Source organism: Pseudophryne corroboree, chromosome 11 (assembly GCF_028390025.1).
Source record: "Pseudophryne corroboree isolate aPseCor3 chromosome 11, aPseCor3.hap2, whole genome shotgun sequence".
NCBI lineage: Eukaryota > Metazoa > Chordata > Amphibia > Anura > Myobatrachidae > Pseudophryne > Pseudophryne corroboree.
This window is the reverse complement of record NC_086454.1, coordinates 357,751,669-357,895,847: the sequence shown is the minus strand read 5'-3', so window position 1 is coordinate 357,895,847 and position 144,179 is coordinate 357,751,669.

The window sequence follows — 144,179 nt, the reverse complement described above, 5'->3', positions numbered from 1 at the left end:
TCAGTAAAAAAAGGACTCCAAAACCTAAAATAAAATTGTCGGAGGAGAAGCGTAAACTTGCCAATATGCCATTTACCACACGGAGTGGCAAGGAACGGCTGAGGCCCTGGCCTATGTTCATGGCTAGTGGTTCAGCTTCACATGAGGATGGAAGCACTCAGCCTCTCGCTAGAAAAATGAAAAGACTAAAGCTGGCAAAAGCAGTAGCACCGCAAAGAACTGTGCGTTCTTCGAAATCCCAAATCCACAAGGAGAGTCCGACTCCAATTGTGTCGGTTGCGATGCCTGACCTTCCCAACACTGGACGTGAAGAGCATGCGCCTTCCACCATTTGCACGCCCCCTGCAAGTGATGGAAGGAGCACCCGCAGTCCAGTTCCTGATAGTCAGATTGAAGATGTCAGTGTTGAAGTACACCAGGATGAGGAGGATATGGGTGTTGCTGGCGCTGGGGAGGAAATTGACCAGGAGGATTCTGATGGTGAGGTGGTTTGTTTAAGTCAGGCACCCGGGGAGACACCTGTTGTCCGTGGTAGGAATATGGCCGTTGACATGCCTGGTGAAAATACCAAAAAAATCAGCTCTTCGGTGTGGAAGTATTTCACCAGAAATGCGGACAACAGGTGTCAAGCCGTGTGTTCCCTTTGTCAAGCTGTAATAAGTAGGGGTAAGGACGTTAACCACCTCGGAACATCCTCCCTTATACGTCACCTGCAGCGCATTCATAATAAGTCAGTGACAAGTTCAAAAACTTGGGCCGACAGCGGAAGCAGTCCACTGACCAGTAAATCCCTTCCTCTTGTAACCAAGCTCACGCAAACCACCCCACCAACTCCCTCAGTGTCAATTTCCTCCTTCCCCAGGAATGCCAATAGTCCTGCAGGCCATGTCACTGGCAATTCTGACGAGTCCTCTCCTGCCTGGGATTCCTCCGATGCATCCTTGCGTGTAACGCCTACTGCTGCTGGCGCTGCTGTTGTTGCTGCTGGGAGTCGATGGTCATCCCAGAGGGGAAGTCGTAAGACCACTTTTACTACTTCCACCAAGCAATTGACTGTCCAACAGTCCTTTGCGAGGAAGATGAAATATCACAGCAGTCATCCTACTGCAAAGCGGATAACTGAGGCCTTGACATCCTGGGTGGTGAGAAACGTGGTTCCGGTATCCATCATTACTGCAGAGCCAACTAGAGACTTGTTGGAGGTACTGTGTCCCCGGTACCAAATACCATCTAGGTTCCATTTCTCTAGGCAGGCGATACCGAAAATGTACACAGACCTCAGAAAAAGAGTCACCAGTGTCCTAAAAAATGCAGCTGTACCCAATGTCCACTTAACCACAGACATGTGGACAAGTGGAGCAGGGCAGGGTCAGGACTATATGACTGTGACAGCCCACTGGGTAGATGTATGGACTCCCGCCGCAAGAACAGCAGCGGCGGCACCAGTAGCAGCATCTCGCAAACGCCAACTCTTTCCTAGGCAGGCTACGCTTTGTATCACCGGTTTCCAGAATACGCACACAGCTAAAAACCTCTTACGGCAACTGAGGAAGATCATCGCGGAATGGCTTACCCCAATTGGACTCTCCTGTGGATTTGTGGCATCGGACAACGCCAGCAATATTGTGTGTGCATTAAATCTGGGCCAATTCCAGCACGTCCCATGTTTTGCACATACCTTGAATTTGGTGGTGCAGAATTTTTTAAAAAACGACAGGGGCGTGCAAGAGATGCTGTCGGTGGCCAGAAGAATTGCGGGACACTTTCGGCGTACAGGCACCACGTACAGAAAACTGGAGCACCACCAAAAACTACTGAACCTGCCCTGCCATCATCTGAAGCAAGAAGTGGTAACGAGGTGGAATTCAACCCTGTATATGCTTCAGAGGTTGGAGGAGCAGCAAAAGGCCATTCAAGCCTATACAATTGAGCACGATATAGGAGGTGGGATGCACCTGTCTCAAGCGCAGTGGAGAATGATTTCAACGTTGTGCAAGGTTCTGATGCCCTTTGAACTTGCCACACGTGAAGTCAGTTCAGACACTGCCAGCCTGAGTCAGGTCATTCCCCTCATCAGGCTTTTGCAGAAGAAGCTGGAGACATTGAAGGAGGAGCTAACACGGAGCGATTCCGCTAGGCATGTGGGACTTGTGGATGGAGCCCTTAATTCGCTTAGCAAGGATTCACGGGTGGTCAATCTGTTGAAATCAGAGCACTACATTTTGGCCACCGTGCTCGATCCTAGATTTAAAGCCTACCTTGGATCTCTCTTTCCGGCAGACACAAGTCTGCTGGGGTTCAAACACCTGCTGGTGAGTAAATTGTCAAGTCAAGCGGAACGCGACCTGTCAACAACATCTCCTCCTTCACATTCTCCCGCAACTGGGGGTGCGAGGAAAAGGCTCAGAATTCCGAGCCCACCCGCTGGCGGTGATGCAGGGCAGTCTGGAGCGACTGCTGATGCTGACATCTGGTCCGGACTGAAGGACCTGACAACTATTACGGACATGTCGTCTACTGTCACTGCATATGATTCTCTCCCCATTGAAAGAATGGTGGAGGATTATATGAGTGACCGCATCCAAGTAGGCACGTCACACAGTCCGTACTTATACTGGCAGGAAAAAGAGGCAATTTGGAGGCCCTTGCACAAACTGGCTTTATTCTACCTAAGTTGCCCTCCCACAAGTTTGTACTCCGAAAGAGTGTTTAGTGCCGCCGCTCACCTTGTCAGCAATCGGCGTACGAGGTTACATCCAGAAAATGTGGAGAAGATGATGTTCATTAAAATGAATTATAATCAATTCCTCCGTGGAGACATTGACCAGCAGCAATTGCCTCCACAAAGTACACAGGGAGCTGAGATGGTGGATTCCAGTGGGGACGAATTGATAATCTGTGAGGAGGGGGATGTACACGGTGATATATCGGAGGATGATGATGAGGTAGACATCTTGCCTCTGTAGAGCCAGTTTGTGCAAGGAGAGATTAATTGCTTCTTTTTTGGTGGGGGTCCAAACCAACCCGTCATATCAGTCACAGTCGTGTGGCAGACCCTGTCACTGAAATGATGGGTTGGTTAAAGTGTGCATGTCCTGTTTTTCAACATAAGGGTGGGTGGGAGGGCCCAAGGACAATTCCATCTTGCACCTCTTTTTTCTTTTCTTTTTCTTTGCGTCATGTGCTGTTTGGGGAGGGTTTTTTGGAAGGGACATCCTGCGTGACACTGCAGTGCCACTCCTAGATGGGCCCGGTGTTTGTGTCGGCCACTAGGGTCGCTTATCTTACTCACACAGCTACCTCAATGCGCCTCTTTTTTTCTTTGCGTCATGTGCTGTTTGGGGAGGGTTTTTTGGAAGGGACATCCTGCGTGACACTGCAGTGACACTCCTAGATGGGCCCGGTGTTTGTGTCGGCCACTAGGGTCGCTTATCTTACTCACACAGCTACCTCATTGCGCCTCTTTTTTTCTTTGCGTCATGTGCTGTTTGGGGAGGGTTTTTTGGAAGGGACATCCTGCGTGACACTGCAGTGCCACTCCTAGATGGGCCCGGTGTTTGTGTCGGCCACTAGGGTCGCTAATCTTACTCACACAGCTACCTCATTGCGCCTCTTTTTTTCTTTGCGTCATGTGCTGTTTGGGGAGGGTTTTTTGGAAGGGCCATCCTGCGTGACACTGCAGTGCCACTCCTAGATGGGCCCGGTGTTTGTGTCGGCCACTAGGGTCGCTTATCTTACTCACACAGCGACCTCGGTGCAAATTTTAGGACTAAAAATAATATTGTGAGGTGTGAGGTATTCAGAATAGACTGAAAATGAGTGGAAATTATGGTTTTTGAGGTTAATAATACTTTGGGATCAAAATGACCGCCAAATTCTATGATTTAAGCTGTTTTTTTAGGTTTTTTGGAAAAAAACACCCGAATCCAAAACACACCCGAATCCGACAAAAAAAATTCGGTGAGGTTTTGCCAAAACGCGGTCGAACCCAAAACACGGCCGCGGAACCGAACCCAAAACCAAAACACAAAACCCGAAAAATTTCCGGCGCTCATCTCTAGTGCTCACTGCTCACACAGCTTAATTGTGGGGGAGACTGGGGAGCAGTTATAGCAGGAGTACATATTATTTAACAGTGCACACTTTTGCTGCCAGAGTGCCAGTGTGACTGACCAGCAGTGACCACCAGTATATTGTCTGCATGAAAAAGTTAAACACTCGTGTGGTGTTTTTTTTTTTTATTCTATATATAAACGCATTCTGCTGACAGTGTCCAGCAGGTCCGTCATTCATAGAGATGAGCGCCGGAAATTTTTCGGGTTTTGTGTTTTGGTTTTGGGTTCGGTTCCGCGGCCGTGTTTTGGGTTCGACCGAGTTTTGGCAAAACCTCACCGAATTTTTTTTGTCGGATTCGGGTGTGTTTTGGATTCGGGTGTTTTTTTCAAAAAACCCTAAAAAACAGCTTAAATCATAGAATTTGGGGGTCATTTTGATCCCAAAGTATTATTAACCTCAAAAACCATAATTTACACTCATTTTCAGTCTATTCTGAATACCTCACACCTCACAATATTATTTTTAGTCCTAAAATTTGCACCGAGGTCGCTGTGTGAGTAAGATAAGCGTCCCTAGTGGCCGACACAAACACCGGGCCCATCTAGGAGTGGCACTGCAGTGTCACGCAGGATGTCCCTTCCAAAAAACCCTCCCCAAACAGCACATGACGCAAAGAAAAAAAGAGGCGCAATGAGGTAGCTGTGTGAGTAAGATAAGCGACCCTAGTGGCCGACACAAACACCGGGCCCATCTAGGAGTGGCACTGCAGTGTCACGCAGGATGTCCCTTCCAAAAAACCCTCCCCAAACAGCACATGACGCAAAGAAAAAAAGAGGCGCAATGAGGTAGCTGACTGTGTGAGTAAGATAAGCGACCCTAGTGGCCGACACAAACACCGGGCCCATCTAGGAGTGGCACTGCAGTGTCACGCAGGATGGCCCTTCCAAAAAAACCTCCCCAAACAGCACATGACGCAAAGAAAAAAAGAGGCGCAATGAGGTAGCTGACTGTGTGAGTAAGATAAGCGACCCTAGTGGCCGACACAAACACCGGGCCCATCTAGGTGTGGCACTGCAGTGTCACGCAGGATGGCCCTTCCAAAAAACCCTCCCCAAACAGCACATGACGCAAAGAAAAATAAAAGAAAAAAGAGGTGCAAGATGGAATTGTCCTTGGGCCCTCCCACCCACCCTTATGTTGTATAAACAGGACATGCACACTTTAACCAACCCATCATTTCAGTGACAAGGTCTGCCACACGACTGTGACTGATATGACGGGTTGGTTTGGACCCCCCCCAAAAAAGAAGCAATTAATCTCTCCTTGCACAAACTGGCTCTACAGAGGCAAGATGTCCACCTCATCATCATCCTCCGATATATCACCGTGTACATCCCCCTCCTCACAGATTATCAATTCGTCCCCACTGGAATCCACCATCTCAGCTCCCTGTGTACTTTGTGGAGGCAATTGCTGCTGGTCAATGTCTCCGCGGAGGAATTGATTATAATTCATTTTAATGAACATCATCTTCTCCACATTTTCTGGATGTAACCTCGTACGCCGATTGCTGACAAGGTGAGCGGCGGCACTAAACACTCCTTCGGAGTACACACTTGTGGGAGGGCAACTTAGGTAGAATAAAGCCAGTTTGTGCAAGGGCCTCCAAATTGCCTCTTTTTCCTGCCAGTATAAGTACGGACTGTGTGACGTGCCTACTTGGATGCGGTCACTCATATAATCCTCCACCATTCTTTCAATGGGGAGAGAATCATATGCACTGACAGTAGACGACATGTCCGTAATCGTTGTCAGGTCCTTCAGTCCGGACCAGATGTCAGCATCAGCAGTCGCTCCAGACTGCCCTGCATCACCGCCAGCGGGTGGGCTCGGAATTCTGAGCCTTTTCCTCGCACCCCCAGTTGCGGGAGAATGTGAAGGAGGAGATGTTGACAGGTCGCGTTCCGCTTGACTTGACAATTTTCTCACCAGCAGGTCTTTCAACCCCAGCAGACTTGTGTCTGCCGGAAAGAGAGATCCAAGGTAGGTTTTAAATCTAGGATCGAGCACGGTGGCCAAAATGTAGTGCTCTGATTTCAACAGATTGACCACCCGTGAATCCTTGTTAAGCGAATTAAGGGCTCCATCCACAAGTCCCACATGCCTAGCGGAATCGCTCCGTGTTAGCTCCTCCTTCAATGTCTCCAGCTTCTTCTGCAAAAGCCTGATGAGGGGAATGACCTGACTCAGGCTGGCAGTGTCTGAACTGACTTCACGTGTGGCAAGTTCAAAGGGCATCAGAACCTTGCACAACGTTGAAATCATTCTCCACTGCACTTGAGACAGGTGCATTCCACCTCCTATATCGTGCTCAATTGTATAGGCTTGAATGGCCTTTTGCTGCTCCTCCAACCTCTGAAGCATATAGAGGGTTGAATTCCACCTCGTTACCACTTCTTGCTTCAGATGATGGCAGGGCAGGTTCAGTAGTTTTTGGTGGTGCTCCAGTCTTCTGTACGTGGTGCCTGTACGCCGAAAGTGTCCCGCAATTCTTCTGGCCACCGACAGCATCTCTTGCACGCCCCTGTCGTTTTTTTAAAAATTCTGCACCACCAAATTCAAGGTATGTGCAAAACATGGGACGTGCTGGAATTTGCCCATATTTAATGCACACACAATATTGCTGGCGTTGTCCGATGCCACAAATCCACAGGAGAGTCCAATTGGGGTAAGCCATTCCGCGATGATCTTCCTCAGTTGCCGTAAGAGGTTTTTAGCTGTGTGCGTATTCTGGAAACCGGTGATACAAAGCGTAGCCTGCCTAGGAAAGAGTTGGCGTTTGCGAGATGCTGCTACTGGTGCCGCCGCTGCTGTTCTTGCGGCGGGAGTCCATACATCTACCCAGTGGGCTGTCACAGTCATATAGTCCTGACCCTGCCCTGCTCCACTTGGCCACATGTCCGTGGTTAAGTGGACATTGGGTACAACTGCATTTTTTAGGACACTGGTGAGTCTTTTTCTGACGTCCGTGTACATTCTCGGTATCGCCTGCCTACAGAAGTGGAACCTAGATGGTATTTGGTAACGGGGGCACACTGCCTCAATAAATTGTCTAGTTCCCTGTGAACTAACGGCGGATACCGGACGCACGTCTAACACCAACATAGTTGTCAAGGCCTCAGTTATCCGCTTTGCAGCAGGATGACTGCTGTGATATTTCATCTTCCTCGCAAAGGACTGTTGGACAGTCAATTGCTTACTGGAAGTAGTACAAGTGGGCTTACGACTTCCCCTCTGGGATGACCATCGACTCCCAGCAGCAACAACAGCAGCGCCAGCAGCAGTAGGCGTTACACGCAAGGATGCATCGGAGGAATCCCAGGCAGGAGAGGACTCGTCAGAATTGCCAGTGACATGGCCTGCAGGACTATTGGCATTCCTGGGGAAGGAGGAAATTGACACTGAGGGAGTTGGTGGGGTGGTTTGCGTGAGCTTGGTTACAAGAGGAAGGGATTTACTGGTCAGTGGACTGCTTCCGCTGTCGCCCAAAGTTTTTGAACTTGTCACTGACTTATTATGAATGCGCTGCAGGTGACGTATAAGGGAGGATGTTCCGAGGTGGTTAACGTCCTTACCCCTACTTATTACAGCTTGACAAAGGCAACACACGGCTTGACAAATGTTGTCCGCATTTCTGGTGAAATACTTCCACACCGAAGAGCTGATTTTTTTGGTATTTTCACCAGGCATGTCAACGGCCATATTCCTCCCACGGACAACAGGTGTCTCCCCGGGTGCCTGACTTAAACAAACCACCTCACCATCAGAATCCTCCTGGTCAATTTCCTCCCCAGCGCCAGCAACACCCATATCCTCCTCATCCTGGTGTACTTCAACACTGACATCTTCAATCTGACTATCAGGAACTGTACTGCGGGTGCTCCTTCCAGCACTTGCAGGGGGCGTGCAAATGGTGGAAGGCGCATGCTCTTCACGTCCAGTGTTGGGAAGGTCAGGCATCGCAACCGACACAATTGGACTCTCCTTGTGGATTTGGGATTTCGAAGAACGCACAGTTCTTTGCGGTGCTTTTGCCAGCTTGAGTCTTTTCAGTTTTCTAGCGAGAGGCTGAGTGCTTCCATCCTCATGTGAAGCTGAACCACTAGCCATGAACATAGGCCAGGGCCTCAGCCGTTCCTTGCCACTCCGTGTGGTAAATGGCATATTGGCAAGTTTACGCTTCTCCTCCGACAATTTTATTTTAGGTTTTGGAGTCCTTTTTTTACTGATATTTGGTGTTTTGGATTTGACATGCTCTGTACTATGACATTGGGCATCGGCCTTGGCAGACGACGTTGCTGGCATTTCATCGTCTCGGCCATGACTAGTGGCAGCAGCTTCAGCACGAGGTGGAAGTGGATCTTGATCTTTCCCTAATTTTGGAACCTCAACATTTTTGTTCTCCATATTTTAATAGGCACAACTAAAAGGCACCTCAGGTAAACAATGGAGATGGATGGATACTAGTATACAATTATGGATGGACTGCCGAGTGCCGACACAGAGGTAGCTACAGCCGTGGACTATTGTACTGTACTGTGTCTGCTGCTAATATAGACTGGATGATAATGAGATGTAGTATAGTATGTATGTATAAAGAAGAAAGAAAAAAAAACCACGGGTAGGTGGTATACAATTATGGATGGACTGCCGAGTGCCGACACAGAGGTAGCTACAGCCGTGGACTACCGTACTGTGTCTGCTGCTAATATAGACTGGTTGATAATGAGATGTAGTATGTATAAAGAAGAAAGAAAAAAAAACCACGGGTAGGTGGTATACAATTATGGATGGACTGCCGAGTGCCGACACAGAGGTAGCTACAGCCGTGGACTACCGTACTGTACTGTGTCTGCTGCTAATATATAGACTGGATGATAATGAGATGTAGTATGTATAAAGAAGAAAGAAAAAAAAACCACGGGTAGGTGGTATACAATTATGGATGGACTGCCGAGTGCCGACACAGAGGTAGCTACAGCCGTGGACTACCGTACTGTGTCTGCTGCTAATATAGACTGGTTGATAATGAGATGTAGTATGTATAAAGAAGAAAGAAAAAAAAACCACGGGTAGGTGGTATACAATTATGGATGGACTGCCGAGTGCCGACACAGAGGTAGCTACAGCCGTGGACTACCGTACTGTACTGTGTCTGCTGCTAATATATAGACTGGATGATAATGAGATGTAGTATGTATAAAGAAGAAAGAAAAAAAAACCACGGGTAGGTGGTATACAATTATGGATGGACTGCCGAGTGCCGACACAGAGGTAGCTACAGCCGTGGACTACCGTACTGTACTGTGTCTGCTGCTAATATAGACTGGTTGATAAAGAGATGTAGTATGTATGTATAAAGAAGAAAGAAAAAAAAACCACGGGTAGGTGGTATACAATTATGGATGGACTGCCGAGTGCCGACACAGAGGTAGCTACAGCCGTGGACTACTGTACTGTGTCTGCTGCTAATATAGACTGGTTGATAAAGAGATGTAGTATGTATGTATAAAGAAGAAAGAAAAAAAAAACACGGGTAGGTGGTATACAATTATGGACGGACTGCCGAGTGCCGACACAGAGGTAGCTACAGCCGTGGACTACCGTACTGTACTGTGTCTGCTGCTAATATAGACTGGTTGATAAAGAGATGTAGTATGTATGTATAAAGAAGAAAGAAAAAAAAACCACGGGTAGGTGGTATACAATTATGGATGGACTGCCGAGTGCCGACTCAGAGGTAGCTACAGCCGTGAACTACCGTACTGTGTCTGCTGCGACTGGATGATAAATAATGATATAAAAAATATATATATATCACTACTGCAGCCGGACAGGTATATATTATATAATGACGGACCTGCTGGACACTGTCTGTCAGCAGAATGAGTTTTTTATAGAATAAAAAAAAAAACACCACACAAGTCACACGACGAGTGTTTAACTTTTTCAGGCAATCACAATATAGTATACTACTAACTATACTGGTGGTCAGTGTGGTCAGGTCACTGGTCAGTCACACTGGCAGTGGCACTCCTGCAGCAAAAGTGTGCACTGTTTAATTTTAATAATATGTACTCCTGGCTCCTGCTATAACCTATAACTGGCACTGCTCCCCAGTCTCCCCCACAATTATAAGCTGTGTGAGCACAGTCAGATATATACATAGATGATGCCAGTGGCGGAACAAGCAAGCGGTGGGCCCAGGTGCAACAAAATGCTTTGCCCCCCCCCCCCCCATCCCATCCAAGTCCACCCCATGGGCAGTGCGCGCCGTAGGCGCGCGCAAAAATACATAGTGGCGTGGCTTCGTGGGGAAGGGGTGTGTCCACAAAATAATACCAATTCATAAAACGGTGCACAGTAGTCTCCATTCTTCAAATTACGCCGCACAGTAGCACCACTACACCAGGTAGAGACCCTTTTACTCCTTACAGCGAACAGATTCCCCTTTTTACACATAACGGCAGACAGTGTGCACTTTTTACACATAACGGCAGACAGCGTGCCCTCGTTACACATAGCGGCAGACAGCATACACTTTTTACACAATGGCAGACAGCGTGCCCTCGTTACACATAGCGGCAGACAGCGTGCACTCGTTACACATAGCGGCAGACAGCGTGCACTTTTTACACATTACGGCAGACAGCGTCCCCATTTTACACATTACGGCAGACAGCGTCCCCATTTTACACATTACGGCAGACACCATACACTTTTACACATAACGGCAGATAGCGTGCCCTTTTTACACATTACGGCAGGCAGATTCTACCTTTTTACACATAGCGGCAGGCAGATTCCCCATTTTTATACATAGCGGCAGGCAGATTCCCCATTTTTATACATAGCGGCAGGCAGATTCCCCATTTTTACACATTGCGGCAGGCAGATTCCCCATTTTTACATTGCGGCAGGCAGATTCCCCATTTTTACACATTGCGGCAGGCAGATTCCCCATTTTTACATTGCGGCAGGCAGATTCCCCATTTTTATACATAGCGGCAGGCAGTCCCCCCTTTTTACACATTGCGGCAGGCAGTCCCAACAAATAAAAAAAGAAAGAGACAGAAAGAAAGAAAGAAAGAAAGAAAGAAAGAAAGAAAGAAGAATTATACTTACCCTCTCTGTTGGCTCAGGCTCCTCGGTGCAGCTTCCCGGGCAGTAGTGAAGAAGGAGGAGGGAGGTGAAGGAGGGAGCCGCAGCAGCGCTGTGTTACTGGTGGAGGCGCTGCTGCTGCTGCCCCTCTGCTTCCCTATAGGCTGTTCTCAGAGACAGCCTATAGTGAAGCAGAGGAGCAGCAGCAGCAGCGCCTCCACCAGTAACAAAGCGCTGCTGCGGCTCTCTCCTTCACTGAGAGACTGTGACCTGTTTGTATATGAGGGAGGGAGGGACGGACCCTCCTCCCTCCTTCGTGTGCGGGTGGCCAGAATCGTTCCTTATGACGGGCGGGTCACGGGAGCGCTGGTGTGCGGCTGCGGCATGACATACAATGAGTCATTGTGACTCATTCATGTAATGCCGGCCGGCGGCTGTGGGCCCTTGAGTGCGGCGGGGCCCCAGTGCAATGCACTGCCTGCCCCGCCAGTAGTTCCGCCCCTGGATGATGCAGCACACTGGGCTGAGCAGTGCACACAGATATGGTATGTGACTGAGTCACTGTGTATCGTTTTTTTCAGGCAGAGAACGGATTATATTAAATAAAACTGCACTGTCTGGTGGTCACTGTGGTCAGTCACTACTAAACTCTGCACTCTCGACAGTACTCCTAAGCTCCAGTAAATCAAGTGTCTCTGTCTCAAATCAATCTCACTCTCTCTCTTCTAATCTAAATGGAGAGGACGCCAGCCACGTCCTCTCCCTATCAATCTCAATGCACGTGTGAAAATGGCGGCGACGCGCGGCTCCTTATATAGAATCCGAGTCTCGCGAGAATCCGACAGCGTCATGATGACGTTCGGGCGCGCTCGGGTTAACCGAGCAAGGCGGGAAGATCCGAGTCGCTCGGACCCGTGAAAAAAAACATGAAGTTCGGGCGGGTTCGGATTCCGAGGAACCGAACCCGCTCATCTCTAATTTCTATCTTCTTCATACTAGTAGTTTAGGAGTCTGCAGTGCTGACAGTGTCCAGCAGGTCCGTCATTATACAATATATACCTGTCCTGCAGTAGTGATATATATATATTTTTTATATCATTATCATCCAGTCTATACTAGCAGACGCAGTACGGTAGTCCACGGCTGTAGCTACCTCTGTGTCGGCAGTCGCTCGTCCATAATTGTATACCTACCTGTGGTGGGTTTTTTTTTCCTATCTTCTTCATACTAGTAGTTTAGGAGTCTGCAGTGCTGACAGTGTCCAGCAGGTCCGTCATTATACAATATATACCTGTCCTGCAGTAGTGATATATATATATTTTTTATATCATTATCATCCAGTCTATACTAGCAGACGCAGTACGGTAGTCCACGGCTGTAGCTACCTCTGTGTCGGCAGTCGCTCGTCCATAATTGTATACCTACCTGTGGTGGTTTTTTTTTTTTATATCTTCTTCATACTAGTAGTTTAGGAGTCTGCAGTGCTGACAGTGTCCAGCAGGTACGTCATTATACAATTTATACCTGTCCTGCAGTAGTGATATATATATATTTTTTATATCATTATCATCCAGTCTATACTAGCAGACGCAGTACGGTAGTCCACGGCTGTAGCTACCTCTGTGTCGGCAGTCGCTCGTCCATAATTGTATACCTACCTGTGGTGGGTTTTTTTTTTCTATCTTCTTCATACGAGTAGTTTAGGAGTCTGCAGTGCTGACAGTGTCCAGCAGGTCCGTCATTATACAATATATACCTGTCCTGCAGTAGTGATATATATATATTTTTTATATCATTATCATCCAGTCTATACTAGCAGACGCAGTACGGTAGTCCACGGCTGTAGCTACCTCTGTGTCGCCACGGCTGTAGCTACCTCTGTGTCGGCAGTCGCTCGTCATCCATAAGTATACTAGTATCCATCCATCTCCATTGTTTACCTGAGGTGCCTTTTAGTTGTGCCTATTAAAATATGGAGAACAAAAATGTTGAGGTTCCAAAAATAGGGAAAGATCAAGATCCACTTCCACCTCGTGCTGAAGCTGCTGCCACTAGTCATGGCAGAGACGATGAAATGCCATCAACGTCGTCTGCCAAGGCCGATGCCCAATGTCATAGTACAGAGCATGTAAAATCCAAAACACCAAATATTAGTAAAAAAAGGACTCAAAAATCTAAAATAAAATCGTCGGAGGAGAAGCGTAAACTTGCCAATATGCCATTTACCACACGGAGTGGCAAGGAACGGCTGAGGCCCTGGCCTATGTTCATGGCTAGTGGTTCAGCTTCACATGAGGATGGAAGCACTCAGCCTCTCGCTAGAAAAATGAAAAGACTCAAGCTCGCAAAAGCACAGCAAAGAACTGTGCGTTTTTCGAAATCACAAATCCACAAGGAGAGTCCAATTGTGTCGGTTGCGATGCCTGACCTTCCCAACACTGGACGTGAAGAGCATGCGCCTTCCACCATTTGCACGCCCCCTGCAAGTGCTGGAAGGAGCACCCACAGTCCAGTTCCTGATAGTCAGATTGAAGATGTCAGTGTTGAAGTACACCAGGATGAGGAGGATATGGGTGTTGCTGGCGCTGGGGAGGAAATTGACCAGGAGGATTCTGATGGTGAGGTGGTTTGTTTAAGTCAGGCACCCGGGGAGACACCTGTTGTCCGTGGGAGGAATATAGCCATTGACATGCCTGGTGAAAATACCAAAAAAATCAGCTCTTCAGTGTGGAAGTATTTCAACAGAAATGCGGACAACATTTGTCAAGCCGTGTGTTGCCTTTGTCAAGCTGTAATAAGTAGGGGTAAGGACGTTAACCACCTCGGAACATCCTCCCTTATACGTCACCTGCAGCGCATTCATCATAAGTCAGTGACAAGTTCAAAAACTTTGGGCGACAGCGGAAGCAGTCCACTGACCAGTAAATCCCTTCCTCTTGTAACCAAGCTCACGCAAACCACCCCACCAACTACCTCAGTGTCAATTTCCTCCTTCCCCAGGAATGCCAATAGTCCTGCAGGCCATGTCACTGGCAATTCTGACGAGTCCTCTCCTGCCTGGGATTCCTCCGATGCATCCTTGCGTGTAACGCCTACTGCTGCTGGCGCTGCTGTTGTTGCTGCTGGGAGTTGATGGTCATCCCAGAGGGGAAGTCGTAAGACCACTTTTACTACTTCCACCAAGCAATTGACTATCCAACAGTCCTTTGCGAGGAAGATGAAATATCACAGCAGTCATCCTGCTGCAAAGCGGATAACTGAGGCCTTGGCATCCTGGGCGGTGAGAACCGTGGTTCTGGTATCCATCATTACTGCAGAGCCAACTATAGACTTGTTTGAGGTACTGTGTCCCCGGTACCAAATACCATCTAGGTTCCATTTCTCTAGGCAGGCGATACCGAAAATGTACACAGACCTCAGAAAAAGACTCACCAGTGTCCTAAAAAATGCAGTTGTACCCAATGTCCACTTAACCACGGACATGTGGACAAGTGGAGCAGGGCAGACTCAGGACTATATGACTGTGACAGCCCACTGGGTAGATGTATGGACTCCCGCCGCAAGAACAGCAGTGGCGGCACCAGTAGCAGCATCTCGCAAACGCCAACTCTTTCCTAGGCAGGCTACGCTTTGTATCACCGCTTTCCAGAATACGCACACAGCTAAAAACCTCTTACGGCAACTGAGGAAGATCATCGCAGAATGGCTTACCCCAATTGGACTCTCCTGTGGATTTGTGGCATCAGACAACGCCAGCAATATTGTGTGTGCATTAAATTAGAGATGAGCGGATTCGGTTTTACTCGGTTTTACTCGGTTCTCAAAACCGAATCTTATTGGCTCACGGATGTCACGTGTTTTGGATAGCCAATAAGATTCGGTTTTGAGAACCGAGTAAAACCGAGTAAAACCGAATCCGCTCATCTCTACATTAAATATGGGCAAATTCCATCACGTCCCATGTTTTGCACATACCTTGAATTTGGTGGTGCAGAATTATTTAAAAAACGAGAGGGGCGTGCAAGAGATGCTGTCGGTGGCCAGAAGAATTGCGGGACACTTTCGGCGTACAGGCACCACGTACAGAAGACTGGAGCAACACCAAAAACGCCTGAACCTGCCCTGCCATCATCTGAAGCAAGAAGTGGTAACGAGGTGGAATTCAACCCTCTATATGCTTCAGAGGTTGGAGGAGCAGCAAAAGGCCATTCAAGCCTATACAACTGAGCACGAAATAGGAGGTGGAATGCACCTGTCTCAAGCGCAGTGGAAAATGATTTCAACGTTGTGCAAGGTTCTGCAACCTTTTGAACTTACCACACGTGAAGTCAGTTCAGACACAGCCAGCCTGAGTCAGGTCATTCCCCTCATCAGGCTTTTGCAGAAGAAGCTGAAGACATTGAAGGAGGAGCTAACACAGAGCGATTCCGCTAGGCATGTGGGACTTGTGGATGGAGCCCTTAATTCGCTTAACAAGGATTCACGGGTGGTCAATCTGTTGAAATCAGAGCACTACATTTTGGCCACCGTGCTCGATCCTAGATTTAAAACCTACGTTGTATCTCTCTTTCCGGCAGACACAAGTCTGCAGGGGTTCAAAGAACTGCTGGTGAGAAAATTGTCAAGTCAAGCGGAACGCGACCTGTCAACATCTCCTCCTTCACATTCTCCCGCAACTGGGGGTGCGAGGAAAAGGCTCAGAATTCCGAGCCCACCCGCTGGCGGTGATGCAGGGCAGTCTGGAGCGACTGCTGATGCTGACATCTGGTCCGGACTGAAGGACCTGCCAACGATTACGGACATGTCGTCTACTGTCACTGCATATGATTCTCTCCCTATTGAAAGAATGGTGGAGGATTATATGAGTGACCGCATCCAAGTAGGCACGTCAGACAGTCCGTACGTATACTGGCAGGAAAAAGAGGCAATTTGAAGGCCCTTGCACAAACTGGCTTTATTCTACCTAAGTTGCCCTCCCACAAGTGTGTACTCCGAAAGAGTGTTTAGTGCCGCCGCTCACCTTGTCAGCAATCGGCGTACGAGGTTACTTCCAGAAAATGTGGAGAAGATGATGTTCATTAAAATGAATTATAATCAATTCCTCCATGGAGACATTCACCAGCAGCAATTGCCTCCACAAAGTACACAGGGAGCTGTGATGGTGGATTCCAGTGGGGACGAATTGATAATCTGTGAGGAGGGGGATGTACACGGTGATGAATCGGAGGATGATGATGAGGTAGACATCTTGCCTCTGTAGAGCCAGTTTGTGCAAGGAGAGATTAATTGCTTCTTTTTTGGTGGGGGTCCAAACCAACCCGTCATTTCAGTCACAGTCGTGTGGCAGACCCTGTCACTGAAATGATGGGTTGGTTAAAGTGTGCATGTCCTGTTTATACAACATAAGGGTGGGTGGGAGGGCCCAAGGACAATTCCATCTTGCACCTCTTTTTTCTTTCATTTTTCTTTGCGTCATATGCTGTTTGGGGAGTGTTTTTTGGAAGGGCCATCCTGCGTGACACTGCAGTGCCACTCCTAGATGGGCCAGGTGTTTGTGTCGGCCACTAGGGTCGCTGAGCTTAGTAACACAGCTACCTCATTGCGCCTCTTTTTTTCTTTGCGTCATGTGCTGTTTGGGGAGTGTTTTTTGGAAGGGCCATCCTGCGTGACACTGCAGTGCCACTCCTAGATGGGCCAGGTGTTTGTGTCGGCCACTTGGGTCGCTGAGCTTAGTCACACAGCTACCTCATTGCGCCTCTTTTTTTCTTTGCGTCATGTGCTGTTTGGGGAGTGATTTTTGGAAGGGCCATCCTGTGTGACACTGCAGTGCCACTCCTAGATGGGCCCGGTGTTTGTGTCGGCCACTTGGGTCGCTGAGCTTAGTCACACAGCTACCTCATTGCGCCTCTTTTTTTCTTTGCGTCATGTGCTGTTTGGGGAGTATTTTTTGGAAGGGCCATCCTGCCTGACACTGCAGTGCCACTCCTAGATGGGCCAGGTGTTTGTGTCGGCCACTAGGGTCGCTGAGCTTACTCACACAGCTACCTCATTGCGCCTCTTTTTTTCTTTGCGTCATGTGCTGTATGGGGAGTGTTTTTTGGAAGGGCCATCCTGCGTGACACTGCAGTGCCACTCCTAGATGGGCCAGGTGTTTGTGTCGGCCACTAGGGTCGCTTAGCTTACTCACACAGCTACCTCATTGCGCCTCTTTTTTTTCTTCTTTACGTCATGTGCTGTTTGGGGAGTATTTTTTGGAAGGGCCATCCTGCCTGACACTGCAGTGCCACTCCTAGATGGCCAGGTGTTTGTGTCGGCCACTTGGGTCGCTGAGCTTAGTCACACAGCTACCTCATTGCGCCTCTTTTTTTCTTTGCGTCATGTGCTGTTTGGGGAGTGTTTTTTGGAAGGGCCATCCTGCGTGACACTGCAGTGCCACTCCTAGATGGGCCAGGTGTTTGTGTCGGCCACTTGGGTCGCTGAGCTTAGTCATCCAGCGACCTCGGTGCAAATTTTAGGACTAAAAATAATATTGTGAGGTGTGAGGTGTTCAGAATAGACTGAAAATGAGTGGAAATTATGGTTATTGAGGTTAATAATACTTTGGGATCAAAATGACCCCCAAATTCTATGATTTAAGCTGTTTTTTAGGGTTTTTTGAAAAAAACACCCGAATCCAAAACACACCCGAATCCGACATAAAAAATTCGGTGAGGTTTTGCCAAAACGCGTTCGAACCCAAAACACGGCCGCGGAACTGAACCCAAAACACAAAACCCGAAAAATTTCCGGTGCACATCTCTATTATATACTGTACGTGCTGGTCTGCACTGCCCGGATTTGGATTTACGCTCCTTCAGTCAATTATGCCGACTTGAGCATTTTCACAACCCCGTTTTGTCAGTACTGTATATGTATACTACTGTAGATCGTATTAGTAGATACCGGTGGAAAATTGTTTGGTGGAAAGGCCAGACAGATACAGTAAAAGGCAGGATCGCAGGACACACAGGTAAATCAGGGACCCTAAGGAGCTGGGTAGTAGAATGTTTTGTGGTTGGTGGGGGTGTGGAAAAAATACATTTTGGCGCTCCTCCAATGATTACCCCCACCCACCCCCACCGTGCGGGGGAACGCTTACCGCCGGATCACCACAGAGACGCCAGTCCTACTTTAAAAAGTCTGAGGCCACAGCGTGCTGCCCCATGTCCTATCCTAGCCGACTCTTCACACAGATGCTTTACTGGGAGGAGGCGTGGCCATGCTGAGCCTGCTGGGACATCCCCGCCTCCTCCCAGTAATGTATCGGTGTGAAGAGCCGGCTAGGACAGGACACGGGGCAGCACGCAGCGGCGGCAGACTTTCCAAAGTAGGACTGGAGTCTCAGCAGGGATTCGGGGGTAAGCGCTCCCCTCCCCAGTGCCTGCGCCTCTGTCATGGTTGGAGGGGCATGCTGCCCTCTTTCCCCCCCTCCATTCCAACAGCTCTGATTGCCGCACTCAAACAAAGTGAACAAGATGGTGCCGCGCGTGTGCAGATAAACCTATGGCGGCCATCTTGGTAAAGGAGACTTTCAGGTGTGAAGTATAATGGAGAAAAGCGCAGTAGCGCACTCTATATAGCAACACATTTGACCTCTCCGGTTGTGAGTGCACGTTTGACTAAATGCATGTGATCCAGAGTCCTGGTTTGGATCTTCCCGTGGATCGGAATACGGATTTTACATTTTTTTCCATCAATTTTTATCAATGATTATCAATTATTTATGTTTTTTCTTTTCAATTTTTAACTGAACCAAAAAAAGAATCCGAAGCAAAACACTTGAGGGGGCCTTTGCCAAAACCAAAACTAAAACACAATGATGAATAAGAACCAAAACCAAAACATGTGGGTCCACGCACATTTCTAATTTGCATGCTCTCACTTTCTCTGCATTTGCAAATTGATACCTTGTGCAAGGCGGGAAACATTTCATACATACTATATCCCGGAGTGCGGGTGTCGGGGGTCACATGACTGACCGCAGTATCCCAACATTGAAGATCCCGGCATCAGAGGGGGTTTGTATTTCTTCCTCACCTGTCCACTACCCTAAACCCTGGGGGGGTGACTGGGGCTAACCCTCTCAGGGTGGCGGCTAGCGTAACCCCCAGGGGGTGGTGGCTTGGGCTGACCCCCCCTTCCCAGTGTCTAACCCAAGCCCCCTCCCTTCGTCAGGCCCTAACCCGACCCCGTTACTCACCTTTGGGATGTTGGTTGTCGATGATCCGGTGCCGATGTCTTGAGTGGTGTCTGGATTCCGGCGTCGGTCACATGACCGCTGGCATGCCAACAGCTGGGATGTTAAACGCATCCCCTTTCAACACTGCCCCTTATTAAATATCACTTCGGAATTTAATGAGCTGAGCTGTACAAATGTGCAAGCCATACTGACCCAGTGGTCACACTCAGGATTAATAAATAAACATTAATAAAAAGAAATGGATTATGTTATTAAGAGATCCAAATGCAGGGTTGGACTGGCCCACCGGGGTACAGGAGAAACCACCGGTGGGCCCTAAGGTCTGTTGATGACCCGCTCCCTCCTCTAGGGATCAGGTTACAGACTGTGCTGCTATTAATCTAGTACATTATCATGCATGCACTACAGTATTTACTGTATATATTTATCAAGGGGCCCAACCCATGCAAAATGGTTAGGCAAACCAATGTGGCTGCTGGGCACACTCCTACTAGAGACTGGCCACACCCCTAAACATGGTCCCCTACCACTGCATACCCCCGGTGGGCCCTACATGCCCCAGTCCGACACTGGCCAAATGTACACATATATAAGTACATTCACACTAGTCCCTTTGTGGGTTTTATACAGTAGCTTGTGTACACCAGTAGATCATTAGACTCAGGTTTCAAAAATGTTAATATAAAAAAAAATACAATAGAAATTATTTATTTTTTGGGCTTTCTTATATCATAAACTTCCAGCTCCAGTTGGACAGAAGCCTTATGTTAGTATCCTAATGCACTGATTGGCTACTGAATGTTCCAGTCACACCCACTTCATCTCCTCCATGTCTGTGCGAATCCCATTCCATTGTTAATTTGCTGACCGTGAAATGTGACGGAAGTTCAGATTCAGATGAATCAATTCCCCCATCTTTTATTGCATCTGTATGAATGGAATCTGCAGCCGCACAAAGAGCAAACAAAAATCAATCATACAAGTGCTTCCAAATACCAGATATTATTATGACTAAGTAGTCTCTATGTGGCCATGAAAAGAACTGTCCCGGTGGCTATATATATTAATATACCGTCAGTTCAGAGCAGAAATTATCCATAGTTTAATTTATAAGTCTAGTTCAGCTAATGGGCTTCTGCCTTTGAAGTCAGCTTGTAAATTAAATATCAGTTTTTCAGGGCAGTAATATTGATATCACACATGGTGCGAGAGGTGTGGCTGTGAAAGGGGCTTGATTGGAGCAGGAATGTGTTAATTATTTAATGCCCCTATAGCTTATACTGAACGGCAAAGGGTGATATTTTTATTAAGCAAGACTTATAGTACAGAATGTTTCCCTCTCAGTTCCTGTTTCTTTATGTGCACGGCATCTATTCAGTGATCATCGGCTGCTTTACAAAGCAGAGCAGCGGTGATCACTGGCTCTCCCAATCTGCCCCCCCCCCCCCTAGTGGGAGGGTTCGGGTTAGGCTGCGTGGGCAGAGTTGGCCCTTGGCATAGGCAAACTAGGAAAATGCCTAGGGCATTTGGAAAGCCTAGGGGCCAGGGGTTAAAGTGAGCCGGTACGGGGCGGAACTGCGTTCCGTCACTTCCACTTGGAGACGGAACGCAGTTCCACCTCCTCCGGCTCACCTAACCCTGCAATGTGTCCCCGTCGCTGCAGGGAGATGCCGGGCGCCCGCTGAGATTTTGTTACCAGCGGGCGCCCGGCGGCAGCCGGAGGCAGGAGCTCAGTACTGAGCTTCGGCTTCTGGCTCTGTCAGTGTGCGCTATGGGAGAGACGTCATGACGTCTCTCCCATAGTGCAGAGGAGCAGGCGCCGAGAGGACTGCAGCGGCTGGACACGGAGCGGGGCCTGGTAAGTACGGTCTGTGTCTTGTCTGTCTTTTTTCCTTTGCAGCTACGCATCTACTGGGGGGGAGGGGCATTACTACTAAGGGGCATCTACTGGGGGGCATTACTACTAAGGGGCATCTACTGGGGGGCATTACTGCTAAGGGGCATCTACTGGGGGGCATTACTACTAAGGGGCATCTACTGGGGGGCATTACTACTAAGGGGCATCTATTGGGGGCATTACTACTAAGGGGCATTACTACTGGGGGGCATCTACTGGGGGCAAACTACTGGGGGAGATTATTACTGGGGGCCAACTACAACTATAATAATATTTGTAATAAAAAGGGAACTGTCATTTGATGATCGGAATAAGGCTCATTGAGACTTTCGTTTTATGAGTTTTTAATCCATCCAAAGCAAAAAGGCTGCTAAACTGGGAACAACTCTCCAAATGTTCTCTTCCAAGAGAATCCCCCCCCCCCCCCTCCCCTGGTACAGCCCTGTACCAAAAATAAAAATAAAAAAATTGCATGGCGACAGGTAAAGAGAACAGTGTTTGTGATACATCTCCGCAAGATTCTTGGTGAAAAGTATTCTTCCTCTCTGTATTGTATTGTAGTTAGTGCACTTATCACAATGAATTCCATGTATCCAATCCTTTGTGTAATACAGCATACTATTCATACACAGTGTACATAGAAAACCAATAACGTTCCTTTTTACATATACTGTACTTCTTGTCAATATGAAGATACTGTATTACTTTTCATTACATTTCTTTATCTGAAATAGGGAGATTGGCTTTAACCTGAGCTTTCCATTTCATTCCAAGTCATTTTTACAATATGTGAATATTGTATTGTTTACAGTACAGTAACCTTTCGTCACTATTGTTTATTGCAGTTAGAAAACAATATATCCTCTTCTTTCCCTAGAATTATATGTTAGACAGAACCAAACCGCTCAAGTAAAATTGCAAATGCTTATTGTCTTATTACTAGAATAAAGAGCGGGGGCATGTTAAAGGACAGGGGGTCCCCCCACAAACACAAGTTCTGTGGCTGGTGCCGATGGTTTTGCAATTGGATCCTGTGGTTGCCTTTTGGCCAGTTGGCTCACTATTTAACCCTTACTCCCAAATGGGCTATAGATGAAATCCTGCCATTGGTCATGGTAGTGCGTAAATGTGGGCGGATTTTCTAGATTCAGAACTCGTCAACATTCTTATGTTTACATTCTGAAAGTTGACTTTTCATAGCACACCCATATCTGTACCTGAAAACATGTAACAGCAGATTAGCAGTGTTCATAAATAGGTGTTTATGTGAAAATGACCTCTGCATTATTTCCAGTTCAGAGAATTGCAGGGGGACCAAGATTGAATCCCATGGCCAGTCCTAGGCACCAAATTAAGATTGCAGGTTCAACCAGGAAGAGAAAGTATACCAAAAATGGGTGCAAAAAAATCCAACTTTACAGTCTCCAAATTCAAGATGATGGAACAAGGGGCAGGAGCGAAAGGGGAGAGTTGAAAGACTTTTTTATTATAGAGCTGTATTGAAGAAGCAATTTACAGTTGCATCCCATTGCAGGTCCCTGTCAGTGTCCTTCTGTCTCATACTAGCAGTAACAATTATTATGCCCCATACACCACTGTAAGATGTTTATTCTCGTCTTGTCTTTGGGGGTCATTCTGACTTGATCGCACACTGCCATTCATCGCAGCTCAGCGATCAGGTCAGAAGTGCGCATGCGCCGGCGCTGCAGTGCACCAGCGCATGGCTGACATCCGACGGCTGTCATTGCCTAGCGATCGCCTCTGCCTGATTGACATGCAGAGGCGGTTGCTGGGCTGGAGGGGTCGGCACGGCGGCGTTCGGAAGCCGTTTTGTGGGCGCAGTCCGGCCAGTGCAGGAGTGGCCGGACCGTGCGGGGGGTGGGTCACAGCGGCTGTGTGACATCACACGCAGCCGCTGCGAGCCGGGCAGCAACGAGTAGCTCTCGGCCAGCACGCAAAAGCTGCACTGGCCGGGTGCTACTCCTGAAGTGCAAAAGCATCGGCGCTGTGCAATGCTTTTGTACTTCAGCGACGGGGCAGGGACTGACATGCGGGGTGGGCTAGCCCTGTGCTGGGCAATCCCCCGCACGTCTGTGTTCCTGACTGTAGATGTGCTAAATTTAGCACATCTACGATCAGGTCTGAATCACCCCCTTTATCTGCTCCCTCCTGTGTTCTGTACGCAGTATACTTAACTAAATACTTCCCCAGCATTCTAATGAATTCAACCATCAGCTGGTATTGATTTTGTGGACTGAATCTATGAGATCATTTGACACCTCCCCAAGCTTGGGGGAGGAAATACATTTACAATTTCTTTGCTTAAAAGTAATTTCTTGATGGTCCAGTAAAGATTTGACAATTGCTATAGGGCACAAATTGTACTTTATAAGGTTTGATGTCCTAGTGGAAATAGAACATATTTGCTTTTGTTGTGAATAATTATTTTTTCCCTGTGTTATTAGTTTAAGTATAACTACAGCAAATTATAGTACAATAGAAATAGTGATGAGCGGGTTCGGTTCCTCGTAAACCGAATCCCCCCGAACTTCACACTTTTTACACGGGTCCGAGCCATACTCGGATTCTCTTGTATGGCTCGGGTAACCAGAGCGCGCCCGAACGTCATCATCCCGCTGTCGAATTCTCGCGAGATTCGGATTCTATATAAGCAGCCGTGCGTCGCCGCCATTTTCACTCGTGCATTGGAAATGTTAGGGAGAGGACGTGGCTGGCGTCCTCTACGTGTATTGTTGATGCAAATATTTGTGCTTGCTTTACTTATTGCTTAATTGTGAGGACTGGGTAGCAGCTGCATATTAATATAGGAGGAGTACAGTGCAGAGTTTTGCTGATCAGTGACCACCAGTTTTATCCATTCTCTGCCTGAAAAAAACGCTCCTTATCTGTGCTCAGTGTGCTGCATATATCTGTGCTCAAGAAATACAAAAGGGATTTTTCCCACGCACTCTGCTGGCTGTTAGTAAGAAGAACTATATACTATGTAATAATAGGAAATTTAGAGCTCTTCGTTACATATGTTTTGCAAAAGATATGATAAGCCTCCAGGCCACTTCACGGCTGCTCTATTGCTGGAGGTCCCTAACTAAGCATAGGTCCAAGGCTTGGACCCCACAAAGTCGGCTCAGGCCCGACCACCACAGGGCAGCACACCATTGAAATACTAAAGTGTTAATATGTGTTAAGAAAGAAGCAGAAGCTATGGGTTAGAAAGTGCTACAAAAATAAGGGTGTTAATAAAATACTCAAAGAGTAATATTAGTGAAAAAATAGGAGTGTTACATAAGTACTAAATAAATAATATGGCATGCTACCCCAAGGTGGCCCAGCCCCACCAGACCCGGGGGGTACCACTCCCCAAACCCATACACAGCATAATAATAATAACATCCACTATGGGTCATACAATTGCTTAATATATGGCCACATGATAATGGCACATACAGAACATATCCAGATTGAGAGCTAGTTTACCTGGAGGCACCCCTGTATCCTCCAAATGGCACTACAGGACCCAGCATGCCCTCCTAATGCTGGCTCCATCTATGCCTCTCTGAACTGCAATAAATAGTGGAAAACTGCTCTAATCAAGCTGGTAACAATCCCCAGGTGCTGCGGGAGGGGGTTACTCTAGACAAGAAATACAAAAGGGATTTTTCCCACGCACTCTGCTGGCTGTTAGTAAGAAGAACTATATACTATGTAATAATAGGAAATTTAGAGCTCTTCGTTACATATGTTTTGCAAAAGATATGATAAGCCTCCAGGCCACTTCACGGCTGCTCTATTGCTGGAGGTCCCTAACTAAGCATAGGTCCAAGGCTTGGACCCCACAAAGTCGGCTCAGGCCCGACCACCACAGGGCAGCACACCATTGAAATACTAAAGTGTTAATATGTGTTAAGAAAGAAGCAGAAGCTATGGGTTAGAAAGTGCTACAAAAATAAGGGTGTTAATAAAATACTCAAAAGAGTAATATTAGTGAAAAAATAGGAGTGTTACATAAGTGCTAAATAAATAATATGGCATGCTACCCCAAGGTGGCCCAGCCCCACCAGACCCGGGGGGTACCAGTCCCCAAACCCATACACAGCATAATAATAATAACATCCACTATGGGTCATACAATTGCTTAATATATGGCCACATGATAATGGCACATACAGAACATATCCAGATTGAGAGCTAGTTTACCTGGAGGCACCCCTGTATCCTCCAAATGGCACTACAGGACCCAGCATGCCCTCCTAATGCTGGCTCCATCTATGCCTCTCTGAACTGCAATAAATAGTGGAAAACTGCTCTAATCAAGCTGGTAACAATCCCCAGGTGCTGCGAGAGGGGGTTACTCTAGACAAGAAATACAAAAGGGATTTTTCCCACGCACTCTGCTGGCTGTTAGTAAGAAGAACTATATACTATGTAATAATAGGAAATTTAGAGCTCTTCGTTACATATGTTTTGCAAAAGATATGATAAGCCTCCAGGCCACTTCACGGCTGCTCTATTGCTGGAGGTCCCTAACTAAGCATAGGTCCAAGGCTTGGACCCCACAAAGTCGGCTCAGGCCCGACCACCACAGGGCAGCACACCATTGAAATACTAAAGTGTTAATATGTGTTAAGAAAGAAGCAGAAGCTATGGGTTAGAAAGTGCTACAAAAATAAGGGTGTTAATAAAATACTCAAAAGAGTAATATTAGTGAAAAAATAGGAGTGTTACATTAGTGCTAAATAAATAATATGGCATGCTACCCCAAGGTGGCCCAGCCCCACCAGACCCGGGGGGTACCACTCCCCAAACCCATACACAGCATAATAATAATAACATCCACTATGGGTCATACAATTGCTTAATATATGGCCACATGATAATGGCACATACAGAACATATCCAGATTGAGAGCTAGTTTACCTGGAGGCACCCCTGTATCCTCCAAATGGCACTACAGGACCCAGCATGCCCTCCTAATGCTGGCTCCATCTATGCCTCTCTGAACTGCAATAAATAGTGGAAAACTGCTCTAATCAAGCTGGTAACAATCCCCAGGTGCTGCGGGAGGGGGTTACTCTAGACAAGAAATACAAAAGGGATTTTTCCCACGCACTCTGCTGGCTGTTAGTAAGAAGAACTATATACTATGTAATAATAGGAAATTTAGAGCTCTTCGTTACATATGTTTTGCAAAAGATATGATAAGCCTCCAGGCCACTTCACGGCTGCTCTATTGCTGGAGGTCCCTAACTAAGCATAGGTCCAAGGCTTGGACCCCACAAAGTCGGCTCAGGCCCGACCACCACAGGGCAGCACACCATTGAAATACTAAAGTGTTAATATGTGTTAAGAAAGAAGCAGAAGCTATGGGTTAGAAAGTGCTACAAAAATAAGGGTGTTAATAAAATACTCAAAAGAGTAATATTAGTGAAAAAATAGGAGTGTTACATAAGTGCTAAATAAATAATATGGCATGCTACCCCAAGGTGGCCCAGCCCCACCAGACCCGGGCGGTACCACTCCCCAAACCCATACACAGCATAATAATAATAACATCCACTATGGGTCATACAATTGCTTAATATATGGCCACATGATAATGGCACATACAGAACATATCCAGATTGAGAGCTAGTTTACCTGGAGGCACCCCTGTATCCTCCAAATGGCACTACAGGACCCAGCATGCCCTCCTAATGCTGGCTCCATCTATGCCTCTCTGAACTGCAATAAATAGTGGAAAACTGCTCTAATCAAGCTGGTAACAATCCCCAGGTGCTGCGGGAGGGGGTTACTCTAGACAAGAAATACAAAAGGGATTTTTCCCACGCACTCTGCTGGCTGTTAGTAAGAAGAACTATATACTATGTAATAATAGGAAATTTAGAGCTCTTCGTTACATATGTTTTGCAAAAGATATGATAAGCCTCCAGGCCACTTCACGGCTGCTCTATTGCTGGAGGTCCCTAACTAAGCATAGGTCCAAGGCTTGGACCCCACAAAGTCGGCTCAGGCCCGACCACCACAGGGCAGCACACCATTGAAATACTAAAGTGTTAATATGTGTTAAGAAAGAAGCAGAAGCTATGGGTTAGAAAGTGCTACAAAAATAAGGGTGTTAATAAAATACTCAAAAGAGTAATATTAGTGAAAAAATAGGAGTGTTACATAAGTGCTAAATAAATAATATGGCATGCTACCCCAAGGTGGCCCAGCCCCACCAGACCCGGGGGGTACCACTCCCCAAACCCATATACAGCATAATAATAATAACATCCACTATGGGTCATACAATTGCTTAATATATGGCCACATGATAATGGCACATACAGAACAAATCCAGATTGAGAGCTAGTTTACCTGGAGGCACCCCTGTATCCTCCAAATGGCACTACAGGAGAGCAGGAGCCAGCAGAGTGCGTGGGAAAAATCCCTTTTGTATTTCTTGTCTAGAGTAACCCCCTCCCGCAGCACCTGGGGATTGTTACCAGCTTGATTAGAGCAGTTTTCCACTATTTATTGCAGTTCAGAGAGGCATAGATGGAGCCAGCATTAGGAGGGCATGCTGGGTCCTGTAGTGCCATTTGGAGGATACAGGGGTGCCTCCAGGTAAACTAGCTCTCAATCTGGATATGTTCTGTATGTGCCATTATCATGTGGCCATATATTAAGCAATTGTATGACCCATAGTGGATGTTATTATTATTATGCTGTGTATGGGTTTGGGGAGTGGTACCCCCCGGGTCTGGTGGGGCTGGGCCACCTTGGGGTAGCATGCCATATTATTTATTTAGCACTTATGTAACACTCCTATTTTTTCACTAATATTACTCTTTTGAGTATTTTATTAACACCCTTATTTTTGTAGCACTTTCTAACCCATAGCTTCTGCTTCTTTCTTAACACATATTAATACTTTAGTATTTCAATGGTGTGCTGCCCTGTGGTGGTCGGGCCTGAGCCGACTTTGTGGGGTCCAAGCCTTGGACCTATGCTTAGTTAGGGACCTCCAGCAATAGAGCAGCCGTGAAGTGGCCTGGAGGCTTATCATATCTTTTGCAAAACATATGTAACGAAGAGCTTTAAATTTCCTATTATTACATAGTATATAGTTCTTCTTACTAACAGCCAGCAGAGTGCGTGGGAAAAATCCCTTTTGTATTTCTTGTCTAGAGTAACCCCCTCCCGCAGCACCTGGGAATTGTTACCAGCTTGATTAGAGCAGTTTTCCACTATTTATTGCAGTTCAGAGAGGCATAGATGGAGCCAGCATTAGGAGGGCATGCTGGGTCCTGTAGTGCCATTTGGAGGATACAGGGGTGCCTCCAGGTAAACTAGCTCTCAATCTGGATATGTTCTGTATGTGCCATTATCATGTGGCCATATATTAAGCAATTGTATGACCCATAGTGGATGTTATTATTATTATGCTGTGTATGGGTTTGGGGAGTGGTACCCCCCGGGTCTGGTGGGGCTGGGCCACCTTGGGGTAGCATGCCATATTATTTATTTAGCACTTATGTAACACTCCTATTTTTTCACTAATATTACTCTTTTGAGTATTTTATTAACACCCTTATTTTTGTAGCACTTTCTAACCCATAGCTTCTGCTTCTTTCTTAACACATATTAACACTTTAGTATTTCAATGGTGTGCTGCCCTGTGGTGGTCGGGCCTGAGCCGACTTTGTGGGGTCCAAGCCTTGGACCTATGCTTAGTTAGGGACCTCCAGCAATAGAGCAGCCGTGAAGTGGCCTGGAGGCTTATCATATCTTTTGCAAAACATATGTAACGAAGAGCTCTAAATTTCCTATTATTACATAGTATATAGTTCTTCTTACTAACAGCCAGCAGAGTGCGTGGGAAAAATCCCTTTTGTATTTCTTGTCTAGAGTAACCCCCTCCCGCAGCACCTAGGGATTGTTACCAGCTTGATTAGAGCAGTTTTCCACTATTTATTGCAGTTCAGAGAGGCATAGATGGAGCCAGCATTAGGAGGGCATGCTGGGTCCTGTAGTGCCATTTGGAGGATACAGGGGTGCCTCCAGGTAAACTAGCTCTCAATCTGGATATGTTCTGTATGTGCCATTATCATGTGGCCATATATTAAGCAATTGTATGACCCATAGTGGATGTTATTATTATTATGCTGTGTATGGGTTTGGGGAGTGGTACCCCCCGGGTCTGGTGGGGCTGGGCCACCTTGGGGTAGCATGCCATATTATTTATTTAGCACTTATGTAACACTCCTATTTTTTCACTAATATTACTCTTTTGAGTATTTTATTAACACCCTTATTTTTGTAGCACTTTCTAACCCATAGCTTCTGCTTCTTTCTTAACACATATTAACACTTTAGTATTTCAATGGTGTGCTGCCCTGTGGTGGTCGGGCCTGAGCCGACTTTGTGGGGTCCAAGCCTTGGACCTATGCTTAGTTAGGGACCTCCAGCAATAGAGCAGCCGTGAAGTGGCCTGGAGGCTTATCATATCTTTTGCAAAACATATGTAACAAAGAGCTCTAAATTTCCTATTATTACATAGTATATAGTTCTTCTTACTAACAGCCAGCAGAGTGCGTGGGAAAAATCCCTTTTGTATTTCTTGTCTAGAGTAACCCCCTCCCGCAGCACCTGGGGATTGTTACCAGCTTGATTAGAGCAGTTTTCCACTATTTATTGCAGTTCAGAGAGGCATAGATGGAGCCAGCATTAGGAGGGCATGCTGGGTCCTGTAGTGCCATTTGGAGGATACAGGGGTGCCTCCAGGTAAACTAGCTCTCAATCTGGATATGTTCTGTATGTGCCATTATCATGTGGCCATATATTAAGCAATTGTATGACCCATAGTGGATGTTATTATTATTATGCTGTGTATGGGTTTGGGGAGTGGTACCCCCCGGGTCTGGTGGGGCTGGGCCACCTTGGGGTAGCATGCCATATTATTTATTTAACACTTATGTAACACTCCTATTTTTTCACTAATATTACTCTTTTGAGTATTTTATTAACACCCTTATTTTTGTAGCACTTTCTAACCCATAGCTTCTGCTTCTTTCTTAACACATATTAACACTTTAGTATTTCAATGGTGTGCTGCCCTGTGGTGGTCGGGCCTGAGCCGACTTTGTGGGGTCCAAGCCTTGGACCTATGCTTAGTTAGGGACCTCCAGCAATAGAGCAGCCGTGAAGTGGCCTGGAGGCTTATCATATCTTTTGCAAAACATATGTAACGAAGAGCTCTAAATTTCCTATTATTACATAGTATATAGTTCTTTTTACTAACAGCCAGCAGAGTGCGTGGGAAAAATCCCTTTTGTATTTCTTGTCTAGAGTAACCCCCTCCCGCAGCACCTGGGGATTGTTACCAGCTTGATTAGAGCAGTTTTCCACTATTTATTGCAGTTCAGAGAGGCATAGATGGAGCCAGCATTAGGAGGGCATGCTGGGTCCTGTAGTGCCATTTGGAGGATACAGGGGTGCCTCCAGGTAAACTAGCTCTCAATCTGGATATGTTCTGTATGTGCCATTATCATGTGGCCATATATTAAGCAATTGTATGACCCATAGTGGATGTTATTATTATTATGCTGTGTATGGGTTTGGGGAGTGGTACCCCCCGGGTCTGGTGGGGCTGGGCCACCTTGGGGTAGCATGCCATATTATTTATTTAGCACTTATGTAACACTCCTATTTTTTCACTAATATTACTCTTTTGAGTATTTTATTAACACCCTTATTTTTGTAGCACTTTCTAACCCATAGCTTCTGCTTCTTTCTTAACACATATTAACACTTTAGTATTTCAATGGTGTGCTGCCCTGTGGTGGTCGGGCCTGAGCCGACTTTGTGGGGTCCAAGCCTTGGACCTATGCTTAGTTAGGGACCTCCAGCAATAGAGCAGCCGTGAAGTGGCCTGGAGGCTTATCATATCTTTTGCAAAACATATGTAACGAAGAGCTCTAAATTTCCTATTATTACATAGTATATAGTTCTTCTTACTAACAGCCAGCAGAGTGCGTGGGAAAAATCCCTTTTGTATTTCTTGTCTAGAGTAACCCCCTCCCGCAGCACCTAGGGATTGTTACCAGCTTGATTAGAGCAGTTTTCCACTATTTATTGCAGTTCAGAGAGGCATAGATGGAGCCAGCATTAGGAGGGCATGCTGGGTCCTGTAGTGCCATTTGGAGGATACAGGGGTGCCTCCAGGTAAACTAGCTCTCAATCTGGATATGTTCTGTATGTGCCATTATCATGTGGCCATATATTAAGCAATTGTATGACCCATAGTGGATGTTATTATTATTATGCTGTGTATGGGTTTGGGGAGTGGTACCCCCCGGGTCTGGTGGGGCTGGGCCACCTTGGGGTAGCATGCCATATTATTTATTTAGCACTTATGTAACACTCCTATTTTTTCACTAATATTACTCTTTTGAGTATTTTATTAACACCCTTATTTTTGTAGCACTTTCTAACCCATAGCTTCTGCTTCTTTCTTAACACATATTAACACTTTAGTATTTCAATGGTGTGCTGCCCTGTGGTGGACGGGCCTGAGCCAACTTTGTGGGGTCCAAGCCTTGCACCTATGCTTAGTTAGGGACCTCCAGCAATAGAGCAGCCGTGAAGTGGCCTGGAGGCTTATTATATCTTTTGCAAAACATATGTAACGAAGAGCTCTAAATTTCCTATTATTACATAGTATATAGTTCTTCTTACTAACAGCCAGCAGAGTGCGTGGGAAAAATCCCTTTTGTATTTCTTGTCTAGAGTAACCCCCTCCCGCAGCACCTGGGGATTGTTACCAGCTTGATTAGAGCAGTTTTCCACTATTTATTGCAGTTCAGAGAGGCATAGATGGAGCCAGCATTAGGAGGGCATGCTGGGTCCTGTAGTGCCATTTGGAGGATACAGGGGTGCCTCCAGGTAAACTAGCTCTCAATCTGGATATGTTCTGTATGTGCCATTATCATGTGGCCATATATTAAGCAATTGTATGACCCATAGTGGATGTTATTATTATTATGCTGTGTATGGGTTTGGGGAGTGGTACCCCCCGGGTCTGGTGGGGCTGGGCCACCTTGGGGTAGCATGCCATATTATTTATTTAGCACTTATGTAACACTCCTATTTTTTCACTAATATTACTCTTTTGAGTATTTTATTAACACCCTTATTTTTGTAGCACTTTCTAACCCATAGCTTCTGCTTCTTTCTTAACACATATTAACACTTTAGTATTTCAATGGTGTGCTGCCCTGTGGTGGTCGGGCCTGAGCCAACTTTGTGGGGTCCAAGCCTTGGACCTATGCTTAGTTAGGGACCTCCAGCAATAGAGCAGCCGTGAAGTGGCCTGGAGGCTTATTATATCTTTTGCAAAACATATGTAACGAAGAGCTCTAAATTTCCTATTATTACATAGTATATAGTTCTTCTTACTAACAGCCAGCAGAGTGCGTGGGAAAAATCCCTTTTGTATTTCTTGTCTAGAGTAACCCCCTCCCGCAGCACCTGGGGATTGTTACCAGCTTGATTAGAGCAGTTTTCCACTATTTATTGCAGTTCAGAGAGGCATAGATGGAGCCAGCATTAGGAGGGCATGCTGGGTCCTGTAGTGCCATTTGGAGGATACAGGGGTGCCTCCAGGTAAACTAGCTCTCAATCTGGATATGTTCTGTATGTGCCATTATCATGTGGCCATATATTAAGCAATTGTATGACCCATAGTGGATGTTATTATTATTATGCTGTGTATGGGTTTGGGGAGTGGTACCCCCCGGGTCTGGTGGGGCTGGGCCACCTTGGGGTAGCATGCCATATTATTTATTTAGCACTTATGTAACACTCCTATTTTTTCACTAATATTACTCTTTTGAGTATTTTATTAACACCCTTATTTTTGTAGCACTTTCTAACCCATAGCTTCTGCTTCTTTCTTAACACATATTAACACTTTAGTATTTCAGTGGTGTGCTGCCCTGTGGTGGTCGGGCCTGAGCCGACTTTGTGGGGTCCAAGCCTTGGACCTATGCTTAGTTAGGGACCTCCAGCAATAGAGCAGCCGTGAAGTGGCCTGGAGGCTTATTATATCTTTTGCAAAACATATGTAACGAAGAGCTCTAAATTTCCTATTATTACATAGTATATAGTTCTTCTTACTAACAGCCAGCAGAGTGCGTGGGAAAAATCCCTTTTGTATTTCTTGTCTAGAGTAACCCCCTCCCGCAGCACCTGGGGATAGTTACCAGCTTGATTAGAGCAGTTTTCCACTATTTATTGCAGTTCAGAGAGGCATAGATGGAGCCAGCATTAGGAGGGCATGCTGGGTCCTGTAGTGCCATTTGGAGGATACAGGGGTGCCTCCAGGTAAACTAGCTCTCAATCTGGATATGTTCTGTATGTGCCATTATCATGTGGCCATATATTAAGCAATTGTATGACCCATAGTGGATGTTATTATTATTATGCTGTGTATAGGTTTGGGGAGTGGTACCCCCCGGGTCTGGTGGGGCTGGGCCACCTTGGGGTAGCATGCCATATTATTTATTTAGCACTTATGTAACACTCCTATTTTTTCACTAATATTACTCTTTTGAGTATTTTATTAACACCCTTATTTTTGTAGCACTTTCTAACCCATAGCTTCTGCTTCTTTCTTAACACATATTAACACTTTAGTATTTCAATGGTGTGCTGCCCTGTGGTGGTCGAGCCTGAGCCGACTTTGTGGGGTCCAAGCCTTGGACCTATGCTTAGTTAGGGACCTCCAGCAATAGAGCAGCCGTGAAGTGGCCTGGAGGCTTATCATATCTTTTGCAAAACATATGTAACGAAGAGCTCTAAATTTCCTATTATTACATAGTATATAGTTCTTCTTACTAACAGCCAGCAGAGTGCGTGGGAAAAATCCCTTTTGTATTTCTTGTCTAGAGTAACCCCCTCCCGCAGCACCTAGGGATTGTTACCAGCTTGATTAGAGCAGTTTTCCACTATTTATTGCAGTTCAGAGAGGCATAGATGGAGCCAGCATTAGGAGGGCATGCTGGGTCCTGTAGTGCCATTTGGAGGATACAGGGGTGCCTCCAGGTAAACTAGCTCTCAATCTGGATATGTTCTGTATGTGCCATTATCATGTGGCCATATATTAAGCAATTGTATGACCCATAGTGGATGTTATTATTATTATGCTGTGTATGGGTTTGGGGAGTGGTACCCCCCGGGTCTGGTGGGGCTGGGCCACCTTGGGGTAGCATGCCATATTATTTATTTAGCACTTATGTAACACTCCTATTTTTTCACTAATATTACTCTTTTGAGTATTTTATTAACACCCTTATTTTTGTAGCACTTTCTAACCCATAGCTTCTGCTTCTTTCTTAACACATATTAACACTTTAGTATTTCAATGGTGTGCTGCCCTGTGGTGGTCGGGCCTGAGCCAACTTTGTGGGGTCCAAGCCTTGGACCTATGCTTAGTTAGGGACCTCCAGCAATAGAGCAGCCGTGAAGTGGCCTGGAGGCTTATTATATCTTTTGCAAAACATATGTAACGAAGAGCTCTAAATTTCCTATTATTACATAGTATATAGTTCTTCTTACTAACAGCCAGCAGAGTGCGTGGGAAAAATCCCTTTTGTATTTCTTGTCTAGAGTAACCCCCTCCCGCAGCACCTGGGGATTGTTACCAGCTTGATTAGAGCAGTTTTCCACTATTTATTGCAGTTCAGAGAGGCATAGATGGAGCCAGCATTAGGAGGGCATGCTGGGTCCTGTAGTGCCATTTGGAGGATACAGGGGTGCCTCCAGGTAAACTAGCTCTCAATCTGGATATGTTCTGTATGTGCCATTATCATGTGGCCATATATTAAGCAATTGTATGACCCATAGTGGATGTTATTATTATTATGCTGTGTATGGGTTTGGGGAGTGGTACCCCCCGGGTCTGGTGGGGCTGGGCCACCTTGGGGTAGCATGCCATATTATTTATTTAGCACTTATGTAACACTCCTATTTTTTCACTAATATTACTCTTTTGAGTATTTTATTAACACCCTTATTTTTGTAGCACTTTCTAACCCATAGCTTCTGCTTCTTTCTTAACACATATTAACACTTTAGTATTTCAATGGTGTGCTGCCCTGTGGTGGTCGGGCCTGAGCCAACTTTGTGGGGTCCAAGCCTTGGACCTATGCTTAGTTAGGGACCTCCAGCAATAGAGCAGCCGTGAAGTGGCCTGGAGGCTTATTATATCTTTTGCAAAACATATGTAACGAAGAGCTCTAAATTTCCTATTATTACATAGTATATAGTTCTTCTTACTAACAGCCAGCAGAGTGCGTGGGAAAAATCCCTTTTGTATTTCTTGTCTAGAGTAACCCCCTCCCGCAGCACCTGGGGATTGTTACCAGCTTGATTAGAGCAGTTTTCCACTATTTATTGCAGTTCAGAGAGGCATAGATGGAGCCAGCATTAGGAGGGCATGCTGGGTCCTGTAGTGCCATTTGGAGGATACAGGGGTGCCTCCAGGTAAACTAGCTCTCAATCTGGATATGTTCTGTATGTGCCATTATCATGTGGCCATATATTAAGCAATTGTATGACCCATAGTGGATGTTATTATTATTATGCTGTGTATGGGTTTGGGGAGTGGTACCCCCCGGGTCTGGTGGGGCTGGGCCACCTTGGGGTAGCATGCCATATTATTTATTTAGCACTTATGTAACACTCCTATTTTTTCACTAATATTACTCTTTTGAGTATTTTATTAACACCCTTATTTTTGTAGCACTTTCTAACCCATAGCTTCTGCTTCTTTCTTAACACATATTAACACTTTAGTATTTCAATGGTGTGCTGCCCTGTGGTGGTCGGGCCTGAGCCGACTTTGTGGGGTCCAAGCCTTGGACCTATGCTTAGTTAGGGACCTCCAGCAATAGAGCAGCCGTGAAGTGGCCTGGAGGCTTATCATATCTTTTGCAAAACATATGTAACGAAGAGCTCTAAATTTCCTATTATTACATAGTATATAGTTCTTCTTACTAACAGCCAGCAGAGTGCGTGGGAAAAATCCCTTTTGTATTTCTTGTCTAGAGTAACCCCCTCCCGCAGCACCTGGGGATTGTTACCAGCTTGATTAGAGCAGTTTTCCACTATTTATTGCAGTTCAGAGAGGCATAGATGGAGCCAGCATTAGGAGGGCATGCTGGGTCCTGTACTGCCATTTGGAGGATACAGGGGTGCCTCCAGGTAAACTAGCTCTCAATCTGGATATGTTCTGTATGTGCCATTATCATGTGGCCATATATTAAGCAATTGTATGACCCATAGTGGATGTTATTATTATTATGCTGTGTATGGGTTTGGGGAGTGGTACCCCCCGGGTCTGGTGGGGCTGGGCCACCTTGGGGTAGCATGCCATATTATTTATTTAGCACTTATGTAACACTCCTATTTTTTCACTAATATTACTCTTTTGAGTATTTTATTAACACCCTTATTTTTGTAGCACTTTCTAACCCATAGCTTCTGCTTCTTTCTTAACACATATTAACACTTTAGTATTTCAGTGGTGTGCTGCCCTGTGGTGGTCGGGCCTGAGCCGACTTTGTGGGGTCCAAGCCTTGGACCTATGCTTAGTTAGGGACCTCCAGCAATAGAGCAGCCGTGAAGTGGCCTGGAGGCTTATTATATCTTTTGCAAAACATATGTAACGAAGAGCTCTAAATTTCCTATTATTACATAGTATATAGTTCTTCTTACTAACAGCCAGCAGAGTGCGTGGGAAAAATCCCTTTTGTATTTCTTGTCTAGAGTAACCCCCTCCCGCAGCACCTGGGGATAGTTACCAGCTTGATTAGAGCAGTTTTCCACTATTTATTGCAGTTCAGAGAGGCATAGATGGAGCCAGCATTAGGAGGGCATGCTGGGTCCTGTAGTGCCATTTGGAGGATACAGGGGTGCCTCCAGGTAAACTAGCTCTCAATCTGGATATGTTCTGTATGTGCCATTATCATGTGGCCATATATTAAGCAATTGTATGACCCATAGTGGATGTTATTATTATTATGCTGTGTATAGGTTTGGGGAGTGGTACCCCCCGGGTCTGGTGGGGCTGGGCCACCTTGGGGTAGCATGCCATATTATTTATTTAGCACTTATGTAACACTCCTATTTTTTCACTAATATTACTCTTTTGAGTATTTTATTAACACCCTTATTTTTGTAGCACTTTCTAACCCATAGCTTCTGCTTCTTTCTTAACACATATTAACACTTTAGTATTTCAATGGTGTGCTGCCCTGTGGTGGTCGGGCCTGAGCCGACTTTGTGGGGTCCAAGCCTTGGACCTATGCTTAGTTAGGGACCTCCAGCAATAGAGCAGCCGTGAAGTGGCCTGGAGGCTTATCATATCTTTTGCAAAACATATGTAACGAAGAGCTCTAAATTTCCTATTATTACATAGTATATAGTTCTTCTTACTAACAGCCAGCAGAGTGCGTGGGAAAAATCCCTTTTGTATTTCTTGTCTAGAGTAACCCCCTCCCGCAGCACCTGGGGATTGTTACCAGCTTGATTAGAGCAGTTTTCCACTATTTATTGCAGTTCAGAGAGGCATAGATGGAGCCAGCATTAGGAGGGCATGCTGGGTCCTGTAGTGCCATTTGGAGGATACAGGGGTGCCTCCAGGTAAACTAGCTCTCAATCTGGATATGTTCTTTATGTGCCATTATCATGTGGCCATATATTAAGCAATTGTATGACCCATAGTGGATGTTATTATTATTATGCTGTGTATGGGTTTGGGGAGTGGTACCCCCCGGGTCTGGTGGGGCTGGGCCACCTTGGGGTAGCATGCCATATTATTTATTTAGCACTTATGTAACACTCCTATTTTTTCACTAATATTACTCTTTTGAGTATTTTATTAACACCCTTATTTTTGTAGCACTTTCTAACCCATAGCTTCTGCTTCTTTCTTAACACATATTAACACTTTAGTATTTCAATGGTGTGCTGCCCTGTGGTGGTCGGGCCTGAGCCGACTTTGTGGGGTCCAAGCCTTGGACCTATGCTTAGTTAGGGACCTCCAGCAATAGAGCAGCCGTGAAGTGGCCTGGAGGCTTATCATATCTTTTGCAAAACATATGTAACGAAGAGCTCTAAATTTCCTATTATTACATAGTATATAGTTCTTCTTACTAACAGCCAGCAGAGTGCGTGGGAAAAATCCCTTTTGTATTTCTTGTCTAGAGTAACCCCCTCCCGCAGCACCTGGGGATTGTTACCAGCTTGATTAGAGCAGTTTTCCACTATTTATTGCAGTTCAGAGAGGCATAGATGGAGCCAGCATTAGGAGGGCATGCTGGGTCCTGTAGTGCCATTTGGAGGATACAGGGGTGCCTCCAGGTAAACTAGCTCTCAATCTGGATATGTTCTTTATGTGCCATTATCATGTGGCCATATATTAAGCAATTGTATGACCCATAGTGGATGTTATTATTATTATGCTGTGTATGGGTTTGGGGAGTGGTACCCCCCGGGTCTGGTGGGGCTGGGCCACCTTGGGGTAGCATGCCATATTATTTATTTAGCACTTATGTAACACTCCTATTTTTTCACTAATATTACTCTTTTGAGTATTTTATTAACACCCTTATTTTTGTAGCACTTTCTAACCCATAGCTTCTGCTTCTTTCTTAACACATATTAACACTTTAGTATTTCAATGGTGTGCTGCCCTGTGGTGGTCGGGCCTGAGCCGACTTTGTGGGGTCCAAGCCTTGGACCTATGCTTAGTTAGGGACCTCCAGCAATAGAGCAGCCGTGAAGTGGCCTGGAGGCTTATCATATCTTTTGCAAAACATATGTAACGAAGAGCTCTAAATTTCCTATTATTACATAGTATATAGTTCTTCTTACTAACAGCCAGCAGAGTGCGTGGGAAAAATCCCTTTTGTATTTCTTGTCTAGAGTAACCCCCTCCCGCAGCACCTGGGGATTGTTACCAGCTTGATTAGAGCAGTTTTCCACTATTTATTGCAGTTCAGAGAGGCATAGATGGAGCCAGCATTAGGAGGGCATGCTGGGTCCTGTACTGCCATTTGGAGGATACAGGGGTGCCTCCAGGTAAACTAGCTCTCAATCTGGATATGTTCTGTATGTGCCATTATCATGTGGCCATATATTAAGCAATTGTATGACCCATAGTGGATGTTATTATTATTATGCTGTGTATGGGTTTGGGGAGTGGTACCCCCCGGGTCTGGTGGGGCTGGGCCACCTTGGGGCAGCATGCCATATTATTTATTTAGCACTTATGTAACACTCCTATTTTTTCACTAATATTACTCTTTTGAGTATTTTATTAACACCCTTATTTTTGTAGCACTTTCTAACCCATAGCTTCTGCTTCTTTCTTAACACATATTAACACTTTAGTATTTCAATGGTGTGCTGCCCTGTGGTGGTCGGGCCTGAGCCGACTTTGTGGGGTCCAAGCCTTGGACCTATGCTTAGTTAGGGACCTCCAGCAATAGAGCAGCCGTGAAGTGGCCTGGAGGCTTATTATATCTTTTGCAAAACATATGTAACGAAGAGCTCTAAATTTCCTATTATTACATAGTATATAGTTCTTCTTACTAACAGCCAGCAGAGTGCGTGGGAAAAATCCCTTTTGTATTTCTTGTCTAGAGTAACCCCCTCCCGCAGCACCTGGGGATTGTTACCAGCTTGATTAGAGCAGTTTTCCACTATTTATTGCAGTTCAGAGAGGCATAGATGGAGCCAGCATTAGGAGGGCATGCTGGGTCCTGTACTGCCATTTGGAGGATACAGGGGTGCCTCCAGGTAAACTAGCTCTCAATCTGGATATGTTCTGTATGTGCCATTATCATGTGGCCATATATTAAGCAATTGTATGACCCATAGTGGATGTTATTATTATTATGCTGTGTATGGGTTTGGGGAGTGGTACCCCCCGGGTCTGGTGGGGCTGGGCCACCTTGGGGTAGCATGCCATATTATTTATTTAGCACTTATGTAACACTCCTATTTTTTCACTAATATTACTCTTTTGAGTATTTTATTAACACCCTTATTTTTGTAGCACTTTCTAACCCATAGCTTCTGCTTCTTTCTTAACACATATTAACACTTTAGTATTTCAATGGTGTGCTGCCCTGTGGTGGTCGGGCCTGAGCCGACTTTGTGGGGTCCAAGCCTTGGACCTATGCTTAGTTAGGGACCTCCAGCAATAGAGCAGCCGTGAAGTGGCCTGGAGGCTTATCATATCTTTTGCAAAACATATGTAACGAAGAGCTCTAAATTTCCTATTATTACATAGTATATAGTTCTTCTTACTAACAGCCAGCAGAGTGCGTGGGAAAAATCCCTTTTGTATTTCTTGTCTAGAGTAACCCCCTCCCGCAGCACCTGGGGATTGTTACCAGCTTGATTAGAGCAGTTTTCCACTATTTATTGTATATCTGTGCTCACACTGCTTAATTGTGGGGACTGGGGAGCAGCTGTATTATATAGCAGGAGTACAGTGCAGAGTTTTGCTGACAGTGACCACCAGTATACGTTGTCTGCCTGAAAAACACTCCATATCTGTGCTCAGTGTGCTGCTTTATTGTGGGGACTGGGGACCACCAGTATAATATTATATAGGAGGAGTACAGTGCAGAGTTTTGCTGACACTGACCACCAGTATACGTTGTCTGCCTGAAAAACACTCCATATCTGTGCTGCATTGTAGACAGTATATAGTAGGAGTACAGTGCATAATTTTGCTGACCACTAGTATATAATATATAGGAGTACGGTACAGAAGGCCACTGCTCTACCTACCTCTGTGTCGTCAAGTATACTATCCATCCATACCTGTGGTGCATTTCAGTTTTGCACAGTTTGCTGACCACCAGTATATAATATATAGCAGTACGGTACAGTAGGCCACTGATGTACCTACCTCTGTGTCGTCAAGTATACTATCCATCCATACCTGTGGTGCATTTCAGTTTTGCACAGTTTGCTGACCACCAGTATATAATATATAGCATTACGGTACAGTAGGCCACTACTGTACCTACCTCAGTGTCGTCAAGTATACTATCCATCCATACCTGTGGTGCATTTCAGTTTTGCACAGTTTGCTGACCACCAGTATATAATATATAGCATTACGGTACAGTAGGACTAGGCCACTGCTGTACCTACCTCTGTGTCATCAAGTATACTATTCATCCATACCTGTGGTGCATTTCAGTTTTGCACAGTTTGCTGACCACCAGTATATAATAAATAGCAGTACGGTACAGTATGCCACTGCTGTACCTACCTCTGTGTCGTCAAGTATACTATCCATCCATACCTGTGGTGCATTTCAGTTTTGCACAGTTTGCTGACCACCAGTATATAATATATAGCAGTACGGTACAGTAGGCCACTGCTGTACCTACCTCTGTGTCGTCAAGTATACTATCCATCCATACCTGTGGTGCATTTCAGTTGTGCACAGTATATATAGTAGTAGGCCATTGCTATTGATACTGGCATATAATTTCACACATTAAAAAATGGAGAATAAAAATGTGGAGGTTAAAATAGGGAAAGATCAAGATCCACTTCCACCTCGTGCTGAAGCTGCTGCCACTAGTCATGGCCGAGACGATGAAATGCCATCAACGTCGTCTGCCAAGGCCGATGCCCAATGTCATAGTAGAGAGAATGTAAAATCCAAAAAACAAAAGTTCAGTAAAATGACCCAAAAATCAAAATTGAAAGCGTCTGATGAGAAGCGTAAACTTGACAATATGCCATTTACGACACGGAGTGGCAAGGAACGGCTGAGGCCCTGGCCTATGTTCATGGCTAGTGGTTCAGATTCACATGAGGATGGAAGAACTCATCCTCTCGCTAGAAAAATGAAAAGACTTAAGCTGGCAAAAGCACAGCAAAGAACTGTGCATTCTTCTAAATCACAAATCCCCAAGGAGAGTCCAATTGTGTCGGTTGCGATGCCTGACCTTCCCAACACTGGACGGGAAGAGCTTGCGCCTTCCACCATTTGCACGCCCCCTGCAAGTGCTGGAAGGAGCACCCTCAGTCCAGTTCCTGATAGTCAAATTGAAGATGTCACTGTTGAAGTACACCAGGATGAGGATATGGGTGTTGCTGGTGCTGGGGAGGAAATTGACAAGGAGGATTCTGATGGAGAGGTGGTTTGTTTAAGTCAGGCACCCGGGGAGACACCTGTTGTCCGTGGGAGGAATATGGCCATTGACATGCCTGGTCAAAATACAAAAAAATCAGCTCTTCGGTGTGGAATTATTTCAACACAAATGCGGACAACAGGTGTCAAGCCGTGTGTTGCCTTTGTCAAGCTGTAATAAGCAGGGGTAAGGACGTTAACCACCTAGGAACATCCTCCCTTATACGTCACCTGGACCGCATTCATCAGAAGTCAGTGACAAGTTCAAAAACTTTGGGTGACAGCGGAAGGAGTCCACTGACAACTAAATCCCTTCCTCTTGTAACCAAGCTCCTGCAAACCACACCACCAACTCCCTCAGTGTCAATTTCCTCCTTACCCAGGAAAGCCAATAGTCCTGCAGGTCATGTCACTGGCAAGTCTGACGAGTCCTCTCCTGCCTGGGATTCCTCCGATGCATCCTTGAGTGTAACGCCTACTGCTGCTGGCGCTGCTGTTGTTGCTGCTGGGAGTCGATCGTCATCCCAGAGGGGAAGTCGGAATACCACTTGTACTACTTCCAGTAAGCAATTGACTGTCCAACAGTCCTTTGCGAGGAAAATTAAATATCACAGTAGTCATCCTGCTGCAAAGCGGATAACTCAGGCCTTGGCAGCCTGGGCGGTGAGAAACGTGGTTCCGGTATCCACCGTTAATTCAGATGCAACTAGAGACTTGATTGAGGTACTAGGTTCCATTTCTCTAGGCAGGCGATACCGAAAATGTACACAGACCTCAGAAAAAGAGTCACCAGTGTCCTAAAAAATGCAGTTGTACCCAATGTCCACTTAACCACGGACATGTGGACAAGTGGAGCAGGGCAGACTCAGGACTATATGACTGTGACAGCCCACTGGGTAGATGTATTGCCTCCCGCAGCAAGAACAGCAGCGGCGGCACCAGTAGCAGCATCTCGCAAACGCCAACTCATTCCTAGGCAGGCTATGCTTTGTATCACCGCTTTCCATAAGAGGCACACAGCTGACAACCTCTTACGGAAACTGAGGAACATCATCGCAGAATGGCTTACCCCAATTGGACTCTCCTGGGGATTTGTGACATCGGACAACGCCACCGATATTGTGCGTGCATTACATGTGGGCAAATTCCAGCACGTCCCATGTTTTGCACATACATTGAATTTGGTGGTGCAGAATTATTTTAAAAAACGACAGTGGCGTGCAAGAGATGCTGTAGGTGGCCCAAAGAATTGCGGGCCACTGCCGGCATTCAGCCACCGCGTGCAGAAGACTGGAGCACCACCAAACATTCCTGAAACTGCCCTGCCATCATCTAAAGCAAGAGGTGGTAACGAGGTGGAATTGAACCCTCTATATGCTTCAGAGGATGGAGGAGCAGCAAAAGGCCATTCAAGCCTATACATCTGCCCACGATATAGGCAAAGGAGGAGGAATGCACCTGACTCAAGCGCAGTGGAGAATGATTTCAACGTTGTGCAAGGTTCTGCAACCCTTTGAACTTTCCACACGTGAAGTTAGTTCAGACACTGCCAGCCTGAGTCAGGTCATTCCCCTAATCAGGCTTTTGCAGAAGAAGCTGGAGACATTGAAGGAGGAGCTAAAACAGAGCGATTCCGCTAGGCATGTGAGACTTGTGGATGGAGCCCTTAATTCGCTCAACCAGGATTCACGGGTGGTCAATCTGTTGAAATCAGAGCACTACATTTTGGCCACCGTGCTCGATCCTAGATTTAAAACCTACGTTGTATCTCTCTTTCCGGCAGACACAAGTCTGCAGAGGTTCAAAGACCTGCTGGTGAGAAAATTGTCAAGTCAAGCGGAACGTGACCCGTCAACATCTCCTCCTTCACATTCTCCCGCAACTGGGGGTGCGAGGAAAAGGCTAAGAATTCCGAGCCCACCCGCTGGCGGTGATGCAGGGCAGTCTGGAGCGAGTGCTGACATCTGGTCCGGACTGAAGGACCTGCCAATGATGACTGACATGTCGTCTACTGTCACTGCATATGATTCTCTCACCATTGAAAGAATGGTGGAGGATTATATGAGTGACCGCATCCAAGTAGGCACGTCAGACAGTCCGTACGTATACTGGCAGGAAAAAGAGGCAATTTGGAGGCCCTTGCAGAAACTGGCTTTATTTTACCTAAGTTGCCTACCCTCCAGTGTGTACTCCGAAAGAGTGTTTAGTGCAGCCGCTCACCTTGTCGGCAATTGGCGTACGAGGTTACTTCCAGAAAATGTGGAGAAGATGATGTTCATCAAAATGAATTATAATCAATTCCTCCGTGGAGACATTCACCAGCAATTGCCTCCAGGAAGTACACAGGGACCTGAGATGGTGGATTCCAGTGGGGACAAATTAATAATCTGTGAGGAGGGGGATGTACACAGTGAAAGGGGTGAGGAATCGGAGGATGAGGAGGAGGTGGACATCTTGCCTCTGAAGAGCCAGTTTGTGCAAGGAGAGATTGATTGCTTCTTTTTTGGTGGGGGCCCAAACCAACCAGTCATTTCAGTCACAGTTGTGTGGTAGACCCTGTCGCTGAAATTATGAGTTTGTTAAAGTGTGCATGTCCTGTTCATACAACATAAGGGTGGGTGGGAGGGCCCAAGGAAAATTCCATCTTGCACCTCTTTTTTCTTTCATTTTTCTTTGCATCATGTGCTGTTTGGGGACAATTTTTTTGAAGTGCCATCCTGCCTGACACTGCAATGCCACTCCTAGATGGGCCAGGTGTTTGTGTCAGCCACTTGTGTCGCTTAGCTTAGTCACACAGCGACCTTGGTGCACCTCTTTTTTTCTTTGCATCATGTGCTGTTTTGGGACTATTTTTTTGAAGTGCCATCCTGCTGTTATGATTCCAGTACTTCTGACCAGAGGAGATCTTATGACAAAGGCCAAAGTACTGGAAGGGAATGCTGGTTACGGGAGCAGGAAAGCCTAGTAACCCCTGGCGCCCTAACTCCGTTGTCTCGCCCGTGTTATCAGAAATCCCCTGCGAGACTATGGTTGCTTGAGCCCATGGCAGCCGCGTTTGAAGGGCGGATTATGTCTGCCCAACTCCGATGCCCCCTCAGGTCTTAATGGGAGACAAAGGGAAATCCGAGACAGGGTGATAACAAGGGGCCCTCTGACTAAACAACCAGGCCAGGGGCTACAAGCTAACTAAACTTAAACCAGAAGTATGTGCGGACAAACCGCCAGGGAAAAGGACAACCAAAATCCACTAATCCGTTACTCCTACCCAGCACCGCTGGATACCAGAGTGGATTTGTGGGAGCGGAATCCTCCGCAAAAGCTCCGAGACTCAATATAACAAATAATAAATAGTAAGTGGTCAAGCCGCAACACACGGCTACGCCGCGACTCACGAACACCACAGGATGTTAAAGGTGCTCGGTCAGGACTCCAGGAACAGATGACAACTTCCGAGTACTGGACCACTGAGGACAGGAACGACCGGATAGAGCAGGACTGGAAACACTCTCTGCAACAGATACAGCAAACAGGAAGCTATTACCGGCGTCTGTGAGAAGTCCTGAGAGTGCCTTTAAATGGAAGCCCTCCAATCAGGTGCCAGACAGGGCTAATTACAAACATGCCGTGCAGCTGCCATACTGCACGGCCAGGAAACAAGTGTGGTAATTAACTTTGGACCCAGCAACGGGGAACGCGGTCCGACAGTGGCGTCCCCGTTGCTAGGGTCCGTGCGGCTCCGTGCGCCCGGCGTCTAGCGTTGCCAGGGAGCCGGCGGCTGTCCGCGTACGGCGTCCCTGGTTGCTAGGCGCCGGGCCGCACCGACGAGCGGACCCTCGGCGCCTAACAGTACCCCCCCCTTGAGGAGGGGTCAAGGAACCCCTAAAGCCAGGTTTCCAAGGAAATTCTCGAAAAAATGCCCTCTTGAGCCTCAGGGCATGGAGATCCTTATCCAGGACCCAAGACCTTTCTTCTGGACCATAACCTCTCCAGTGTACCAGAAAATAAAGCCGACCCCGGGACAATTTGGAATCAAGAACCTTCTCCACCAAGAACTCCTGATGACCCTGTACATCTACTGGTGATTTCCCCTGAGAGATCTTTCGAGGAAATCTACTGGAAGAAACGTATGGTTTCAACAAGGAGCAATGGAACGTATTTCCGATCCGGAGAGCTCTTGGTAAACGTAACCGGAAAGCAACTGGATTGATTTTTTTAATAATATGAAATGGTCCAATAAATTTGGGACCCAATCTGGCTGAGGTTTGTCGAATTTTAATGTTGCGAGTCGACAACCATACCCTATCTCCTACTTTAAAAGTGCAAGGCCGCCGGAGCCCGTCAGAAAATTTTTTCTCCCGAAATGCCACTTTTCTGAGAGCAAGGTGCACTTTTCTCCAAATGAGTCTGAGATGAGAGGTTAAGGTTATCGAGGAGACAGAGGAATGTTGAAAAAAGGAATTAGCTCTGGGGTGAAAACCAAAAACTGTAAAGAATGGAGACACATTGGTGGAGGAATGACAGGAATTGTTGTAAGCAAACTCCGCCAAAGGAAGAAACTCGGACCAATCATTTTGGAGTTTGGCTGAGTACAAACGCAAATACTGTTTTAATGATTGATTAACTCGCTCAGTCTGCCCATTGGATTGGGGATGGTAGCCAGACGTTAAAGACAATTTCATCTTTAATGAGGCACAAAAAGACTTCCAAAATTGTGCAATGAATTGTGGACCCCGATCAGAAACAATATCAGTAGGTAACCCATGGAGTCTGAAAACATGGCGGAGGAACAAAACTGCCAATCCCTGGGCAGATGGCAGTCGGGGAAGAGCAATGAAATGGGACATCTTGCTAAAACGGTCCACTACTACCCATATGACTCGGCATCCGGCTGACAGAGGGAGGTCTACCACAAAATCCATGGAAATATGAGACCATGGCCTGAGAGGAACATTCAAGGGCATAAGTTGCCCGATAGGCAAGGAACGGGGAACTTTATGCTGTGCACAGACCTGACAAGAAAAAACAAACTCCTTAATGTCTTTAGAAAGACCAGGCCACCATACTGAGCGGGAGACTAATTCCAAAGTCTTAGAGATCCCCGGATGCCCGGCAACTTTGCTATCATGAAACTCAGTCAAAACAGTTGCTCTCAAAAACTCAGGGACATAAAGACGACCAGCAGGAGTATTTCCAGGAGCTTGATGTTGAAGCTGCTTTAACTGGGTAAATAAATCTTGTGTGAGGCCTGCCCGAATGACTGAAGACGGAAGTATGGGAGTAACAGGACTGTTATCATGAACTGGAAGAAAACTGCGTGATAGGGCATCCGCCTTGGTATTCTTGGAACCTGGCCTGAAGGTGATAATGAACTTGAAACGAGTAAAAAATAAAGCCCAACGAGCCTGCCGGGCATTCAGCCGTTTAGCTGATTCGATGTACTGAAGATTTTTGTGATCAGTCAAAACTGAAATGGTATGTGTTGCTCCCTCAAGCCAATGCCTCCACTCCTCGAAAGCCCATTTAATAGCCAGTAATTCCCGGTTACCAACATCGTAGTTGGATTCAGCAGATGAGAATTTCCTGGACATAAAGGCACAAGGATGTAATTCTAGAGAGTCCGGATCCTTCTGAGACAGGATAGCCCCTACTCCAACCTCCGAGGCATCAACCTCAACAATGAAAGGCAATTCTGGGTTGGGATGTCTGAGGACTGGGGCTGAGACGAAGGCTTGTTTCAAGGCCTGAAAAGATAACTCGGCTTCACGAGACCAGCTGGTTGGATCCGCTCCCTTCTTAGTAAGTGCCACAATGGGAGCAACCAGGTCGGAAAAAATAAGAATTTACTTACCGATAATTCTATTTCTCGGAGTCCGTAGTGGATGCTGGGGTTCCTGAAAGGACCATGGGGAATAGCGGCTCCGCAGGAGACAGGGCACAAAAAGTAAAGCTTTAGGATCAGGTGGTGTGCACTGGCTCCTCCCCCTATGACCCTCCTCCAAGCCAGTTAGGTACTGTGCCCGGACGAGCGTACACAATAAGGGAGGAATTTTGAATCCCGGGTAAGACTCATACCAGCCACACCAATCACACCGTACAACTTGTGATCTAAACCCAGTTAACAGTATGATAACAGCGGAGCCTCTGAAAAGATGGCTCACAACAATAATAACCCGATTTTTGTAACTATGTACAAGTATTGCAGATAATCCGCACTTGGGATGGGCGCCCAGCATCCACTACGGACTCCGAGAAATAGAATTATCGGTAAGTAAATTCTTATTTTCTCTATCGTCCTAGTGGATGCTGGGGTTCCTGAAAGGACCATGGGGATTATACCAAAGCTCCCAAACGGGCGGGAGAGTGCGGATGACTCTGCAGCACCGAATGAGAGAACTCCAGGTCCTCTTTTGCCAGGATATCAAATTTGTAGAATTTTACAAACGTGTTCTCCCCTGACCACGTAGCTGCTCGGCAGAGTTGTAATGCCGAGACCTCTCGGGCAGCCGCCCAAGATGAGCCCACCTTCCTTGTGGAATGGGCCTTAACCGATTTAGACTGTGGCAGGCCTGCCTCAGAATGTGCAAGTTGAATTGTGTTACAAATCCAACGAGCAATCGACTGCTTAGAAGCAGGCGCACCCAACTTGTTGGGTGCATACAGTATAAACAGCGAGTCAGATTTTCTGACTCCAGCTGTCCTGGAATATATTTTCAGGGCCCTGACAACTTCTAGCAACTTGGAGTCCTCCAAGTCCCTAGTAGGTGCAAGGCACCACAATAAGCTGGTTCAGGTGAAACACTGACACCACCTTAGGGAGAGAACTGGGGACGAGTCCGCAGCTCTGCCCTGTCCGAATGGACAAACAGATATGGGCTTTTTTGAGAAAAAACCACCAATTTGACACTCGCCTGGTCCAGGCCAGGGCCAAGAGCATGGTCACTTTTTATGTGAGATGCTGCAAATCCACATATTTGACTGGTTTTAAACCAATGTGATTTGAGAAATCCCAGAACTACGTTGAGATCCCACAGTGCCACTGGAGGCACAAAAAAGGGGTTTGTATATGCAATACTCCCTTGACAAACTTCTGGACTTCAGGAACTGAAGCCAATTCTTTCTGGAAGAAAATTTACAGGGCCGAATTTGAACCTTAATGGACCCCAATTTGAGGCCCATAGACACTCCTGTTTGCAGGAAATGCAGGAAACGACCGAGTTGAAATTTCTTTGTGGGGCCTTCCTGGCCTCACACCACGCAACAAATTTTCGCCACACGTGGTGATAATGTTGTGCGGTCACCTCCTTTCTGGCTTTGACCAGGGTAGGAATGACCTCTTCCGGAATGCCTTTTTTCCCTTAGGATCCGGCTTTCCATCGCCATGCCGACAAACGCAGCTGCGGTAAGTCTTGGAACAGACATGGTACTTGCTGAAGCAAGTCCCTTCTTAGCGGCAGAGGCCATAAGACCTCTGTAAGCATCTCTTGAAGTTCCGGGTACCAAGTCCTTCTTGGCCAATCCGGAGCCATGAGTATAGTTCTTACTCCTCTACGTCTTATAATTCTCAGCACCTTAGGTATGAGAAGCAGAGGAGGGAACACATACACCGACTGGTACACCCACGGTGTTACCAGAACGTCCACATCTATTGCCTGAGGGTCCCTTGACCTGGCGCAATACCTGTCCCGTTTTTTGTTCAGACGGGACGCCATCATGTCCACCTTTGGTATTTCCCAACGGTTTACAATCATGTGGAAAAAACTTCTCAATGAAGTTTCCACTCTCCCGGGTGGAGGTCGTGCTGAGGAAGTCTGCTTCCCAGTTTCCATTCCCGGGATGAAAAACTGCTGACAGTGTTATCACATGATTTTCCGCCCAGCGAAAAGTCCTTGCAGTTTCTGCCATTGCCCTCCTGCTTCTTGTGTCGCCCTGTCTGTTTACGTGGGCGACTGCCGTGATGTTTTTCCCACTGGATCAATACCGGCTGACCTTGAAGCAGAGGTCTTGCTAAGCTTAGAGCATTATAAATTTACCCTTAGCTCCAGTATATTTATGTGGAGAAAAGTCTCCATACTTGATCACACTCCCTGGAAATTTTTCCCTTGTGTGACTGCTCCCCAGCCTCTCAGGCTGGGCTCCGTGGTTACCAGCATCCAATCCTGAATGCCGAATCTGCGGCCCTCTAGAAGATGAGCACTCTATAACCACCACAGGAGAGACACCCTTGTCCTTGGATATTGGGTTATCCGCTGATGCATCTGAAGATGCGATCCGGACCATTTGTCCAGCAGATCCCACTGAAAAGTTCTTACGTGAAATCTGCCGAATGGAATTGCTTCGTAGGAAGCCACCATTTTTACCAGGACCCTTGTGCAATGATGCACTGTTTTTAGGAGGTTCCTGACTTGCTCGGATAACTCCCTGGCTTTCTCTTCCGGGAGAAACACCTTTTTCTGGACTGTGTCCAGAATCATCCCTAGGCACAGCAGACGTGTCGTCGGGATCAGCTGCGATTTTGGAATATTTAGAATCCACCCGTGCTGATTGTAGCAGTATCCGAGATAGTGCTACTCCGACCTCCAACTGTTCCCTGGACTATGCCCCTATCAGGAGATCGTCCAAGTAAGGGATAATTAAGACGCCTTTTCTTCGAAGAAGAATCATCAATTCGGCCATTACCTTGGTAAAGACCCCGGGGTGCCGTGGACAATCCAAACGGCAGCGTCTGAAACTGATAGTGACAGTTCTGCACCACGAACCTGAGGTACCCTTAGTGAGAAGGGCAAATTTGGGACATAGAGGTAAGCATCCCTGATGTCCCGGGACACTATATAGTCCCCTTCTTCCTGGTTCGTTATCACTGCTCTGAGTGACTTCATCTTAATTTGAACCTTTGTAAGTGTTCAAAAAAAAATTTTTTTTTTTTTTTTTTAGAATAAGTCTCACCTAGCCTTCTGGCTTCAGTACCACAATATAGTGTGGAATAATACCCCTTTTCTGTAGTAGGAGGGGTAATTTAATTGTCACCTGCTGGGAACACAGCTTGTGAATTTTTTCCCATACTACCTCCTTGTCGGAGGGAGACTTGGTAAAGCAGACTTCAGGAGCCTGCGAAGGGGAAACGTCTCGACATTCCCATCTGTACCCCCGGGATACTACATGTAGGATCCAGGGGTCCTGTACGGTCTCAGCGCCATGCTGAGAACTTGTCAGACGCGGTGGAACGCTTCTGTTCCTGGGAATAGGCTGCCTGTTGCAGTCTTCTTCCCTTTCCTCTATCCCTGGGCAGATATGATCTTATAGGGACGAGAGGACTGAGGCTGAAAAGACGGTGTCTTTTTCTGCAGAGATGTGACTTAGGGTAAAAAACGGTGGATTTTCCAGCAGTTGCCGTGACCACCAGGTCCGATGGACCGACCCCAAACAAGTCCTCTTCCTTTATACGGCCATACTGTGCCGTTTGGAATCTGCATCACCTGACCACTGTCGTGTCCATAACATCTTCTGGCAGTTATGGACATCGCGTTTATTCATGATGCCAGAGTGCAAATATCCCTCTGTGCATCTCGCATATATAGAAATGCTCTATAGTCAATAAAATACTGTCCCTGTCAAGGGTATCAATATTTTTAGTCAGGGAATCCGACCAAGCCACCCTAGCTCTGCACATCCAGGCTGAGGCGATCGCTGGCCGCAGTATAACACCAGTATGTGTGTATATACTTTTTATTATATTTTCCAGCCTTGTCAGCTGGTCCTTGAGGACGGCCCTATCTATAGACGGTACCGCCACTTGTTTTGATAAGCGTGTGAGCGCCTTATCCACCTTAAGGGGTGTTTCCCAACGCGCCCTAACTTCTGGCGGGAAAGGGTATACCGCCCATAATTTTCTATCGGGGGGAACCCACGCATCATCACACACTTTATTTAATTTATCTGATTCAGGAAAAACTATGGTAGTTTTTTCACATCCCACATAATACCCTCTTTTGTGGTACTTGTAGTATCAGAAATACGTAACACCTCCTTCATTGCCTTTAACGTGTGGCCCTAATAAGGAATACGTTTGTTTATTCACCGTCGACACTGGATTCAGTGTCCCTGTCTGTGTCTGTGTCGACCGACTAAAGTAAACGGGCGTTTTAAAAAACCCTTGACGGTGTTTTTGAGACGTCTGGACCGTACTAATTGTTTGTCGGCCGTCTCATGTCGTCAACCGACCTTGCAGCGTGTTGACATTATCACGTAATTTCCTAAATAAGCCATCCATTCCGGTGTCGACTCCCTAGAGAGTGACATCACCATTACAGGCAATTGCTCCGCCTCCTCACCAACATCGTCCTCCTACCTGTCGACACACACGTACCGACACACAGCACACACACAGGGAATGCTCTGATAGAGGACAGGACCCACTAGCCCTTTGGAGAGACAGAGGGAGAGTTTGCCAGCACACACCAAAAACGCTATAATTATATAGGGACAACCTTATATAAGTGTTTTCCCTTATAGCATCTTAATATATATATAAGCATATCGCCAAATTAGTGCCCCCCCTCTCTGTTTTAACCCTGTTTCTGTAGTGCAGTGCAGGGGAGAGCCTGGGAGCCTTCCCTCCAGCCTTTCTGTGAGGGAAAATGGCGCTGTGTGCTGAGGAGATAGGCCCCGCCCCTTTTTCGGGCGGCCTCGTCTCCCGCTCTTAACGGATTCTGGCAGGGGTTAAATATCTCCATATAGCCTCCGGAGGCTATATGTGAGGTATTTTTAGCCAAAATAGGTATTCATTTGCCTCCCAGGGCGCCCCCCTCCCAGCGCCCTGCACCCTCAGTGACTGCCGTGTGAAGTGTGCTGAGAGGAAAATGGCGCACAGCTGCAGTGCTGTGCGCTACCTTTAGAAGACTGAGGAGTCTTCTGCCGCCGATTCTGGACCTCTTCTTACTTCAGCATCTGCAAGGGGGCCGGCGGCAAGGCTCCGGTGACCATCCAGGCTGTACCTGTGATCGTCCCTCTGGAGCTGATGTCCAGTAGCCAAGAAGCCAATCCATCCTGCACGCAGGTGAGTTCACTTCTTCTCCCCTAAGTCCCTCGTTGCAGTGATCCTGTTGCCAGCAGGACTCACTGTAAAATAAAAAACCTAAGCTAAACTTTCCTAAGCAGCTCTTTAGGAGAGCCACCTAGATTGCACCCTTCTCGGCCGGGCACAAAATCTAACTGGCTTGGAGGAGGGTCATAGGGGGAGGAGCCAGTGCACACCACCTGATCCTAAAGCTTTACTTTTTGTGCCCTGTCTCCTGCGGAGCCGCTATTCCCCATGGTCCTTTCAGGAACCCCAGCATCCACTAGGACGATAGAGAAAGAATGAATAAATCTTCTATAATAATTCGCAAACCCTAAAAAGCGCTGAATTGCTTTTAAGTTGGTGGGTTGCGCCCAACTAAGGATGGCTTGGAGCTTCTTTGGTTCCATACAGAATCCCCGAGGGGAAATAATGTACCCCAAAAAGGATACCTCCGTGACATGAAATTCACACTTCTCCAGCTTGGCATATAGGTGATTTTCACGTAATTTTTGAAGAACCTGACGCACCTGGGTAACATGTTGTTCAATAGAGTCAGAATAGATCAAGATATCGTCTAAGTAAACGACCACGTATCTTCCAAGAAAATCACGAAGCACGTTGTTAATGAGATCCTGGAAAACTGCAGGAGCGTTAGACAGGCCGAATGGCATAACCAGATACTCGTAGTGACACGACTGAGTACTGAATGCCGTTTTCCACTCATCTCCTGACTTGATTCGGATGAGGTTATATGCTCCTCTCAGGTCAATCTTAGAAAAAATCACAGCCGAACGTAGCTGATCAAAGAGGACAGAAATCAGCGGCAAAGGGTAAGTATTTTTTACTGAGATCTTATTCAAGGCTCTAAAGTCAATGCAAGGTCTGAGTGATCCATCTTTCTTCTCCACAAAGAAGAAGCCTGCACTTAACGGGGATTTAGATGGCCTGATAAATCCTTTCCCTAGGCTCTCTTTAACATACTCATTCATGGCCACAGTCTCTGGTCCGGACAATGCATATAACCTTCCCTTTGGCAATGTGGCACCAGGAATTAGCTCAATAGCACAATCATAAGGCCGATGGGGAGGCAGAATGTCTGCATTGCCCTTGGAAAATACATCAACAAAATCCTGGTATTCCACAGGAATGGGTTCGGGAATGGCAGCAGCTATTCTGATGGGAAACGTAATACATTCCTTATTACAGATGGTACCCCATTGTGAGATCTCCCCCGACTGCCAATCAATGATGGGATTATGAAAGGCCAGCCAAGGGTGACCCAGAACCACTGGAACTGCAGGGCAATGGGTAAGGAAAAATTCAATCTTTTCGGAATGAAGAGCTCCTACCGAAAGTAGAACAGGGGGTGTACAGAGGGAAATAACCCCATTGGACAAGGGACTCCAATCTAAACCATGCATGGTGATACGCCTACCCAAGGTTAACTGAGGAATACCTAAGGCCTTGGCCCACGTTAAGTCCATAAAGTTCCCTGCAGCTCCACTGTCAACAAAAGCCGACACCGAAGAACTGAGGCTGCCAAAGGAAACTTTAGCTGGGACTAACAGGGAATTATTTGAGGAGATAAGCTGCAGACCAAAGTGAACCCCCTCACAATTCACTTGGTCGAGGCGTTTCCCGACTTGTTCGGACAATTACGGGCAAAATGTCCCTTAGCCCCACAGTACAAACAAAGACCAGAATTTTGTCTTCTGGTTCTTTCTTCAGGAGACAGTTTGGAGAGACCCATCTGCATGGGCTCCTCTAAGTCCACAGGAATGGAAAAAACACAAGGAGAAGACCCGACAGGTGCTCCTTTTTCAGCCCTCCGCTCTCTGAGACGACGATCAATCTTAATAGAAAGCTCCATGAGTTTATCGAGAGTCTCAGGAGCGGGATACTGAAGGAGACTGTCTTTTATAGACTCAGATAAGCCGAGGCGAAACTGACTGCGCAGGGCTGGGTCATTCCAACCACAGTCGTTCGACCAACGGCGAAACTCCGTACAATAAATCTCTGCGGGATTCCTACCCTGTCTGAGAGCACGCAACTGACTCTCGGCGGATGCCTCTCTATCAGGGTCATCATACAAAAGCCCTAAAGACCCCAGAAAGGCGTCTACAGACAACAATGCCGGATCCTCTGTTCTTAAACCAAAAGCCCAGGTCTGGGGATCCCCCTGAAGTAAAGAAATAATAATTCCGACCCGCTGAGATTCCGTGCCTGAGGAGATTGGTCTTAAGCGAAAATAAAGTTTACAAGACTCTTTAAAATTAGAAAACTGCTTCCTATCACCAGAAAAACGGTCAGGCAAATGCATTTTCGGTTCAGGGACGACCCTCGGGGAAGTCCGTAAAAGATCTTCCTGCGACTTCACCCGAAGGGAAAGATCCTGAACCATCTGAGTAAGTTCTTGAATCTGGCTAACTAGAAGCTGGCCAGGATTTGGCCCTAAACCAGTGGGATTCATGAGGCCGACAAATCTTCCAAACTGAAATAAGGGAAAAAATCAAACATTGTTTAATTTTAAGTTTTGGTTTGGCCGGTAATAATGTTATGATTCCAGTACTTCTGACCAGAGGAGATCTTATGACAAAGGCCAAAGTACTGGAAGGGAATGCTGGTTACGGGAGCAGGAAAGCCTAGTAACCCCTGGCGCCCTAACTCCGTTGTCTCGCCCGTGTTATCAGAAATCCCCTGCGAGACTATGGTTGCTTGAGCCCATGGCAGCCGCGTTTGAAGGGCGGATTATGTCTGCCCAACTCCGATGCCCCCTCAGGTCTTAATGGGAGACAAAGGGAAATCCGAGACAGGGTGATAACAAGGGGCCCTCTGACTAAACAACCAGGCCAGGGGCTACAAGCTAACTAAACTTAAACCAGAAGTATGTGCGGACAAACCGCCAGGGAAAAGGACAACCAAAATCCACTAATCCGTTACTCCTACCTAGCACCGCTGGATACCAGAGTGGATTTGTGGGAGCGGAATCCTCCGCAAAAGCTCCGAGACTCAATATAACAAATAATAAATAGTAAGCGGTCAAGCCGCAACACACGGCTACGCCGCGACTCACGAACACCACAGGATGTTAAAGGTGCTCGGTCAGGACTCCAGGAACAGATGACAACTTCCGAGTACTAGACCACTGAGGACAGGAACGACCGGATAGAGCAGGACTGGAAACACTCTCTGCAACAGATACAGCAAACAGGAAGCTATTACCGGCGTCTGTGAGAAGTCCTGAGAGTGCCTTTAAATGGAAGCCCTCCAATCAGGTGCCAGACAGGGCTAATTACAAACATGCCGTGCAGCTGCCATACTGCACGGCCAGGAAACAAGTGTGGTAATTAACTTTGGACCCAGCAACGGGGAACGCGGTCCGACAGTGGCGTCCCCGTTGCTAGGGTCCGTGCGGCTCCGTGCGCCCGGCGTCTAGCGTTGCCAGGGAGCCGGCGGCTGTCTGCGTATGGCGTCCCTGGTTGCTAGGCGCCGGGCCGCACCGACGAGCGGACCCTCGGCGCCTAACACCTGCCTGACACTGCAGTGCCACTCCTAGATGGGCCAGGTGTTTGTGTCGGCCACTTGGGTCGCTTAGCTTAGTCACACAGCGACCTTGGTGCGCCTCTTTTTTTCTTTGCATCATGTGCTGTTTGGGGACTATTTTTTTGAAGTGCCATCCTGCCTGACACTGCAGTGCCACTCCTAGATGGGCCAGGTGTTTGTGTCGGCCACTTGGGTCGCTTAGCTTAGTCACACAGCGACCTTGGTGCGCCTCTTTATTTCTTTGCATCATGTGCTGTTTGGAGACTATTTTTTTGAAGTACCATCCGGCCTGACACTGCAGTGCCACTCCTAGATGGGCCAGGTGTTTGTGTCAGCCACTTGTGTCGCTTAGCTTAGTCACACAGCGACCTTGGTGCGCCTCTTTTTTTCTTTGCATCATGTGCTGTTTGGGGACTATTTTTTTGAAGTGCCATCCTGCCTGACACTGCAATGCCACTCCTAGATGGGCCAGGTGTTTGTGTCGGCCACTTGTGTCGCTTAGCTTAGTCACACAGCGACCTTGGTGCGCCTCATTTTTTCTTTGCATCATGTGCTGTTTGGGGACTATTTTTTGAAGTGCCATCCTGCCTGACACTGCAGTGCCACTACTAGATGGGCCAGGTGTTTGTGTCGGCCACTTGTGTCGCTTAGCTTAGCCATCCAGCGACCTCGGTGCAAATTTTAGGACTAAAAATAATATTGTTAGGTGTGAGGTGTTCAGAATAGACTGAAAATGAGTGGAAATTATGGTTATTGAGGTTAATAATACTATGGGATCAAAATGAACCCCAAATTCTATGATTTAAGCTGTTTTTGAGGGTTTTTTGTTAAAAAACACCCGAATCCAAAACACACCCGAATCCGACAAAAAAATTTCAGGGAGGTTTTGCCAAAACGCGTCCGAATCCAAAACACGGCCGCTGAACCGAATCCAAAACTAAAACAGAGTCTTCTTCGGGAGGTCATGGGGTTGCGCATTACCTCGATGATTTCCTGTGTGTGGGACCGGCGAATTCGCCGCGCTGCAGCGACTTGTTGTTCAGCATCCGAGCCTTGTTTTATCACTTTGGCGTTCCTGTGGCCGACGATAAAACAGAGGGGCCGGTCTCCTGTTTGTCGGTCTTGGGGCTTGAAATCGACACGGTGGCAGGCTCGTGTCGCCTTCCTCAGGCCAAGGTCGCGAAACTTCGCGAGGTTATTGGGCAGTTCGTGATGTCGCGCAAAGTCACGCTACGGCAGGCGCAGTCTTTGCTGGGCCTCTTGAACTTTGCTTGCCGGGTAATCCCGATGGGCAGGGTTTTCTGCCGAAAGCTGGAGAGGGCGACGGCGGGGTGTGCCAGGCCACATCATTTCATTCGCTTGTCCTCCGAGATTAAGAGGGATTTGGCCGTCTGGGCCTCGTTCCTGGAGGACTTCAATGGGGTGCGTATCTGGCTGGCCCCAACGATCGACAATGCTAGGTTACAGCAGTTTACCGACGCGGCGGGTTCCTCTTGGTTCGGTTGCTACCTAGAGGGATCTTGGTGCGTGGCCTCTTGGCCTGAGGAATGGTGTCGCAAAGGTTTCACTAAGGACCTTTTTCTGCTGGAGCTTTTTCCCGTTATGGTAGCCCTGGAGGTTTGGGGCGAACGTCTGACTGATCATCGCAGCATTTTGTTCAGATGCGACAATCTGGGCGTGGTGCATGCGATCAATAACCAGAGGGTGAAGTCGCTGGTGGTTTTGAGGGTGCTTGCGCAATTGTTGCTGACATGCTTGCATAGGAATGTATGGTTCCACGCGCAGCATGTTCCAGGAATTGAGAACGGAATTGCCGACGCGTTGTCCCGCGGGCAGTGGGAGAGATTTCGGTTGTTGGCACCTGAGGCCGAGGAGCGGGGGTTTTAATGTCCCGGTTATGTCTGGCAGGTGATCGGACCGGACTGGAGGGCCTAGCGATGCGGTCAGTGGCTCCGAACACGCTCAAGGCTTACGGTCAAGCTTGGAGCGAGTGGGAAGAGTTTGTCCAAGGACGTAGTCAAGAAGGTAAGAGCGGGCATCGGATGATGCTTTCTTTTATTTGGCAGCTTTTTGTCACGGGTAGGTCCAGAGCGGTGGTGTCCCGGTACTTAGCAGGGATTTCATTATTTAATAAAATCAAGGGTGTTCCTGACGTGACAAAGAGTGGGCTTCTTGTGAAGGCGATGAAAGGGTGGGCGCGCGTGGCGCCAGCGGCACCCTATTGATGCGGCCTTGTTACCAGCTGTCATCGGTGCTGTAGTCAGTGTCGCATCATCACTTTTTGAGTTGCTGTTGTTCCAGTTGGCGTTCTCCATGGCTTATCACGGAGCCTTTCGGGTTACAGAGCTGGTAGCGCCATCTTAATGGGCAGATTCGCGCATGCTTCTAGATGACGTGGTGGTGGGTGAGAGGTCTTTGCTGTGCAGACTGCGTCGCTCTAAGACGGACCAAGTAGGTAGAGGGCGATGGGTCACTTTGGTACCGTCTCTGGAGGGGAGCATTTGCCCGGTGAGATTGGCATTGAAATATGCAACAATTCGGCCCGGTGTGAGGGGGTCGTGGCTGCTGCACTATGACGGTTTACCTTTGACGAAATATCAATTTTGTTGGATGCTAAGTCGCTGTCTGGCCGGCTTGGGTCTTTCACCCGCTGTTTTCGGTACGCATTCTTTCCGAATCGGGGTGGCAACATCGGCTGCGTCGGCGGGTTTTTCCGTTGCGGAGATTCAGGCGGTGGGGCGATGGAAGTCTTCCAGTTACAAACGTTATATTCGCCCGGTTTCATGAGTTTTCAGTTTTAATAACCGTTAATTAAGTTACTGTTGGAAGGTTAAGTACGTCATTGTGCCGTTTGTGTATGTTTGTCTCCCCTGTTTATCCTACTCAGGGATTAGCTACTCGCCGCTGCTGGCAGCGGGGGTCTGGAGTTCTTTTGCGATTTTTTTGCCTGTGTTGACGGACTGAATTTCAATTTACACAATTCGGATGATCAGTTACAATACGAAGTCCCTCAGCAGGTTTTTTATGCTTTCACCTCCAGCTGAGTTCTTACATGTTTTTTCCCATTTTAATCCCCCCCCCCTTTTTATTTTGCCTTATTTTAATTTGATCTTTCCCGTTGTGTTTCTATGTTATGCTTCGATTGGCTGGAAGCTTGTTTAGAACGGCTAGGCCGTGACTCATCAAGGAACGAAAACCTTTTTTCTTTTGGCAGATCCTTCAAGTTAATGCATGCAGTAAGCTCATGTTAGGATATTTATTAACCAATTTTTATTCCTTTCCTTCACTTCAGGTTGGGTGGAAGACGATTTGGCAATATGGGTAGTTGGCCACTCTTATGTTTACTGGACAGCCAGGTTTTTGGCCTCGGATGGGGCGCAGTTTTTTCCTTGGGCTCATGGCGTTCGTTGGCTTGGTTGGCGTGGGATGAGGTGGCGAGATCTGAAGAGTAGATTGGTCAGTCAGGTCAGGGAGCATGGAGTCCCTAGGGGGCTTGTTGTCTACTTGGGTGGCAACGATCTGGGGAAGAGGACATCTTTAGAGCTGAGATGGGCCATGATGGATGATCTGGCCAGTGTGGCCGCAGCGTGGCCCAACTGTGTTTTGGTGTTCTCCATGATGGTGCCAAGGTTGCGTTGGCAGGGAGTGGCGGATGGTTGCCCTATTGATGAGGCCAGGCAAAAGGTGACCGGTGCGGTGGCGAAGTGGGTATTGGCTCACGGAGGGAAAGTGGTTCGCCACCCTAGGATTCGGTCCGGGAAAGTCACCTTTTTCTGCCTGATTTTGTGCATCTGTCCAAGGAAGGGATGATGCTTTTCCTGGAGGATCTGTTTCAGGTGTTGCAGGAGTTATGTTGAGGGTATGGTGGCGGTGCGAAGACTCTGTGTAAGAGTCTTTCGCTGTTGGCGGAAAAGAACGGCAGGTTATAGTTTGACTTGTTAGTCACAGTTTTTTACAGTATTGGTGTGGTTTAGGTGCACTCACCTCCATTGACTTTTAAGGCCGCTAGATCACCCAACAGGGGGCAGCGTCATCACCCATCAGGGTGGGCAGTCAGTGTGGAGGTCTGAGTCGGGCACCTATTACCTATGTATGGTTTGTGGTAGATTAGGATTGTTTGGGTTTTTAATGTTTCTGAGGTTATCTTCAGTGGGTTATAGCCGTTCTTTTTTCTGCCACCATATGTCGGTTGAATCGGCATGTTAACTTAATTTTTACTTTACAGGCTTTTTCTAATGGTTAGGGTACAATAAATACTTAAATAGCTAACAATTTTCTGCCAAATTCAAGTCACCGTGTCATTATTTCATGGTATTAAGGGTATGAAATGTTTTACTTTTAGAATGGAGGTCCACACATTATCATTAGGAGGTTTATGGCAGTCACTAGGAATTTCTCTTTAATGTATGGCAGAACTTATGAAGCTCTCTGCATTGTTTGTCAGTCAGTGGTTATGGGCAGTATGGTGATTATTGGGAAGCTCTCTGGATTTTTTGGTGGTCACTGGGGTGCTCTGTGTATTGTATGCCGGTCACTGGAATGATCTATGTATTGTTGTTAGTCACTAGGACACTGTATGTACTGTGCATTGGTCACTGGGATGGACTCATTATTGTATGATAATCACTGGGATGCTCAGTGTAATGCAAGGTCATTACTCGGATGCTCTATGTATTGTATACAGATCTCTAAAATGCCTGCTGTTTGTCTACCACTTCATGTTATATTGGCCTCGTCTACCACTAACAAGGTTAGAGATGGGATGTGGTTATGTGACGGTCACATTACCGATGCTGATTAGCCTGCCGGTCGGCATGTCGACCAACAGGAACTATTCCCACTCCTGGGTGTCCATGACACCTATAGAGTGGGAATTGCACCTGTGGTGCCCCCACCGGCCATCTAAAAGCCAGGATCCCGGAGTCAGTATAGTGACTGGCGGTCTCCCAACCACTGGTCATCCGAACCCAACCCCTAGAGATAATGGTGTACTAATCCCGCCTACTTTTGTAGACATGACCAGTTTAAGTTCCCAATATGCTGCTTTTAAAACCACCCGGGTATATAGCTGCAAAACTGTAATTAAAACCAGAGCTTTAAGCTTGTTCATCATACGTTGCATCAACTCTGTTTCTTTTCTCTCTTTTTTTAACATGAAAGGCGAGTTCTGTCTCAGCACAACAAGCATAAGAGGAATCTGAGCTGCCAGCAGCAAAATCTTTAAAAGGACTGGCTTGGTATTTCCAAGATCAAATATAATGCACAGCTACTGCGGCCTGCGATCAATAATGCCCAATAATACAGCATTTTGTTGCAGTGCTCACAATAAACATAATGATCAAGAGAAGTATCCAAGCCTTAAGTGCTGCTGAGGCGGAGATCTCTTCCAAGTGTGGTTTAAAGGAGCCAGTGAATGTCTCTATCAAATAGCCGCGTTTCAGGGCTAATTATCTCTGCATAGGATTTTAAAAGAAAGTTATCAAAGTCTGATGATCATCAGTGTCTGAACTACTGTGGGGGCAGAGATTGTGGCCTCTAGGGGGCCTAGAGGTGTGGGGGCCTGGCAATAAGGGATGTCGGTCTCTGTAGGAGCCTGGGAGTGCAGGGGAGACGCGATCAAATGACTACACACCTGCAGATAGTACATCCCAAGCCCCATATAGAATCTAGGGGTCTATGTACTAACTAATCCTTGGGGAGAGACAAAGTGGAGAGAGATAAAGTACCAACCAACCAGCTCTTAACTGTCATTTTTCAAACACAGCCTGTGACATGGCAGTTAGGAGCTGATTGGCCGGTACTTTATCTCGGTCCCCTTTATCTTTCTCCAAAACTTAGTACATAGAGCCGTCAGTGAGCAACAATATGTTCTAAGACCATCCAGTGAGCGAGGCAATGAGGGGCAGGAAAATGGTACATGAATGTGGCACTTCATAAATGCTATGCCAGTCATGTATCCTAAGCATGGGGGTCATTCCGCGTTGTTCGCTCGTTGCCGATTTTCGCAACGGAGCGATTAATGCGAAAATGCGCATGCGCATGGTACGCAGTGCGCATGCGCTAAGTATTTAAGCTCAAAACTTAGTAGATTTATTCACGGCAGAACGAAAAACTTTGAGTTTCAGTGATCAGAGTGTGATTGACAGGAAGTGGGTGTTTCTGGGCGGAAACTGGCTGTTTTCTGGGAGTGTGCGGAAAAACGCAGGCGTGCCAGGATAAAACACGGGACGAAACGGGCTGAGCTGATGGCAGTGTAGGAGTAAGTCTCGAGCTACTCAGAAACTGCTAAGAATTTTCTATTCGCAATTCTGCTAATCTTTCGTTCGCAATTCTGCTAAGCGAAGATACACTCCCAGAGGGCGGCGGCCTAGCCCGTGCAATGCTGCTAAAAGCAGCTAGTGAGCGAATAACTTGGAATCACCCCCCATGTGTAGAGGTGGGGGTTTTCTGGGCAACTGGAAACCCCCTAAGTTAGATCCGTAAAGGCTCTTTCCAAATATATCCCCTCATTCTTGGTAAACTTTTTTTGTTTTTGTTCTAAATGTTGCCTTTTTGATCTCGATTAGGAATGTTTGTGGCATTTTAATGTTTCTATTACATCAGTCTTCTCTTGTGTTTTCTGTAACCTGCACTAATTCTACTCTATGGCCCTAATTTACAGTAGGATATAATGAATTTTGCATGCTGGATTTAAGAGTAAAATGATGGCAGCAAAACTTCTGCCTAACCATATATTTTAAGTTGCTCATCATTTGTTGACATTTTTAAGAACAATTTATTGAGGAGGAGATATATCAAAGCTTGGAGAAAGATAAAGTGGAAAGTGATAAAGGGGGAGATATATCAAAGCTTGGAGAAAGATAAAGATAAATTAGAAAAAGATACGTTAAGTTCCAACCAATCAGCTCCTAACTGTCATTTGTCAAACACAGCCTGTAATAAGACAGCAGCTGATTGGCTACCTCTCCAAGGTTTGATGCATCTCACCCTATGTATGAAGATGACATTTATGTTACACATATTTCCTTGCCTGCTTGTCGATGCAAACTTTCTAGCGAGGACAAAAGGATAAGTTGTCAAAACATCCAATCAGCTCTAGATATCATTTACCTGGTACATTCTATGGGGTATATTTACTAAGATTCGTGTTTTCCGGTTTGAGGTCAAAATTCAATCACGAATGACATCGAAAGTGTAAATATGCAACTTTTTGAATTGATTACGACTAATTTACTAAACTGCCGTATTCTGCATTTTCGGGTTTTCCGATGTCGATGTCATTCGGTTTTTTTGGCAGTGTTTTACGTGAGTGACTTGTAAAACACTGCCGACTTTAATACAATGAATCTCGGCCGGATCTGAGAGATCTGTGCTGGGCTTCATTGTGCACCTTGTTAAAAAAAAAAAATATGTTTAAATGTTTAAAAAAAATTGCGTGGGGTCCCCCCTCCTAAGCCAAACCAGCCTCGGGCTCTTTGAGCCGATCCTGGTTGCAGAAATATGGGGAAAAAATGGACAGGGGTTCCCCCATATTTAAACAACCAGCATCGGGCTCTGCGCCTGGTCCTGGTTCCAAAAATACGGGGGACAAAAAGCGTAGGGGTCCCCCGTATTTTAGAAACCAGCAACGGGCTCCACTAGCTGGACAGATAATGCCACAGCCGGGGGTCACTTTTATACAGTGCCTTGTGGCCGTGGCATCAAATATCCAACTAGTCACCGCTGGCCGGGGTACCCTGGGGGAGTGGGGACCCCTTCAATCAAGGGGTCCCCCCCCCAGCCACCCAAGGGCCAGGGGTGAAGCCCGAGGCTGTCCCCCCCATCCAATGGGCTGCGGATGGGGGGCTGATAGCCTTTGTTCAAAGTGAATGATATTGTTTTTAGTAGCAGTACTACAAGGCCCAGTAAGCCTCCCCCGCAAGCTGGTACTTGGAGAACCACAAGTACCAGCATGCGGCGGAAAAATGGGCCCGCTGGTACCTGTAGTACTACTACTAAAAAAATACCCCAATAAAGACAACACACACACACCTTGAAAGTATAACTTTAATACATCCATCCACACCTCCATATACACATACTTACCTTATGTTCCCACGCAGGTCGGTCCTCTTCTCCAGTAGAATCCATGGTGTACCTGTTGAAAAAATTATACTCACATAAACCAGTGTCTTAGGCTCCTCGGTAAATCATTTTGTAATCCACGTACTTGTAAAAATTAGAGATGAGCGGGTTCGGTTCCTCGGAATCCGAACCCGCCCGAACTTCATGTTTTTTTTCACGGGTCCGAGCGACTCGGATCTTCCCGCCTTGCTCGGTTAACCCGAGCGCGCCCGAACGTCATCATGACGCTGTCGGATTCTCGCGAGACTCGGATTCTATATAAGGAGCCGCACGTCGCCGCCATTTTCACACGTGCATTGAGATTGATAGGGAGAGGACGTGGCTGGCGTCCTCTCCATTTAGATTAGAAGAGAGAGAGTGAGATTGATTTGAGACAGAGACACTTGATTTACTGGAGCTTAGGAGTACTGTAGAGAGTGCAGAGTTTAGTAGTGACTGACCACAGTGACCACCAGACAGTGCAGTTTTATTTAATATAATCCGTTCTCTGCCTGAAAAAAACGATACACAGTGACTCAGTCACATACCATATCTGTGTGCACTGCTCAGCCCAGTGTGCTGCATCATCTATGTATATATCTGACTGTGCTCACACAGCTTATAATTGTGGGGGAGACTGGGGAGCAGTGCCAGTTATAGGTTATAGCAGGAGCCAGGAGTACATATTATTAAAATTAAACAGTGCACACTTTTGCTGCAGGAGTGCCACTGCCAGTGAGACTGACCAGTGACCTGACCACACTGACCACCAGTATAGTTAGTAGTATACTATATTGTGATTGCCTGAAAAAGTTAAACACTCGTCGTGTGACTTGTGTGGTGTTTTTTTTTTTATTCTATAAAAAACTCATTCTGCTGACAGACAGTGTCCAGCAGGTCCGTCATTATATAATATATACCTGTCCGGCTGCAGTAGTGATATATATATATTTTTTATATCATTATTTATCATCCAGTCGCAGCAGACACAGTACGGTAGTTCACGGCTGTAGCTACCTCTGTGTCGGCACTCGGCAGTCCGTCCATAATTGTATACCACCTACCCGTGGTTTTTTTTTCTTTCTTCTTTATACATACATACTACATCTCTTTATCAACCAGTCTATATTAGCAGCAGACACAGTACAGTAGTCCACGGCTGTAGCTACCTCTGTGTCGGCACTCGGCAGTCCATCCATAATTGTATACCACCTACCCGTAGTTTTTTTTTCTTTCTTCTTTATACATACATACTACATCTCTTTATCAACCAGTCTATATTAGCAGCAGACACAGTACAGTACGGTAGTCCACGGCTGTAGCTACCTCTGTGTCGGCACTCGGCAGTCCGTCCATAATTGTATACCACCTACCCGTGGTTTTTTTTTCTTTCTTCTTTATACATACATACTACATCTCTTTATCAACCAGTCTATATTAGCAGCAGACACAGTACAGTAGTCCACGGCTGTAGCTACCTCTGTGTCGGCAGTCCATCCATAATTGTATACCACCTACCCGTGGATTTTTTTTTTCTTTCTTCTTTATACATACTACATCTCAATATCAACCAGTCTATATTAGCAGCAGACACAGTACGGTAGTCCACGGCTGTAGCTACCTCTGTGTCGGCACTCGGCAGTCCGTCCATAATTGTATACCACCTACCCGTGGTTTTTTTTCTTTCTTCTTTATACATACTACATCTCATTATCAACCAGTCTATATTAGCAGCAGACACAGTACGGTAGTCCACGGCTGTAGCTACCTCTGTGTCGGCACTCGGCAGTCCATCCATAATTGTATACCACCTACCCGTGGTTTTTTTTTCTTTCTTCTTTATACATACATACTACATCTCATTATCATCCAGTCTATATTAGCAGCAGACACAGTACAGTACAATAGTCCACGGCTGTAGCTACCTCTGTGTCGGCACTCGGCAGTCCATCCATAATTGTATACTAGTATCCATCCATCTCCATTGTTTACCTGAGGTGCCTTTTAGTTGTGCCTATTAAAATATGGAGAACAAAAATGTTGAGGTTCCAAAATTAGGGAAAGATCAAGATCCACTTCCACCTCGTGCTGAAGCTGCTGCCACTAGTCATGGCCGAGACGATGAAATGCCAGCAACGTCGTCTGCCAAGGCCGATGCCCAATGTCATAGTACAGAGCATGTCAAATCCAAAACACCAAATATCAGTAAAAAAAGGACTCCAAAACCTAAAATAAAATTGTCGGAGGAGAAGCGTAAACTTGCCAATATGCCATTTATTTTTTTTCTTTGCGTCATGTGCTGTTTGGGGAGGGTTTTTTGGAAGGGCCATCCTGCGTGACACTGCAGTGCCACTCCTAGATGGGCCCGGTGTTTGTGTCGGCCACTAGGGTCGCTTATCTTACTCACACAGTCAGCTACCTCATTGCGCCTCTTTTTTTCTTTGCGTCATGTGCTGTTTGGGGAGGGTTTTTTGGAAGGGCCATCCTGCGTGACACTGCAGTGCCACTCCTAGATGGGCCCGGTGTTTGTGTCGGCCACTAGGGTCGCTTATCTTACTCACACAGTCAGCTACCTCATTGCGCCTCTTTTTTTCTTTGCGTCATGTGCTGTTTGGGGAGGGTTTTTTGGAAGGGCCATCCTGCGTGACACTGCAGTGCCACTCCTAGATGGGCCCGGTGTTTGTGTCGGCCACTAGGGTCGCTTATCTTACTCACACAGTCAGCTACCTCATTGCGCCTCTTTTTTTCTTTGCGTCATGTGCTGTTTGGGGAGGGTTTTTTGGAAGGGACATCCTGCGTGACACTGCAGTGCCACTCCTAGATGGGCCCGGTGTTTGTGTCGGCCACTAGGGTCGCTTATCTTACTCACACAGCTACCTCATTGCGCCTCTTTTTTTCTTTGCGTCATGTGCTGTTTGGGGAGGGTTTTTTGGAAGGGACATCCTGCGTGACACTGCAGTGCCACTCCTAGATGGGCCCGGTGTTTGTGTCGGCCACTAGGGTCGCTTATCTTACTCACACAGCGACCTCGGTGCAAATTTTAGGACTAAAAATAATATTGTGAGGTGTGAGGTATTCAGAATAGACTGAAAATTAGTGTAAATTATGGTTTTTGAGGTTAATAATACTTTGGGATCAAAATGACCCCCAAATTCTATGATTTAAGCTGTTTTTTAGGGTTTTTTGAAAAAAACACCCGAATCCAAAACACACCCGAATCCGACAAAAAAAATTCGGTGAGGTTTTGCCAAAACGCGGTCGAACCCAAAACACGGCCGCGGAACCGAACCCAAAACCAAAACACAAAACCCGAAAAATTTCCGGCGCTCATCTCTAGTAAAAATAAAAAAACGGATACCCGACCTCTCACTGAAAGGGGACCCATGTTTTGACATGGGTCCCCTTTCCCCGAATGCCTGGAACCCCCTCTGACTTAAGTCCAAGAAGGTTCCATCAGCCAATCAGGGAGCGCCACGTTTGGCACCCTCCTGATCGGCTGTGTGCTCCTGTACTGTATGACAGGCGGCACACGGCAGTGTTACAATGTAGCGCCTATGCGCTCCATTGTAACCAATGGTGGGAACTTTCAGGTCCGCGGTGAGGTCACTTTCGGTCAATCGCTGACCTGAAAGTTCCCACCATTGGTTACAATGGAGCGCATAGGCGCTACATTGTAACACTGCCGTGTGCCGCCTGTAAGACAGTACAGGAGCACACAGCCGATCAGGAGGGTGCCACAACGTGGCGCTCCCTGATTGGCTGAAGAAACCCACTTAGACATCAGTCAGAGGGGGTTTCTGGCATTCGGGGAAAGGGGTCCCATGTGAAAACATGGGGCCCCTTTCAGTTCGTGGTCGGGTGTCCCGTTTTTTTATTTTTACAAGTACGTGGATTACAAATGGATTATCCGAGGAGCCCTCTACACTGGATTTGGTGAGTAGGATTTTTTCAACAGGTACACCATGGATTCTACTGGAGAAGAGGACCGACCCTCGTGGGAACATAAGGTAAGTATGTGTATATGGTGGTGTGTATGTATGTATTAAAGTTATACTTTCAAGGTGTGTGTGTATTGTTTTTATTGGGGTATTTTTTTAGTAGTAGTACTACTACAGGTACCAGCGGGCCCATTTTTCCGCCGCATGCTGGTACTTGTGGTTCTCCAAGTACCAGCTTGCGGGGAGGCTTGCTGGGACTTGTAGTACTGCTACTAAAAACAATATTCATTACTTTCAACAAAGGCTATCAGCCTCCCATCCGCAGCCCATTGGATGGGGGGGACAGCCTCGGGCTTCACCCCTGGCCCTTGGGTGGCTGGGGGGGGGACCCCTTGATTGAAGGGGTCCCCACTCCCCCAGGGTACCCCGGCCAGGGGTGACTAGTTGGATATTTGATGCCACGGCCGCAAGGCACTGTATAAAAGTGACCCCCGGCTGTGGCATTATCTGTCCAGCTAGTGGAGCCCGGTGCTGGTTTCAAAAATACGGGGGACCCCTACGCTTTTTGTCCCCCATATTTTTGGAACCAGGACCAGGCGCAGAGCCCGGTGCTGGTTGCTTAAATATGGGGGAACCCCTGTCAATTTTTTTCCCATATTTTTGCAACCAGGGCCGGCTCAAAGAGCCCGAGGCTGGTTTGGTTTAGGAGGGGGGACCCCACGCATTTTTTTTGTGGAAAAATTATAACATTTCCCACCCCTTCCCACTGAAATACATGCACGGATCTCATGGATCCGTGCATGCCTATACAAACACGGGATAAAAAAGCAGGTCTGTTTTTTTTTAGCACTTTTTCACGATTTGTATTTCATCACGGCAGTGTTTGGCTATTGTCGGCAGTGTTTGTGATTTGCACTTTTTAGTAAATTCCCGATTTCTACCAAATTGCAAGCGTATTTGACCGATGGTGTATTGATTCGTGATTTTTTCCTAGGACTTCCAAAATATTACGAATGCCCTCATCACTGCCGTGATTTTTGCTTAGTAAATTACCGAGATGACACTTTGAAGAAAAAACGGCATCTCGGTCAAAATCGGGACCTTAGTAAATATACCCCTATGACTTGAGATGTAAAATATGATTGGTTGCTATGGGCAACTTCTCCGATTGGCCTCTTTAGGAGGTTTGATACCTCTCCTCCTATGTACCTCTTCTAGAGGACAGGTATGAACATGGTCATTAAGGGTTAAGCAAAACTTATTATTAATATTATTATTGATAATTAAAATACGTATTGAAGGTTAATAGTGTGCTCTCTATCTGAATATGTTATCACTGAATGTCCATTATAATAACAGAACAGAACGTCTCATTGTTACTACAGAAGTGGAGCAGACATGTCACTCACTGGAAAACACATCCGCTACAGAAAGCCCAAATATCACCCTTCTGCCTGTAATGAGAGAACAGATAGCATGACACATAATGTATTTCTCGGCAAAGCGGAGCACTGGAAGACGGAATGGGACTCAGCAAATTGTGCTCAATTTGTAAACAAAACATATTTGTCTCCCGACACGTCGCCCGCGTAGAATAAAACACGTTTTACTCTCATTTCTCTTAGCAATGTTTATCATTTATGACAAAGGATTTTTTTCACTTGTACTGTACGTAATGAAGAGTCAAGTGTACGAAATTATTTCTGTGTCACGCACAGCGGCAGAAAGCTGGTTTTATATACTCATTACAGTAACATCACTTGGAGATTAAGGGAGTCATTTAGACTGGATCGCTGCAGCGATCGCAGTCTGAATTACTGTGTGCGCACCCCGGGGGCCCAGTGTAGTGCTATCAGCATCTCACTGGCTACGATCGCCTCTTCCTGATTGACTGTGTGACGTCACACGCAGCCGCTCCGACCTTGAACGCGGCGGGTAGCTTCCTGCCAGCGCACAGGAGCTGCGCTGGCAGGGAGCTACTCGTCAGGTACAAAACATCGCCGACGTGCGATGCTTTTGAACCTGTGTGGGGGATTAGGGCAAGACATGTGGGGCGGACTAGCCCTGTGCTGGGCGTCCCCCAACATGTCAGAGTAAATGATCGTAGATGTGTTAAATTTTGCACCTCGATGATCAACTCTGATACCCCTTTTCCACCAGCTCAAAAAACACGGGTAAATGCACGGGGACAGGCATTTACCTGTGTTTTTTGCTAGTGGAAAAGGGTTCTCCCGCAAAAACCCGGATCAAGTGACCCATGAATCCTACCTGGGTAGCTACCTGGGTAGTGTCACAACTGAGGGCCTGAGCTGACGGGAGGCAGCCTCAGTTGTAGGGGCTGAGATGTACCAGAACCTGGGAGGTTGTATCAGACCCCTGGACATGTAAGTAACATGAATAATAACTGCCCGAAGGCGTGACCACGACAACTTGGATAAAAGTCAATGATGTTTATTATGACAACTCCGCAACACAGCAGCAGTAAAAGAAAACGTAAAAGTCAGCAAATAATAAATACAGTTCCTGGGTACTACAGGATGGCAGGAGCCACAGGGCACTGGTAGTGTGAGATAGTTCTTATAATCTTCTAGATGGAAAGTCCTTACCAGGCCCGACTGTAGCAATGGAGATAACCCAGGATTGTGCCAGCTGGTGTTCCAGGAAAAGCTGGGTTGCTGAAGATAAAACAGCTGCTGTGGATACTGGCTGGAACCAGACTGTTGTTAGCACGGAGTGGATACTGGCTGGAACCAGTTAAATAATAGATGAACTTGGGAGCGATGAAATATGAACTGAAATGTAGAACTTGAGAGCGGAGAAATAATAATACCGGTGGAGAGTGGTAAAGTGTAGAAAGGACACCGGCCCTTTAAGGGAAGCTGTACTCTGCTGAAAGCTGAGCTGGAAGCAGGTAATGTTGTAGCTGGAAACAGATGAATCCACAATGGATTGGAGAGTCAGGCTACACCGCAGGTGGAATGCTGGTGCGGGTCTCTATGGTGGAAGTCTTGAGACAGGAGCTGGAACCTGGAAGACAATCACAGGAGAGAGACAAACAGGAACTAGGTTTGACAACCAAAGCACTGACGCCTTCCTTGCTCAGGCACAGTGTATTTATACCTGCAGCAAGGAAGGGATTGGCTAGGCAATTATGCAGATTAACAATACTGACAACAGATTGGAGGAAATGATCAGCTGACAGAATCCAAGATGGCTGCGCCCATGCAGACACTTGGAGGGAAGTTTGGTTTGTAATCCATGTGGTAATGAAAACAGTAATGGCGGCGCCGGCCACTGGAGACAGGAGACGCCAGGCTGACAAGTGCACATCCAACCACGCGGACACAGCGGAGGCCGCGGCTGACGTAATCGCCACTCTGACACTCTGCATGCAGAAGCTCAGGGACGGCGGCGGAGGCCGCGGGAGACGCCATGCCAGATGTAATATGGCGTTACTGTGACAGCGTCTCAGAGAGACAGGAGAGGATGCAGGAATGTGAACATTAGGATAACAGATGGGATCCGGTCCTGGAGCGCTGAGCCAGCCTTAGGAGGCATCTGATGGGTAAGAAATGGCGTCCAGATACCCGGATCGTGACAGCACCCCCCCCCCCTTTAGGAGTGGCCCCAGGACACTTCTTTGGCTTTTGAGGAAACTTGGAATGGAATCTCCGGACCAAGGCAGGAGCATGGACATCAGAAGCATTGGTCCATGAACGTTCCTCAGGGCCATAACCCTTCCAGTCAATAAGATATTGTAGTTGACCGTAACGGTGACGTGAGTCCAGGATCTTGGCCACTTCATACTCAACGCCTCGTTGAGTTTGGACTTTCGGAGTTGGAGGAAGTGAGGAATGAAACCGATTCAAGATCAGCGGTTTCAACAGGGAAACATGGAATGTCCTGGGTATTTTTAAGAAGGGAGGCAACTGGAGTCTGTAAGCAACAGGATTGATGACTTGTTCAATCTTGAAAGGACCGATATAGCGAGGTGCAAACTTCATACTGGGAACTCTTAACCTCAAATTCTTCGTGGATAACCATACCCGATCACCCACCTTGAGAGCAGGAACTGCTCGACGCTTCTTATCCGCAAACTTCTTGTACCTGAACGATGCCTTGAGCAGAGCTGATCGTACGCTCTTCCAGATATTGGCAAACTGATGCAAGGTGATATCCACTGCGGGAACAGAAGTTGCTGGAAGCGGTTGGAACTCAGGGACTTTAGGGTGGAATCCAAAGTTAGTGAAGAATGGTGTTGAAGCAGATGAAGAATGATACTGGTTGTTATGACAGAACTCGGCCCAGGGAAGTAATTGAACCCAGTCATCTTGAGAGGAGGACACATAGATGCGGAGGAAGGCCTCCAAGTCCTGATTCACCCTCTCGGTTTGACCATTGGTCTGAGGATGGTAAGCCGTGGAAAACTTTAGCTTGACTTGGAGGACTTGACATAAACTTCGCCAGAATTTGGCTGTGAATTGAACTCCTCGATCTGAGATAATTTCTTCAGGAAGACCGTGGAGTCGGAAGATCTCTTGTATGAATACTTGAGCCAACTTGGAAGCTGACGGAAGACCGGTGAGAGGAATGAAGTGTGCCATCTTGGTGAACCGGTCAACTACCACCCAGATGGTATTGAACTTGTTGCACATGGGTAAGTCTGTAATGAAATCCATCGACAAGTGGGTCCATGGTCGACGGGGAACGGATAGTGGAACCAGTTGCCCCGCAGGCGACTGGCGGGATACTTTATGTTGGGCACACTTTGGGCAAGATGCAATAAACTCCAAGACGTCCTTTTTCAGAGTTGGCCACCAATAGGACCTAGAGATAAACTCCAGGGTTTTTTGGATACCTGTATGTCCGGCAAAACGGGAAGCATGGGCCCAATGCATGAGCTTCTTCCTTAGCATCGGCTTCACAAAACTTTTCCCTGATGGGGGCGTAGAGTCCATCCCTACCGTGGAGAATGCCAACGGATTTATAATAGGATGCTTGTCTGAAGACTCTGACTCATTTTCTTGCTCCCATGAGCGGGAAAGGGCATCGGCCTTGCGATTCTGAGAGCCCGGACAGAACTGGAGTTTAAAGTCGAACCTGGAAAAGAAAAGTGCCCATCTGGCCTGACGAGGGTTGAGACATTGTGCGCCCTTCAGGTATAAAAGGTTCTTGTGGTCTGTAAGTATGGTGATTGAATGAGAAGCTCCCTCCAACAGATACCTCCACTCTTCTAGAGCGAGCTTGATGGCTAGCAACTCCTGGTCGCCAATGGCATAGTTGCGCTCAGCTGGGGAGAACTTCCGGGAGAAGAAACTGCAAGGGTGTAAATGGCCATCTTTAGCCCTCTGAAATAACACCGCTCCTACTCCAACGGAGGAGGCATCCACCTCTAAGATGAAAGGAGAGTCGATGTCAGGCTGTTTCAGAACAGGCGCAGAGATGAACCTTTGTTTTAAAAGATGAAATGCTTGCATGGCTTCTTCAGACCACTTGGACGGGTTAGCACCCTTCTTAGTGAAAGCAGTAATAGGCGCCACAATGGTGGAAAAGTCTCGTATAAACTTTCGGTAATAGTTGGCGAACCCTAAGAACCTCTGGACCCCTTTGAGGGTTAAGGGTACCGGCCAATTTTGGATTGCTTGTAGTTTCTCAGGATCCATCTCTAGTCCGGAACCGGACACAATGTACCCTAGAAACGGAATGGACTTGACTTCAAAGACGCATTTTTCTAATTTGCAATAGAGATGATTGACACGGAGACGGGACAGAACCTCTTTAACCCAAAAACGATGTTCCTCTAAATCGTTGGCAAAAATGAGGATATCGTCTAGATAGACCACGACATGACGGTATAGAATGTCTCTGAAGATTTCATTGACAAAATGCTGGAAGACAGCTGGAGCATTGCTCAATCCGAAGGGCATGACGAGGTACTCATAATGTCCGTCACGGGTGTTAAAGGCGGTCTTCCACTCGTCACCCTCACGGATCCGGATGAGATTGTATGCACCTCGCAAGTCCAGCTTTGTAAAGATGGTAGCTCCGCTAACTCTGTCAAAGAGCTCCGTAATCAGGGGTAAAGGATAACGGTTCTTGATGGTAATGTCGTTCAAACCTCTGTAGTCGATGCACGGCCGCAGACCACCATCTTTCTTTTTTACAAAAAAGAAGCCTGCGCCGGCTGGAGAAGAAGAAGGTCGAATGAACCCCTTTGCTAGGTTCTCTTTAATATATTCCTCCATAGAATGCGTCTCAGGCAGAGACAACGGATAAGTTCGGCCTCGAGGTGGAACCTTCCCTGGAACGAGATCAATCGGACAGTCCCATTCTCTATGAGGAGGAAGGATATCAGCAGAAGCTTTACTGAACACATCCGTGAAATCTTGATATGGAGGAGGTGGAACATCAGACGACCTGGGGGAGGAAGAACAGATAGGCAATTGTTATGCACACCAGTGCCTGCAGGAAAGTACTGGTGTCAGAACTGTTATGCACTCCAGTGTCTGCAGGAATGTACTGGTGTTTGAACTGTTATGCAAAACAAATGGACTCACAGACAAACTGGGGAATATGACATAACGTACACAGAAGGTGATAGGGTAACAAAATACACACAAAGTGAACAGAGAAGCCCAGAGGCTAAGGAACTGGGTATCTCCCTTGTATTAGAACTGCTCAGATGTAAAAAGCAAGATGTTGTGTTTTAATACGTAGAGAACCTGAAATGCTGTTGCTAAGGGCAACAGCAAAACCCTAAAGGGTTACCAACGGGTGTGGCAGTAAACTCCTTGGTCAGAGATGGAATGATAGACACAAGGAGAGTCTCCACAATCCTATTTCTTACTTGCAGTGCACAGGTTTTAGCTTACTGCCACTAAACTGACCCCTGACACCTAGCACAGTGAGACAGGATTAGACAGGCAAGTCTTAGAATACAGCCGCAAACTTGCTAGGTTCACAGAGTAGTAACAGAACCCCAGCAAGCTAAACAACTGACTCCAGTCTTACTGCTAGGTCTGGATTGGCAGAGTGTAATACCAAATCCCCAGGCCTATTTGCAGTAAGCAACAAACAAATACAAAGCTACACAGTACTGGCTAACTTTCATGAACTGACTAACCAACAAAGATTCAGCAGCATCTGCTTACCCTGAAAAGAGGCCTTATAAAGCAGGTGCTGTCCACGCCCCACTCAGACCTCACAGACTGTGAGCACAAAAACCAGCACCGGATCCCCTGCCGTGCACAGAGCCTATAACCACTGCACAGCAAAAGACCCGAACCGGAGTATCAGCTGCGCTCAGGTTACTCCACTAGCACTTGTCTCCTGGTTGCCATGACGACGTGGCAGCACAGGGCAGGAGACCCTAACAGTACCCCCCCTCTGACGAGGGGTCAAAGAACCCCTACCACCGGGTTTATCGGGGAACTGCGAGAAGAAAGAGCGTATCAGTCTGGGGGCATGAAGATCACAACTGCGCACCCACGACCGCTCCTCCGGGCCATACCCCTTCCAGTGCACCAAAAATGACAGCCGACCCCGAACCACCTTGGAGTCAAGAATCCTTTCAACAACAAACTCCCTCTGGCCACGTATCAGAAGAGGGGAAGGTCTTCCACTGGAAGAAGGATTACTAATCGCCCGTTTTAAAAGGGAACAATGAAATGTTTTATTGATACCCAAAGAACGGGGCAGATCTAACTGAAATGCCACCGGATTGATAACCCTGGTGATCTTATAAGGGCCGATGAACCGGGGCCCTAACTTATGAGATGGCTGTCTCAACTTCAAATTCTTGGTAGACAACCAGACGAAGTCTCCTAATTTGAAGCTGCAGGGTCTTTTCCGCTTATCAAAAACCCTTTTGGTCACTAATGACACAGACACAAGGGCTTTCTTCACTTTCCGCCAAATACCTCTAAGGACCGAAACCACAGAGGAACCACCAGGCGTGGAGTCCAGGGGGTCAAAAGAATTGGCCTTAGGATGATGCCCATACACACAAAGGAAGGGAGAGATCCCTGTAGCAGAGTGAGCAGCGTTGTTATAGGCAAATTCCGCCATGGACAGATGAGCAACCCAGTCAGTCTGACACTTGGAGACATAACACCTGAGGAACTGCTCCAAGGACTGGTTCACCCTTTCAGTCTGCCCATTAGACTGCGGATGGTAGCCTGACGACAAGCTGACAGAAATCTGGAGATCGGAACAAAATGCCCTCCAGAATTTGGCCACAAACTGGGATCCGCGGTCAGAGACCACATCAAGTGGCAACCCGTGGAGACGCACAACATGCAGCATAAATAATTCAGACAGGCGTCTGGCTGATGGCAGCCCAACCAGTGGAACGAAGTGCACCATCTTCGAAAACCTGTCAACGACAACCCAGATGGCTGTCATCCCCGAGGATTTGGGCAAGTCCACCACAAAATCCATTGAAATGTGGGTCCATGGCTTAGATGGGATAGAGAGTGGATGTAATGGGCCAACAGGAACCCCTCTAGGAGTCTTATTTCGGGCACAGATGTCACATGCCCGAACCCACTGATCCACATCCTTAGCCACCGAGGGCCACCACACCGCCCTAGATAGCAACTCCCGAGTTCTGGCAATACCCGGGTGACCTGCCGACTTCTTGGCATGGAATTCCAGGAACACTCGCTGTCTTAACCTAGGAGGCACAAACAAAAGACCTACCGGAAGGTCTGGAGGAGCCTGCTCCTGTGCTCTGAGGACTAATGATAAGAGGTCCTGGGTAATGCCCACTTTAATACATGATGGGGAAACAATGGGCAACGGCTCCTCGGTGGTCTCCTGGATTGGAGCAAAACTCCGCGAGAGCGCATCAGCCTTGATGTTTTTTGACCCAGGGCGATATGTTATCAAAAAATTAAAGCGAGCAAAAAACAAAGCCCATCGTGCCTGCCTGGCATTGAGACGCTTCGCTGACTCTAAATATGCCAGATTCTTATGGTCAGTGAGAATTGAGACCACAAACTTAGCCCCCTCAAGCCAGTGTCTCCACTCCTCCAGTGCATCCTTAATAGCCAACAATTCCCGGTTACCCACGTCATAATTCATCTCGGCAGGTGAAAATTTACGGGAAAAGTAAGCACAGGGATGAAGGCGATTATCAGACACTCCCATCTGAGAAAGCACTGCCCCAATACCCATCTCAGAGGCATCCACCTCCACCACAAAAGGACGCTCTGGATCTGGGTGTCGCAGCACCTTGGCCGAAACAAATGCCCTTTTGAGACGGGCAAAAGCCGCTTTAGCCTCACAAGACCAGTGAGCAACATCCGCCCCTTTCTTAGTGAGTGCCACCAAGGGCGCCACTATAGATGAAAATCCAGCGATAAATCGTCTATAAAAATTCGCAAAGCCCAGGAAACGCTGAAGCGCCTTCAAACTAGTGGGCTGCACCCAATCCAGGACTGCCTGTACCTTGGAACCCTCCATTTGGAAACCTTCTGGGGAGATAATATATCCTAGAAATGCGATTTGCTGAACTTCAAATTCGCACTTCTCCAGCTTCGCCCCAAGCCGGTGGTCTATGAGTTTCTGGAGGACTAAGCGTACATGCTTCCGATGTTCCTCCAGGGAATGGGAGAAGATTAGGATGTCATCTAAGTATACAACTAAGAATCTATCCAAATATTCCCTGAGCACATCATTCATGAAATCCTGGAAGACTGCCGGGGCATTACAGAGCCCAAAAGGCATCACCAAATATTCATAATGCCCTGAGTGGGTATTAAAGGCAGTCTTCCATTCATCCCCCTCTCTTATTCGGATTAGATTGTACGCACCGCGTAGGTCAATCTTAGAAAAAATGGTGGCAGTACGAAGCTGGTCAAACAAGACCGAAATGAGAGGCAGTGGGTATGAGTTTTTAATCGTGATACGGTTCAATTCCCTGAAGTCGATGCAGGGTCGCAACGAACCGTCCTTTTTACCCACGAAGAAGAACCCCGACCCAACTGGAGACTGTGAAGGTCTGATAAATCCCTTAGCCAAGTTCTCCTGAATGTACTCTGCCATAGCCTGAGTCTCAGGACGTGACAGGGAGTACAACCTGCTCTTGGGAAGCTTAGCATTTGGCAACAAATCAATGGCACAGTCATAGGGGCGATGGGGAGGTAGTACCTCTGCAACTTTTTTGGAGAACACGTCCGCAAAATCTGCATAACACCCTGGCAATCCTGGCAAACTTAGCTGCGAGAGCCTGACTGGAAGGCTCAAGCAACTCCTGAAACAATCAGTACCCCAACTAAGAATCTCCCCAGAGACCCAGTCAAATTGAGGATTGTGGGCCCTTAACCAGGGTAACCCCAACACCAATGGGGCAAAAGTACAGACAGTCACATAAAAGGACAATTTTTCAGAGTGTGTGGCTCCAATAAACAAAGAAATCTGGCTAGTGCAAGAGGTAATTTTACCTTGGGATAATGGTTCCCCGTTTAACCCACAAATCTCAATTTCCGATGCCAAGGGTACTAAGGGAACAGAGTGTTTCAGGGCGAATTGGCGGTCCATAAAAACCCCGTCGGCCCCACTGTCCACAAAGGCCTCAGTCTTGACAGTTTGACCGAGGATCTTCAAGGTCACCGGAATGATAAAAGTCTTCTTGGGAAATTCTGACTTCTGGCCTGACAGGATATTTCCCATCACCCTCAGGCCCTGAAGTTTTCCGGCTTTTCTGGGCATGATACTACCACATGACCTTTATTCCCACAGTACAAACACAACCCCTGCTGTCTCCTCTGCGTCTTCTCACGCGAGGAGAGGCGGGTAGCCCCAATCTGCATAGGCTCCTCAGAAAATTCCTCAGAGTCTGAGGTTCCCTTGGGAAGGAAGGAAATCTCAGTCTCCCTTTCAAGCCTACGCTCTCTCAGCCGTCTATCCACCCGGATGGATAACTGCATGAGCTGATCCAAGCTATCAGGCAAGGGATATTGTACCAGTTGGTCCTTTATCTGGTTAGAAAGACCTCTTCGGTACTGGTGTCTCAGGGCTGGGTCATTCCACTGGGTATCATGGGCCAACCTCCGAAACTCCGTACAGTAAACCTCAACTGGCCTTCGCCCTTGCTTAAGGATCGAAATCTGAGCCTCGGCTGAGGCCGTCTTGTCAGGGTCATCATACAACATGCCCAGTGCCGTAAAAAAAGCATCAACACTTTTAAGCGACGGACAGTCAGGCTGCAACCCATATGCCCAGACCTGTGGGTCTCCTTGTAGCAAGGAAATCACTATGCCCACCCGCTGAATCTCCGACCCAGAAGACTGAGGCCTAAGCCGGAAGTATAGCTTGCAGCTCTCCTTGAAACAAAAGAACTGCGAGCGATCTCCAGAAAAACGATCCGGGAGATTTACTTTCGGCTCCTTAACCCCTGCAGGTGCTGCTGCTGCGGGAGATCCGCCAGCAGCCTGGGAGGTGTGCATTTTAATGGACAAATCATTAAATTGTCGAGTCAGGACCTGCACCTGATCGACCACCTGTTGCAACGTATTTTGAGGGGTATGCTCCATATTCCCACAAAATTTCAACAGGAGTATTGGGCTGCTGAATATGTTATGCACACCAGTGCCTGCAGGAAAGTACTGGTGTCAGAACTGTTATGCACTCCAGTGTCTGCAGGAATGTACTGGTGTTTGAACTGTTATGCAAAACAAATGGACTCACAGACAAACTGGGGAATATGACATAACGTACACAGAAGGTGATAGGGTGACAAAATACACACAAAGTGAACAGAGAAGCCCAGAGGCTAAGGAACTGGGTATCTCCCTTGTATTAGAACTGCTCAGATGTAAAAAGCAAGATGTTGTGTTTTAATACGTAGAGAACCTGAAATGCTGTTGCTAAGGGCAACAGCAAAACCCTAAAGGGTTACCAACGGGTGTGGCAGTAAACTCCTTGGTCAGAGATGGAATGATAGACACAAGGAGAGTCTCCACAATCCTATTTCTCACTTGCAGTGCACAGGTTTTAGCTTACTGCCACTAAACTGACCCCTGACACCTAGCACAGTGAGACAGGATTAGACAGGCAAGTCTTAGAATACAGCCGCAAACTTGCTAGGTTCACAGAGTAGTAACAGAACCCCAGCAAGCTAAACGACTGACTCCAGTCTTACTGCTAGGTCTGGATTGGCAGAGTGTAATACCAAATCCCCAGGCCTATTTGCAGTAAGCAACAAACAAATACAAAGCTACACAGTACTGGCTAACTTTCATGAACTGACTAACCAACAAAGATTCAGCAGCATCTGCTTACCCTGAAAAGAGGCCTTATAAAGCAGGTGCTGTCCACGCCCCACTCAGACCTCACAGACTGTGAGCACAAAAACCAGCACCGGATCCCCTGCCGTGCACAGAGCCTATAACCACTGCACAGCAAAAGACCCGAACCGGAGTATCAGCTGCGCTCAGGTTACTCCACTAGCACTTGTCTCCTGGTTGCCATGACGACGTGGCAGCACAGGGCAGGAGACCCTAACAGCAATACTTTAAACAAACATGTCTCAGCACAGGAGGAACCCCATGCCAGGATTTGCGTAGTCGTCCAATCAATTGTAGGATTGTGAAGACGGAGCCATGGAAGGCCCAGGACCACAGGATGTGTGGCTCTTGGAATCACTAAAAGTGAAATAAGTTCGGAATGAAGAACTCCCACTCTCAGACGAACTGGTAGAGTCCTTAGAGCAATAACTGTATCAAAAATTTTACTGCCATCCACGGCAGTTAAGGAGATGGACGAAGGAAGTCTCTCGGTGGGTAGGGACCACCGTTTAACATAGGCTTCGGTAATAAAGTTCCCAGCTGCTCCGGAATCAAGGAGGGCAATGACGTTCCGATAACGTTGAGCAATTTGGAGCGACACTGGGAGATTACAATCATGAGGAGATGGAGAGGAGATCATTATTCCTAGCCGGCCCTCTCCTGGGCGAGCTAGGGTTTGGAGTTTTCCCGGACGTTCGGGACAGGCATTGATGGTGTGAGACGGAGCTGCACAGTAAAGGCAAAGAGACTCAGAGAGACGTCTTCGGCGCTCAGCAGGAGTTAAACGGGAACGGCCAAGTTGCATGGGCTCATCTTTAGATGGTGACAGTTGACGAGGAGGAGGAGCAGAAGATTTTGGAGCAGATGATCTTCCACGCTCAGTTGCTCTCTCTCTGAAACGTAAATCAACTTTCGTGCAGAGTGAGATTAGCTCATCTAACTTAGAAGGTAAGTCTCTGGTAGCTAACTCATCTTTAATACGCTCAGATAAGCCATGCCAGAATGCAGCATACAGGGCCTCGTCGTTCCATGCCAGTTCGGATGCCAGGATCTGGAACTGTATCAGATATTGTCCTACAGTACGTGACCCCTGGCGTAAACGGAGAATCTCGGATGAAGCTGAGGTTACCCGGCCTGGCTCGTCGAAGATGCGCCTGAATGTTGACACGAAGGCAGTGTAGGAAGATAGCAGGGTGTCGGACCTCTCCCATAACGGTGATGCCCAATCAAGGGCTGAGCCACTGAGAAGAGAAATAATGTAGGCAATTTTTGTACGGTCACTGGGAAAATTGCCAGGTTGTAGCTCAAACTGAATCTCACACTGGTTGAGAAATCCCCTGCAGAATCTTGGAGATCCGTCAAATTTTGCTGGCGTTGGAAGATGAAGACGTGGAGCAGAAATGGGTAAGGTGGGTGGGGTTATAGCTGGAGTCACTGTGGTTGACGCACCAGACGCGCCTGATCCACGGAGAGTTGTCTGAATCCCATCCAGCCGAGTAGAGAGATCCTGGAGACAGCGGATGATGTGGCCCTGTGCAGCCTCCTGATGTTCTAGTCGGGCTGCCAGTTCTTGCATCGGCCTGGCCGCTTGATCCTGGTCTCCGGCTGGATTCATTAGGTCAGTGCTTACTGTCACAACTGAGGGCCTGAGCTGACGGGAGGCAGCCTCAGTTGTAGGGGCTGAGATGTACCGGAACCTGGGAGGTTGTATCAGACCCCTGGACATGTAAGTAACATGAATAATAACTGCCCGAAGGCGTGACCACGACAACTTGGATAAAAGTCAATGATGTTTATTATGACAACTCCGCAACACAGCAGCAGTAAAAGAAAACGTAAAAGTCAGCAAATAATAAATACAGTTCCTGGGTACTACAGGATGGCAGGAGCCACAGGGCACTGGTAGTGAGATAGTTCTTATGATCTTCTAGATGGAAAGTCCTTACCAGGCCCGACTGTAGCAATGGAGATAACCCAGGATTGTGCCAGCTGGTGTTCCAGGAAAAGCTGGGTTGCTGAAGGTAAAATAGCTGCTGTGGATACTGGCTGGAACCAGACTGTATTTAGCACGGAGTGGATACTGGCTGGAACCAGTTAAATAATAGATGAACTTGGGAGCGATGAAATATGAACTGAAATGTAGAACTTGAGAGCGGAGAAATAATAATACCGGTGGAGAGTGGTAAAGTGTAGAAAGGACACCGGCCCTTTAAGGGAAGCTGTACTCTGCTGAAAGCTGAGCTGGAAGCAGGTAATGTTGTAGCTGGAAACAGATGAATCCACAATGGATTGGAGAGTCAGGCTACACCGCAGGTGGAATCCTGGTGCGGGTCTCTATGGTGGAAGTCTTGAGACAGGAGCTGGAACCTGGAAGACAATCACAGGAGAGAGACAAACAGGAACTAGGTTTGACAACCAAAGCACTGACGCCTTCCTTGCTCAGGCACAGTGTATTTATACCTGCAGCAAGGAAGGGATTGGCTAGGCAATTATGCAGATTAACAATACTGACAACAGATTGGAGGAAATGATCAGCTGACAGAATCCAAGATGGCTGCGCCCATGCAGACACTTGGAGGGAAGTTTGGTTTGTAATCCATGTGGTAATGAAAACAGTAATGGCGGCGCCGGCCACTGGAGACAGGAGACGCCAGGCTGACAAGTGCACATCCAACCACGCGGACACAGCGGAGGCCGCGGCTGACGTAATCGCCACTCTGACACTCTGCATGCAGAAGCTCAGGGACGGCGGCGGAGGCCGCGGGAGACGCCATGCCAGATGTAATATGGCGTTACTGTGACAGCGTCTCAGAGAGACAGGAGAGGATGCAGGAATGTGAACATTAGGATAACAGATGGGATCCGGTCCTGGAGCGCTGAGCCAGCCTTAGGAGGCATCTGATGGGTAAGAAATGGCGTCCAGATACCCGGATCGTGACAGGTAGGACACGGGAATGATCCGGGTAGGGTTGTAGTGTAAACGGAAGCCGCGTCGACGCAACACGGCTCCCGTTTACACTATATGGAAGGTCGGCGCTGGGAGATCATGTGATCTCCCAGTGCCGACCCTGCCGTGTCTCTAGCAGCGTCACCAACCCAGCAATATGCCGGGTTGGTGAGCGCAGTGTAGAAGGGGGCTCTAGCACGGGTTGCAGCTCTTTCAGGCTCCCGGCTGCGACCCGTGCTAGATAGTGGAAAAGGGGTATGAATTACCCCCTAAATTTATATGTTGTGCTAGCAGGGCAGGTTTAAGCCTTGGTGGGGGGGAAGGGGGTGGGAGGAGGGGCGGTGTTGTTTATTTGATTGTGCATACTTCCCAACATGACCCATTCCAGTAGGGACATCATGCTCTGCTCCTGGACTTTCCTCTTAATGGGATCAGTACTAAATCCCGCTGGACGGGATCCCGGCGGTCGAAATCCCGACGCCGGAATCCCGACCACACAATCCCGATGGGTGGCGAGCGGAACGTGGCCCCTTGCGGGCACGGTGCCTTGCTACACTCGGCACACTATTATATTCTCCCTCTATGGGTGTCGTGGACACCCACGGAGGGAGAATATGTCGGGATTGTGCTGGTCGGGATTCCGGCGTCGGTATTTCGACCACCGGGATCCCGTCCAGCGGGATCTTGACCGCCTCCCCTCTTAATATATGATCGGCATCACCTGTGTTGAACTATTTAATTGATAAGAAAGGTATTTCAATATAGAAGACAAGGAGAAGGTGGGATCCCAGTGTCACTAACAGATCTCTCCCCTGGTCAAGAACCTGATACTCCTGTGTCTCTGTCTGCACTGCATCTGTCCTTTTTGCATTCTGGATGCCTGGTTCTGCTGCTGCACAAGAGGGAGTGTGAGTGATGTCAGTGTGCTCCAGTTGGGGAGCCCCCTGACATAGGGGGGCCCTGGATACAGTTTCCACTGTGTTCTAGTGCTGTGCCTATAATCTGGCAAAGTGAGGCAGCTGTATAAGCTTTCATATATCACCAAGAGATTGCACATGGGCCCCCCTCTCCTAAGCTGCCCCTAACATCGAAATAAATGACTATCCACTATCGGTTCCTAAAAATTATCAGAAAATGATGATGGGGGAGATGTACTAAGTCTTGGAGAGACATAAAGTGGAGAGCTAGATAAAGTACCCAGGGCCGGCTCTACCATTAGGCAGCTTTAGGTGTCTGCCTAGGGGCGCCAGCTCCTGGAGGGCGCCACTGAATTCATCTAGCAAAAAACTGATGTATGTCTCTGTGGGGGTGATTCCGAGTTGTTCGCTCGCTAGCAGATTTTAGCAGCATTTCACACGCTAAGCCGCCGCCCTCTGGGAGTGTATCTTCGCTTAGCAGAATAGCGAACGAAAGATTAGCAGAATTGCGAATAGAAAATTCTTAGCAGTTTCTGAGTAGCTCCAGACTTACCCCTACACTGCGATCAGTTCAGTCCGTTTCGTTCCTGGTTTGACATCACAAACACGCCGAGCGTTCGGCCAGCCACTCCCCAGTTTCTCCAGACACTCCCGCGTTTTTCCCTGACACGCCTGCGTTTTTCCGCACACTCCCTGAAAACGGCCAGTTTCCGCCCAGAAACACCCACTTCCTGTCAATCACACTACGATCACTTCAACGATGAAAATTCTTCGTTCGGACGTGAGTAAATTTACTAAGTTTTGTGCTAAAATACTTATCGCATGCACACTGCGTACTATGCGCATGCGCATTTTTGCCTTAATCGCTCCGTTGCGAAAATCGTCAACGAGCAAACAACTCGGAATGACCCCCTGTATGCGGCCTCCTCCTTTTACACTGCGCTGGCTGCTGCTGCGGGTCTAATCAGGTGCAGCTACCATTATCAGGCTGTACCACATAGTGTGTCAGCGCTTCCTCTGTGCCGACATGAGTAACATCAAGTCATGTGAAGGCACATAGGATACGGATGTAACTATGGCTCCCAAGGGGCACCCCCACAGCTGCTCCTCATAGCCCTGATGCACCCCCTGCAGGAGGGTTGCACATTAGGGGGCACCGGGTTGAAGCTTTGCCTAGGGTGCATAGAGACCTTGCACCGGCCCTGAAAGTACCAGCCTATCAGCTCCTAACTGCTGTCTGAATCCGGCCCTTTATCATTTTTATGCTTCTGTTTGTTATTAACCTGATTCCTAGCGATCCCATTCAGAACACTAAAGAGAGAGGATTTTGTCTCAGCGTCTGACGGTCTCAGTGCTCGCTTGCCTTGGAAAACAAAAGGCAATAAATAAATTCTAGGCCAAATTACGAGGAGTCAGGACTAATTTCGCTTTTCCTTTCAGTAATAAAGGGCATTTTAGCTGAGGTGACAGGCGAGAGACCTCGGCTGAACTCCGTGAGGCCACAGGTAATAGGAGGCAGTCAACGTGCATTTCAACGAGAGAAACTCCATTCCCTCAGATAATTCCGAAAGGCCGCATACAGGAGATGTCCTAACTCTTCCATCATGAGATCAGGTCGGGTGTTTCGCTGTTTTTCCAACAGAGATTAACTCTCTATCCCTTTGCTAGATTACGCTGAGCTCAGGACTGCGTTGTTACAGAAAGAAAAAAAAAGACTGGTGAAATTGTATTAGAGCTACGCAGGCAACACGAGATTGCCGTCTACTGTAGCTCATGATATATTGGAGACTGGATATGAAGTACTTGTCTGAAGAGTATCAAGCTAGTCTACTATGATATGAAATGGATTGGACCAGAGTTTAGGCCTAATTAGTTTGTGTTTCCACGGCAGATTCATGATATCCAGAGACGTTGCAAAATCTGCAACCATAAACGTTTGGACATCAGTTGAATTCACTAAAAAAGATTCATGTTCTTATTTTTAAGCGTTATTCCATTTTTTAGCAAGTGGAATCATTAGCTTAGTTTTTCACATCATGAATATTGGACATTTTAAAATGAATTGACTTTACTTTATTGCCCCGGGTGATTATAGGTATATCCAAGGTTGAAAAAGGGCCCTTTGTTGGCTCCCACCCTGCCCCTGTTCTGATTGGGTGACCCCTGCTTGGAGGCTCCTAGAATTGTGGGGCCCTGGGCAGCTGCCCAGTGTACCTTTATAAGATGGCGCTGTGAGAATGCACCCATACGGGGCTCTACAGAATACACACACCTGCTGAGCCCCAACCTTATGCTGCTCTATTCGGCGGTCAATAGACCAATGCCGGGATCCGAGGGAGGATGCAATGCCAGCGTCGACATACCGATGCCGCTTGGGATGCCGACGTCACATTGCTGACAGCCAGCATCCCTATCGTCCTCACTGGCGTCCTGCTGCGCGTGGGGGCAGGGGGGGGGGTAAGTTTAGGCAGGAGCAGGGATGGGAAGGTTAGGGTTAGGTACCGGGGAGGGTGGGTTAGGTTTAGGCACTTAGAAGTGGAGGTTCAGGTAAGGTATCAAGCAGGGAGGGATTAGGTATAGGCAGCGGGGAAAGGAGGGTTAGGGTTATGCACCAAGCAGGGAGGGATTAGGTATAGGCAGTGGGGAGGGTTAGGGTTAGGCAGCAGGGAAGGGAGGGTTAGGGTTAGGCACCACCGGGGACGGTTAGCGTTAGGCACCCACAAGGGAGGGTTAGGATTAGGCAGCAGGGAAGGGAGGGTTAGGGTTAAGTACCCACAAGGGAGGGCTAGGGTTAGGCACCACCGGGGAGGGTTAGGTACCCACAAGGGAGGGTTAGGGTTAGGCACCACCGGGGAGGGTTAGGATTAGGCAGCAGGGAAGGGAGGGTTAGGGTTAGGCACCCACAAGGGAGGGTTAGGGTTAGTCACTACCGGGGAGGGTTAGGTACCCACAAGGGAGGGTTAGGCACCACCGGGGAGGGTTAGGATTAGGCAGCAGGGAAGGGAGGGTTAGGGTTAGGCACCACCGGGTAGGGTTAGGGTCAGGCAGCGTGGAAGGGAGGGTTAGGCAGCAAGCGGGGAGGGTTAGGGTTAGGCACCACCAGGGAGGGTTAGGGTCAGGCAACACCGGGGAGGGTTAGGTTTAGGCAGCCAGGAAGGGAGGGTTAGGGTTAGGCACCAAGCGGGAAGGGTTAGGGTTAGGCAGCAGGGACGGGCGGGTTAGGGTTAGGCACTACCGGGGAGTGTTAGGGTTAGGCAGTAAGCGGGGAGGGTTAGGCGCCCACAAGGGAGGGTTAGGGTAGGGTACAGGTGAGGGTTAGGGGGATTAATGGGGGTCTGTCGGGATTCTGATGGACGGGGTGCCACTGTCGGCACACTGACCGCCGGAATCCTGTCCATTGGAAAATCATACTGAACGCTCCCCCTTATTATTGAACTATTTGCATTTGCAGAACGACAGCCTGTCTGTCTCTATCTAAAATTAGAACCAATTGTTCCCTTTGTTAGCCAAGATATTGTAACAGGTGAAACATGTAAGCTCCTGTGTAAACTGTGGTGACTCCTACTCCTAATTTATGAGGCATGCATCCGTCCATTTGCTTTGTGTAATCTAAATGTACAGACCTGGAAATATAGCCACGTAGCGCAGAGCAGGTGGACGGCTCATGGTTAGTCTGCCGGCCTTTACATCTGCAAAGCAACGTTTCCTGCACGGTGCCACATTAATCATATGGCGGAAAATCATTCATTCATGCCAAAGGTTACATAGTTGTGTTATTTCTTACATTCTGACTATGATGACCGTCATATCCCTCAGGGATCTTACCAGAGCAAGTTCATTAATATCAGCACCCTATCACTGATGGGGTAAATTGAATTAAAAAAAATTGACAATGGGGGGGTTTCAATGCAGCAGCAGCAGCAGCAAATCACACTGAAAATGCACCAAAGGCTCCATAATCCAGGCAGAAGATAGGATAGCAATTGTCAATTACAGTTGTTGTTGATGATGATGATAAGCAGTGGTCCAGAGATGGGGCTGCAGTGCAGTCCACAAATAGGGGAGCCCCACCGACTACCAGCGAGTCAGTTTGGGATGACTGTTGCTGGCAGTTGGTCTGGCTCCCCTATTTAAAATTTGGACCATGCTGCAGCTCCACCTCTGCAGCCACCACTGATGATAATTATCCAAATCATACTACCAGGTTATCTGAGATAATTATGTATGGAACCTCATGTTAGGTGTTGACTAGGTTAAGCTATTCATTCACACATCTTCTGAAAGCCACCAGAGAAATGTGCTATGCCACCTCTGGGGTTGGATGCAATGAAGTCCGAGTTGGCCGGAGGTGCGGCTTTTTACAGCAGCATTCATTTACATGGAAGCCATACCTTGTAAACGATTGCCGCTTTAAAAAAATGGCTGGGAACCAGCACTTCCGGCCAACTCGGACGTCATTATATCTGGCCCAAGATGTGAATTTGGTAAGGAAGAAGTCTTAAGAAAACAATGGACTGAATGAGCTTGGGATATCATTTTTGGTCATCTGTGAATGGCAGTTAAGCATTGTTGTGACCTCCTAGTGCACTTTCGAGAAGGTTGGCTGTGATACATAGTGCTATCTGATGCATCCATAGTGGCATTTATTAACGCCGTATGCATGAATAATTCAGAAAATAAACACAAAGGACAGCTCTTCCGATAAAGGTGAGGACTTCCAGTGTTATGACCCGGGAGTCGTATTGCGCATGATCGGCTGTCGATACTACAGATCCCTCAGGTCCTGATTCAGGTCCCAACACATTACTGCCACATGCACAAAGTACCGATGTTTGGTACCGGCACACCAGAGTCAGCCCCTCTGTTGCAGAAAGGCGCCCATATGCTTCTATAGACTGTGCCACCTACAGATGTTGTTGCCTATCCAGTATCCTCCGGAAAGTTTCACTGCAAAATTTTGCGGATTGTATCAAACCTCAGGAAACTGCAGTTTTCGTTGGCTTGCCCGCATGTTACCCTTAGTACATTCTGCCCATGATGAGGTCACATGATCTAAGTCAACCATGGTCAACGTTTAGGATACCGCATATCAGTTTGTGAACAGTACAACTTGATTTTCCAATGTGTTCTATTTTTGCGTTGTCTTGCGTTCATGTTTTAAGCTTTGGAATTAATAAAGTGCCAATTTTTATTACAGAGTGAAATATACGAAATTTGTTTGTTTTTTATATCCAGTATTCGGCTCAGAACCTCATTACACAAACTACGATTTTGTCAGGGCTTTGAAAATGAAAAACTGAGATCTTTACTATTTAGATAAATATCTTATGGATTTTATATTTTCCGCATGACATGAGCGCTGCTGGAGAGGCGGCTGATGGGCATCAATACTTGACACAATCACCCAGCGAATATTGAATTACCTTTCTTTTTATATTAAGATTCATTCAAGGTAAACACATACGCGATGATTCCAAACATGCTCCGATAGCAGCACAGACTGAAAATACGGAAATAACAGACTCCCTTTATGGCAGAATTATTCATTCCCGGGCTCCGAGCCCTTTATAAAATCTCATTTTGCAGTACGTTCCATTATTTCTTATTCTGTAAATGTTTTTGTTTTTTTATTCAAAGAGCGTAAGACCCCCTCTCCGAACGTATCTTTCATATGCAGAAGTGCATATTTATTTTAAGCCTGTATATTACATTTAAGATACTCTACTTCTCTTTAACCCTAATTCGTCTCTCTTCTGCCAGATGTGGGGAAAAGAGCGTCTCATTTAAATTCAACATTTTGAATATAAAAATAAATATCTAACATTAGCACCTGGTGTAAAAGGATTCCGCCGAGTCCTCTCCGTGTACCGTTGCCTTGATTACAAAGTACAAGAATGCGGTGTGATGGGCTACACAGGAGAGCGCACAGATCCATCTTGTTGATTGACAGCCGATCCGAGATACGTACTGTTCAGCAATGATCCTGTATCTTCCTGTTGGCAATGTAACTTCAGTGTAATCGTCTTACGGACATTTGTGTCGCACAGTGGGCTGTACTTCACCGCCACTTTCATTTAAAATTGTCTTTTTGTTATGCTGTAAGCGAATAACCCAAGTTTAGTGAAAAGAGATAAACACCAGCCAATCAGCTTCTAACTGCCATCATACAGGCTGGGTTTGAAAACCGACGGGAGCTGATTGCTGGTACTTTATCTCCTTCCACCTTATCTCTCTCCAAGACTTTAGTACAGCTGCCCCAATATTTGTAATCATGTATTGTGCTTCAGGCAGAATCGTCAACAGCTCATCACTACATATTCCGTGTTATCAACACTTCCGGGATTAGCTAAATCCAGGCAATGTGTGAGCGGTTTATTGTTTTTTTAATATATTATAGAAATGATTTGTTGTATGTTAGTTTCTTATTTCAAATGAAGTGTTACTGTACTGTCTAACACCGTTGTTCTTCCCGGTGTGCGTTGACGAGAGGACAGATACCGTAAGCAGATTGGTGAGATTCCTCTTGAAGAACATGGAAGGCAGATAAAACGGTTTCTCAGTTTATAAATAAATATGCGGTGATAAAATACATAGGTACTAATTATGTTGTGTGAGTGTGGCCACTTGCTAAGTGTGTATTAGATGCATGCAGGGTCGGACTGGCCCACAGGGGAACAGGGGAAACCACCGGTGGGCCCCACTGCCTGGGGGCCCACCTCCTCCTCTAGGGATTAGGTTCCAAACTGTTTCCTAGTGCACTTTTATTATACATTATACATATGTTACCTTATACTGCACAGGACTATGGGCCCAGCCCATGCACTCTCTTACAGTTAGCGGGGCCTCTGTTGTGGTTGGCCACACCTTCACTATTGTCTGGCCACACCCATAAGCATGGGCCCCTACCACTGCATTACCCCGATGGGCCCTTCCGACACTGGATGCATGCATGTGCACTGCTAGCAAGGGGTAAGGGTAAAAAGTACTCTAGCCTGCCAAACAGCCACGGACAAGCCCCCAAGATAATGTGTCCATACCTCCTCCAGCAGCATCCGTCACAGTGACTACCCCATGCATACTTAGCCATGCACCTTAAAATAAGAGTATCTTACGACTGTGGTTGCCCCGTGTGCATACACTTTGTACATCAAAAATCAGCAAAAACATTATAGGAAAGCATTATTAATGCCATGGCAATCCCAACCTGTGATACAGCAGCCTAGATGCTGATATATGCATTATTTACTAGGAATTAAAGGGTTTTCTAAAGTTTGACAATATGGCAGAGGGTTGTAGCTTAATATCTGTAATGTCATATGGAATTAAATAATAATGTCATTCTATCATCAAACTAAAAAAAATCTAAATATTCAAAAATCTTTCTAAAAAAATCTACATTTCTGGACAAAGTAGAACAATTTTAGCAAAAGTTGTATACAAGTGTACGGCCAGACAGCGGGATGCCGGTAGTCATGTGACTGATGCTGGAATCCCGACACTATCAGGAGACCGGCGCCGGATCACTGACAGTTGACATCCCGAAGGTGATTATCGGGGTTAAGGCTTGGGTTTAGGGCCCTGGGGAGAAGGAGGTTAGGATTAGGCAGTGGTGGGGGGTTAGCTGTAGCCAACACCCCCCAAAGTTTACCCCTATCTGTCACCCCCACCTAGGGTTTCTGTGTCGGGATACTGTGGTTGGTCATGTGACCACAGGCATCTTGATCGCCAGCAAATTGTATGTATTCCCGGACAGGAGCTCAATGGCATTTGAAAAATAGAAGAAAATACTGTAGGTAAATTGAGTTTATGTCTAATAACTAATAAGGACAGTAAATAAATATGTTTTGGACCACAGGTAATTTCTGTATATAAAAATGCTCTATTGTGACGCCCATGCACATATACTGTATTTGCGCACTTGCACCTCGATTTGCCGAGTCAGTTGGGTGAATCATTCCTGTTCCTCGCTAATAACTCATTAGGCACATCACTATGCCTAGTTTTACACTAGAAGGGAAGAAAATATTTTATTTTCATAACAGTAACGGTGGGTGGGGGGATAAGAGGCTTTCTGCGCAGAGAGGCTCGCTGCCTTCACGAATGGCCGCTGAGGTGTTTTCTCCACACAGAACGTAATTTTTGCAGCACCTCTGAGATCATAGAGGCCTGCTCTTAGAGGCACATTTATTATCACATTTATTATCATTATTTTTACAAAGCAAAATGTGAAAGAGGGGGTTTTCTGTTTTCACACCTTTTTCACGTTTTTTTTGAATCACTCCAATGTATTATAGGGCATTTGGAGCAGTTTTCGTGAAAAACTGCTCCAAACCCTTTAATTGTATTTTTCTTTAGTAACCCAGATCACATTACCCAATCTTATAATGGTAAACTGCGATGTGGCCAAATTTACTAAGAAAAAAAAAAAAAAAGTAAAAAAACACAGCAGTGTGCCCTGTGATAGTCTCGCCAGCTCAGGTTGGCAAAATGACAGGGCAGCACTGCGATCTGCAGCCTATGCCCAGCTTTTTCTGTCCCCTGGCGGAGAACGCTGAGTGGGGACTGGGCTCTGGTGATCAGCTATGTGTGTCCGATGGACACACAAGCTGATCACTGTTTAAAACAAAAAACAAAAAAGTAAAAAAAAATATATATATATACTTACTCATCCAGGAGCTGATCGGTGCTCCCGTACGGGCTGCCGGGTACCTGGTCCCCCATGTGCTGGGCTGTGACCCCTGGTGCAGTAAAGTGATGCTGCAAAGTGGAAGCACACTTTACAGCATTGGGGGTCACTGCAATGCACAGGATCATCATCTGGTGCCCAGCAACCCTGCAGGAGCAGCTTGGACGGGCCCCCTGGAGTGGTAAGTATATTGACCTGCGGGTTACGGTCTGCGGCGCACGGGGGGTTAGTCGCGACAGGGGGGGGTCAACCCGGCGGCGGTAGCAGTGATGCTGTGGAGTGTCATCGCAGGGATAGAGCTTGCGATTATGGGCAATTGTATCACCATCCGCATCCGTGGATGCGAATGGTGATAAATAGGCCCCTTAGTCGTATACTTCTAATGAGGCGCCAATTGTCACATTTTTTAGGTGCAGTTCTAGTAATAAAATAAAATATAGTGAAACAAATGAAAAAGTCCCAATATCCTCTCACTTTCATTGGTAATTTAAACATTAATGAGCCCAAATCAAGCAGCATTGCAGGAGAAAACTAGCACAATGTAAAGGATTAAAGGTTATGATGCTGGTGTGGAAGTAAGTTGAGATTTCTACTGGTAACGTTATGCACAGCAACAGTTTATCCAGAAACTCGCACAGCTAGAAATCAGTTCAATGTTACAAAAATGTTTACAAAAATCAGATGGTAGACATGACCCTTGTAAAGTTGTAATGCACTAGACTGACATGGATTTTCAAGTGCACAGATTAATAAGCATTGTGGGTCTACCATTTTTGGAGTTTGTAAATTACACTTGAAGAGTCTGACTTCAATCAGTGTTTAAAGGGCATGATGCCAATATTTGGGGTCATTCCGAGTTGATCGCTCACTGCCGATTTACGCAGCGCAGCGATCAGGTAAAAAAATGGCAAAACTGCGCATGCGTATGTACCACAATGCACAGGTGCATCGTACAGGTACAAAGAGGTTCGTTGCTGAGCGAATAATTTAACGAGGAATCCGTTCGCAAAGCAGATCGCAAGGAGATTGACAGGAAGAAGGCGTTTGTGGGTGTCAACTGACCATTTTCTGGTAGTGTTTGGAAAAACGCAGGCGTGTCCAGGCGTTTGCAGGGCGGGTGTCTGACGTCAATATCGGGACCAAAAAGACTGAAGTGATCGCAGCGGCTGAGTAAGTCCAGACCTACTCATAAACTGCACAAACTGTATTTGTACCGCTCGGCTGCACAGGCGTTCGCATACTAGCAAAGCGAAAATGCACTCCCCCTTGGGCGGCGACTATGCATTTGCACGGCTGCTAAAAGTAGCTAGCGAGCGATCAACTCGGAATGACCCCCATTGTTCTATGATCTGTTGCAGTTGTGGGATTTTCCACAACAAAATGCCTCAACATTGTAGCTTTGGGACTCCCATTGGACTGATCTTTACAATACCCTCAGCTTAATGATCACACATCCCTCCTGACTACATTTAGGCTTAAAGATTCCTAAATGTGTGTAAAGTTCTCAAATGCTTTTGCATAGTGTGATGGACAACATTGTCATATACAAAGATGGACCACAGGGGAACTGGGAAAATAAGGAGTGCACTGCTTCAGGGTCTTTCTACTTCCCTACGGGGTAGTTCCCAGTCCATGTGCTATAGTCAGCGGTGGGTCGGACTGGTGCAGGGTCCATGTAAATCCCAATTAGCCACGTGCAGTCTATGCAGCCGGCTCAATCACTAACACAGCATGGACCTATGAGAGATTTGTAGGGTCAACATTGTGATTGTGACAGCCACATAGCTGGATTTGGGCAGCCAATGCCTAGCTTATGCAACCATCTTATTTATTGACTCAGAATGCTCCTCTATAGTTCTATGGAACCAATGCTGTTACTGAATGATACTGCCGTACAGGAGACAACATGCACCCACATTACCCATATCATTTAATGGGAGTTTTATCAGCAGGTGGATTCCAATAGTAGAACAGATAGACGAGAAAGAGATAAAATAGAAAGAGAAGAACAAAGAGAAAAGAAGGAGGAAGAAAAAGAAAAAAAAAAGAATGAGGAAAACCAGAAAGAGAAAAAAGAGGACAATGAAAAAGTCAACAACTGTCACTGTCATACAGTACATTGGTGGTCATTCCGAGTTGATCGCTAGCTTCATTCATTTGCTGTGCAGCGATGAGGCAAAAAAAGTCACTTCTGCACATGCGTATGCAGCGCAATGCGCATACGCAAAGTAATATTACAATGAACGATGTCGTTTCACACAAGGTCTAGCGAAGCTTTTCAGTCGCACTGCTGGCCGCAGAGTGATTGACATGAAGTGGGCGTTTCTGGGTGTCAACTGACCGTTTTCAGGGAGTGTGCGGATAAACGCAGGCGTGCCAGGAAAAAAACGCAGGCGTGCCTGGAAAAACGCGGGCGTACCAGGAAAAAAGCAGGCGTGGCTGGCCAAGCGCAGGGCGTGGTTGTGACGTAAAAACAGGAACTGAAGAGTCTGAAGTCATCGCAAGCGCTGAGTAGGTATTGAGCTACTCTAAAACTGCACAAAAAAATTATGCCGCCGCTCTGCGATCCTTTCGTTCGCACTTCTGCTAAGCTAAAATACACTCCCAGTGGGAGGCGGCATAGCGTTTGCACGACTGCTAAAAACTGCTAGCGAGCGAACAACTCGGAATGACCACCAATGGCAGGTAGAGGAGGGGGTCAGCATCCTCAGCTCATCAAACAAGGAGTTGATTGCGTGTGACATCAATGTCAAGAACCACAGCCCAAGCACCATAATAACGTGAAGGCTCAACAGCCACCAATGGGTGTGCCACAGATGAACCGGGACACTCATGAATTAGACGGCTTCTGCGGCCAGCTGATTCCAAGGCTGCATTTCTCCTTGTTTTAACCAGCCACAGAACCTGTGCAATTCATGAGTGTCCCGGTCCATCTGTGGCACACCCTTTGGTGGCCGTTGTGCCTTCACGTTATTATGGTGCTTGAGCTGTGGTTCTTGACAGTGTGCCGGATTAAAGGGATGGTATGGTAAGCCTACCTTAAAGGCACCGTTATGTTTTCTAACTAACTATTCTGAAATTTTAAAAGCAAGAGAAAAAAAATTAGGATTTTTTTCCTGCAAATCTAATATTATCTGTGATTGCATGGTTTTTTTTTTCATTATCCAGTCACTAGTAAAATGATCAAAGATGAAAATCACTTATGAAGTGATTAAGCGCGCACTGGCTCCTGTGACAACTTATCACATTTACAAGTCAAAATCAAACAGTGTCATCCTCAGCATCTGCTTATACAAATGACACCATCTATGTCATGCCGCAATCAGCGCATTTAATGTGGCATTCAGTGATGATGGACAGAGTCTGGAAATAACGCTCTGCTCTCTGAAAAACTGCCAGACTGCAATTTATTAAATATGAGGTTGCAGGATTACACACCGGCTGCATTCCTCTGCCCCAGACATAAAACATTGATTTTCTTGTCCATGGGAGACCTTGTATGTTTGGACAATGGACGCTGCGAAGAGGCGTAGTAACATAGAACTTCCTGTAGACTTATACACAATGGTCCTGATTTTGAGTCAAATGCTGACCGCAGGCAATACCGATATCCACACAGGTGGCCGATGTTGTAAGCACTGCGCAAGCACCTTGATGGTTATCGTACAAGGACGCAGAACGAATCTGGACACAGAGATTGTGGATCTTAGTGGTCATTCCTGGGAGGGCTAGGCAAATGCAGGCATGACGCAGAACAGCTCACAGAAGACGCCATGTTCACACAAAGAAACTGCACCTGCCGTAGAGCTGGTGCAAGATTCAGTGGTGCATCCGATGGTGCAGCTAAAGATGGTTTTACGCTGCGGAAAGTGGGCGTCTCACTATGAGCAATGGCCCTCATTCCGAGTTGTTCGCTCGCTAGCTACTTTTAGCAGCATTGCACACGCTAGGCCGCCGCCCTCTGGGAGTGTATCTTAGCTTAGCAGAATTGCGAATGAAAGATTAGCAGAATTGCGAATACATAATTCTTAGCAGTTTCTGAGTAGCTCGAGACTTACTCCTACACTGCGATCAGCTCAGCTCAGCCCGTTTCGTTCCTGGTTTGACGTCACAAACACGCCCTGCGTTCGGCCAGCCATTCCCCCGTTTCTCCAGGCACTCCTGCGTTTTTCCGCAAACTCCCAGAAAACGGTCAGTTTCCGCCCAGAAACACCAACTTCCTGTCAGTCACACTCCGATCACCAGAACGATGAAAAATCTTTGTTCGGCCGCGAGTAAATCTACTAAGTTTTGTGCTAAATTACTTAGCGCATGCGCACTGCGTACAATGCGCATGCACATTTTTTGACTTAATCGCTCCGTTGCGAAAATCGGCAACGAGCGAACTACTCGTAATGACCACCAATGTCGGCAGCAACATTAGCATAAGACTCGGACACAACTGTGGCAAAAACCTCAGTCAGGCCGTGACTGTGTCTGGCTCAGATTCAGGAACAATATCTCTAATGACATCAGTTTTAAAAAAAAGTTTTTAGTGTACAGTTTAATACAGTAAATTAATATGTTTGCAATTTGCATTCCGACCAGGCTGTAAGGACTTTACTCACCATTTCAGCAGCCAGGAGCGTAACTATAGTGGGTACAAGGAGTGCCATTGCTATGGGGCCCAGAGGCTTAGGGGGCCTGGACCCAGGTTATAAAGTTGCAAACCAATTTCCCAGATTGCTCGCTAAGCAAATGGGTCTGATCCATTGTCCAGCCTGATTGTGTGACATTACATCGTCAGTGAGAGGGGTGTGTAGTGAATGCTATAATGGTGTGGGGGCAGGGACAGATTGGGGGTCAAAATCGGCCTTCGGCACACGCGCACATATGACGGGGTGCATGCGCCGCTAAAGTTGGTGCGTGGACACTAGCAACAGGGCGTGCCGTGGAACTAGGGGGTGTGGACTGGCGGCACATACCTATTTCCATGAAAATAGGCAGGGGCATGAATGAACTGGAGGGCACTGTAATGTGGCAGAATATGAACTGGAGGGCACTGTAATGTGGCACAATATGAACTGGAGGCACTGTAATGTGGCACAATATGAACTGGAGGGCACTGTAATGTGGCAGAATATGAACTGGAGGGCACTGTAATGTGGCACAATATGAACTGGAGGCACTGTAATGTGGCACAATATGAACTGGAGGGCACTGTAATGTGGCACAATATGAACTGGAGGGCACTGTAATGTGGCAGAATATGAACTGGAGGGCACTGAAATGTGGCACAATATGAACTGGAGGGCACTGTAATGTGGCAGAAAATGAACTGGAGGGCACTGTAATGTGGCAGAATATGAACTGGAGGGCAATGTAATGTGGCAGAGCATGAACTGGAGGGCACTGTAATGTGGCAGAGCATGAACTGGAGGGCACTGTAATGTGGCAAAGCATGAACTGGAGGGCACTGTAATGTGGCACAATATGAACTGGAGGGCACTGTAATGTGGCACAATATGAACTGGAGGGCACTGTAATGTGGCACAATATGAACTGTAGGGCACTGTAATGTGGCACAATATGAACTGTAGGGTACTGTAATGTGACAGAGCATGAACTGGAGGGCACTGTAATGTGGCACAATATGAACTGGAGGGCACTGTATTGTGGTACAATATGAACTGGAGGGCGCTATAATGTGACAGAGCATGAACTGAAGGGCACTGTAATGTGACAGAGCATGAACTGGAGAGCACTGAAATGTGGCAGAGCATGAACTGGAGGGCACTGTAATGTGGCACAATATGAAGTGGAGGCACTGTAATGTGGCACAATATGAAGTGGAGGGCACTGTGTTGTGGTACAATATGAACTGGAGGGCACTGAAATGTGGCAGAGCATGAACTGGAGGGCACTGTAATGTGGCACAATATGAAGTGGAGGCACTGTAATGTGGCACAATATGAAGTGGAGGCACTGTAATGTGGCACAATATGAACTGGAGGGCACTGTAATGTGGCACAATATGAACTGGAGGGCACTGTAATGTGGCACAATATGAACTGGAGGGCACTGTAATGTGACAGAGCATGAACTGGAGGGCACTGTAATGTGGCACAATATGAAGTGGAGGCACTGTAATGTGGCACAATATGAAGTGGAGGCACTAATGTGGCATAATATGAACTGGAGGGCACTGTAATGTGGTACAATATGAACTGGAGGGCAGTGTAATGTGGCACAATATGAAGTGGAGGCACTGTAATGTGTCACAGTATGAACTGGAGGGCACTGTATTGTGGTACAATATGAACTGGAGGGCAGTGTAATGTGGCAGAGCATGAACTGGAGGGCACTGTAATGTGGCACAATATGAACTGGAGGGCACTGTAATGTGGCACAATATGAACTGGAGGGCACTGTATTGTGGTACAATATGAACTGGAGGGCACTGTAATGTGGCACAATATGAAGTGGAGGGCACTGTATTGTGGTACAATATGAACTGGAGGGCACTGTAATGTGGCACAATATGAACTGGAGGGCACTGTAATGTGGCACAATATGAACTGGAGGGCACTGTATTGTGGTACAATATGAACTGGAGGGCACTGTAATGTGTCACAATATGAAGTGGAGGGCACTGTATTGTGGTACAATATGAACTGGAGGGCACTGTAATGTGGTACAATATGTACTGGAGGGCACTGTAATGTGGCACAATATGAAGTGGAGGGCACTGTATTGTGGTACAATATGAACTGGAGGGCACTGTAATGTGGCACAATATGAACTGGAGGGCACTGTAATGTGGCACAATATGAACTGGAGGGCACTGTATTGTGGTACAATATGAACTGGAGGGCACTGTAATGTGTCACAATATGAAGTGGAGGGCACTGTATTGTGGTACAATATGAACTGGAGGGCACTGTAATGTGGTACAATATGTACTGGAGGGCACTGTAATGTGGCACAATATGAAGTGGAGGGCACTGTATTGTGGTACAATATGAACTGGAGGGCACTGTAATGTGGTACAATATGTACTGGAGGGCAGTGTAATGTGGCACAATATGAAGTGGAGGCACTGTAATGTGGCACAGTATGAACTGGAGGGCACTGTATTGTGGTACAATATGAACTGGAGGGCAGTGTAATGTGGCAGAGCATGAACTGGAGGGCACTGTAATGTGGCACAATATGAACTGGAGGGCACTGTAATGTGGCACAATATGAACTGGAGGGCACTGTATTGTGGTACAATATGAACTGGAGGGCACTGTAATGTGGCACAATATGAAGTGGAGGGCACTGTATTGTGGTACAATATGAACTGGAGGGCACTGTAATGTGGCAGAGTATGAACTGGAGGGCACTGTAATGTGACAGAGCATGAACTGGAGGGCACTGTAATGTGACAGAGCATGAACTGGAGGGCACTGTAATGTGACAGAGCATGAACTGGAGGGCACTGTAATGTGACAGAGCATGAACTGTCGGGCACTGTAATGTGGCACAGTATGAGCTGGAAAGATGTCTCTCAAGAAGCATTGGTACAAAGGCACCTTCAATATTTTGCTATAGGGCCCACAAAGTTCTGGTTACACACCTGCCAGCACCAATGGGTTTCAAAAGAACTGTCTAGAGATAACCAAAGACAGACACGAGTGTGGAGTAATACAACACGGCATTGACTATGCTAGGAGCAAAGCCATGAGAGAGGCGTGGTCCAGATAAGGGGTGTCATTGCAGAACGTATGACATCCTTGACAGTGGGCCTCATTCTCAGTTGTAAGTGCTGCCGATGTCGCATACAGTGATGAGCATACAACTATGTTCCACTGCGCATGCTTCCATATATCATGTTGTAATTGAGGCGTACGTGGGATGTGCAGTCTCGGAAATGCATTGAAAATGTAATGGGTGATGACAGGGAGGCAACTTAGCGCACACGCAGAGATGGGGCGCCTTATGGGCGTGTTATGGGAAAGTCGCTGGCATGATGGTGGATTGCGTACACTGGCGCTTCGCTGCTCGCATAGGAGGCCATATTTGGATTGAGAGACTGCACCTGCCGTGGGGCGGTCTTGATACGCTGCAAATGGACATCTCAGTTCTTTAAAAATCAGAGGAAGCACTGGCATAAAGACGCGGACGCAAGTGCCGCAAAATTCACATCATTCGTCTACCTCAGAATCCGTTCCATTATCAGGCCTTGTGCGGTGCCTCGCAAGATGGAGCCTGAACAGCATAACGAGGACGCTGCGCAGCGTAAAACCACTGACCACTAATACTATAACTAACACATTTATAAACAGAGCATTTTCCCTTTAAAACATATACAGCATGTAACTCCCACTTCTACTGTACATTATGCTCTATTAATAAACTTCTTATATAACTTAAGCAGTTAGCAATAATTATCCTCTAGCTGATGAAAGGTAAAATCTAAAAGCCTTTGTGGAAATGCACGGTGGCAAATAGCCTAAAAGCAGAGTAATGACTGCAAAGGTAGCTAAGTACCTAAAGTAAAGCAATAATGACTACTTGTGCACACTTCTAGAACACGAAACACTGAGTAAAAGCACCAGTAAGCAACCCAGACAGAAATAGAAAGTATTCTAAGAAAAGACTGAGATATGTAATGTGGTGGATAGACAACGAATGCTTTCACATAGACCAAAAAATGATACTGCTACTGAATGTACGACCTGGCAATGTTTCCAGGCGGTAACTGTTACCTTGATTTTAAAATGTAGGACATGGAGATAGGTTGGTGCAATGGGCTGCATTCAGCATCCCGGCTCTCCGGATGTCGGCGGTCATGTGACCAGCACAGGATCACGACAATCGCCATCCAAAAGGTGAGGGAATAGGGTTGTGAGATGGTATGACTGGGAGGGAATAGGGTGATGAGATGGTAAGACTGGGAGGGAATAGGGTAATGAGATGGTATGACTGGGAGGGAATAGGGTAATGAGATGGTATGACTGGAAGGGAATAGGGTTGTGAGATGGTATGACTGGGAGGGAATAGGGTGATGAGATGGTATGACTGGGAGGGAATAGGGTAATGAGATGGTATGACTGGAAGGGAATAGGGTTGTGAGATGGTATGACTGGGAGGGAATAGTGTGATGAGATGGTATGACTGGGAGGGAATAGGGTAATGAGATGGTATGACTGGAAGGGAATAGGGTTGTGAGATGGTATGACTGGGAGGGAATAGTGTGATGAGATGGTATGACTGGGAGGGAATAGGGTAATGAGATGGTATGACTGGAAGGGAATAGGGTTGTGAGATGGTATGACTGGGAGGGAATAGGGTGATGAGATGGTATGACTGGAAGGGAATAGGGTGATGAAATGGCATGACTGGGAGGGAATAGGGTGATGTGATGGTATGACTGGGAGGGAATAGGGTTGTGAGATGTTATGACTGGGAGGGAATAGGGTAATGAGATGGTATGACTGGGACAGAATAGTGTGATGAGATGGTATGACTGGGAGAGAATAGGGTGATGAGATGGTATGACTGGGAGGGAATAGGGTAATGAGATGGTATGACTGGGAGGGAAAAGGGTAGTGAGATGGTGTGACTTGGAGGGAATAGGGTGATGAGATGGTATGACTGGGAGGGAATAGGGTGATGAGATGGTATGACTGGGAGGGAATAGGGTGATGAGATGGTATGACTGGGAGGAAATAGGGTGATGAGATGGTAAGACTGGGAGGAAATAGGGTGATGAGATGATATGACTTGGAGGGAATAGGGTGATGAGATGGTATGACTGGGAGGGAATAGGGCGATGAGATGGTATGACCGGGAGGAAATAGGGTGATGAGATGGTAAGACTGGGAGGGAATAGGATAATGAGATGGTATGACTGGGAGGGAATAGGGTGATGAGATGGTATGACTGGGAGGGAATAGGGTGATGAGATGGTATGACTGGGAGGGAATAGGGCGATGAGATGGTATGACCGGGAGGAAATAGGGTGATGAGATGGTAAGACTGGGAGGGAATAGGGTTATGAGATGTAATGACTGGGAGGGAATAGGATAATGAGATGGTATGACTGGGAGGGAATAGGGTGATGAGTTGGTATCACTGGGAGGTAATAGGATAATGAGATGGTATGACTGGGAGGTAATAGGACAATCAGATGGTATGACTGGGAGGGAATAGGGTAGTGAGATGGTGTGACTTGGAGGGAATAGGGTGATGAGATTGTATGACTGGGAGGGAATAGGGCGATGAGATGGTATGACTGGGAGGGAATAGGGTGATGAGATGGTATGACCGGGGAAAAATAGGGTGATGAGATGGTAAGACTGGGAGGGTATAGGGTAAAGAGATGGTATCACTGGGAGGGAATAGGGTTATGAGATGTAATGACTGGGAGGGAATAGGATAATGAGATGGTATGACTGGGAGGGAATAGGGTGATGAGATGGTATGACTGGGAGGGAATAGGATAATGAGATGGTATGACTGGGAGGGAATAGGGTGATGAGATGGTATGACTGGGAGGGAATAGGGTGATGAGATGGTATGACTGGGAGGGAATAGGGTAATGAGATGGTATCACTGGGAGGGAATAGGATAATGAGATGGTATGACTGGGAGGGAATAGGATAATGAGATGGTATGACTGGGAGGGAATAGGGTGATGAGATGGTATGACTGGGAGGGAATAGGGTGATGAGATGGTATGACTGGGAGGGAATAGGGTAATGAGATGGCATCACTGGGAGGGAATAGGGCAATGAGATAGTATGACTGGGAGGGAATAGGGTAATGAGTTGGTATGACTGGGAGGGAATAGGGTAATGAGATGGTATCACTGGGAGGGAATAGGGCGATGAGATAGTATGACTGGGAGGGAATAGGGTAATGAGATGGTATGACTGGGAGGGAATAGGGTAATGAGATGGTATGACTGGAAAGAAATAGGGTGATGAAATGGGGTGACTTGGAGGGAATAGGGTGATGAGATGGTATGACTGGGAGGGAATAGGGTGATGAGATGGTATCACTGGGAGGGAATAGGTTGATGAGATGGTATGACTGCGAGGGAAGAGGTTGATAAGATGGTATGACTGGGAGGGAATAGGGTGATGAGATGGTATCACTGGGAGGGAATAGGGTAATGAGATAGTATGACTGGGAGGGAATAGGATGATGAGATGGTATGACTGGGAGGGAATAGGGTAGTGAGATGGTATGACTGGGAGGGAATAGGGTAATGAGATAGTATGACTGGGAGGGAATAGGATGATGAGATGGTATGACTGGGAGGGAATAGTGTGATGAGATGGTATGACTGGGAGGGAATAGGTTTATGAGATGTTATGACTGGGAGGGAATAGGGTAATGAGATGGTATGACTGGGAGGGAATAGGGTAATGAGATGGTATGACTGGGAGGGAATAGGGTAATGAGATGGTATGATTGGGAGGGAATAGGGTGATGAGATGGTATGACTGGGAGGGAATAGGGTGATGAGATGGTATGACTGGGAGGGAATAGAGTAGTGAGATGGTATGATTGGGAGGGAATAGGGTGATGAGTTGGTATGACTGGGAGTGAATAGGGAGATGAGAAGGTATGACTGGGAGAGAATAGGGTGATGAGATGGTATGACTGGGAGGAAATAGGGTAAAGAGATGGTATCACTGGGAGGGAATAGGGTGATCAAATGGTATGACTGGGAGGGAATAGGTTGATGAGATGGTTTGACTGGGAGGAAATAGGGTGATAAGATGGTATTACTGGGAGGGAATAGGGTGATGAGATGGTATGACTGGGAGGGAATAAGGTGATGAGATGGTATGACTGGGAGGGAATAGGGTGATGAGATGGTATGACTGGGAGGGAATAGAATAGTGAGATGGTATGATTGGGAGGGAATAGGGTGATAAGATGGTATGACTGGGAGGAAATAGGGAGATGAGAAGGTATGACTGGAAAGAAATAGGGTGATGAGATGGTATGACTGGGAGGTAATAGGGTGATGAGATGGTATGACTGGAAAGAAATAGGGTGATTAAATGGTATGACTGGGAGGGAATAGGGTGATGAGATGATATGACTGGGAGGGAATAGGGTGATGAGATGGTATGACTGGGAGGGAATAGGGTGATGAGATGGTATGACTGGGAGGGAATAGGGTAGTGAGATGGTATGACTGGGAGGGAATAGGGTAATGAGATAGTATGACTGGGAGGGAATAGGATGATGAGATGGTATGACTGGGAGGGAATAGTGTGATGAGATGGTATGACTGGGAGGGAATAGGTTTATGAGATGTTATGACTGGGAGGGAATAGGGTAATGAGATGGTATGACTGGGAGGGAATAGGGTAATGAGATGGTATGACTGGGAGGGAATAGGGTAATGAGATGGTATGATTGGGAGGGAATAGGGTGATGAGATGGTATGACTGGGAGGGAATAGGGTGATGAGATGGTATGACTGGGAGGGAATAGAGTAGTGAGATGGTATGATTGGGAGGGAATAGGGTGATGAGTTGGTATGACTGGGAGTGAATAGGGAGATGAGAAGGTATGACTGGGAGAGAATAGGGTGATGAGATGGTATGACTGGGAGGAAATAGGGTAAAGAGATGGTATCACTGGGAGGGAATAGGGTGATCAAATGGTATGACTGGGAGGGAATAGGTTGATGAGATGGTTTGACTGGGAGGAAATAGGGTGATAAGATGGTATTACTGGGAGGGAATAGGGTGATGAGATGGTATGACTGGGAGGGAATAAGGTGATGAGATGGTATGACTGGGAGGGAATAGGGTGATGAGATGGTATGACTGGGAGGGAATAGAATAGTGAGATGGTATGATTGGGAGGGAATAGGGTGATAAGATGGTATGACTGGGAGGAAATAGGGAGATGAGAAGGTATGACTGGAAAGAAATAGGGTGATGAGATGGTATGACTGGGAGGTAATAGGGTGATGAGATGGTATGACTGGAAAGAAATAGGGTGATTAAATGGTATGACTGGGAGGGAATAGGGTGATGAGATGATATGACTGGGAGGGAATAGGGTGATGAGATGGTATGACTGGGAGGGAATAGGGTGATGAGATGGTATGACTGGGAGGGAATAGGGTGATGAGATGGTATGACTGGGAGGGAATAGGGTGATGAGATGGTATGACTGGGAGGGAATAGGGTTATGAGATGGTATGACTGGGAGGGAATAGGGTGATGAGATAGTATGACTGGGAGGGAATATGGTGATGAGATGTTATGACAGAAGGAATAGGGTGATGAGATGGTATGACTGGGAGGGAATAGGGTAATGAGATGGTATGACTGGGAAGGAATAGAGTGATGAGGTGATATGACTGGGAGGGAATAGGGTAATGAGATGGTATGACTGGGAGGGAATAGGGTAATGAGATGGTATGACTGGGAGGGAATAGGGTAATGAGATGGTATGACTGGGAGGGAATAGGGTAGTGAGATGGTATGACTGGGAGGGAATAGGGTGATGAGATGGTATGACTGGGAGGGAATAGGGTGATGAGAGGGTATGACTGGGAGGGAATAGGGTGATTAGTTGGTATAACTGAGAGGGAATAGGGTGATGAGATGGTATGACTGGGAGGGAATAGGGTGATGAGATGATATGACTGGGAGGGAATAGGGTGATGAGATGATATGACTGGGAGGGAATAGTTTAATGAGATGGTAAGACTGGGAGGGAATAGGGTAATGAGATGGTATGACTGGGAGGGAATAGGGTAGTGAGATGGTATGACTGGGAGGGAATAGGGAAGTGAGATGGTATGACTGGGAGGAAATAGGGTGATGAGATGGTATGACTGGGAGGGAATAGGGTGATGAGAGGGTATGACTGGGAGGGAATAGGGTGATGAGTTGGTATGACTGGGAGGGAATAGGGTGATGAGATGGTATGACTGGGAGGAAATAGGGTGATGAGATGGTATGACTGGGAGGGAATAGGGTGATGAGAGGGTATGACTGGGAGGGAATATGGTGATGAGATGGTATGACTGGGAGGGAATAGGGTGTTGAGATGGTATGACTGGAAGGGAATAGGGTGATGAGTTGGTATGACTGGGAGGGAATAGGGTGATGAGATGATATGACTGGGAGGGAATAGTTTAATGAGATGGTATGACTGGGAGGGAATAGGGTAATGAGATGGTATGACTGGGAGGGAATAGGGTAGTGAGATGGTATGACTGGGAGGGAATAGGGAAGTGAGATGGTATGACTGGGAGGAAATAGGGTGATGAGATGGTATGACTGGGAGGGAATAGGGTGATGAGAGGGTATGACTTGGAGGGAATAGGGTGATGAGTTGGTATGACTGGGAGAGAATAGGGTGATGAGATGGTATCACTGGGAGGGAATAGGGTGATGAGATGGTATGACTGGGAGGGAATAGGGTGATGAGAGGGTATGACTGGGAGGGAATAGGGTGATGAGATAGTATGACTGGGAGGGAATAGGGTGATGAGATGGTATGACTGGGAGGGAATAGGGTAATAAGTTGGTATGACTGGGAGAGAATAGGGTGATGAGATGGTATCACTGGGAGGGAATAGGGTGATGAGATGGCATGACTGGGAGGGAATAGGGTGTTGAGAGGGTATGACTGGGAGGGAATAGGGTGATGAGATGGTATGACTGGGAGGGAATAGGGTGTTGAGACAGACAGCTTCCCCCTTTTTACACATTACGGCAGACAGCGTCCCCTTTTTACACATTATGGCAGACAGCGTCGATAGAGAGAGAGAGAGACAGACAGACACTTACCATCTCTCCCCGCTGTCCTCTGTGACACTGGCTGGTGCTTCTGTGCTGTGCTGGTGCGGGCTGGGGCTGGGCAACGGAGCTGAGTGGTGCCTGCGCCTGAAGCATGCTTGCGGGTCCTCCTCACTCTGTACAGTGGAGCTGAGACGGCCTGTAGCGGGAAAATGCTGACGCCTGGCGGGTCCTCCCCGCTCTGATGCTCTGTACAGTGGAACTGAAGCGGCTTGCGGCTGGGCAGGGCCGGTGCTAGGGTGTTCGGTGCCCCCCTGCAAACTATAAATTTGTGCCCTCCCTCCGCCACACAAAAGGGGTGTGGTATCACAAGGAAGGGGAGTGGCCATACAATAATACCCCCAATTCAGTTTACATCACACAGTAGCACAATCTTATTCACATTATACCGCACATAGTGTCCCTGATTCACATTACACCACACAGTAGTGCCTCATTTTCACATTATGACACACAACAGTCACACATAATGCCCACAGTAGTAGTGCGGTTTACACACACACACACACACACAATGCCCACAGTAGTAGCGCAGCTTAAACACACACAATATCTACAGTAGTAGTGCCGCTTTCACACGCACAATGCCGACAGTAGTAGTGGCGCTTACACATGCACAATGCCAACAGTAGTAGTGCGGTGTACACACACACAATGCCCACAGTAGTAGTGCGGTGTACACACACACAACGCCCACAGTAGTAGTGCGGTGTACACACACACAATGCCCACAGTAGTAGTGCGGTGTACACACACACAATGCCCACAGTAATAGTGCGGTGTACACACACACAGTGCCCACAGTAGTAGTGCGGTGTACACACACACAATGCCCACAGTAGTAGTGCAGCTTACATACACACAATATCTACAGTAGTAGTGCCGCTTACACACGCACAATGCCGACAGTAGTAGTGCCGCTTACACACGCACAATGCCGACAGTAGTAGTGCGGTGTACACACACATAATGCCCACAGTAATAGTGCAGTGTACACACACACAATGCCCACAGTAGTAGTGCGGTGTACACACACACAATGCCCACAGTAGTAGTGCGGTGTACACACACACACAATGCCCACAGTAGTAGTACGGTGTACACACACACAATGCCCACAGTAGTAGTGCGGTGTACACACACACAATGCCCACAGTAGTAGTGCGGTGTACACAAACACAATGCCCACAGTAGTAGTGCGGTGTACACACGCACAATGCCCACAGTAGTAGTGCGGTGTACACACGCACAATGCCCACAGTAGTAGTGCGGTGTACACACACACAATGCCCACAGTAGTAGTGCCGCTTATGCACATAGGAGCTAATTCAGACTTTCAGAGTTGATCTCATTTTAAGCGAAATTACTTCTGACATGCTGGGGGCTGCCCAGAACAGGTCAAGGCCGCCCAGCATGTATGGCGCCACCCCGTGATGCGATCACTTCGTGAAAACCTCAAATAGAGTACCGCCACCATGTTTCCACTCGCAGGAAACTTAGGCGTCTCATGGCCATTTTCCGGGCCTGCTGAAGAGTGGAAACATGGCGGCGGTACCCCTGCATGCTGCATAGGCAGGGGTCAAACTCTATTTGAGGTTTTCGCAATGCATCAGCTGGCCCCGAAAAAGGCCATGACATGCCTGCGTTTCCTGCTGTCCTCCCCTGTTGCTGTCCCTGAACGCTTGTCGCCTGTCAATCACTACACGATTGCATCCATCCGGGAAGCAATCGCATAGTGAAGGGTTGCGCATGCACACCACAGCCGCGGTGTGCGCGCAGACGTTTTGGACGTGGCTGTGCGTGCAAAACGCAACAGCTGCGTCCAACTCTGAATAAGGCCCATAGGGGGTAATTTCAAGTTGATCGCAGCAGGAAAGTTTTTAGCAGTTGGGCAAAACCATTTGCACTGCAGGGGAGGCAGATATAACATGTGCAGAGAGAGTTAGATTTGGGTGGGGTGTGTTCAAACTGAAATCTAAATTGCAGTGTAAAAATAAAGCAGCCAGTATTTACCCTGCACAGAAACAAAATAACCCACCCAAATCTAACTCTCTCTGCACATGTTATATCTGCCCCCCTGCAGTGCACATGGTTTTGCCCAATTGCTAACAAACTTGCTGCTGCGATCAACTCAGAATTACCCCCATAGCATACTTGCCTACTCTCCCGGAATGGCCGGGAGGCTCCCGAAAATCGGGTGACCCTCCCGGCCCCACGGAAGAGCAGACAAGTCTCCCGGTTTTTAACTTACCCCCTGCCCACCCGCCCACTTTGAGAGTAAAGTGGGCGGTCCGGACAGTAGATGACGCGATTCTTGTTGAATCGCGTCATTATAATCACGCCCCCTGCTATAAAATGCCGGTTATAGCGGCATTACCGAACGGGGGGTGTGGCTCAATGGTGTAACCCCGCCCTCGTTCCGCCTCTGTCCCTCCTCCACCCCGCCCCGTTCCGCCTCCTCCCCGCCCACTCCTCTCGTCATTTTCCTTCCCAGCCCCTCCATTGAGAGAGATCGGAAAAGGGGTTATTAAACAAGCAGCTTTCCTCAACTTACCCTATCCACGGGGAGCCGCGGGCCGCGGAAGGGGTGGGGCTTGCAGGAAGGAGCGGAGCTTAGACTACTCAATGGCTACTCAGAGTCTGCTGTAGCAGGAAAACACCTATCTACAGCAGCAGCAACCGCAATGGGGGATCGGCGCTGTGGCGCCTTGATGCTGTTGCTCTGCTGCTGCATGTCAGGCTGTCAGTTTGACAGGCGCAGCACCAGCGGATGCTGTAGCACAACAACTGAGTGGGGAGAGCGCCTCGGTAGTTCGGAGCCTCCCTGCATTGCGGACCTCGCTGAGCGCTTTGGGGTATGTTGGCGGGTCCTCCCCGCTCTGAAGCTCCGTATAGTGGAGGTGAGGCGACTCAAGCTGAGGCGGCTGCGTCAGCTTGACACAGGTAGCACCACCAGCGTCTCTCGCTGGAGGCGCCTTCTGTGTCAAGCTGGCGGCACCGCCTGTGTCCCGTCACCCACTGCCGCTGCTGCTGCTTTAAAAGACCCAGGAGCTGGCGGCAGTGCTGAGATTAGTGTCTGCCAGCAAGAGACACACGGCGCCAGCACCGGCAGTGTGCACTATGCAGTCTGGAGATAGTGGCGGTGCAGGTGTGCTGCCAGATGGTGCGCCCCCAGTGCATTTGCGCTGTGGGCAAGGCACCATGAGCACATACCTAGTTACGGCCCTATCCAGTACTGTATCTGACCCACACACTATCCAATCAACACTGTATCCAACCTGCAGTGTATCCCGCACTGTATCAAACCAGTAATATGTTCCACACTGTATCCGACCCACACAGTATCCAACGCACACTGTATCAAACCAGTAATATGTTCCACACTGTATCCGACCCACACAGTATCCAACGCACACTGTATCAAACCAGTAATATGTTCCACACTGTATCCGACCCACACAGTATCCAACGCACACTGTATCAAACCAGTAATATGTTCCACACTGTATCCGACCCACACAGTATCCAACCCACACTGTATCAAACCAGTAATATGTCCCACACTGTATCAAACCCACACAGTATCTAACAAGCACTGTATCCAACCCACACTGTATCAAACCCACACAGTATCCAACCCACACTGTACCCTGCACTGTATCCAACCTGTCCTGTATCCCGCACTGTATCCAACCCACACTGTATCCAACCCACACTGTATCCAACCAGCACTGTATCCAACCCACACTGTATCCAAGCAGCACTGTATCCAACCCACACTGTATCCAACCAGCACTGTATCCAACCCACACTGTATCCAACCAGCACTGTATCCAACCCACACTGTATCCAACCAGCACTGTATCCAACCCACACTGTATCCAACCAGCACTGTATCCAACCCACACTGTATCCAACCAACACTGTATCCAACCAGCACTGTATCCAACCCGCACTGTATCCAACCCACACTGTATTCTGCACTGTATCCAACCTGTCCTGTATCCCGCACTGTATCCAAACCACACTGTTTCAATCCCACACTGTATCCAACTCACACTGTATACCGCACTGTATCCAACCCACACTGTTTCAATCCCACACTGTATCCAACTCACACTGTATCCCGCACTGTATATCCAACCCACACTGTATCCATCCCACACTGTATACCGCAGCTTAGCCAGCCAGGCTTTGGCCAATATTTGTGAAAACAATATTGTGAGCTGTGAGATGGACAAAATTGACTGCAAATGACTGGAAATTACTGTTATTAAGGATAATAATATGTTATGTACAAAAACTCCCCCCCCCCCCCCCTCCCCCCCAAGTTAACAGATTTTATCTTTTTTTTTGTACATTTTTGAAAAAATCCAAATCCAAAGCCAGTCACAGAGATTTGGCAAATCCATATCCAAAACCACCCGACGAATTAAACCCAAATCCATCAAAAATGGCCCGGCGCATATCTCTATTAAAAACATACTATATATTCATGGATTAAATAATAATAGCCACATAGCAATCCCATTTACCCTCATATGCATGCTGTAATTGGACCAAATTCTGTTGGTGCTCAAGTCTTAATTATTATAGTCCATTCCTGGATATAACAGGACACAATTTTTGGAAGTAATGTCCAAGTATTATGGTAAATTACCAGACCAAACTGGTGAGTCCAGGGTTCATTAGCAGGTACCAGTCCATGCAGAATTAATGTCCGTTGCGTGGTGTAAAGTTAGTGTTCATTCTAGCACCCTGCACCTTTCAAAACATGTGCAGTTCCTCTTTCCTGCCTGAGGTGTCGCTCTCTGCTCTGGTGCTTCTCAGCACATTCTTGTCTGTATTTCAGTGCTGAGATACAGAGCAGAGTGGTCTGAGAAGTAGAGATGTGCACCGGAAATTTTTCGGGTTTTGTGTTTTGGTTTTGGGTTCGGTTCCGCGGCCGTGTTTTGGGTTCGACCGCGTTTTGGCAAAACCTCACCGAATTTTTTTTGTCGGATTCGGGTGTGTTTTGGATTCGGGTGTTTTTTTCAAAAAACACTAAAAAAACAGCTTAAATCATAGAATTTGGGGGTCATTTTGATCCCAAAGTATTATTAACCTCAAAAACCATAATTTCCACTCATTTTCAGTCTATTCTGAATACCTCACACCTCACAATATTATTTTTAGTCCTAAAATTTGCACCGAGGTCGCTGGATGACTAAGCTAAGCGACCCTAGTGGCCGACACAAACACCTGGCCCATCTAGGAGTGGCACTGCAGTGTCACGCAGGATGGCCCTTCCAAAAAACCCTCCCCAAACAGCACATGACGCAAAGAAAAAAAGAGGCGCAATGAGGTAGCTGTGTGAGTAAGATAAGCGACCCTAGTGGCCGACACAAACACCTGGCCCATCTAGGAGTGGCACTGCAGTGTCACGCAGGATGGCCCTTCCAAAAAACCCTCCCCAAACAGCACATGACGCAAAGAAAAAAAGAGGCGCAATGAGGTAGCTGTGTGAGTAAGATAAGCGACCCTAGTGGCCGACACAAACACCGGGCCCATCTAGGAGTGGCACTGCAGTGTCACGCAGGATGGCCCTTCCAAAAAACACTCCCCAAACAGCACATGACGCAAAGAAAAAAAGAGGCGCAATGAGGTAGCTGTGTGAGTAAGATAAGCGACCCTAGTGGCCGACACAAACACCGGGCCCATCTAGGAGTGGCACTGCAGTGTCACGCAGGATGGCCCTTCCAAAAAACACTCCCCAAACAGCACATGACGCAAAGAAAAATTAAAGAAAAAAGAGGTGCAAGATGGAATTGTCCTTGGGCCCTCCCACCCACCCTTATGTTGTATAAACAGGACATGCACACTTTAACCAACCCATCATTTCAGTGACAGGGTCTGCCACACGACTGTGACTGAAATGACGGGTTGGTTTGGACCCCCACCAAAAAAGAAGCAATTAATCTCTCCTTGCACAAACTGGCTCTACAGAGGCAAGATGTCCACCTCATCATCATCCTCCGATATATCACCGTGTACATCCCCCTCCTCACAGATTATCAATTCGTCCCCACTGGAATCCACCATCTCAGCTCCCTGTGTACTTTGTGGAGGCAATTGCTGCTGGTCAATGTCTCCACGGAGGAATTGATTATAATTCATTTTAATGAACATCATCTTCTCCACATTTTCTGGAAGTAACCTCGTACGCCGATTGCTGACAAGGTGAGCGGCGGCACTAAACACTCTTTCGGAGTACACACTTGTGGGAGGGCAACTTAGGTAGAATAAAGCCAGTTTGTGCAAGGGCCTCCAAATTGCCTCTTTTTCCTGCCAGTATAAGTACGGACTGTGTGACGTGCCTACTTGGATGCGGTCACTCATATAATCCTCCACCATTCTTTCAATGGGGAGAGAATCATATGCAGTGACAGTAGACGACATGTCCGTAATCGTTGACAGGTCCTTCAGTCCGGACCAGATGTCAGCATCAGCAGTCGCTCCAGACTGCCCTGCATCACCGCCAGCGGGTGGGCTCGGAATTCTGGGCCTTTTCCTCGCACCCCCAGTTGCGGGAGAATGTGAAGGAGGAGATGTTGACAGGTCGCGTTCCGCGTGACTTGACAATTTTCTCACCAGCAGGTCTTTGAACCCCAGCAGACTTGTGTCTGCCGGAAAGAGAGATCCAAGTTAGGTTTTAAATCTAGGATCGAGCACGGTGGCCAAAATGTAGTGCTCTGATTTCAACAGATTGAACACCCGTGAATCCTTGTTAAGCGAATTAAGGGCTCCATCCACAAGTCCCACATGCCTCCTTCAATGTCTCCAGCTTCTTCTGCAAAAGCCTGATGAGGGGAATGACCTGACTCAGGCTGGCAGTGTCTGAACTGACTTCACGTGTGGCAAGTTCAAAGGGCAGCAGAACCTTGCACAACGTTGAAATCATTCTCCACTGCGCTTGAGACAGGTGCATTCCACCTCCTATATCGTGCTGAATTGTATAGTCTTGAATGGCCTTTTGCTGCTCCTCCAACCTCTGAAGCATATATAGGGTTGAATTCCACCTCGTTACCACTTCTTGCTTCAGATGATGGCAGGGCAGGTTCAGGCGTTTTTGGTGTTGCTCCAGTCTTCTGTACGTGGTGCCTGTACGCCGAAAGTGTCCCGCAATTCTTCTGGCCACCGACAGCATCTCTTGCACGCCCCTGTCGTTTTTAAAAAAATTCTGCACCACCAAATTCAAGGTATGTGCAAAACATGGGACGTGCTGGAATTTGCCCAGATTTAATGCACACACAATATTGCTGGCGTTGTCCGATGCCACAAATCCACAGGAGAGTCCAATTGGGGTAAGCCATTCCGCGATGATCTTCCTCAGTTGCCGTAAGAGGTTTTCAGCTGTGCGTATTCTGGAAACCGGTGATACAAAGCGTAGCCTGCCTAGGAAAGAGTTGGCGTTTGCGAGATGCTGCTACTGGTGCCGCCGCTGCTGTTCTTGCGGCGGGAGTCCATACATCTACCCAGTGGGCTGTCACAGTCATATAGTCCTGACCCTGCCCTGCTCCACTTGTCCACATGTCCGTGGTTAAGTGGACATTGGGTACAGCTGCATTTTTTAGGACACTGGTGACTCTTTTTCTGAGGTCTGTGTACATTTTCGGTATCGCCTGCCTAGAGAAATGGAACCTAGATGGTATTTGGTACCGGGGACACAGTACCTCCAACAAGTCTCTAGTTGGCTCTGCAGTAATGATGGATACCGGAACCACGTTTCTCACCACCCAGGATGCCAAGGCCTCAGTTATCCGCTTTGAAGCAGGATGACTGCTGTGATATTTCATCTTCCTCGCAAAGGACTGTTGGACAGTCAATTGCTTGGTGGAAGTAGTAAAAGTGGTCTTACGATTTCCCCTCTGGGATGACCATCGACTCCCAGCAGCAACAACAGCAGCGCCAGCAGCAGTAGGCGTTACACGCAAGGATGCATCGGAGGAATCCCAGGCAGGAGAGGAATCGTCAGAATTGCCAGTGACATGGCCTGCAGGACTATTGGCATTCCTGGGGAAGGAGGAAATTGACACTGAGGGAGTTGGTGGGGTGGTTTGCGTGAGCTTGGTTACAAGAGGAAGGGATTTACTGGTCAGTGGACTGCTTCCGCTGTCGCCCAAAGTTTTTAAAAATTGTCACTGACTTATTATGAATGCGCTGCAGGTGACGTATAAGGGAGGATGTTCCGAGGTGGTTAACGTCCTTACCCCTACTTATTACAGCTTGACAAAGGCAACACACGGCTTGACAAATGTTGTCCGCATTTCTGTTGAAATACTTCCACACCGAAGAGCTGATTTTTTTTGTATTTTCACCAGGCATGTCAACGGCCATATTCCTCCCACGGACAACAGGTGTCTCCCCGGGTGCCTGACTTAAACAAACCACCTCACCATCAGAATCCTCCTTGTCAATTTCCTCCCCAGCGCCAGCAACACCCATATCCTCCTCATCCTGGTGTACTTCAACACTGACATCTTCAATCTGACTATCGGGAACTGGACTGCGGGTGCTCCTTCCAGCACTTGCAGGGGGCGTGCAAATGGTGGAAGGCGCATGCTCTTCACGTCCAGTGTTGGGAAGGTCAGGCATCGCAACCGACACAATTGGACTCTCCTTGTGGATTTGGGATTTCGAAGAACGCACAGTTCTTTGCGGTGCTTTTGCCAGCTTGAGTCTTTTCATTTTTCTAGCGAGAGGCTGAGTGCTTCCATCCTCATGTGAAGCTGAACCACTAGCCATGAACATAGGCCAGGGCCTCAGCCGTTCCTTGCCACTCCGTGTGGTAAATGGCATATTGGCAAGTTTACGCTTCTCCTCCGACAATTTTATTTTAGATTTTGGAGTCCTTTTTTTACTGATATTTGGTGTTTTGGATTTTACATGCTCTGTACTATGACATTGGGCATCGGCCTTGGCAGACGACGTTGCTGGCATTTCATCGTCTCGGCCATGACTAGTGGCAGCAGCTTCAGCACGAGGTGGAAGTGGATCTTGATCTTTCCCTAATTTTGGAACCTCAACATTTTTGTTCTCCATATTTTAATAGGCACAACTAAAAGGCACCTCAGGTAAACAATGGAGATGGATGGATACTAGTATACTTATGGATGGACGAGCGACTGCCGACACAGAGGTAGCTACAGCCGTGGACTAGTACTGTGTCTGCTGCTAATATAGACTGGATGATAATGAGATGAAATCAATATATATTATATCACACTAGTACTGCAGCCGGACAGGTAGATATATTTATTATGTAATGACTGATGACGGACCTGCTGGACACTGTCAGCTCAGCAGCACCGCAGACTGCTACAGTAAGCTACTATAGTAGTATGTATAAAGAAGAAAGAAAAAAAAAAACACGGGTAGGTGGTATACAATTATGGATGGACTGCCGACACAGAGGTAGCTACAGCCGTGGACTACCGTACTGTGTCTGCTGATAATATAGACTGGATGATAATGAGATGAAATCAATATATATGTATATATAATATCACTAGTACTGCAGCCGGACAGGTATATATATTTATTATGTAATGACTGATGACGGACCTGCTGGACACTGTCAGCTCAGCTGCACCGCAGACTGCTACAGTAAGCTACTATAGTAGTATGTATAAAGAAGAAAGAAAAGAAAAAAACCACGGGTAGGTGGTATACAATTATGGATGGACTGCCGAGTGCCGACACAGAGGTAGCTACAGCCGTGGACTACCGTACTGTGTCTGCTGATAATATAGACTGGATGATAATGAGATGAAATCAATATATATGTATATATAATATCACTAGTACTGCAGCCGGACAGGTATATATATTTATTATGTAATGACTGATGACGGACCTGCTGGCCACTGTCAGCTCAGCAGCACCGCAGACTGCTACAGTAAGCTACTATAGTAGTATGTATAAAGAAGAAAGAAAAAAAAAAACCACGGGTAGGTGGTATACAATTATGGATGGACTGCCGAGTGCCGACACAGAGGTAGCTACAGCCGTGGACTACCGTACTGTGTCTGCTGATAATATAGACTGGATGATAATGAGATGAAATCAATATATATGTATATATAATATCACTAGTACTGCAGCCGGACAGGTATATATATTTATTATGTAATGACTGATGACAGACCTGCTGGACACTGTCAGCTCAGCAGCACCGCAGACTGCTACAGTAAGCTACTATAGTAGTATGTATAAAGAAGAAAGAAAAAAAAAAAACCACGGGTAGGTGGTATACAATTATGGATGGACTGCCGAGTGCCGACACAGAGGTAGCTACAGCCGTGGACTAACGTACTGTGTCTGCTGATAATATAGACTGGATGATAATGAGATGAAATCAATATATATATATATATATATATATAATTATATAATATCACTAATACTGCAGCCGGACAGGTATATATATTTATTATGTAATGACTGATGACGGACCTGCTGGACACTGTCAGCTCAGCAGCACCGCAGACTGCTACAGTAAGCTACTATAGTAGTATGTATAAAGAAGAAAGAAAAAAAAAAACACGGGTAGGTGCTAGGTGGTATACAATATTATATATATATTATATACAATTATATATATATATATATATATATATATATATATATTAAACTCATAAACTGGTGGTGATTATTAAACTGGTGGTCAGGTCACTGGTCACACTATCAGCAACTTGCAAGTAGTACTCCTGAGTCCTAAGCAGACAATCACAATATATATTATACTGGTGGTCAGTGTGGTCACAAACAATGGCAGTGTGGCACTCTGGCAGCAAAAGTGTGCACTGTACGTTATATGTACTCCTGAGTCCTGAGTCCTGCTCTCAGACTCTAACTGCTCCCCACTGTCAGTGTCTCCCCCACAAGTCAGATAATACAGTCACACTATCTCTATCACTTCAGCAAGTACTAGTAGTAGTAGTACTCCTCCTAATGCTCCCCAAAATTACTACTGTGTCTCTCTCTGTCTCACTCTCTTCTCGAATCTCTATAAACGGAGAGGACGCCAGCCACGTCTTCTCCCTATGAATCTCAATGCACGTGTGAAAATGGCGGCGACGCGCGGCTCCTTATATAGAATCCGAGTCTCGCGATAGAATCCGAGCCTCGCGAGAATCCGACAGCGTGATGATGACGTTCGGGCGCGCTCGGGTTAACCGAGCAAGGCGGGAAGATCCGAGTCGCTCGGACCCGTGTAAAAAAAACTGAAGTTCGGGCGGGTTCGGATTCCGAGGAACCGAACCCGCTCATCTCTACTGAGAAGCACCACAGCAGAGAGTGACACCCCTGGCAGGAAAGAGGAACTGAACATGTTTTGAAAGGTGCAGGGTGCTAGAATGAACACTATAAAGTGCTAGTGCTCCCAAAAGTGATTACAAATGGTTATTGTGGATGTATACAGTATTCCACAATAGGTTAAAAATGAATATGCAAATGATCGCAGCTGTGTATGTAAATTTTGCCTTTGGGTATTTGCCTCACCCTTCTGCGTAACTGACCTGTCCGCATTGCATCAATAAACCTGGCGTCAGAGCATTGTCAAATAATCTTACTCCTTGTCGTGATTCTGCAGCTCCCATCGAAACAACACTGATTGGAACAGTCCCACATGGAGCACTTAATGCTAAAATTCCCCGTGCGGAAAGATGCTACATTGCTGCGCCAATGTGTAACAGGGCGAACGTTCCCTTGGAGTTTTGGAAATTTCACTCATCTCCAGTCAGAGGTGTAAAACGAGCAAAAAGAAATTGCATAAAGATTTATCTGTCATGTCAGCAGCAGCTACAATAAGTATCTGATATCTGATGAACAATTGTATGTGATAACATTCGGAGAGACTGGAATTTTGATGTCGTAGAAGGCTCCCGGGACCACTGCCTTGTACACTTATCTCTCTGCAGTGATTACATTCTCAGCAGGGTGCAGAGAAGAATTTGATTTCTGTCAGTCGTACATTATTAATTAACATATCCAGATAATCTACAAGTTCAACCAGCATCTTCTTTCCTGTCAATAAATAACATCGGCGAAACCCTGACACTCACATTGCGCTATACAACTGTCGCTTGCAGTAATGTATTTATTTCTTATATACGCTCGCTGAAAAATGATCTATTGATTGCATATTCAATAATAAATATCAATGCAAGAAAAAAAAAACAACATGTACAAGACAAATAAAAAAAGAGAATGAATAATTACAATTGACGATTGCTAAGCTATATTATTGCAAGGCAGTGCTGCAATGACCTTGCCTGGAATCCCGCTGAGAGATCATGCAGTCCTAGCCGGTAATGTGATATGACGATTTGTGTCGTGCCTGAGCTGACTCACAGATGTACTATGGATCAGCTGAACAGCGTCACAGAAAAAAACAAAATCTAAAGGCATTGGAATATTTAAGGTCATTTGCAAATGCAGAAAATTGCGCCAATGCAGCTCTTTTGCATTTCCTAGTGCACTCGTTCACCGGCCCCAGCAGAAAAATGTTGCTGGACATCGTGAGTAACTGATGTCTCGGAGACGTTCAGGCAGTTGATCAGATGCTGCGTCTTTGCACGCAGCAGCGGCTAGGGAAGTTGACATTGGGTGTCTTACTACACAAGCCTCCTGCGGGTTTTCCCCGCTACGGTGGTGCCATTTGTGTCCACCTCTGAATTGGGCCCTTTGGACCCAGTGGCTGGCAGCGGTCCTAAAACACTACAGGTAACAGCATTCTGGAACATTATTCTGCACTTTGGTTTAGAGATGAGCGGGTTCGGTTCTCAGAGAACCGAACCCTACCGAACTTCACTACACGAACCCGGATCTGAGTCCGGTTTTCCCGCCTGACTCGGAAACTAGAACGAGGCAAAACGTCATCATCCCGCTGTCGAATTCTCGCAGGGTTTGGATTCCATATAAAGAGCCGCGCGTTGCGGCCATTTTAACTCAAGTCTTGCAGAGTGTAGTGAGAGGACGTGTCTCTATCCTCAGTGTCTGTACGGGGGGGAAAGTGGGGTGGCGATTATAGTGCTGTCTTATGCTGCTCAGTCCAGTGTAGTGTCTTATGCTGCATCAGTCAGTCCACTGACCAGTCACATTGGTAGTGTCCTCTGCTGCCATATATCCAGTGTTGTATATTATTTACACCAAATCAAGGGGTTATTAACATTTAGTCCAAATATAATTTTTACCGGGTTTGCCCTGTGTGGTGTAGGGGTACGGTCGCTTGTGCTGCATATTATTACAATAGCTCCAAATAAAAGGGTAATTATTATCCAAACTAATTTTACAGGCTTTGCCGTGTGTGTGTGTGTGTGTGTGTGTGTGTGTGTGGTTTAGGGGTACGCTGTCCTGTGCCACCAATATTGTGCGTGTATTACATCTGGGCAAATTCCAGCATGTCCCATGTTTGTGCCGCACACTTGTGTCGCTTAGCTTAGTCACACAGCTACCTCATTGCACCTCTTTTTCTTCTTTGCATGATGTGCTGTTTGGGGCCTAGTTTTTTTTTTTAGTGTCATCCTGTCTGCAACTGCAGTGCCACTCCTAGAAGTCACCTTGCGATCCCGATTCGATGCCGATGCGCGGTCCCGCGCGGTCGGAATCGCAAGCATAGATAGACTGTGCAGGCAAGTAAATTTTGACTATCTCTATAGAAGAGATAGTCAAAATTGACTCTTAGCCAAAATCGCACATAGTCAGTATCGCAAGCACACTTATTATGAGCTTGCGATGCTGACCTAGCCCCTGTCGCATAGTGAGAATCAGGCATAGCCCGAATCTCACCATGTGTATGGGCCTTTAGTCATACAGCTACCTCATTGCACCTCTTTTTCTTCTTTGCATGATGTGCTGTTTGGAGCCTAGTTTTTTTTTTAGTGCCATCCTGTCTGCAACTGCAGTGCCACTCCTAAAAGTCACCTTGCGATCCCGATTCGATGCCGATGCGCGGTCCCGCGCGGTCGGAATCGCAAGCATAGATAGACTGTGCAGGCAAGTAAATTTTGACTATCTCTATAGAAGAGATAGTCAAAATTGACTCTTAGCCAAAATCGCACATAGTCAGTATCGCAAGCACACTTATTATGTGCTTGCGATGCTGACCTAGCCCCTGTCGCATAGTGAGAATCAGGCATAGCCCGAATCTCACCATGTGTATGGGCCTTTAGTCATACAGCTACCTCATTGCACCTCTTTTTCTTCTTTGCATGATGTGCTGTTTGGGGCCTAGTTTTTTTTCTAGTGCCATCCTGTCTGCAACTGCAGTGCCACTCCTAGAAGTCACCTTGCGATCCCGATTCGATGCCGATGCGCGGTCCCGCGCGGTCGGAATCGCAAGCATAGATAGACTGTGCAGGCAAGTAAATTTTGACTATCTCTATAGAAGAGATAGTCAAAATTGACTCTTAGCCAAAATCGCACATAGTCAGTATCGCAAGCACACTTATTATGTGCTTGCGATGCTGACCTAGCCCCTGTCGCATAGTGAGAATCAGGCATAGCCCGAATCTCACCATGTGTATGGGCCTTTAGTCATACAGCTATTTCATTGCACCTCTTTTTCTTCTTTGCATGATGTGCTGTTTGGGGCCTAGTTTTTTTTTTAGTGCCATCCTGTCTGCAACTGCAGTGCCACTCCTAGAAGTCACCTTGCGATCCCGATTCGATGCCGATGCGCGGTCCCGCGCGGTCGGAATCGCAAGCATAGATAGACTGTGCAGGCAAGTAAATTTTGACTATCTCTATAGAAGAGATAGTCAAAATTGACTCTTAGCCAAAATCGCACATAGTCAGTATCGCAAGCACACTTATTATGTGCTTGCGATGCTGACCTAGCCCCTGTCGCATAGTGAGAATCAGGCATAGCCCGAATCTCACCATGTGTATGGGCCTTTAGTCATACAGCTACCTCATTGCACCTCTTTTTCTTCTTTGCATGATGTGCTGTTTGGGGCCTAGTTTTTTTTCTAGTGCCATCCTGTCTGCAACTGCAGTGCCACTCCTAGAAGTCACCTTGCGATCCCGATTCGATGCCGATGCGCGGTCCCGCGCGGTCGGAATCGCAAGCATAGATAGACTGTGCAGGCAAGTAAATTTTGACTATCTCTATAGAAGAGATAGTCAAAATTGACTCTTAGCCAAAATCGCACATAGTCAGTATCGCAAGCACACTTATTATGTGCTTGCGATGCTGACCTAGCCCCTGTCGCATAGTGAGAATCAGGCATAGCCCGAATCTCACCATGTGTATGGGCCTTTAGTCATACAGCTACCTCATTGCACCTCTTTTTCTTCTTTGCATGATGTGCTGTTTGGGGCCTAGTTTTTTTTTTAGTGCCATCCTGTCTGCAACTGCAGTGCCACTCCTAGAAGTCACCTTGCGATCCCGATTCGATGCCGATGCGCGGTCCCGCGCGGTCGGAATCGCAAGCATAGATAGACTGTGCACGCAAGTAAATTTTGACTATCTCTATAGAAGAGATAGTCATAATTGACTCTTAGCCAAAATCGCACATAGTCAGTATCGCAAGCACACTTATTATGTGCTTGCGATGCTGACCTAGCCCCTGTCGCATAGTGAGAATCAGGCATAGCCCGAATCTCACCATGTGTATGGGCCTTTAGTCATACAGCTACCTCATTGCACCTCTTTTTCTTCTTTGCATGATGTGCTGTTTGGGGCCTAGTTTTTTTTTTAGTGCCATCCTGTCTGCAACTGCAGTGCCACTCCTAGAAGTCACCTTGCGATCCCGATTCGATGCCGATGCGCGGTCCCGCGCGGTCCCGCGCGGTCGGAATCGCAAGCATAGATAGACTGTGCAGGCAAGTAAATTTTGACTATCTCTATAGAAGAGATAGTCAAAATTGACTCTTAGCCAAAATCGCACATAGTCAGTATCGCAAGCACACTTATTATGTGCTTGCGATGCTGACCTAGCCCCTGTCGCATAGTGAGAATCAGGCATAGCCCGAATCTCACCATGTGTATGGGCCTTTAGTCATACAGCTACCTCATTGCACCTCTTTTTCTTCTTTGCATGATGTGCTGTTTGGGGCCTAGTTTTTTTTAGTGCCATCCTGTCTGCAACTGCAGTGCCACTCCTAGATGGGCCAGGTGTTTGTGCTGCACACTTGTGTCGCTTAGCTTAGTCATACAGCTACCTCATTGCAATTTTTTCTTCTTTGCATGATGTGCTGTTTGGCGCCTGGTTTTTTTAAGTGCCATCCTGTCTGCAACTGCAGTGCCACTCCTAGATGGACCAGGAGTTTGTGCCGCACAGTTGTGTCGCTTAGCTTAGTCATACAGCTACCTCATTCCACCTCTTTTACTTCTTTGCATGATGTGCTGTTTGGGGCCTAGTTTTTTTTAAGTGCCATCCTATCTGCAACTGCAGTGCCACTCCTAGATGGGCCAGGTGTTTGTGCCGCACAGTTGTGTCGCTTAGCTTAGTCATACAGCTACCTCATTCCACCTCTTTTACTTCTTTGCATGATGTGCTGTTTGGGGCCTAGTTTTTTTTTTAGTGCCATCCTGTCTGCAACTGCAGTGCCACTCCTAGATGGGCCAGGTGTTTGTGCCGCACAGTTGTGTCGCTTACCTTAGTCATACAGCTACCTCATTGCAATTTTTTTCTTCTTTGCATGATGTGCTGTTTGGGGACTAGTTTTTTTTAGTGCCATCCTGTCTGCAACTGCAGTGCCACTTCTAGATGGACCAGGTGTTTGTGCCGCACAGTTGTGTCGCTTACCTTAGTCATACAGCTACCTCATTGAATCTCTTTTTCTTCTTTGCATGATGTGCTATGTGGGGCCTAGTTTTTTTAAGTGCTATCCTCTCTGCAACTTAGTCATACAGCTACCTCATTGCACCTCTTTTTCTTCTTTGCATGATGTGCTGTTTGGGGCCTAGTTTTTTAAAGTGCCATCCTGTCTGTAACTGCAGTGCCACTTCTAGATGGGCCAGGTGTTTGTGCCGCACACTTGTGTCGCAGCTTAGTCATACAGCCACCTCAGTGCAACCTTTTGGCCTAAAAACAATATTGTGAGGTGTGAGGTGTTCAGAATAGACTGGAAATGAATGGAAATGATTGTTATTGAGGTTAATAATACCGTAGGATAAAAATTACTCCCAAATTCTGTGATTTTAGCTGTTCTCATGTTTTTTTCAAAAATCATCCAGATCCAAAACCAAAACACTGAGACAGAGGTGGTCGCTGAGCGAGAGGGGGCTGAACGGCGGCATTAAGCCGCCGTTTAGTAGGCGTGCGTCGGCCAATGCAGGCGTGGCCAAACCGTTGGGGGGGCGTGGCGCGGCGGCTGCGTGATGTATCACGCAGCCGCTATGGCCAGCGGCAGTGAGACACAACTCCCGGACAGCAGCAGGAGCTGCACTGGCCGGGAGTTACTCCACAGATACAAAGGCATCGCCTCTGTGCGATGCTTCTGTATTTGTGCGGGGGGGTGGGGGGGGAGGCACTGACATGCAGGGCGGACTAGCCCTGTGCTAGGCGTCCCCCCACATGTCTGAGTTTACGATCGTAGCTCTGCTAAATTTAGCACAGCTACGATCAACTCAGAATGACCCCCCATGTGCGTATCTCCAGAAAAATTCCTGAAAGGTACGAGAATGGGTGCAGGGGATCTGTGTGGTCTGCACACCCTGCACCACTTACAGATACACCATTGGGTTGTGGCTACTGCAGATCTCACCCTTGTTGGTGGATTTGCTGGACACTGGGACACATGAGGTCTTCGTGTTCCCCAGCAACACCTCCAGAAGTTGCATAAGGTGGATCTTAACATTTTAGTCATTGGTTTAGTGAGACAAGGGCAGATGTTTCTGTTTGTGCTAGGAATCCTACCAATCAAAGTAGAGATGAGCGGGTTCGGTTTTACTCGGATTCACCCAGTTCTCAAAACAGCATCTTATTGGCTCACGGATGTCACGTGTTTTGGATAGCCAATAAGAAAAATCTGGATAAAACCGAACTGGTGTTTATTCTGGCGTTAAATCCAAACCCGTCATCTCTAAATCAAAGCAGTGACATCGCCACTCCAGATGCTGGCCAGGACCCACTGGTAGTTGGTGGGGCTACCCTATTTGATTTTTGGAGTGTGCTGCAGCCCCACCTCTGGAGTTTCCACTAGTTCAAAGTGTGTGTGTGTGTGTGTGTGTGTGTGTGTGTGTGTGTGTGTGTGTGTGTGTGTGTGTGTGTGTGTGTGTGTGTGTGTGTGTGTGTGGTCTCTACCATGCTGAACATGCAGGTGCACACTCTTAATAGGTCTCAAGGCCAATCACAAGCTCATGTTGCCTTGCCGGATAAGCAGCTTCAAACTCAAACTTAGGGGTCTATTTACTAAGCCTTGGACGGAGATAAAGTACCAGCCAATCAGCTCCTAACTGTCACTTTTCAAACCCAGCCTGAGACATGGCAGTTAGGAGCCGATTGGCTGGTACTTTGTCTCCAGCGACTTTATCTCCATCCAAGGCTTAGTAAATAAATAGACCCCTAAGCCTGTGTAGCAAGATACAATTGTGGGTCCAGGATACGGGGCAGATGTACTAAGCCTTGAAGACAATGGAGAGAGATAAACTACCAACCAATCAGCTCCTGTCATTTGTCAAATACAGGGGTCTAGTCATGAAGCAGTGAAAAGCGTGAAGAAGTGAGCCAGTGGAGAAGTTTCCCATGGCAACCAATCAGCTGCTCTGTATAATTTTATAGAATGCAAATTATGAATGTTACGTCAATGCTGATTGGTTGCCATGCAGGGCTGGTGCAAGGTTTCTTGGCATCCTAGGCAAAACTTCTGTCTACTGCCCCTTCCCCCTATCTGCCCTCCAGGTGAAAGACATGCTGCTGCTCTCCCCCACCCCCAGTCTGTTGTATGGCTGCTCTCTTCTCCCGATCTCCCCAGTATGTGTGGGTGACTGCTGCTCTCCCCTCCCCCACCCCCACACACTCTGTTAAATGTCTGCTGTTCTATCTCCCCCACCATCTGTGTGTGCTGCTGCTCATCCCCCACAGACAGTGTGAGTGCCTGCTGCTTATCTCCCCCCCCCCTCCCTCCCCAGACTGCTGCTCTCCCCCTCTTTCCTTATCAAATGCAGAGAGTGCACTGTGAAACCACCTTACCTGCAGGCTGCGATGCAGAGTTGGGACTGAGTAATCTGCGAAAGAGTCTGGAATGAGGAGCAGCGCCCCATGTCACCCCCAGCCAGGCCTCCTGGAGCTGTCAAAGTTACTGCCTGTGCCAGGTGGAGGCGGAGCTGGAGGCTGCAATATGGGAGCTTGCCAGTCGCGACTACTGTAAGATATGAGTGCCGGTGGGGGGGGGGGATTGCAACAACTGTGAGGTAGGACCAAGCTACCTTTTTCAGGCAGCTGTAGCCGGCCGCCCCCTCAGGATACGGCGCCCCTAGGCAGCTGCCTAAAGCTGCCTAATGGAAGCTCCGGCCCTGTTGCCATGGGCAACTTCTCCACTTGCTCACTTTTCCACACTTTTCACTGCTTTATGAATAGACCCCACAGTCTGTTACATGGCAGTTAGGAGCTGATTGGCTGGTACTTCATCTCTCTCCACTTTATCGTTCTCCAAGGCTTAGTACATATCCCTCTATATAAACACAAGACAATTAGAGCAGCTCCCAGCACTGGCGGCCTCTTTCTGTCCCAAACATTCCTGCAGCAAGGACAGGAGTGCGTGCTGTATGAACTGCAAGATCTGATTGGTCTTGGCTCCTGTCCAATCAAGTGCCACATACACTGCACACCCACAGCCCCTGGAAACAGGGGCATCACTGGGGTCAGTGACAGCCAATAAGCTGTAAAGTCCACCTCCTTTCCGAAAGGGGACATGACCTCGAGACCTGACCCCATTTTCATCACTCCAGGGTCGTGCCGAGCATTCTCGGAGATGCTGGACTGCCCATAGAAACTCGTCTAGCTGCACTGCCAGCTTCTACACAGGAGACAAGTGCTAGAGATGTGTGCAGACCACCATGTTTTGATTTTGGTTTAGGGTCTAATTTGTCAACATGTTTTGGTGTTTTGGTGTTTTGGTTTTTGGTTAGATTAAAAATCTATAAAAAAAAATTGATAATCATTGATTTAAAAAAAAACAGCTAAAATCATATGACTTTTGCAATCCAAAACCCAAAATTCGGATTTCAAATCAGTATTCTGAACTGCGGAAATCTCTGAACAGGGATTCGGTTTGGATCAGATCTTCTCAGATGATCCATATCAGAAGTTGTTTTGGATAGGATCCACAAAATTCGGTTGGATTTGGATTTGTGGAGAACCAAACGGCATATCTCTACCACGTGCTGCACGTAATGTCACAGTGCAGCACCCGGTTCCTGAAACTGAAGAGGAGTCTGCTTTTTGGTAACACACCTTGGAGGGTGACACCCAGGTGTTTCCGGCACCCCCTGCACCCCCCTAGTGACACCACTCAGTGCTGTCTTTTTGTATGGGCTCAATAGGCAGTTGCCCAAGGGTCCCAGGAGTATAAAGGCCCTAGACTGATAGCTGAGGGTACCCTTTTTCCAGGGGTACCAGTTTTTGGAAATTGGCCGTAGGGAACCCAAGAAATCCCATCCAGTAGTGGTCCCCGTCCGAGCCTGGAAATTGCTCTTCCCAGCCAGATATCTTGGGTTTTGTTGGACTTAGAGTTTTTCTGAGGGTACACTCCAAAGCTGGTACTCTACCCTTTTGGTGGACACTGGCAGCTTGTCTCTACTTTGTCCAGAACCAGAGATATCAGCCTTCCAGCAGCTGCTCCAGCTCCACACACCTGGTATGCAGTTTTATATTTTCCTCGATGGATTGCTCTTCCTCCTGAACTCTGATCCCCAAGTCCCCAGTACCCCCTGAAAGGTGGGACTCTCTAGTTATTTTTTATCCCATGCAAAGAAATCTATTTCCAGGAACTGGAGATATCTGCAGTCAAGCAAGCTGCCCTCCAGTTCCCACCAGAACAAGATGAATATTAAGACCACTCCATTATCCAAACCTCCCCTGCATATTAAACACCCCCTACCACCCTGAAAGTTATGTTCCGGAGCCCCTTCATTCAGCCCAATGCCCCCTTCTACAGTTTAGCGTTCTACCTCCCACCCCATTTTCCACCATCTGTGCAGTAAAGGAGTAATTAGCAGAAATTACTGCTCCAGGTCCTACATGCTGAGCGGAAGATAGAATGCCCCCTACCACCCGCAGGACATCAAAGCAGCCGCTGATAGCACCTTTACCCCTACCGCAGGAGGATGGGTAGGGGCCCCAGTGCATTGCTTTGCCCAGGGGCCTACACTGCTGTTAAGACGGCCCTGAACCCACTGACCGGTAGTATTAATTAAGCAATTGAACTTTCCATGTAGTTAGTCTATCTTTATTAGTACAGTCTTGTAGCTCGGTACAAGTAGTGTCTGGTGTTTTAGGGGGAATGCCCCAACCCAGTTGTGCACCCAGAGGAAATATTTGTAATCCGATCTCATATAAGTTCATATAGACAAATAAACAAAATTTTACGTGAACCACTTTTATTTGAATTCATTCGGCAAAAAGGTTGCGTTATTTTTAATTTAATTACGGTTAGTTTATTTTTTAATCTAATACATTCTTGGAATGTAATGAGTGAATATAAATACATAACACTGACCCTTATTAATATGTTTAAATTTTAGTCTGAATGTATTTTAATCGATGAGGCATGCAGGAAGTAGCGCTTGTTTCATTAGCCGTATTAATTTTCCCAAGAACATCTACTTATTAGAGATAATAAGTCTGCCGATTAGCATATATTCTGGCTAATATGTTGGGAAGAAAATACAGAAATTAATGAGTCCCGGACCAAAGTCTATTAAGAAAAAGAAAAGAAGAGAAAAACTCTTCGTCCAATTATGCAAAAATATCTCAGATCACATTGAATTTAGCTAACTCAAAACAAGATTAAATTGAGTGGCAAAATGATTTGTACAGCGCTTGTGTTCCCATGCAATGCGCCATGCAGCCGTAGGAACAGGGTCTATAAGGCCAGACGGTTAAGGTCTGACTTTTTACAGGAGTCTAAATTGGCTGCTGACGACAACTGCCCAACATTTCCCCTGTTCCTTCTCAGCAGAGGAATGGGAAAATGTGTCCTACTCAGGAAGATATTGTGGCCACACACTGAGATATCTCACAATCTATGGCCATGGTATCTGCTGGTTTTAGCTTGGCAGATAAAATGTCTGTCGGTCTGATATTTATCTGACAACATATTTTCAGCATATTTGTATCACTGTGATACAGACAGACAGACAGACAGACAGACTGACACACAGACAGACAGACAGACAGACAGACAGACAGACAGATAGATAGATAGATAGATAGATTTATATATCCTATATAATAAAAGGCTAATGCTGCTCCTTACCTCTATGGGGGAATTTGACACTGACATTACTGTTGTTCCGTCATTTTGATAGACTGGTAACTAGTAACTACTGTATATATTAAGTAGTGATGAGCGGGTTCGGTTTCTCGGAATCCGAACCCGCCGAACTTCAGCTTTTTTTACACGGGGCCGAGCAGGCTCGGATCCTCCCACCTTGCTCGGTTAACCCGAGCGCGCCCGAACGTCATCATCCCGCTGTCGGATTCTCGCGAGGCTCGGATTCTATCGCGAGACTCGGATTCTATATAAGGAGCCGCGCGTCGCCGCCATTTTCACACGTGCATTGAGATTGATAGGGAGAGGACGTGGCTGGCGTCCTCTCCGTTTATAGAGAAGAGAGTAGAGAGTTAGAGACACTAATTACTATATTTGGGGAGCATATTAGGACTGGAGTACTACTACTTGCTGATAGTGTGACCAGTGACCATTGACCACCAGTTTAATTAATCCGTTCTCTGCCTGAAAAAAAACGATACACAGTGTGACACAGTCACATACCATATCTGTGCTCAGCCTCAGTGTGCTGCATCATCATATGTAATACTGTATATCTGACTGTGCTGAGTGCTCACTGCTCACACAGCTTAATTGTGGGGGAGACTGGGGAGCAGTTAGAGCAGGAGTACATAAACAATATATTTTAAGTACAGTGCACACTTTTGCTGCCAGAGTGCCACACTGCCAGTGTGACTGACCAGTGACCACACTGACCACCAGTATATTGTGATTGTCTGCTTAGGACGGAGTACTACTTGCTGATAGTGTGACCAGTGACCAGTGACCACCACCAGTTTAATTAATCCGTTCTCTGCCTGAAAAAAAACGATACACAGTGTGACACAGTCACATACCATATCTGTGCTCAGCCCAGTGTGCTGCATCATATGTAATACTGTATATCATTATCTGACTGTGCTGAGTGCTCACTGCTCACACAGCTTAATTGTGGGGGAGACTGGGGAGCAGTTATAGCAGGAGTACATATTTTAAGGACAGTGCACACTTTTGCTGCCAGAGTGCCACTGCCAGTGTGACTGACCAGTGACCACTGACCACCAGTTTATTGTGATTGTCTGCTGACCACCAGTATATTGTGATTGTCTGCCTGAAAAAGTTAAACACTCGTCGTGTGGTGTTTTTATAAACGCATTCTGCAGACAGTGTCCAGCAGGTCCGTCATTACATAATATATACCTGTCCGGCTGCAGTACTAGTGTGATATATATATATATTTTAATTTTATCTCATTATCATCCAGTCTATATTAGCAGCAGACACAGTACGGTAGTCCACGGCTGTAGCTACCTCTGTGTCGGCAGTCGCTCGTCCATCCATAATTGTATACCACCTACCCGTGGTTTTTTTTTTTTCTATCTTCTTGATACTAGTAGCTTACTTTAGGAGTCTGCAGTGCTGACAGACAGTGTCCAGCAGGTCCGTCATTACATAATATATACCTGTCCGGCTGCAGTACTAGTGTGATATATATATATATATTTTAATTTTATCTCATTATCATCCAGTCTATATTAGCAGCAGACACAGTACGGTAGTCCACGGCTGTAGCTACCTCTGTGTCGGCAGTCGCTCGTCCATCCATAATTGTATACCACCTACCCGTGGTTTTTTTTTTTTCTATTTTCTTGATACTAGTAGCTTACTTTAGGAGTCTGCAGTGCTGACAGACAGTGTCCAGCAGGTCCGTCATTACATAATATATACCTGTCCGGCTGCAGTACTAGTGTGATATATATATATATATTATTTTATCTCATTATCATCCAGTCTATATTAGCAGCAGACACAGTACGGTAGTCCACGGCTGTAGCTACCTCTGTGTCGGCAGTCACTCGTCATCCATAAGTATACTAGTATCCATCCATCTCCATTGTTTACCTGAGGTGCCTTTTAGTTGTGCCTATTAAAATATGGAGAACAAAAATGTTGAGGTTCCAAAAATAGGGAAAGATCAAGATCCACTTCCACCTCGTGCTAATGCTGCTGCCACTAGTCATGGCCGAGACGATGAAATTCCATCAACGTCGTCTGCCAAGGCCGATGCCCAATTTCATAGTACAGAGCATGTAAAATCCAAAACACCAAATATCAGTAAAAAAAGGACTCAAAAATCTAAAATAAAATTGTCGTCGGAGAAGCGTAAACTTGCCAATTTGCCATTTACCACACGAAGTGGCAAGGAACGGCTGAGGCCCTGGCCTATGTTCATGGCTAGTGGTTCAGCTTCACATGAGGATGGAAGCACTCAGCCTCTCGCTAGAAAAATGAAAAGACTCAAGCTGGCAAAAGCACAGCAAAGAACTGTGCGTTCTTCGAAATCCCAAATCCACAAGGAGAGTCCAATTGTGTCGGTTGCGATGCCTGACCTTCCCAACACTGGACGTGAAGAGCATGCACCTTCCACCATTTGCACGCCCCCTGCAAGTGCTGGAAGGAGCACCCGCAGTCCAGTTCCTGATAGTCAGATTGAAGATGTCAGTGTTGAAGTACACCAGGATGAGGAGGATATGGGTGTTGCTGGCGCTGGGGAGGAAATTGACAAGGAGGATTCTGATGGTGAGGTGGTTTGTTTAAGTCAGGCACCCGGGGAGACACCTGTTGTCCATGGGAGGAATATGGCCATTGACATGCCTGGTGAAAATACCCAAAAAATCAGCTCTTCGGTGTGGAAGTATTTCAACAGAAATGCGGACAACATTTGTCAAGCCGTGTGTTGCCTTTGTCAAGCTGTAATAAGTAGGGGTAAGGACGTTAACCACCTCGGAACATCCTCCCTTATACGTCACCTGCAGCGCATTCATAATAAGTCAGTGACAAGTTCAAAAACTTTGGGCGACAGCGGAAGCAGTCCACTGACCAGTAAATCCCTTCCTCTTGTAACCAAGCTCACGCAAACCACCCCACCAACTCCCTCAGTGTCAATTTCCTCCTTCCCCAGGAATGCCAATAGTCCTGCAGGCCATGTCACTGGCAATTCTGACGAGTCCTCTCCAGCCTGGGATTCCTCCGATGCATCCTTGCGTGTAACGCCTACTGCTGCTGGCGCTGCTGTTGTTGCTGCTGGGAGTCGATGGTCATCCCAGAGGGGAAGTCGTAAGACCACTTTTACTACTTCCACCAAGCAATTGACTGTCCAACAGTCCTTTGCGAGGAAGATGAAATATCACAGCAGTCATCCTGCTGCAAAGCGGATAACTGAGGCCTTGGCATCCTGGGTGGTGAGAAACGTGGTTCCGGTATCCATCATTACTGCAGAGGCAACTAGAGACTTGTTGGAGGTACTGTGTCCCCGGTACCAAATACCATCTAGGTTCCATTTCTCTAGGCAGGCGATACCGAAAATGTACACAGACCTCAGAAAAAGAGTCACCAGTGTCCTAAAAAATGCAGCTGTACCCAATGTCCACTTAACCACGGACATGTGGACAAGTGGAGCAGGGCAGGGTCAGGACTATATGACTGTGACAGCCCACTGGGTAGATGTATGGACTCCCGCCGCAAGAACAGCAGCGGCGGCACCAGTAGCAGCATCTCGCAAACGCCAACTCTTTCCTAGGCAGGCTACGCTTTGTATCACCGCTTTCCAGAATACGCACACAGCTGAAAACCTCTTACGGCAACTGAGGAAGATCATCGCGGAATGGCTTACCCCAATTGGACTCTCCTGTGGATTTGTGGCATCGGACAACGCCAGCAATATTGTGTGTGCATTAAATCTGGGCAAATTCCAGCACGTCCCATGTTTTGCACATACCTTGAATTTGGTGGTGCAGAATTTTTTTAAAAACGACAGGGGCATGCAAGAGATACTGTCGGTGGCCAGAAGAATTGCGGGACACTTTCGGCGTACAGGCACCACGTACAGAAGACTGGAGCAACACCAAAAACGCCTGAACCTGCCCTGCCATCATCTGAAGCAAGAAGTGGTAACGAGGTGGAATTCAACCCTCTATATGCTTCAGAGGTTGGAGGAGCAGCAAAAGGCCATTCAAGCCTATACAACTGAGCACGATATAGGAGGTGGAATGCACCTGTCTCAAGCGTAGTGGAGAATGATTTCAACGTTGTGCAAGGTTCTGCAACCTTTTGAACTTGCCACACGTGAAGTCAGTTCAGACACTGCCAGCCTGAGTCAGGTCATTCCCCTCATCAGGCTTTTGCAGAAGAAGCTGGAGACATTGAAGGAGGAGCTAACACAGAGCGATTCCGCTAGGCATGTGGGACTTGTGGATGGAGCCCTTAATTCGCTTAACAAGGATTCACGGGTGGTCAATCTGTTGAAATCAGAGCACTACATTTTGGCCACCGTGCTCGATCCTAGATTTAAAACCTACCTTGGATCTCTCTTTCCGGCAGACACAAGTCTGCTGGGGTTCAAAGACCTGCTGGTGAGAAAATTGTCAAGTCAAGCGGAACGCGACCTGTCAACTAGAGATGAGCGGGTTCGGTTTCTCTGAATCCGAACCCGCACGAACTTCATGTTTTTTTTCACGGGTCCGAGCTACTTGGATCTTCCCGCCTTGCTCGGTTAACCCGAGCGCGCCCAAACGTCATCATGACGCTGTCGGATTCTCGCGAGGCTCGGATTCTATCGCGAGACTCGGATTCTATATAAGGAGCCGCGCGTCGCCGCCATTTTCACACGTGCATTGAGATTGATAGGGAGAGGACGTGGCTGGCGTCCTCTCCGTTATAGTAGAAAAGAGTAAAGACTGAGTGACTTAGTTATAATTGTGGGGAGGATTGGGGACGGGGAGCAGCTGTTAGGGAGTACAGTGATTTAGATTAGGAGAGAGAGAGAGATTGACCTGATTTACTGGAGCTTAGGAGTACTGTAGAAGAGAGTGCAGAGTTTACTAGTGACTGACCACAGTGACCACCAGACAGTGCAGTTTTATTTAATATATCCGTTCTCTGCCTGAAAAAAACGATACACACAGTGACTCAGTCACATACCATATCTGTGTGCACTGCTCAGCCCAGTGTGCTGCATCATCTATGTATATATTATATATCTGACTGTGCTCAGCTCACACAGCTTATAATTGTGGGGGAGACTGGGGAGCACTGCAGTGCCAGTTATAGGTTATAGCAGGAGCCAGGAGTACAAGACAGTCACATACCATATCTGTGTGCACTGCTCAGCCCAGTGTGCTGCATCATCTATGTATATATTATATATCTGACTGTGCTCAGCTCACACAGCTTATAATTGTGGGGGAGACTGGGGAGCACTGCAGTGCCAGTTATAGGTTATAGCAGGAGCCAGGAGTACATATTATATTAAAATTAAACAGTGCACACTTTTGCTGCAGGAGTGCCACTGCCAGTGTGACTGACCAGTGACCTGACCACACTGACCACCAGTATAGTTAGTAGTATACTATATTGTGATTGCCTGAAAAAGTTAAACACTCGTCGTGTGACTTCACTTGTGTGGTGTTTTTTTTTTTATTCTATAAAAAACTCATTCTGCTGACAGACAGTGTCCAGCAGGTCCGTCATTATATAATATATATACCTGTCCGGCTGCAGTAGTGATATATATATATTTTTTATATCATTATTTATCATCCAGTCGCAGCAGACACAGTACGGTAGTTCACGGCTGTAGCTACCTCTGTGTCGGCACTCGGCAGTCCGTCCATAATTGTATACCACCTAACCGTGGTTTTTTTTTCTTTCTTCTTTATACGTACATACTACGACATCTCTTTATCAACCAGTCTATATTAGCAGCAGACACAGTACAGTACGGTAGTTCACGGCTGTGGCTACCTCTGTGTCGGCACTCGGCAGTCCGTCCATAATTGTATACCACCTAACCGTGGTTTTTTTTTCTTTCTTCTTTATACATACATACTACGACATCTCTTTATCAACCAGTCTATATTAGCAGCAGACACAGTACAGTACGGTAGTTCACGGCTGTGGCTACCTCTGTGTCGGCACTCGGCAGTCCGTCCATAATTGTATACCACCTAACCGTGTTTTTTTTTTCTTTCTTCTTTATACATACATACTACGACATCTCTTTATCAACCAGTCTATATTAGCAGCAGACACAGTACAGTACGGTAGTTCACGGCTGTGGCTACCTCTGTGTCGGCACTCGGCAGTCCATCCATAATTGTATACTAGTATCCATCCATCTCCATTGTTTACCTGAGGTGCCTTTTAGTTGTGCCTATTAAAATATGGAGAACAAAAATGTTGAGGTTCCAAAATTAGGGAAAGATCAAGATCCACTTCCACCTCGTGCTGAAGCTGCTGCCACTAGTCATGGCCGAGACGATGAAATGCCAGCAACGTCGTCTGCCAAGGCCGATGCCCAATGTCATAGTACAGAGCATGTCAAATCCAAAACACCAAATATCAGTAAAAAAAGGACTCCAAAACCTAAAATAAAATTGTCGGAGGAGAAGCGTAAACTTGCCAATATGCCATTTACCACACGGAGTGGCAAGGAACGGCTGAGGCCCTGGCCTATGTTCATGGCTAGTGGTTCAGCTTCACATGAGGATGGAAGCACTCATCCTCTCGCTAGAAAAAAGACAAGACTTGCGGCAAAAGCACAGCAAAGAACTGTGCGTTCTTCGAAATCACAAATCCCAAAGGAGAGTCCAATTGTGTCCGTTGCGATGCCTGACCTTCCCAACACTGGACGGGAAGAGCTTGCGCCTCTTTTTTTCTTTGCGTCATGTGCTGTTTGGGGAGTATTTTTTGGAAGGGCCATCCTGCGTGACACTGCAGTGCCACTCCTAGATGGGCCAGGTGTTTGTGTCGGCCACTAGGGTCGCTAATCTTACTCACACAGCTACCTCATTGCGCCTCTTTTTTTCTTTGCGTCATGTGCTGATTGGGGAGGGTTTTTTGGAAGGGACATCCTGCGTGACACTGCAGTGCCACTCCTAAATGGGCCCGGTGTTTGTGTCGGCCACTAGGGTCGCTAATCTTACTCACACAGCTACCTCATTGCGCCTCTTTTTTTCTTTGCGTCATGTGCTGATTGGGGAGGGTTTTTTGGAAGGGACATCCTGCGTGACACTGCAGTGCCACTCCTAAATGGGCCCGGTGTTTGTGTCGGCCACTAGGGTCGCTAATCTTACTCACACAGCTACCTCATTGCGCCTCTTTTTTTCTTTGCATCATGTGCTGATTGGGGAGGGTTTTTTGGAAGGGACATCCTGCGTGACACTGCAGTGCCACTCCTAGATGGGCCAGGTGTTTGTGTCGGCCACTAGGGTCGCTTAGCTTAGTCATCCAGCGACCTCGGTGCAAATTTTAGGACTAAAAATAATATTGTGAGGTGTGAGGTATTCAGAATAGACTGAAAATGAGTGGAAATTATGGTTTTTGAGGTTAATAATAATATGGGATCAAAATGACCCCCAAATTCTATGATTTAAGCTGTTTTTTAGGGTTTTTTGAAAAAAACACCCGAATCCAAAACACACCCGAATCCGACAAAAAAAATTCGGTGAGGTTTTGCCAAAACGCGGTCGAACCCAAAACACGGCCGCGGAACCGAACCCAAAACCAAAACACAAAACCCGAAAAATTTCAGGCGCTCATCTCTACTGTCAACATCTCCTCCTTCACATTCTCCCGCAACTGGGGGTGCGAGGAAAAGGCTCAGAATTCCGAGCCCACCCGCTGGCGGTGATGCAGGGCAGTCTGGAGCGACTGCTGATGCTGACATCTGGTCCGGACTGAAGGACCTGCCAACGATTACGGACATGTCGTCTACTGGCACTGCATATGATTCTCTCCCCATTGAAAGAATGGTGGAGGATTATATGAGTGACCGCATCCAAGTAGGCACGTCAGACAGTCCGTACTTATACTGGCAGGAAAAAGAGGCAATTTGGAGGCCCTTGCACAAACTGGCTTTATTCTACCTAAGTTGCCCTCCCACAAGTGTGTACTCCGAAAGAGTGTTTAGTGCCGCCGCTCACCTTGTCAGCAATCGGCGTACGAGGTTACTTCCAGAAAATGTGGAGAAGATGATGTTCATTAAAATGAATTATAATCAATTCCTCCGTGGAGACATTGACCAGCAGCAATTGCCTCCACAAAGTACACAGGGAGCTGAGATGGTGGATTCCAGTGGGGACGAATTGATAATCTGTGAGGAGGGGGATGTACACGGTGATATATCGGAGGATGATGATGAGGTGGACATCTTGCCTCTGTAGAGCCAGTTTGTGCAAGGAGAGATTAATTGCTTCTTTTTTGGTGGGGGTCCAAACCAACCCGTCATTTCAGTCACAGTCGTGTGGCAGACCCTGTCACTGAAATGATGGGTTGGTTAAAGTGTGCATGTCCTGTTTATACAACATAAGGGTGGGTGGGAGGGCCCAAGGACAATTCCATCTTGCACCTCTTTTTTCTTTAATTTTTCTTTGCGTCATGTGCTGTTTGGGGAGTATTTTTTTGAAGGGCCATCCTGCGTGACACTGCAGTGCCACTCCTAGATGGGCCAGGTGTTTGTGTCGGCCACTAGGGTCGCTTAGCTTACTCACACAGCTACCTCATTGCGCCTCTTTTTTTTCTTCTTTGCGTCATGTGCTGTTTGGGGAGTGTTTTTTGAAGGGCCATCCTGCGTGACACTGCAGTGCCACTCCTAGATGGGCCAGGTGTTTGTGTCGGCCACTAGGGTCGCTTAGCTTACTCACACAGCTACCTCATTGCGCCTCTTTTTTTCTTTGCGTCATGTGCTGTTTGGGGAGTAGTTTTTTGAAGGGCCAGCCTGCGTGACACTGCAGTGCCACTCCTAGATGGGCCAGGTGTTTGTGTCGGCCACTAGGGTCGCTTAGCTTACTCACACAGCTACCTCATTGCGCTTCTTTTTTTCTTTGCGTCATGTGCTGTTTGGGGGGTGTTTTTTGGAAGGGCCATCCTGCGTGACACTGCAGTGCCACTCCTAGATGGGCCAGGTGTTTGTGTCGGCCACTTGGGTCGTTGAGCTTAGTCACACAGCTACCTCATTGCGCCTCTTTTTTTCTTTGCATCATGTGCTGTTTGGGGAGTGTTTTTTGGAAGGGCCATCCTGCATGACACTGCAGTGCCACTCCTAGATGGGCCAGGTGTTTGTGTCGGCCACTTGGGTCGTTGAGCTTAGTCACACAGCTACCTCATTGCGCCTCTTTTTTTCTTTGCGTCATGTGCTGTTTGGGGAGTGTTTTTTGGAAGGGCCATCCTGCGTGACACTGCAGTGCCACTCCTAGATGGGCCAGGTGTTTGTGTCGGCCACTTGGGTCGTTGAGCTTAGTCACACAGCTACCTCATTGCGCCTCTTTTTTTCTTTGCGTCATGTGCTGTTTGGGGAGTGTTGTTTGGAAGGGCCATCCTGCGTGACACTGCAGTGCCACTCCTAGATGGGCCAGGTGTTTGTGTCGGCCACTTGGGTCGCTTAGCTTAGTCATCCAGCGACCTCGGTGCAAATTTTAGGACTAAAAATAATATTGTGAGGTGTGAGGTGTTCAGAATAGACTGAAAATGAGTGGAAATTATGGTTTTTGAGGTTAATAATACTTTGGGATCAAAATGACCCCCAAATTCTATGATTTAAGCTGTTTTTTAGGGTTTTTTTAAAAAAACATCCGAATCCAAAACACACCCGAATCCGACAAAAAAAATTCGGTGAGGTTTTGCCAAAACGCGGTCGAACCCAAAACACGGCCGCGGAACCGAACCCAAAACCAAAACACAAAACCCGAAAAATTTCAAGTGCACATCCCTAATATTAAGCCCAAAACCATGGCACATTATTTGGCAAAAGTTGGACGCAAGAGATACCTCTACTCCGCTAAGTGCTTCAACTGCTCATTGATTATTCACTATTCTGGCAATAGGATTATATCAAATAATAATAAAAAAATATATAAATTATTGCTAGAAATAGTGTTGATAACAAATTAAGCATGACTTGAAAAACTATATATAATATAAATCCAGAGGTTTCAGTGGGGTCATTCCGACCTGATCGTAGCTACGATCACTTACACTGACATGCGTGGGGACGCCCAGCACAGGGATAGTCCGCCCCGCATGTCAGACCGCCCCCCCCCCCCCACACACACAAGTACAAAAGCATCGCACAGCGGCGATGCATTTGTACTTGAAGAGTAACTCCCAGCCAGTGTAGCTCCTGCAGCTGGCCGGGAGTTACTCGTCGCTGCCCAGGTCGCAGCGGCTGCGTGTGACATCACGCAGCTGCTGTGGCCCACCCCCACACGGTCCGGCCATGCCTGCGTTGGCCGGACTATGCCCACAAAACGGCAGCCAAATGCCGCCGTGCCGCCCTCTCCCGGCCAGCGACCGCAGGCAGAGGCGATCGCTAGGCAACGACAACCGTCTGCTGTCAGACATGCGCTGGTGCACTGCAGTGCCGCCGCATGCGCAATTCTGACCTGATCGCTGCAATGAACTGCAGCGAGCGATCAGGTCAGAATGACCCCCTTAGTTACATATATTTGCAAATATATGGCAAGCCACCAGGCCTGACATGGCTCCTCTGATTACTGGTGGTCCCTAATACTGTATCTAAAGGTGGGTACAAACTGATAGATATATCTGCCAATCAATTGATCGGCAGATATATCTATAGACGGATCGGGCAGTGTGTTGAGCATACACACTGCCCGATCCATCGGGGACTGACGTCATGAACTGGGCGGGCGTGTACACACGCCCGCCCAGTTCAGCTGTCAATCACCGCCGGTCGCCGCAGCATGTGTACGGGCGGTCGGCCGACCGCCCGTACACACACAGCGACGCGCCAATATATCGGTAGATTTATTGGCCGTCGGCTGTGCCGCGGGGCCGACGCAATACGTCTGTGAACGATGGAGTTCACAGACGTATCGGCCATACACACTGGCCGACGGACCCGCGATATATCGGCTGTTCAAGAGAACGCCCGATATATCAGCCAGTGTGTACGGGCCTTAAGTCTGGGGCACACAACCCCACAAGCTGGTACAGGCCGTCCACCTCAGGGCAGCACACATGTGGGAGAGTAAAGTGTTAGTACATGTTAATAAACGTAAAGAAAAAATCTATATACAAAAAGTGATATACTAGCGAGGGTGTAATTAGAAGACCTGAAGGATTAATGAAAGTGTTAAAGAGTGGGCTAAATAAATATCATTGTGTGCTACCCCACAGCAGCCCGGCCGCTCCAATCCAGGGGGAACCACACCCCAGACCCATCCTCAGCACTAATAATAATAATAATAAAAACAACAGCCCTTCCAGATCATATAATATAATGCCACATGATAATGGCACCTCACAAATATATCCAAATTGAGAGCTAACTTACCTGGAGCCACCCCTAGGATGTCCATATGGCACTGTAAGAACCAGAATGTCCTCCAAACACTGGTCCCATCTATGCCTCTCATACTAAAAAACAGAATGTAAGTTGCTCAAATCAATTTGACAATATACTTCAGGGGTAATTCTAAGCAAGAGACAGAATGGGGATTAACCCCCGGTGTCCCCCAGTATATATAATAGAAATCCAGAGGTCTTAGTTACATTTATTTGCAAATATAATAATATATGGCCAGCCACCAGGCCCCGACAAGGGGTATTAGAGTATGCTAGTATGAGAGGCATAGATGGGAGATCCTAGGGGTGAATCCAGGTAAGTTAGCTCTTGATTTGGATATATTTGTGAGGTGCCATGTTCATGTGGCATTATATTATATGACCCAGAAGGGCTGTTGTTATTATTATTATTGGTGCCGAGGATGGGTCTGGAGTGCGGTTCCCCCTGGATTGGAGTGGCCGAGCTGCTGTGGGGTAGCACACTATAATATTTATTTAGCACCCGCTGTAACACTTTCATTAATCCTTTAGGTCTTATAATTACACCCTCACTAGTGTATCACTTTTTGTATATAGATTTTTCTTTACTTTTATTAACACATACTAACGCTTTACCCTCTCACATGTGTGCTGCCCAGGGGTGGCTGGCCTGTACCAGCTTGTGGGGTTCTGCACCCCAAACTTAGATACAGTATTCAGGACCACCAGTAATCAGAGGAGCCACGTTGGAGCCTGGTGGCTTGCCATATATTTGCAAATATATGTAATTAAGACTAGGGATGAGCGGGTTCGGTTCCTCGGAAACCGAACCCGCCCGAACTTCATGGTTTTTTACACGGGTCCGAGCGACTCGGATCTTCCCGCCTTGCTCGGTTAACCCGAGCGCGCCCGAACGTCATCATCCCGCTGTCGGATTCTCGCGAGGCTCGTATTCTATCGCGAGACTCGGATTCTATATAAGGAGCCGCGCGTCGCCGCCATTTTCACACGTGCATTGAGATTGATAGGGAGAGGACGTGGCTGGCGTCCTCTCCGTTTATAGAGAGTGAGACTAGAGTAGAGAGAGACACAGTAGTAATTTTGGGGAGCATTAGGAGGAGTACTTAGGAGGAGTACTACTACTTGCTGAAGTGATAGATAGATAGTGTGACTGTATAATGTATATCTGACTTGTGGGGGAGACACTGACAGTGGGGAGCAGTTAGAGTCTGAGAGCAGGACTCAGGAGTACATATAACGTACAGTGCACACTTTTGCTGCCAGAGTGCCACACTGCCATTGTGACCACACTGACCACCAGTATAATATATATTGTGATTGTCTGCTTAGGAGTACTACTTGCAAGTTGCTGATAGTGTGACCAGTGACCTGACCACCAGTTTATAATAATCACCACCAGTTTAATATATATAATATATATATATAATTGTATATAATATATATATAATATTGTATACC